Consider the following 144,179-nt stretch of genomic DNA (forward strand, 5'->3'; position numbering starts at 1 on the left):
CAGCAACAGCCTTGAAACGATAGCCTGTGCAGGCCCCTGAGAGACAGGTGGGCTAAGCAGTTTCTGCTGAAACACTGGAAAACACTGGGTGAACCACCCAGGAACCTTGACAGTTTCATGGCCAGGTGAGCCATGTTTCCTCAATTTTTCAAGTTCATTCCCAGTGTTTTTGTTTGATATATTTGTGGGATGTTATGAGATGTGGATGTAAATGAAGGGCAAAACAGAACATTTAAGAGCTGCCAAATCAGACACATGCGGAGGTGGTAGTGTAAAGAGGCAAAACTACAAATAAACAAAAAACCTACAGACCTAACTGCATCATGGTCATGTGTCCTGGTAATATATTTTTGTGTTACCCCCCTTTTAAACTTTTATTGATATTCTTTCCACTCTTCAAAATTTCCCAGGCTTCCCTGCGATTCCTTGTCTTTGCTAGTTGCCTTTTCTTTCTTGTTCTGTAATGCTTAACCTGCCATTAACCTGATGATTGTATACTACTTGTTCTTTGTTCATTTTTGTTTTTGGCTGTTCTCTCTCCAACATTCATTCATTTATTCATAATCCATCAGTATGAATGGACGGTAATTGAAAATATGGCGCATGCATTCATCAATAGGATGACCTGTAACAAGGTTTTGAAATTAAAGTGGGCTGTGATGTGAATGAACTGGGAGGTTGTTGTATGGTGTTAGTTCAGCAGGCATTACACACACATGCAGGTAGGAACAGATGATCACCGGAGATAACTCCTTTCTTTATTTTTATTTTTCTTCTTTCAAATACCACAACCAGAACAACATACTCACTAGCGCCCTCTAGCGCTTCTGGTAAATGCATCTACAGAACAAATGCAATAGTATGTGGACACAACAGAGGTTACTTCAAATGCAACTTTTCAGCAGCTCAACAAATATGACCAAATAGGGCTGGGTATCGTCACTGATTTCTAGAATCGATTCAATTCCAAATCACAACGTCCCAATTTGATTTGATCAACGATTCGATTGAATTCGATTCAATTTTGAGTCAGACAGTCAGAAATATTACAATTCTGATCATTTATCAGTACCGACACTTCATCAGAGGTGTAAGCATCACAGCACATGGCTTTGTGTCACAGTAACTGAGGATAAAACCAAAAAAATATCATGAAGGAGATTTTCCCAGGGATCCCAGGGGCTATGTTGTCTGGGGGCTTTTGCCCCCTGGTAGGGTCTCCCATGGCAAATTGGCCCTGGGTGAGGGACCAGACAAAGAGCGATTCATAAGACCCTTATGAAAAGGACACCGAGGGAACAGTTTACCCTGCCCGGGATAGGGTTACCGGGGCCCCGCCCTGGAGCCAGGCCCGGGGAGGGTGCCCGAGGGCGAGCGTCTGGTGGCCGGGCCTTAGTCCATGGGGCCCGGCCGGGCACAGCCCGAAGAGGAGACATGGGCCTATCCACCCGCAGGCCCACCACCCGCAGGAGGCGCCATAGGGGTCGGGTGCATTGTGTGCCGGGTGGCGGCCAGGAGCGGAGGCCCTGGCGGACTGACCCCCGGCTGCCAAGACTGGCAATAGGGACATTGTCACCTCTCTGGTGGGGAAGGAGCCTGAGTTAGTGCGTGAGGTTGAGAGGTACCGGCTAGATATAGTCGGGCTCACCTCTACACATGGCTTGGGCTCTGGAACCAGTCTCCTGGAGAGGGGCTGGACTCTGTCTCAGTCTGGAATTGCCCCTGGTGAGAGGCGGCGGGCTGGGGTGGGTATTCTAATATCCCCTCGGCTGGAATGCTGGAGTCATTCAGGTTGAAAACACCTAAGAAATAAGATAAATTGTTATTTCCATAGCCCTTTTACACACAATGAAACACATAAACATAGAACCACAAAAGACCTGCAACATACCTGAGTGGTGAATTCATTGCGATCTGTCTGTCTAGTGGATTGAGGAATTTCCCTGCGAATCTTGTTGACTGTGCCGAGGATGGTGGTTTTCCGTCCAAGAAGTTTTTGCGCAAGTGAAAGCGATGTGAAAAAATTGTCCGTGGTAACATTTCTGCCCTTGTCTAGGAATGGTTCCATCAGCCTCATTACTACATTTTCAGAAAGTCTCTCCCCAGTGGGACGACTGGGGTCCTTGCCAAGATATGGGAAGACATTGCAAATGTACTTGGATTTTAGGTCGCAAGCCACCCAAAACTTGATCCCAAACTTGTCCGGTTTACTTGCAATATACTGCAGGAAACAGCACCGAGTCTTTGATGGGAAAAGCTGTTCATCAATGGTGATATGTAGACCAGGGTTGTAGCACGTGATGCAGTTGGTGACAAATGATCCCCACACACTGGAAATTGCAGCAAACTTGTCAGTCTTTGCGTGTACACTGTTAAGATATTTAAGAGGTAATCCTTCATTGTTTTGTAAGCGTTAGAAGCATTATTTTACAGTTTTGTGCACATGTGCGTGGTGGTTTTGAGCTGTGTTTTGTACTGTGTAATGGCCATTACGATAACTGCAGGAGCTAAAAATGCCGCGATTGTCAGCCATTTTGTCAGGAAACCTGCTCAAGTATATGTATAGTAAGCACTTTAGTATTTCGGTTTATTAATTAGTGTTTTTCTTCCACCATGTGACATTTAGCAGTACAGAATGTGAAACGTTTCTGCTCATTTTCACTGCAATAAACTACTGCATGAGAGACGCAAGTCATAATCACTCTCGTGATTCTTTTCCCCCTGTTTTCAGGGGTGTAACAGTGCTGTAAACAACAGTAGACTGGTGGGTAATAAGCAAGCGACAGCAGAGACACTCAGAGGCTGTGGCAAGAAATACAAACCATCACAGACTACAAGCCCACTCCACAGACTGCTGTCAGTTCCACCCCTTTATCAGATGAGCTAAACAAATTCTTTATTTGCTTTGAGGCACAGAACTTCTCCCCTGCAGAGAAGATTCAACCCCCCGCTCCCCGAACAATCAGGTGGTGACACTATCCCCAGACAGTTTGTGGAGATCCCTTGCCAGGATCAACACACGCAAGGCCCCAGGTCCTGACAACATCCCTGGACGAGCACTGAGGGACTGTGCTGCAAAACTCACAGATGTCTTCACAGACATCTTTAATACATCACTGACCCAGGCTTGCACATGCCTCAAAGCCTCCACCATCATTCCTGTACCAAAGAAGTCATCTCCCTCCTGCTTTAACGACTGCCATCCGGTGGCACTCCCCCCATCATTATGAAGTGCTTTGAACAGTTAGTCATGCATCAAATCAAGACATCTCTTCCCCCCCAACCTGGATCCATTTCAGTTCGCATACTGGTCAAACCACTCGACCATTAGAATGCTGTTCATAGGCTTCAGTTCAGCATTCCCCAGCAACTAATTCACAAACTGGATCTGCTGGGGATCAGCACCTCGCTTTGGCTGCTGGATTTCCTGACAGTAAGACAGCACGGGGTCAGCAGCAACACCTCCAGCACAAGAACACTGAATACAGGGGTTCCCCAAGGATTTGTGTTGAGCCCCCTACTCTTCACTCTGCTGACCCACAACTGCACACCATCTCACAGTTTCAAGCTTCTGTAATAAAACTGTTAGGGGCGCACCACCATTTGGAGATCCACGGCAATGTGTCATGCAGGACGCATCACCCTTCTAGAAGTATTGTGTAAGAGAATAAAGTGTGAAATGGTCTACTGAACAGTGTTTTGTCTTCCATCAGATGCCTCTGAGGGATCAGAAGAACTCGATGAAGTGTTGATATTTAACACTACTCAGTTATTAGTTCTCACATCCTGATATATGTTATAGGGGTGCAACGATACTCGTATCGATATTGAACCGTTCGATGCAGTGCTTTCGGTTCGGTACTCATATGTATTGAACAATACAAATTTTTAATTTATTTGATCAACTTTCCTTCTGACGATGCTGTCTGTGTTGAGCGCTCAGTGGATCTGCGCTCGACAGTGCAGCCTAGGCGGAGTAGTCGAACGCAGATTCACTGAGCGCAGGGCAAGCTAGCGAGACAGAAGTTTAGCTCTCCTTGCAACATGGCAAATTGAACCTCCCCCACCCTCATTCAGATCTGGCGTTTGGAACTATTTTGGTTTTCATGTGAAATATGACCCTGAAGGTAAGCGCGTCATGGACTAAAGTAAAACAGTATGTCGGATGTGCAATGCTCAATTACATTGGTGGGAACTACTGCGTTAGCGCAGTTAGCTCGTTAACGTGTTGGCTGTCCAGCCCCAGGCACGGGGCGATCCGCGGTAGCTCGTAAACTTGCCGTGTTGTGGCGTTAACGTCATTTCAACGAGATTAACGCTGACAGCACTAGTGGGAACACAACGAATATGACTGCACATTTACTCCGACATCATCCTCGTGCAAAGACAAGTGGAAGCAGACAAAAACATCAAGCACGCATGCTACAAACTTTACCCGAGTCATTTAGACAGCCGTTAGCACAGGATTCTCCTTATGGGGAACTGATATGTTTAATATGCTGCTGAGAATATAGCCCAGAAGAAGCGTATAGCTTTTATTTTGGTAAGAGCCATTTCTCTGTAATAAACTCTCTTTTCCAAAGATGAGTGATTCCTCAATCAGATATATATATATATATATTTTTTTTTTATTACTTTGTTGTTTCAGCAACATTAAATTTAAAAACTGTACTTTTGAGTTAAAATATATAGTTATAATTTTAATAAATGACAAATTAAAAAGGCATGAACATTTTTTTTGTATCGAAAAAATATCGAACCGTGACACCAAAGTATCGAACCGAACCGAACCGTGAATTTTGTGTATCGTTGCACCCCTAATATTTTAGTAGTCATTTATCTCTATATCACTTTTATTCTACCGACTCTACATTCGTAAGAACTTTCTATTGTATATTTTTATTATAATATGACTGAGTTTAAGTTAGCTAAAAATAACTCCAAAGAGATACTTTTTCTTTTATACTTGGATTATATATGAGAGGTAAGGAAGCACTTCTTCAACTTTTGCATCAGTATTTTGTAAATAAAAGATCTGTACTTATTCTTACATTACCAGTGTGTGTACTTTATCCACCTTTGGTTGTAACATTGTAACACAACAGTAACATACTTAAAATGAGCTTATTGATGATGTCAATTTAATTTTACTGCACTCCATTTGATCTTTTGTATACATAAAGTCACAGTAATTAAAGTTGAAAACACAACAAAAACAATTAGCGAGTGAAAGAATTACATAATGACTGTGCCATAAATAAAACAAAATAAAAAGGTGAACCTCAATGAAGCAATGATTAACATAACAAAAACAAAATTAAGTACATAAGCTGCTGGTAATTGTTCAACAATAATATTAGATATCCAAAATTATATTGATACAGTTTCTCTTTATTTTTTTTACTGTGCCTTATTTAACATTCAAAATCTTCTGTAAACAAGTTAGAAAACTGGCTTATAGTAGCAGGGCAAGAAGTAGTTGTTCGGCAGCACACGGTACAGCCTCCCGCTCCACATGGCATACTCAAACATTTGTGGTCCACTGTAGAGGTAGGTGTACCCTGCAGAACAGAGATGCTACATGTTAGTGCTGTATAACAGACCAGAGGGATTTTTAAACATGTTAAAATAGCAATCATTCATTACATGTAAACTCAAAAGATAAAAACAGAAATATAAAAAACAGATATCATTGTCTCGTTTCAGTGGTCTTCAAGCCTGAATTGCTGCTCACCTCCTTGCTGCAGAGCTGCAGTCACTTTGGAGGTCATTCGCAAGAAGGTCTCATCCACCTGTTTGGGGAATCCCTTATCCATCGTCTTTGTGGCCTCATTATAACTGGGAAAAGAAAAATGTATTTAGATTCATCTAACATTTGTAATACAACTTGTAAGCTGCTGTATGAAAATCAGTTGCCTAATTTTCTCAGGTCTTAGTGGAACACACCTGTAGTATTCACTGCCTACAAAGAACAGAGTCTTCCCACTTTGTTCGTCATAGAGGGCCGCATCAACTTTCTTCACTGTTTTGGGCAGACCAAAGCTGGATATTGGTTTAGGATAACCACTTACAAGATCATAGCCGCTGAAAGCCCACACCTGCTGACCTGTGAACAAATAAGAAGTAGACTTTATAGTAAAGCTATGTAAAGGCACAAAAATGCTGACTTCAAAGGAGTGCTGCATTAGGTGGACACTGAGAAAGCATACCTTTAAAAAGTAAGACACGGTCTAATTTTTGGCTCTCATAAGCAGCATCAATATTAACAGGGGCATCGGGCCAGTTAGCTGAGATGAGAGTTTGTACAGGTGTGCTGATCTGAGGGTGTTTGCGCCAGACTAATCTGTGAACACATGCACAAAATGTAAATTAATGTAAATGACCAATCAGCCAATGTCAGAAGCCAGCTCTGCTATGAGAGATTTCTCACTCAGGTATTCAAGCATTTATTTTGTGATACCTGTCCTTGAAGAAGAGCATCTCTCCTCGCATTGTGGCAACAGCATCCAAAACCATCGTTGAATCACAGGCATCAGGAGTAGTGGGCGCTGTAGGTCCAGGCTTAACGGGATCTGGATTTGGACCTGGAAGTAATTTAATAAATATCACACTGTTGTAAGTTGTAAAATTATTTATGCACAGGCTCTTCTAAGATTTTGGTCAACTCAAATATTTTTAATTGAATAAAACCAAAAAAAGAATTTAGCACTCACCATAGAGGGACTGGATGCCATTAACGTCATCCCGGGGAAGAACATAGGTGTCAGGGTTACTGTATGAGTACACTGGGTACATGAGAGCACCGGGGTCATTGGAGTGAGACAAGCCCAGAGAGTGACCAAATTCATGGGCAGCAACCATAAAGAGGGCGTAGCCTGAAGTAGAAAACACAGAATGACAATTGGTTACAGCTAAGGATAACTCAGGTCGCACACTACAGAGTAATAATTTGGACACCACAGTTCATAAAAGTAAACAAACTTACCCGTGTTTGAGCGGAACGTGAACGTTTCATCTTCATCAAAATGGGCATCCCCTCCAATGCCATCACCGGGAGCAAATGCGTGGGCAAGAATTTCATTAGGGCCATCAAAGGGGTAACCATCACCATGTGCTGTTAGAAGATAGTGGTATTAGACTTGGCCAAACAAAACAAAAAAAAACCACTAAAAAATATAGGTGAGATGGTGAGATAGGTGGGATGGTCATGTCTTGTGCAATAATACAATAAAAACGTTCAGTGATTATATTACTTAGTGTGTTTTTAGACTCACCCCAGCGACCAAAGGAGATCATAATATCAGCAATGCCGCTGTAGATCCTTGTGAACCTCAGTGGAGTGACTTTGGCCCACACCTGCAGAGCTTTGCCTATGGAGTCATCCACCTCTGCCACAGACATGTCAGGTGTGTAGTTCTCTATCCTGCAGAGCACAACAATATCCAAGAAAATCATTAGTGTGGTCACATTTTCTCACGTTGTGTGTTATGTTGTGTCTTTAGATCATTCACCTGTATGTGAGGCTGTTTTTCTTCCATTTGAGGTTGTTTTCAAAAGTGGAGAAACGAGCGACCTGTTCATCGGGAACCCCACAGCGGGGCTTCTTCATCATGGCCAAAGTGTCAGCATCCAGAGACCCGGTGATCTGGAGACCAAAGAATCTCTGCATCTCAGCCAGCTTCTTGTTCAGCGGGCTGATGCCCCTTCTGACAGCTGGACCCTCCTCCTCTGTGAGGTTGAAGAATTTCTTCAGGTAGTTCTGGAAGAGAGAAATATTCAGAGCTTTACACTCAAATATCTGTCAGCATGTTTAAGCTCAAGAAACAAGACAAATAACAACATGGGATGGACAATTAAAATAATCACAACGTTTGTCCACTCTAGCCTATGCCAAAAAATAAAAAACAGCCAAGTACACATACCTTTGCAAAACTTTCATCTTGCCTAGTAATCTGAGATACTGGCATGCAGTAAACTGCCACTGCCAGGCCAAGCAGAATGCTCAGAGTCAAAGTCTTCATGCTTCCTCGTTGTGTGCAACTTGTGTCTCAGTGCTGTGAGAAGCTGTTATATAGGCTGGAGTTTGGATGTGTTGAGTAACTACCTACCGTCAGTGACTAACGAAATGCTCCTTTTATGGTGAAGATGGGAACTCTGGCTTTGATTGCTCATGACGGTGTTACATGTACAAAAAACCCCAAAACACTGATGTTGAATCATTGTTGCAGTTTGCAGAGGAAATTGGTCATGAGATAATTAGAACAGCCCCAACATCTGTAATTATCAGATTTTAATAATAATAATAATAATAATAATAATGGATTGGATTTATATAGCTCAGTGAACTCAGGTTAAAGTTGTTTTCCCTCTTTATGAAAGTTGTAGAAATAAAATGTAAAACTATTCCTATTTTCAAGCTCTCAAACAAAGAAAACAAGCGTCCATTTTTCCTTTTCCAGAATTGACCTCATAGCTGATTTAAAGCAGATTTAATCACATATTTGAAGATTTTCTTTGTGTGTTTTTTCCACAATTATTATTATTGTTGTTGTTGTTGATTCACTTAATTTTAATATAGGGTTCAAAGCTGGTTTCCTTCTTTTAGCTTAGCTGTTATTATTTAAAACTTAGTTTCTAGTTTTCTTTCATATTTTCTCAGTGGTATTTGGTATCTGGACTTAATAATCTCAGAACAGTTCTTGTCTCATTAAACACTTTCACCTGTGTTTTCTTGTAATGGATGTGTTAACATAAATTTAATATTCTGTCAAACACTGCATTGAGGAATTGGAAGGTTTTTTTTCACTATGAACACTTTGGTTTTTGCACGATCCAACATGATTCCAAATGAAAAGAAGTATTTTGCCAGGAATTGGTCATGGAGGGTTTCAAGTGCTGCACATCACATACAGGAAAGGAAGATTAATGTTGACATTGCCACCATTTCTGTTACAATTGTGCAACCACATCTTCTACAATGAGCCACCTTTTGAGGTGCGTGGAACAAACCCGTGGACCAAGCTGAAGTCTATTAGCTGAAGTTCTTGAAAACCCTGTCCTTAATGCACAACATGTACTTTAAACGTGTGCCTCACACAGAGCCAAGACAAGATCAGATTCACTTTACTACCTGAAGTCTTGAAATTGCTACAGTGAAGTGTTAATGTTATCAGTGGGGTGGCTCAGATGGCAGAGCAGATCAGTTACTGATCAGAAGGTTGGTGGTTTGATTCTTGGCTTCCCCAGTCTGCGTGCCAAGCATCCTTGAGATACTAACCCCAAATTGTCCTCTGATGCATTCATCGGAGTGTGAATGTGTGTGAATGCAGATTAGTTTGCACTTGTGTTTAGAAGTGCTTGTATGAGTGGGTGTGAATGAGGCATGTTGTATAGAGCACTTTGAGTACTCCAGGAGAGTAGAAAAGCGCTATATAAGAATCAGTCCATTTACCAGAAACATTAAAGTCAGTTTATTCTACACATTCAATCGTGCCCAACCGCATAACATGTTGGAAACTGGAAAGTTTTTTTTTTCTGTGAGTCAACTGCAGGTGGGTGTTTTCCACCTTACCTGTAATTATCTCAAAACACTTTGTGTCAGTGTTACACAATACTGGACACAGGGATGAAGAGTTTTGACTTCATAAAGTAACGTTCAGCCTCAGGTAAATTAGGCAACAGCAGTAAAAAGACACACACACACACACACACACACACACAAACACACACACACACGCACGCACGCACACACGCACGCACGCACGCACGCACGCACACACACACAGTGAATATGTTTTAATAGAAAAGCAAAGATATTTTTTTTTATCAGGAAAATATCAAATTTTCTTTGCTAAGTAAAAAATAAATCCCTCTGATGGAACGACACGAGCTTAAAATAAATGTTACATTTGGCTGAATAGCTCTATATCACATGTTGATGTTTGTATAGAGAGATTTAAAATTAAAATTAGCAGCAAAAATAGATTAAAACACACATTTCAAATCATGAAAACTGTACAAATTCCAATGTTACATCACTGTATTACACACTGAGGTAAGACTAACCACACACTAACCACTTCTCTATTTTCTGTAAATTGTGGTTATTACTGGACGTAAAAGTTTGTGTATGCATGCACAGCACCGTCAAGCTCCAGGGAAAGCATTACTTCGCTTATCTCCTCTCTGTCACTGTTTCATTGCCTTCCTTCACTTCACATTCCAGCAGCTCATTAACACGACTGATGGAGTGCACACATTTGAAGTTGGAGTCGTATTTGTAGTCCACGTTTCCTTTGAAGAAGTGCACAGATCCTGTGGGGAAATCAATATTCATTTAGAATTTGAAACTTAAAATGTATTGTGGCAAACTGTGTTTGCTGTATGGGGCAAGGACTGTCTGTGTACAGTGCATTCAAAAGTATTCATCCCTGTGTCCAGTATTAGTACTGCCTTGGTTATAAACCTTTATACCTTACATTTTACTCTATGTCTATATGCAAGTATTTTCCAATCACAGTTAGTGAAGATATTCTATTAATCTGAGAGTCAAACAGCAAAGGAGCAGAAAACTATGAAGTGTTAGTGTAAATGTACTGTAAATTTTGTTGGATTGAATTTCTTTTTATGAGAAATTGACATTTTAAAGGGCTCTAAAAGAAAAGTGATGTAAGTACCATCATAGAAGACAGCAGCATCTATAGGCGTTGGGATCTCTGGCCACTGCTCCTCAACAGACATTGGTGATCCCTCCATCAACCTTTGTTCCTCGTTGTATCTACATTATCACATATATTAATAAAATATAATAGTTATTTTAGAAAAGCAGACATTAATGTCAGTATTTTCTTGTTTATGGATGACAACATTTCCATGGGAAGTGTGATAAACTACATGACTACTTTACTTAAAGCACCGTTTTGATGACAAATAGTCAAGTTGGTGACAACAGTTGATTCTGCAACCACTTGTACTAGAGATGTGTAATTTTGTATTACATCAAAGCGTAAGCAGGAAGCCTGTCTGGTTTAGACTGGTTCTCACGCAATGATGTTCTGTTTCTATGTGTGAAATAATAACAGCACTCACACATAGCCATACAAAATTCTTTAAAGAAAATTTTAAAACTGCGGAATGATGGCTGCTGTCAGTGCACCGCTACATAGATGAAATGTATTTGAATTAATCCATACCTGCTAGTGTTTTTTCATTTCCATCACAATGTTCTTAATCTGAAGGTTTAAAATAGATAAATGGGTCACAATCCTGTTTAGAGAGCTCTCTGTTTGACCCATTTACTAATGCAACCACGTCTTCACTGACCACCTTACCAACTTATCACCAACCTTGTTGTATTCTACAACGTGAAAATAATGACCAAAGTCCAAACGGGGAACTAAACTTCTAATTCAAGTTCCTATTTAGAACTGACGAACTGTGCTTCAAACCCAAGTAGGCCGCTTTACATAAACCTTGTGTAAAACATCTTTGGACACAATCTTTAAAAAGTAAATATATTCTCCCAAACCCATATGAAGGTGTAAGCAGTCTTTTCCACTTTATGTTGGCTGCAGCTTGTTGTTGTTTTATTATTACTCTTTAACATATTTTTGCTGGTTTTAACAGAAGAGGACAGTCTGGATCTCTTATATCTGATTGCTCTTTCATCTATCAGGAACACCCATCTATGTAAGATCTCAGCAGTGTGCAACTGCTTATACTAGATTGGGGAGCAGTGGCCAGGGATCCCAACGCCTATAGATGCATCTGTCTTCTGTGATGGTAGTTACATCACTTTTCCTGTCATCTCATTGCATAAAGGTGATGCCAGTACATAAACATGTCTCACACCTCTCCAGGTACATCAGTAAAATTTAAATGAAAAGGTTCAAGACGTGACAAATTAAAAATTAAAGGGTGGTTAATCAGCTTTCAACTCTACAAAAACAGAGCATGCACTTACAAAAATACATACATGGAATAGGCCTGCAAACAGTCAGACTAACCATCCATTACAAAACTACAGTACACTGGCACAGTGATGTACTGAAACATGTTTACTGTGGTAAAGTATGTAGTACAGTCATTGTACATATGTAATTGTTGTCAACATTTACATACTATGATGTCGAAAAAGGTAACTACCTGTGCTCTTCGGATCATGGTAGACACAGTGAATCTACTGTTTGGTTGTACCCTTAGTCTGGCCTCCTTCATTGTCATACTATGGACAAGAACATGGACAATCACAGTAGCTCTGATTTCATCTGATATTACTGTTCTTTGTCCTCGCTGACCACCTTGACCTCCTCTCATACGAACTCCTCTTCTTGGATTTCTAACCATTGTAGTGCCTCACAAACCAGTGATCTGGCTTATATGTATCCTTACATCATTAGCCACAAGTGTGATAAATTTTGAGTTGTGTTCAACCGGTGACACCTGAGCGTTAATTGTGTTTGACTTTTGCCACCAGTGCTCACCATTATGCAACACAGGTGCATCACAATGATAATATGTTGACAAGATGTGTCTAAACAGGTGAAAAGTGCTTATGGTTTTGCCAAAAGAGTGACTGATTCAATAAGTGGGTTCAGGCAACTGAGACTTTGGTTCAAACAATAGAGTTTTCGAGAAAAACTGTAACAAAGTGGAAACACTAGGAGTCAAAATGTATCACACACCAATCAGAAACTTTGATGGATAGACAAAAGTCAGCTCATTCAGGTTTGAAACAATGGATCCAAAGACATGCAGAGCAAGAGTTTGAGGAGGACGAGGAGGTCTAGGACACCAGGGAATGAGGAGGAGGTGGAGGTAAAGGAACATAATTGCCCATTGGCTTATTGTAAATGTCCCTGGTCAGCAAGGAGGGAATGTCACTCTGTGCGCAGCCATCAGCCAACGAGGGTTACTCCACTGCCATGCCATTCTAGGACCCTATAACGCTATGCTTCTCATTGCTTTTCTTGATAGTCTGAGATAACATATGTTCCAGCGGGACTGCAGGGAACCAGCACAAACCAGAGCAGTCCCACTGCGTTGTTGTTTGGGATTACATTAGCTTTCATCGCATTGCTATGGTTGATGACTGGTGTTCTAACATCTTTCTGCCTTCATACTCTCCGTTTCTAAACCTGATAGAGGAGTATTTTGGGCATGGCGGTGGAAAGTGTACGACAAAGAACCATATGTCCATGTGCACCTCCTCCAGGCCATGGAAGATGCCTACCTTGACATATCAGTATATGCATGCCAGTGTGGATCAGGCATGCATGAGGATTTTAACCCCGCTGCCTGGCTAGGGCCAATATAGCCTGTGATGTGGATGAGATTCTCTAGCCTGACCCAGACCACAGACAGGATGCTGAGGTGGACTAATGTTTTTGGTGTGTGTTATACTGTATGGTACATGAATAAAAATGTGCCACTGTATCTACATTGGTTTCATCTTTTTTGTTCATGATTTGAAAAGGTTTTTGAGGGGAAGAACCACAAGGAACATAACTTGGCAGTTTGGGGAATATTGTTTTACATTTATTGCACCAATGTGTAAGATTATGTTGTCATGTGTGTGTTTGGGGCCTTGTGAATGCTGTCTGTGGCAAAGTTTGGTTTTTCAGCAAGAGTGATTGGTTTTGAGTATAGAGCTTCATTTTGACCTAACAATACGGTGTTTGGGAAATTGGGTGAGACGTTATGGATTTGTGTTTACTGTTTTGGGAATACGAGGCATAGTTTCAAGAAATGTGTTTAAGCAATCAAGAAAAACTGTAATCAGCTACCATCTCTCCTATGGATTCTTTAATGTCTACAGTCTCAGATCAACACAGCCCTGCCCTTCAGCACTATCAGCAGCAGGAGCAGCAGCAACCCCTCAACAGCAACATTGTACCTAGGGCTGCCACAAACGATTATTTTGATAGTCGACTAGTCACTGATTATTTTTGATTAGTTGACTAATCAGATCATGCATCAAATGGATGTAAAACGTACAGCTTATTGCACCAGCAGCATCTGCTCTTATATAACTATCATTAGCTTACATCTTTAAGTGTTTAAGGTCTGTGCTAACTAAAAATAAAGACAAGATGATATTTCACTAAATTTTAATGAAATCTGCAGATAGTTTCGGTGAAGTTTATGAAAATATGTTAAACGTTTATTTTGTGACCCAGAAAGAATAATAAGAGTAATATTAAAACTAACTAGCTGCCGCCATTGTTGGAAACTGAGCTGGGCTGCGCTATGAATTGTGGGACACAGCTTCTTCTTCTTCGGGGTTTAACGGCAGCTGGCATCCTTGTACATGCAGTGCTGCCATCTTCTGTTTCAGTCCGTTATTACACTCTTAAATCCTGCTACTTATTCCTGCGTCTCTTGGGATCTTACAAAGCTTCAAACGACGCGTCGACTATTAAATTAGTCGTCGACGATTTTGATAGTCGACTAATCGTGGCAGCCCTGATGACAGTGATATAGTGTGATGAGATTCCATATTAGATTCTTGATGAATGTGTGTTGTTGTTCTTCACCCTGGTTCTATGTGCCCCTTTTTAACTTTGAGCACCCACCCCTTTCAACATCTCTGCACGGCCCTGGTGTTCAAAATTTTGCAAGCGAAGTCTCTGTACTAAGAATTGAGGGTTTTGTTATTCATAATTTCATTTAATTCTAGTTTTGTTTTGTGTATTTTGTTCAGCATTTCCTGTTCCCGATGGGACACGTAGGCTTCTTCTAAAGATTTTGGGGGTTTTTTCCAATTCCTGAATATTCTTTTTTTTTTTTCTTTTTATGTGATGAGAAAGAAATTATTTTACATCTCATCACAGCTTTCCCTGCTTCCCAGAGAACAGATGTTGATGTTCCAACGTCATTATAGTCTAAATATAAAGTCCACTCCTTTTATAAAATGTTGAATAAATTCTTCATCTTTGAGCAATGATGTATTAATCTCCAGTTTTTACTTGGTGGAATGTTCTTCTGATGTATTAGTGTTAACGACAGAGGAGCATGATCGCTGACAGCTATAGGGTGTATCTCAGTGTCTGAAATGTCACTCAACAGTGAGCTGCTGACTACAAAATAATCGTGATGAGAGTAGGAGTGATGGACATATGAGAAGAAAGTATATTCCTTATAGTTGGGGTGAAGGGAGCGCCATGCGTCGCCAAGACCAAAGTCGCTCATCTACTGTCTGATTATTATATTTGTGGACCGCAAATTGTGCTGAGTTCCTGCTGTATTGAGGCTATCCATTTCTTCATGTAGTCCAAAGTTGAGGTTGCCCCAAGAAGTGCGCAATCTGGGTGTTCAGAGAGTGCACTAAAAAAAAGTGGAAGAAGCTATGTACTTACATAGCTTTTTGTTAAGTATAGATAATTTAATGATTAGGAATCTACCCTCTGGATCTATAAATGTGAGTACTGAGAAATTAATATCTTTATGTATTAAAATTGCTTCTCCCCTTTGTCTAAAGCTGTAGGAGGCGAAGAACACAGTGGGAAACTCAGGTACTTTAAGTTCATTTATAGCTGTGACAGGTCTGTTTGTCTCTTGTAATAAAACAACGTCTGCCTGTAGTTTTTATATTTATATTCATTTTTCCTGCAGTGTATAAAAATTGGTGTATTTCAAAAATAAACCTATTAAGACACTCAAAATAAATTTCCTGTGGTGGGAAACTATTTTGTGCAACTTTTTTGTATTTACAGTTTTGAGAGATAAGCCTCTTAAATTTCTCTAACTAGAAATATATGTTAAAAAAACAAAAACGATTTTCAATCTTTTTGTAGTTTATTGCACTTTTCTGTTTATGTAGTTTACTATGCACTTAATGCAGACATATTATTAAAATTTGGGCTATAATGGTTGTATTGATGTACAGCAACTTGAAATGCTCCCAAAAATGGCTCCACAGCATGTAAAAATATAATATAAGCTCTGGCGGACTTGGTTCTATGGTAGGTCTTAAAGGGTTAATCTAGCCCTCAGATGTCCTTAGGGACATTTATTGTCTTTTGCATTTTTAATTTTAAACCATCTTCACTGTGTTGAGTGGAATATAGCCAAATTTGTCAAAGAATGTTTTTTTTACTTATTTTTTTTAATTGTGGTGTCAATTCATTAAATCAGCCTAAAATGGCTAAGTTACAGAAATCCATCCACCTTAGTCCCTTTGGACAAAAATGTCCACATTGAAACCCATTATAAACGCTATTTTTCACGCCAGAAAAATTACGGTCAAAGGGATCGTCAGGTTTCCAGCTTAGGTTTCGTTTTGGACTACAGGCCTTAGAGTTGTAATTTTTTTATTTGTCCACCGGGTGGCGCCCTTGCTTCACATTTGACCTCTGCTGGAAAACAGCGGGCTGCTTGGACAGACCTGCCGGAAATGAAGCCTCATTTCCGGCGTGCAGCAGCGGCTTCGCCCGCTGATCGGGCGGGACCATTTTTTGGTCCCTAGGACCATGAGAGGGTGCATTTTTTTTTTTAGTCAACAGGAAATGACGTATTTGTTGTCACGTGGTATCGGACGTGTGGGCTGGAAAAAGCAGTCCCCGGTGATCGTGCCCCGGTGATCGTCGCGACTTACCCCGGCAACATGCACTTATTTCGGCCTAGAGGAGGAGCATTTGCCGCCTGGAGACCATTTTCTGGTCCTGAAAAAAAAAAAAAAGGCGATCGAAATGACTGTTGCTGCCAATCTTTAGTCCATCTAAAGGCCTAATTATAATAACAATCAAATATTACTTCAAATGTTTTTTTGGGAAAATATTTAGTTTTTTAATTTTTTTTTTTTTAGTTTTTTTGTAATTTAAAGGGTTAAAACAACGAAAATATAATTAAAACTTTATATGAATATTTCAGGGAGAAGTAGTTTTAAAAGACTGACCAATTTAAAGTGAAAAAAAAAATTAATATTTAATATTTTTATTGCACTTTTTGGGGAATTGTCCTTAGGCATGCATTTTTTAATGTGCTCCTGCAAAAAAAATAATGGCAGGTCAAAATGAATTTTGGTGCCAATCTTTGACCCATCTAAAGGCCCAATTATAATAACAATCAAATATTACTTCAAATGTTATTTTTTTTAAATATTGAGTTTTTTTGTTTTTGGGGGCTAAAAAAACAGGGCGCTCATGAAGTAAAACTGGGGTTTAAAGGGTTAAAACAACGAAAATATAATTAAAACTTTATATGAATATTTCAGGGAGAAGTAGTTTTAAAAGACTGACCAATTTAAAGTGGAAAAAATATTAATATATAATATTTTTATTGCACTTTTTGGGGAATGGACATTTATGTCCATTAGGGACCAAGGTGGATGTCTTTTTTAGGGATCTTAGGTAGTATTCATTGTACTTTGCAATTGCACCTATATGCAATCTTAACTTATATTATTATATTACCGGAATAATCTTCCAGTTGATATTCCCGTGTCTGAATTATTTGATCTTTTAAATTACGATCAATAACTTATTTATTTAACTTAGCATTGCCGATTAATTAGTGCTTTGTTTCATCTGGTAGTGTTTTTTGCACTTTACTATTGCATCTGTTAGATTATAATATTATTTTATGCCATGTTATACCCCTAACTAAAGATTGTGAATTATTATGTAGTTTTAGTTTGCATTATTCTCCTGAATTAGAAGAAGCTGATAACTATTGCATTTGTTAAACTGATTTGCATTACATTAGACTGCTGATTTATCCTTTAATTTTATGTAATTTTATTTTTATTTCCTACTATTGTATTTAGAAGCACTTTGGTGTACCTCTGGGCCCTGTTTCAGGAAGCCGGTTTGGAAAACTCAGAGTGAAAAACGACACTCACGGTTGAGTAACCCCGAACTGTCCAACTCGGAATATTCGGTTTCAGAAAGGCTGATAACAATTAGTTCAGTCAACGCGGAGTTGCTTTAACCCCAAGTGAAGCGCGCGGACGAGGATACATAAAGCCCTGATAAGCGGAGCACAGATTAAGCGAGTCACCATGGAGACGGAGGGAAAGAAGGCGCGGTCAATGTATTTCACAGCGCTTGAGGCCGAAATTCTGATGGCAGCATATGCCGATAACATGCAAATTCCGCGGAAAAAAGTAACACAGCCACAGCTGCAAAAGCATGCATGGCAAAACATAGCCGACAGAGTCAATGCGTGAGTGTTAATTTAAACATTGATCGAGGGATTTCCACCCATTTAACACGTTATTTTATCATATGTTATTTTATTTGTTATTTTATACATTTTATTTTGTGACGTGATGTGAGCGCAGGTGCAACCCAACAGGCCCCAAACGTTCCTGGCAGCAAGTAAAAATGAAATATAAAAATATAGTCCAAACAGGTAAGGTGTAATTGTATTATGAGCCATAGTGCTTGGTCTGTTTGTCCGATGTAAATCAATTGCAGTTAGAGGCTACATTAATTTTCTTTCTGTAAGCACTTATTGAAATTATCTGAGCACATTACAAGTACATATTTGCTTACTCTGTATGCTCAAATGTGGCCCGTTATAGCCAACAGAAAAAAAGCGGAGGCCCGAAAAACAGGTGGGGGTCCTCCACCACCACCACTCACAGAGGCTGAGCAGTTGGCCCTCAGCCAAAACAGTGGGCGCCCTGTGGCCGAAGGCATCTCTGCGGGGACATCCTCTGAGGCAATAACCCCGCAAGACACAAGTGCCTATAGGGGGTAAATTCAAAATAATACATGATGTGCATACATCCTTTCTTCACAGTCACCTTCGCAGTGCTACTCATTCATTTGATAAACTCTTTACCATAATGGATTATTTTGTAGTGAAGTTATTTTCCTACTGATTTTGCCTTCCCTCAGTCTTGGTTGTCTTTGAGAGCATAATGACAATGAAGTGTAAGGTGATTGGTATGTTTGTTAATTGCCATTTGGTCCCTTGTAAGTTATAAGTGACCTGTATAAACCTCATATTCTATCAGTTGATGGTGATGGTGTACTGCATCTGGTGCAGCCTCCTGTTGAGCCAGACCAACATGCAGTTGTGAGTAATACTCCACAGATTATATGAGTTTACAGTAGAACAGCAATGTTGTTTATTTCCTTACTACAGGAAAATAATGAAGAAACATTGACAGCTGTTACAGAGGAGGAAGCAACAGAGACACTTTATGAGGTTTACATCTTTTAATACTTTGTGTACAGGAAATACAGGCGACCAATAAAGCCAGTTGAACAAAAAATCTGTTTATTCTTCTTTCAACATGTTGAGGTGATGGGTCAAAAGAAATGATTGTGACATATGGTGTCTCTGACTGCTCTTCCATCTTGTATGTCCGTGGGAGGGTCAGGATGTTCATGGTTTGGATCACTGCTGATGTTTGGTTCAGAAGGACAGTGTTCTCCTCTAATTGTGGCAATGTTGTGAAGAATCACACATGCCACAATAATGTCACATGCCCTTTCTGGGGTGACCCTGAGTCTTTGCAGGCACTGGAACCGGGCCTTAAGCATTCCGATAGTCATTTCAACTCTGGCTCTTGTCCTGCAATTAGCCAGATTATATCGCTGCTGTGGGCCCGGTTCAGGGTCAGAGTAAGGGGTAAGCAAATAGGGTAAACATGGATACCCCCTATCACCAAGCAAGTAGCCAGTGAACTCTCCTAAGACAGAAGGATACACTTCAGTTCAAATGTCCCTGAAGCAATTGGTCTTTATATATTTTAAAGTATTCTCAACTCACCATGTCCAAATTTTGTGCTCAGTGTACATTCACGGAATATTTGTGAGTCATGGACAGAGCCTGGCCACTTGGCTTCCACATTTGTGATAATGTTGGCAGCATCACATATGATCTTCACAGTGCAGAGAACACAAATTAGCATCCATTACTATGATGAAATAATTTGTTAGTTTGACATGCTACAGGGAACTATGTACCTGTACATTAATGCTGTGGAAAGACTTCCTGTTCACATAGTCTCCTTCATTTACTGAAGGAGCAATGATTGGAATGTGAGTGCCATCTGTACAGCCAATCACGCCTGGGAACCGTGAAAATAAATGTAAAATTTAAGTAGTAGTCCAAGTATCACCACATCATACATTAAGTTTTGGTCATCCTGATACCTGCAATTTTGTGGAATCCCTCTTTGATAAATCTTGTGGGTCTATGACCGGGGAACACCACAAATGAGTACAGGAGACGTTTCAGTGCAACTGTAACATTCCTGACTGCCCGACAGACGGTAGCCTTGGAAACGTACTCAGCGTCACCAATATTATACAGAAAGCTCCCGTTTGCAAGAAACCGAAGTGCAATACAAATAATATGCAATGAACTGAGAGCATGTCCGCGATGTGTCACATGCGTAATATATGGCCTGAGGATGTTATCCAAATAACTTATAGATTGTGCTGAGAAACGGTAACGTTCGCACAGAAAATCATCAGGAAATGATAAAATGTCCAAACGCGCTCTGATCACTCTCTCCCGGCGGAGAGCTCTGCGGAGAATTTGGGCTTCACGATCTACTGGCTCTTCAAGGAAGTGGTACGCCATGTCCGACACTTCCTACTGTCAGGTTTCCGACAAAGGGGCGGAGACAGTCAGGGTTAGTTGTAGTAAACCTGCTAGGGGGCAGGTTAGCTTCACGGCGTGTGTCGTCATAGTGACTCACTCAGGCTGCAGCTGAACTCGCTTTGTGAAACCGAAAACCCAGAGTTTTCGTTAACTCAGGCTATACTTACTCAGTTTTTCCACTAAACCGGCTTCCTGAAACAGGGCCCCGGTCTTTAAATAATAATAATAATAATAATAATAATAATAATAATAACAATAAACTTTATTTATAAAGCACACTTAAAAACCAAGGGTATGCCAAGGTGCTTAACAAGTAAGAGAGTATAGGAGGAGGATAATAGAAATAGGACCAAAGCAAGTAATACGTATGCAAGAAGATAACTGTCACTGATACATAGGAAAGCAACAGGTACAGAGCAAACAAGAATTTAAATGAGCATAAAAGTGCATGATATAAAGTCATAAAATAAATATTAACTAGAGGGAAAGGCAAGATTTCTAATGTGTTATAGAAATGAAGTTGTATTGTATTGTTCACTTCACCATCCTTCTTCGTTCGTCGCGAGCCGCCGCTGCAGGCCTGGGATTCAAACAGCAGAGAAGGTGGTGAGCTGGAGATTGGAGGAGTAGTGAATGTTGACAGGGAGCCTCCCATTCTGATCACCGGAGACTTGGACGAGGACCATGCAGTTGATTCATTTGGCCAGAGTCACGTGATCAGTGACGTCATTAAAAAGCTTCATTAAATGCTTTGGTTCTTGATTCGGTGGTTTATAAGGAAGTGAATCATTTGCGGGATTTGTGGAGTTTTTTGATGGTGAGAGACAGCAAACCAGTGATTATTCTGTTGAGAGATATGCAGCCAGCCAGGGTGGAAGGAGGTTCTGTCATGTGGGAGTATTTTGAGTTGATTTTGGTCACAACAGAAGCATACTCCATAATGAGTTGTGCATTTTTATATGTATATTATATGCAATTTTAATCTATTGTATTTACCAACATCAAGAAGTCACAAGCAAAGGAAGACCACACCGTGGCACAAGGAAAGTTTATTGATGAAAATTATTTATTAAACAAATAAACATAACAATTTCTTCACCCCCAAAAATACATGTTCAAAGCAACACAACGGTGGCCCAACATCAGATAGATCTGCTGTCAGAGTTATATTGTTGGATTGTTATTTTTGCTTAGAAACATATAATCATATATGCTTAGAGGTATTTAATCGATTGTATAATGACAGGATGTCTGATCCTTAGTAGTCTACAAAGACTCTGTGTGCGTTCCAGAGCACTCTGGCATACACACACATCCTAAGGTCATGAGAGAGGTCGTACCTTCTTTTTCTGATTTATAGTATAGGAGGACACCTACTCTGTGTCTGTTTAGGTGAACTGTTGGACTCACGGGCGCCAGCAGATCATTCACAGGGTCACATCTTGACACACACACACACATACCTACACTACACACAGACGAGGTACTCTTTGTTCACAATGTGTAAGATGTCATATGTTAAGGAACCTATGCATATTCATGTAACCACAATAAAAGGCAGTGCTACAGGGGAGCTGACTGAGAGTGACTGGGGTTCGAGCGGCAGGAACAGCGCTCGTCTCAGTCAGCAACAGGTTTGTGCCAACATAAACCTAACAACTGTGAACTCCACTCTGTAGCATGGGCAGTCATAATGAAGCAGTTCATTTTATTTTGTGGATTCAAGCTGCTCTTCATATTTTTGGCCACCAGATGTCACCAAAGACGACTGTGTTGAAAAGCTTTGAGTAATGAACACAAGCTTCAATGATTCAGAAAGCTTCATTTGGCCATCACTAACACTAGGAAGCTAGAAAACTAGAAACCTGAAAACTAGAGACTAAGGACGAGGATCACAGGGAGCTCAGAGGAAAAAACACAGCACAGTAAGGGTACAATGGAACAACTAACAGAGAAACAAAGGACTTAAATACACAAGCAGGACAATGAGACGATTGGGAACAGGTGGCAACACAGCTGGGACAAATAAGACCTAATGAGACAAGGGAAGCAAAATCAGACACACTGCACACAGGACAGGGACTATCAAAATAAAAGAGGAAACACACGACAGGCGCAGAGGCACGCCCTTGACACTGAATAGGACAAACACGGCGCACAGGGACAGGAGTAACAAACTGCGACATGAGACACAACTAGGGAGCAAGAAAATAAACATGACAGAATTAAACCTACACTTAACATCAGGGGCACAGGAACAAAACCTAAGAACTAGAAATCTTTGATAAATCTTTGTTTTTACTTGTGAACTATGTAAGCTGAGACCAATGAACTAATGATCACGGTATTCAAAATCAAAGCTGATATTTTCTGAATTTTTCTCTCAATAGTTAATATGATATTTTTTATATGATTTTACTGTAGTTCAGCCACTTCCATTATGAAATAATTAGAACTTAATTCGAATAAAAGTACTCAGAATGACTTGTAATATTTTTGGTGATCCTGTGACCTTCCCTCATCACATCAAAATGCTGACATATCATTTGTGTTTTGTGCAAATTAGCAAGCGTTAGCATGCTTGTGTACTAGCTAAAGCTATAGGGTTAAATGTGATAATTATTTTATTTTTATATACGCTAAATATTAAGCATAAGAATATGCTAAAGTCACCATTATCCATTAGCACAAAGCTGTAATAGTTTCAGGTGTAAAACTCGCAGATAGTTTTACTATTACCATTTTTCTTTATTTTCTGACTATCACTTCCTACATTTTTACAGAAATATCTCTATTTGTATAACTGCATTATCAAAACAGCTCATTACTTTAGGTTTAAGATATTTGAGGTGAGTTGTTTCCTGTCACTGTGCATCTATAAACACCAACTCTTTCAGTGTAGTTTGCTACATATATCTGTAAGTCGAAGGTGCAGCTGCTGTATTTTGTCTACTTATCTAGTCCAGTGTCAGGCTTCACCAGAGTCATTCATACCTATTTAGCATCACCAATTAACCCAACTACATGCATGTCTTTGGGCTGTTGGGAGAAATCTGAAGTACCTACAAAGGGAAAAGATCCCAGGATGGATTTAAAAATATAACCTTCTTGCTGTGAGGCAATAGCTCTAACCACTATATCACTGTGCTGTCACTGCTGAAGTTCTGTTTTTGCATATTGTGAAGCAACATTTAAAACAAAACAAAGTATGCTAACGTTGTGTTATTCAAAGGCTGCTTGAACAAAAGAGGCACTCTAGTGCAGGCTTTTTTTAGAATCATTTATCTCTTGTATTTTACTTTTATTCTACTTGTTCTGCTACCCTACATTCCTAAGAATTTAATTCCAAGTTAAAATACAAATTGTATTCTTTTCTGTTGTGGAATTTTATTATAATATGACCAACTGTGTTTCAGTTAGCTAAAAATCACGGGTCATTTACTCACCAGAGGGTTGGTGGTTTGATCCCAGGCTCCTCCAGTCTACATGCCAAATATCTTTGGGCAAGATACTAACCCCATGTTGCCCCCTGATGCATCCATTGGAGTGTGAATTCGAGTGAATGTCAGATAGAAGCACTAAAAACCTTAGATAATGTGCTTGTGTGAATGGGTATGATCGGGTGAATGCACCAGATGTAGAAAGCACTTTGAGTACTCAGTGAGAGTAGAAAAGTGCTATATAAGAACCAGTCCATTTACCATTTAAAGTCCTTTAATTTTTTATTTTTTATTTTTTTAAATCGACAGTGCACCATATAATCCTACGGAGCCCCGCAGGGGACATGGGAGAAAAAAAAGATTAAGACGGACTTTTGCGAGATCTCGCAAAACAAACTCGGGATCTCGCAAAACTTTTGCGAGATCTCACAAAAGTTGAATTCCAACAATGGCGGCAGCTACTTAGTTGTAATATTACTCTTTCTGGGTCACAAAATACACTTTTAAGATATTTTGAGGCGTGAATGTAGTTGGTTGGCTTCGAGCTGGCGGCCTCCGAAGAATGCGGCTAAAACTTTGGCGAGATCTCGCAAAACTTTTGCGAGATCCTGAGTTTGTTTTGCGAGATCTCACAAAAGTCCGTCTTAATTTTTTTTTTCTCCCATGTCCCCTGCGGGGCTCCGTATAATCCGGTGCGCCTTATGTATGAATTCTGGTTGTGCTTACTGACCTCAAACCGATTTTATGTGGTACAAAGCGCTCAAAAATCTGTCAAAAAACATTTTAGTACGACTTTGCTAAACTACGAAGCCACAGGCTTAATGGATTGTCGGAGCATTATGACTACTGTAGTCAGGAGCCTCGCAGAGTAATCTGGGTCCTAAACTCCGTCCATTTCAGGTCCCAAAGTCAAACAAACACTGCGGCATCAGTGAGAGTTAAAAACTGTCTAAATTCTTTCATCTTTAATAAAATGATCAGTGTTGCTGCTTTACCAGGTGTAACAATTAAGTTTAACATCCAGGCATCCATGAAAACAGAATTTAGTAAATTTAATGGAGTTAGAAGTTAGCAGGAAGTTAGCTCGCTAGCTTCCACCTAAACATGATATAGCATGTTCTGAATGAGAGATTTCTGAAAAAATTCAAACGTACAGCTCTGCTATCACTTCAAACATAAATGAAGACAGAAAACTAAACAGCAGTGGCGTTTGTAGGGTTACTGAAGTTGGGCTAGCTGGTATATAATGATGTGCAACATGATCGCTAGCGACACAGCTATGTTAGCATAACATAAACACAGTGAAGCTGGAGGATGAACGCTAACTTTTTTCCACTCGATAAAAGTTAACGTGAGGGTTCCTGATGGTTAGGGACAAATGCAATGGCATGGCAGAATGCTGTAAACGGACCAAACTTCAGTCAGGAGAACAACTGAGATAATCCATCCACAATACGAGGTTAGTCATTAATATACTGCAACAACACGGGAATAGAGCAGCTGCGACAGAATTCAGTATTAATGATTCAATGGTACGGAAGTGGAGGAAGCAAGAAGAATGAGTTGAGTAAAGTTTGACTTATATGACTGCTTTGTTTGCTTAATGCGCCTTATAATCCGGTGCGCTTTATGGTCCGAAAAATACGATACTATTACTTGAGTAAAGAAGCAGTTCTTCAACTTTTGCAGGAAGATCTGTACTTATACTTGAGTTACCAGTGTGTGTACTTTATCCACCTATGGTTGTAACATTGTAACACAACAGTAACACATTTAAAATGTGCTTATTGATGATGTCAATTTATTTTTACTGTACTCCATTTGACCTTTTGTGTACATAAATAGGTCAAAACACAACAACAACAATTAGCGAACGGAAAAATTAAATAATGAGTGTGACATAAATAAAACAAAATAAAAAGTTATGGTAAAGCTTAATAAAGTTAACATAACAATAACAGTATTAAGTACATACGCTGCTGTTAACTTTTTAACAATAAAATTAAATATCCAAAAATATATTGACACAGTTACTCTTCTTTCTTTTCTTTTTTTTTTACTGTGCCTTAGCATTCAAAATCTTTTCTAGTATTTGGTGCAGGGCAAGAAGTAGCTGTTCCTCAGCACACGGTACAGCCTCCCGCTCCACATGGCGTACTCAAACATTTGTGGTCCACTGTAGAGGTAGGTGTACCCTGCAGAACAGAGATGCTACATGTTAGTGCTGCATAACAGACCAGAGGGATTTTTAAACATGTTAAAATAGCAATCATTCATTACATGTAAACTCAAAAGATAAAAACAGAAATATCAAAAACAGAAATCATTGTCTCGTTTCAGTGGTCTTCAAGCCTGAATTGCTGCTCACCTCCTTGCTGCAGAGCTGCAGTCACTTTGGAGGTCATTCCCAAGAAGGTCTCATCCACCTGTTTGGGGAATCCCTTATCCATCTTCTTTGTGGCCTCATTATAACTGGGAAAAGAAAAATGTATTTAGATTCATCTAACATTTGTAATACAACTTGTAAGCTGCTGTATGAAAATCAGTTGCCTAATTTTCTCAGGTCTTAGTGGAACACACCTGTAGTATTCACTGCCTACAAAGAACAGAGTCTTCCCACTTTGTTCGTCATAGAGGGCCGCATCAACTTTCTTCACTTTTTTAGGCAGACCAAAGCTGGATATTGGTTTAGGATAGCCACTTACAAGATCATAGCCGCTGAAAGCCCACACCTGCTGACCTGTGAACAAATAAGAAGTAGACTTTATAGTAAAGCTATGTAAAGGCACAAAAATGCTGACTTCAAAGGAGTGCTGCATTAGGTGGACACTGAGAAAGCATACCTTTAAAAAGTAAGACACGGTCTGATTGTTGGCTCTCATAAGCAGCATCAATGTCAACAGGGGCATCGGGCCAGAAATTTGTGATGAGAGTTTGCTGAGGTGTGTTGCTCTGAGGGTGGTTGCGCCAGAAGAATCTGTGAAGACACACAGAAAATGTACATTAATGTAAATGATCAGTCAGCAAATCTCAGTAGCTCAGGTATTCATGCATTTATTTTGTGATACCTGTCCTTGAAGAAGAGCATCTCTCCTCGCAGTGTGGCAACAGCATCCAAAACCATCGTTGAATCACAGGCATCAGGAGTAGTGGGGGCTGTAGGTCCAGGTACAATGATATCCTCATTTGGACCTGGAGGTAATTTAATAAATATCACACTGTTGTAAGTTGTAAAATTATTTATGCACAGGCTCTTCTAAGATTTTTGTCAACTCAAATATTTTTAATTGAATAAAACCAAAAAAAGAATTTAGCACTCACCATAGAGGGACTGGATGCCATTAACGTCATCCCGGGGAAGAATATAGGTGTCAGGGTTACTGTATGAGTACACTGGGTACATGAGAGCACCGGGGTCATTGGAGTGAGACAAGCCCAGAGAGTGACCAAATTCATGGGCAGCAACCATAAAGAGGATGTAGCCTGAAGTAGAAAACACAGAATGACAATTGGTTACAGCTAAGGATAACTCAGGTCGCACACTACAGAGTAATAATTTGGACACCACAGTTCATAAAAGTAAACAAACTTACCCGTGTTTGAGCGGAACGTGAACGTTTCATCTTCATCAAAATGGGCATCCCCTCCAATGCCATCACCGGGAGCAAATGCGTGGGCGAGAGTGCCATCAGGGCCATCAAAGGGGTAATAATCACCATGTGCTGTTAGAAGATAGTAGTTTCAGGGTTGGCCAAACAAAACACAGACACTAAAAAAGCTTAGTGTTCCTGACTGATAGGTGGGATGATCCTGTCTTGTGCAATAATACAATAAAAACGTTCAGTGATTATATTACTTAGTGTGTTTTTAGACTCACCCCGGCGACCAAAGGAGATCATAATATCAGCAATGCCGCTGTAGATCCTTGTGAACCTCAGTGGAGTGACTTTGGCCCACACCTGCAGAGCTTTGTCTATGGAGTCATCCACCTCTGCCACAGACATGTCAGGTGTGTAGTTCTCTATCCTGCAGAGCACAACAATATCCAAGAAAATCATTAGTGTGGTCACATTTTCTCACGTTGTGTGTTATGTTGTGTCTTTAGATCATTCACCTGTATGTGAGGCTGTTTTTCTGCCATTTAGCGTTGTTATCAAAAGTGGAGAAACGAGCGACCTGTTCATCGGGAACCCCACAGCGGGGCTTCTTCATCATGGCCAAAGTGTCAGCATCCAGAGACCCGGTGATCTGGAGACCAAAGAATCTCTGCATCTCAGCCAGCTTCTTGTTCAGCGGGCTGATGCCCCTTCTGACAGCTGGACCCTCCTCCTCTGTGAGGTTGAAGAATTTCTTCAGGTAGTTCTGGAAGAGAGAAATATTCAGAGCTTTACACTCAAATATCTGTCAGCATGTTTAAGCTCAAGAAACAAGACAAATAACAACATGGGATGGACAATTAAAATAATCACAACGTTTGTCCACTCTAGCCTATGCCAAAAAATAAAAAACAGCCAAGTACACATACCTTTGCAAAACTTTCATCTTGCCCAGTAATCTGAGATACTGGCATGCAGTAAACTGCCACTGCCAGGCCAAGCAGAATGCTCAGAGTCAAAGTCTTCATGCTTCCTCGTTGTGTGCAACTTGTGTCTCAGTGCTGTGAGAAGCTGTTATATAGGCTGGAGTTTGGATGTGTTGAGTAACTACCTGCCGTCAGTGACTAACGAAATGCTCCTTTTATGGTGAAGAGGGGAACTCTGGCTTTGATTGCTCATGACGGTGTTACATGTACAAAAAACCCCAAAACACTGATGTTGAATCATTGTTGCAGTTTGCAGAGGAAATTGGTCATGAGATAATTAGAACAGCCCCAAATATGTAATTATCAGATTTTAGTTCATTTGATTTTTATTCAGATCTGACTTCCATATCCCACAGTGTGAAGAAAATCAAATTGATTTAATGATTTTATGAAGCTCACAGAAGCTCAGCTTTCAACTTTATGAAAGTTCTAGAAATAAAATTAAAACTATTCCTATTTTCAAGCTCTTGTGCAGAATTGACTTTATAGCTGATTTAAAGCAGATTTAAACATATTTGAGGATTTTCTTTGTGTGTATTTGTTCCAGAATTATTACTATTTTTATCACTTTATTGTAATTTAGTTTCCAGAGCTAGTTTCCTTCTTAGCTGTAATTATTTAAAAATTATTTTCTCAGTGGTAAATGGCCTGTATTTGTATAGCGCTTTACTTAGTCCCTAAGGACCCCAAAGCCCTTTACACTACATTCAGTCATTCACCCATTCACACACACACACATTCACACATGGTATTTGGTATCTGGACTTAATAAGCTCAGAACAGTTATCACAGTTAGATGTTCTTGTCACATTAAACACTTTCACCTGTGTTTTCTTGTAATGGATGTGTTAACATAAATTTAATATTCTGTCAAAGACTCAATAGAGGAATTGAAAGTGTTTTTTTTACTATGAACACTGGTTTTTGCACGATCCAACATGATTCCAAATGAAAAGAAGTATTTTGCCAGGAATTGGTCATGACATTGTCAACATTTCTATTATAAAAAAATTCAAGTCAGTTTATTCTACACATTCAATAGTGCCCAACCGCACAAAGTTTTGGAAACTGAAACTTTTTTTTTCTGTGAGTCGACTGCAGGTGGGTGTTTTACACCTTACCTGTAATTATCCCCAAACACTTTGTGTCAGTGTTATAGGAAAACTACATTTCTGTCAGTGTTACACAATACTGGACACAGGGATGAAGAGTTTTGACTTTATAAAGTAATGTTCAGCCTCAGGTAAATTAGGCAACAGCAGTAAAAAGACACACACACACACACACACACACACACACACACACACACACACACACACACACACACACACGCACGCACGCACGCACACACGCACGCACGCACGCACGCACACACACACAGTGAATATGTTTCAACATAAAAGCAAAGATATTTTTTTTTATCAGGAAACTATCAAATTTTCTTTGCTAAGTAAAAAATAAATCCCTCTGATGGAACGACACGAGCTTAAAATAAATGTTACATTTGGCTGAATAGCTCTATATCACATGTTGATGTTTGTATAGAGAGATTTAAAATTAAAATTAGCAGCAAAATTAGATTAAAACACACATTTCAAATCATGAAAACTGTACAAATTCCAATGTTACATCACTGTATTACACACTGAGGTAAGACTAACCACACACTAACCACTTCTCTATTTTCTGTTCAATACATTGTGGTTATTACTGGACGTAAAAGTTTGTGTATGCATGCACAGCACCGTCAAGCTCCAGGGAAAGCATTACTTCACTTATCTCCTCTCTGTCACTGTTTCATTGCCTTCCTTCACTTCACATTCCAGCAGCTCATTAACACGACTGATGGAGTGCACACGTTTGAAGTTGGAGTCGTATTTGTAGTCCACGTTTCCTTTGAAGAAGTGCACAGATCCTGTGGGGAAATCAATATTCATTTAGAATTTGAAACTTAAAATGTATTGTGGCAAACTGTGTTTGCTGTATGGGGCAAGGACTGTCTGTGTACAGTGCATTCAAAAGTATTCATAATGAAAAGGTTTAAGTACCTTGGATAGTACTGCCTTGGTTATAAACCTTTATACCTTACATTTTACTCTATGTCTATATGCAAGTATTTTCCAATCACAGTTAGTGAAGATATTCTATTAATCTGAGAGTCAAACAGCAAAGGAGCAGAAAACTATGAAGTGTTAGTGTAAATGTACTGTAAATTTTGTTGGATTGAATTTCTTTTTATGAGAAATTGACATTTTAAAGGGCTCTAAAAGAAAAGTGATGTAAGTACCATCATAGAAGACAGCAGCATCTATAGGCGTTGGGATCTCTGGCCACTGCTCCTCAACAGACATTGGTGATCCCTCCATCAACCTTTGTTCCTCGTTGTATCTACATTATCACATATAATAATAAAATATAATAGTTATTTTAGAAAAGCAGAGATTAATGTCAGTATTTTCTTGTTTATGGATGACAACATTTCCATGGGAAGTGTGATAAACTACATGACTACTTTACTTAAAGCACCGTTTTGATGACAAATAGTCAAGTTGGTGACAACAGTTGATTCTGCAACCACTTGTACTAGAGATGTGTAATTTTGTATTACATCAAAGCGTAAGCAGGAAGCCTGTCTGGTTTAGACTGGTTCTCACGCAATGATGTTCTGTTTCTATGTGTGAAATAATAACAGCACTCACACATAGCCATACAAAATTCTTTAAAGTAAATTTTACTTATTTTTTTTAAAGTTTTCAACAGAAGAGGACAGTCTGGATCTCATATATCTGATTGCTCTTTCATCTACTATCAGGAACACCCATCTATGTAAGATGCCAACAGTGGAAATAGTTTCCTGTCATCTCATTGCATAAAGGTGATTCCAGTACATAAACATGTCTCACACCTCTCCATCTACATCAGTCAGTAAAGATTAAATGAAATGGTTAAAGATCAGACAAGTCTTGCTACAGCCACGATCAAAAGTTTAAGACCACTTGTGAAATGACAAAAAAAATCATACTTTGCATATTTCAGTTTAAGCGTTGTTTTCAATAAATTACACGCTCAAAAAATGTTTTGTCTCACTCCCATTTCTTCTTGCTGCATGCTGAAGCTCCACTAGGAGCCTTATTAAGATCCAACTGTGCAAAATATGATTTTTTGCCATTTTACAAGTGGTCTTAAACTTTTGATCGTGGCTGTATATTGTTTTTAACTATTTTATGTATGGTGATCTTTCACGTTTTGAAGTAGGTAGGTGGTCAGCATAAAGACTGAAAACTGGACTAAAGAGCTTTATGATCTTACATACCTCCAACACTCATCACCAGTGAAGAACACAGTATAGCCCTCATCTCTGAAGTGAAGAGCAGCATCTACAGATTTTATTCTGGAAGGGAAGCCCAAGGTTGAGATGCTTCTAGGGAATCCTTCCTCAAGCTTTAACTGCCTCAGCATCCAGTACTGATTACCTGAAACAAAAACACTATAATAACACATGTACACATGTATTTTAATCTACTGCCAGACACTAAACCGATGGGTTTGTAGATTTTTTTTTACCCCTTTTTGTGTCTTTACCTTTAAAAAACACAACAACATTTTCCCACGTATTCTCGTAAACGGCATCCAAGTTGGCCGGTACAGTGTCTGGCCAAAGACTGCTAATCAAGGAGACACGCGTTTCCTCAAATTCAGGATGTTTGCGCCACATAAACCTGAAAAGCAGGAAGGCTATCTCAAATGAATATTCAGTTTTTCAGTTCAGTTTTCCTGTAATCCTCGGACCAAAGAGACACACTGAGAGAATTATGTCCAAGACTGCACAGATTTACATACCTGTCTTTGAAAAACAAAACTTCCTGTTGTAGTTCTGTTACTGCATCAAAGGACAAATACGGATCACATTTTGTAGGTGTTTTTGGAGGAGGCCTTTTTGAGGTCAGTGAAGTAAAATTGGGATTGACTCCTGTACACAGCAGAGAGGAATAGAAAAGGACACTTGATTACCCCTGAAAATAAAATATTGTAAATATCTTTTTTTAAAGGAAGAAAGAAAACAAAGAAAAAGGAAACAAGAATAAAAAGAAAATTACTTGAAATGTTTGTTTTACTGTTTCTGTCATATGTTTTACACCATGATGTCATTTTGCCATAATGATTTCAATCCGTTGTTCTTTAACCAAATTGTATTTAATCTTATAAGAAAACAAAATAAAACAATTGTTGTAATTGTCTAATAATGTCTAAAACTAATAACAATAATAATAATAATGAGGATTAAAAAATACTTAAACTATTGAAAAGAAACAGAATAATCTGAAATATAAGATATGAACGGATATTAAATAACTGATGGTGGCCAGTTTATAATGGTTTTGAGCAAATCAATATCACTGCAAGTTTTTGTTACACATAACAAAATTAAGCTTATGTGTGATTTCACTAAGGAAGATCTGTAATCACTGATCTGGCTGCTTTACTGGGTGATGAGCTTCTTTTCTGTTGTTTACATGTCTACAGCTTTCCCACACTGTCAATCTCAATATTCATGTTCTTAATCTAATCCAATCATCTTCTTGCCTGCCTCCTTCGAGCCAATCAACCTCTGCTTTTAGACCCTCTTTCTTACAACCCACCTCCTCCCCATCTCCATCACAGACACATTACTCAGACCTCCATTCAAGCCGGGGGGGTCCTGTCCTAACATCTAGTCTAATTGCCAAATATATTCATTTCTCTATTTCAATAAATTATGTTCAATTCTTCTAAATGACCTCTTGTTATTGAATTATTGCTGGATTGGATGTTTAATGCAAAACCAGCCAAAATTCTTGTGGCTGTTCTTTTGTCAGTATTATTATTATTTTATGTACAAACTTTCCATTTTAAAACTTCAAAGTTATTCTGAGGCTAGCGGGCTTTGCTTAATATCTTGTAATGAAACTGCGGCTAATGGTAAGCAACATTTCTGAGCTCAAGCATCGAAAGTATCCAGCAGCAACTCACCATACAGTTTTTGGATGTTTTTGACATCATCAAAGGAGAGCTGGGGCTCATAGTTGGGGTCAAAGTTATATGCTGGGTACATGATAGCTCCAGGATCAGATGAGTGGGACAAGCCAAGCGCATGGCCAAATTCATGGATTGCCACAGCAAACAGGTTGATACCTGGAGCAGGAGCGCACATCATGTTAGTACTCGTGTGATGCAGGAAGGCTGTAACACAAAAGTCCCACCCATGTTTCACTAAATCACTCCAGGTTAGGTCAAATTAATGTTCTCATTCAGTCCACCAAATATGTAACTTCTGTAAAGTGCACTGTATTTCAGTCATACAGCATCTTGACAATAAGCAAACAATTATGACACACAAAACACACCTGCTGCTGCTTTCTTACAAAAAGTTCATAAGAATGCAGGTACCACGTTGATTCTGTCTAGCTTCATGTTCAGAGAAAAATTTGTGACACATGTTTTTAAATTGTTGCTTTTTGGGGGGGTTTGCCCTGGTAATACCGGTAGAATTAAAACTCCAGTCTTCATCAGAATCAAAGTGGACATCTCCACCAATGTGAAGCCCAGGCATAAAGGCGTGAGCCAGGACTCCTCCTCTGCCATCAAAAGGTGAACTATCATTATGATCTGCAACAACACAGGGTGCTATTATTTTATTATTTAGTAAATCCTTTACGCCTCGCTTTACCATCTGCTTCATTATTATACATGGATGAGGAGAACAGTCTTTAAAGCTTACCTCCACTATAGAAAAAGATGTCAATGTCAGCCACGGTCATGATCCGGTTGCGAAATTTCAGAGGTGTGACGTTGGACCAAAGCTTCCATGCTCTTCTAAAGACTTTCTGAGCCTTCAGTGCTGGGATGGGGAGTTTCTTGCTAACTGTTCTAATGATAAAAATCACCATTAAATGGATTCACCTTTACTGATGTGACACATTGAATTTGAATGTTTTTTATGTTATTTTGAGAGACTGACACCCTTAAAATTCTGAACAGTCATTCATGGTATTCATTCAGCCCTACTTCAATCTGCTGTCTCCTGCCATAACATAGCTGAAACCTGGTAGATCATTTATTACCCTGCTCTATTTTTTAACCAGTACTGAGATTTATAACCAAAACAGCATCAGACTCATGTTTGAGGCTAACATTCTGATCAGCCTCAGCTGTACTTTGTTAACAGCTAAGCTAGTTAACGCTGTGAACGCTAATCTTGTGAAGTAGCATTTACCATATTGACTACAGAAATCAGTTTTATTGTTTCTAACCTGTAGCTGATCCTCTTCTTCGTCCAGCGAACTGTTTCTCCAACTTGCTCCACATCTGACAGTCCACAGCGTGGCTTCTTCATCACTGCTAGAGTCTCTTCTGTGAGCTCTCCACTTGGAAGCAAACCAAAATACCGTTGCATCTCCTGCACCTTTGTCTTCTTATCACAGGATCCGGTTGTCAAATCATCATCTTTACTTATGTCGGTGGTCCTCTTCTGTCTTTCTGCCTTGGGCTGGTAGCCATAGAAATGCCGCAGATATTCCTGAAGAAAAATAACCGGTATTGCTAAAGTAAATCAGTTGAAATAAACATCTTTACTTTGCTGTGAAAAAGTGTTTCCCCCCTTCATCATTACCTTTTTTGCATTTTTGACACACTTAAAGTTATAACACACCTGCCCATCACGCCTTAGCTGCTGCTAGCCAGTGTTAGCAAAACTTTCTATGAAGTGGATCTGACACTGCGGTGCTCTGAAACTTTGCAAATATACTCTCATATGATGTGAGAATGTGGCGTCACTTGGTGAAGCAGACCCTTCTCAGTTGATAAACCATACACTTCATATGTTGAAGTTCTGTTCTCCTCCACCTTTGGGGTATTACTGTATGTGGAGTATGTGGCTAGTCTCTAACCAGATATATAGGATGTGATTAGGAAGAATGACGATGTCAATCATTGCCACTGTATTCAAGATGGTGGGGCAACATGGTGGCTTCCACAAACTGGTGCCCACTCCTGGAGGAGTTAATTCAGAATGTAAAGCTGGTAGTTACACACTAGTCAATGAATATTTATGAGTATAACAACCTGTGTTGTATTTTTAACAACTGAGTTTATCATTAAAAAACTACATTTTGTATTCAGTTATTTTTTTTGTCTAACATCAAAATTCATTTGATGATCTGAAACATGTAAATATGACAAATACACAAAAAATAAGGAATGATGGCTGGGAAAATGCTTTTTTTCCATAGCACTGTATAAAGTACAAATGTTCACACATTGCCATTGTTGCTGTGGAGGAACACAAATGCGCAACCAGGCCTGAAGTAACTTTACAGTAAGAATTCCAGAAATGTCCTCAGACCTTTAATGATAGCACCGTGCAGAAACACTTTAGCACTCATGTAACTGCAGGTGTCAACATCAGACACACTCAGACTTACCTGTGTACAAGTAGCTGTGTTTCATACTCTCCCTCAGTAGAATCATTGTTATTAATATTATTAAAACTCCATAGAAGGACACCAGGAGCACACATCAAATTTATCTTTAAAATTGGTAGTAAGTAAATGGTTCATAAAGGATTTGATAAAGATGTCTTTTAAAGCTTGTTTGAAATAAAGCGTAAAACTTTCAAATGCACTTCATCAAATAGTAAAAATTCTGTTATTGAAATCAGCTTCAGCATGAACATGACAAGAGTTCTAACAGTGTTATTTATTCACTGCTGCTGTCTCCTGACTGCTGTGTTATCTTGCAGTCAATGTTTTCTTCAGAAGTGGTTCACAGGCATTCACAGGGCACCCTCATAAAGAATCATTATCAGTGCACCACATTTTTCCTCAGGCGAGGCATCAAAGGTGAAGAAGACAAACCAAAAATGAATTAGTTATCCAATCAAGTCACTATATCAAAGAGATTTCTAACAACTTATTATTTATTAAAAGAGAGAGAGAAGAGTTGGTTGGTTTAAGTCATTAAAATAATTAACTGTGTGCAATAATCTAAAAGTATAATCTAATTATATTTATGAAGCCGACTCTATGCAGTTTATAAAAAAAAAAACTTAAATTCAAGTCCAGGCAGGACCATTTATCAATATTAACTCTTATTTTCCAGTGTCTGTAATTCCAACCTAAAACGACAGTTTCTTAACGAAAAAAATATATTAAAAAATATATAGTAGAGCACAGATGTACAGTATAGTATTACTTGAAAAAAGTGTTGATAGTGTAATCTGCACAAATTGTCAGTCAGGTATAACTGCATGTCCTACCCATACACACTGAAATTAGGTTATTGGCTTTCTTCACAAAATGTCAGTTTGATAATGTTTTACTCCTTGAAATACACAGTGACCAGGCCCCACATACAGCAAATTCCTACAAGCAGCAGTCAATATTGCACTTGAAGTAGACAATAAAGTGGGGTTCCAGATTAAACCCCTCTATGAATAAAACAACAATATCGCAGTGCAAAGACCTACAAATATAGCAGCATGCCTTCTTTTCTCTTTTGTTTTTTCTTTTTTGTTACAGGGATCATATCCTTCCAAAAATGCACAATACCTCTGCAAACTCTTGGTCAGCTGCAGATGGTCCAGGAGGAGGTTTCTTTGGCAGATCTGCTATCCAGAGAGGCAAAGCCATCATTAGAGTTTGGCTGGACATCACAAGAGGCAGGAAATAAAACCAGAGCATCTTCTTTAACTGTCAAGTATCCCAGCAAGTCAGTATGTGTTTGAGATGCACAGCTGCTGATATACAGTGCTGTATGCAAAGCTGTGGCATGGGTCACATGTTAATTATGTGCTCTTGTCCCAACAAGAACAGGAAGGTGTTTCAGTACACAGCATGGTATTCCAGAAAGTTTCTTCAAAGAAACACCAGAGCCCTTATTTATAAAGCTTCTCAGGAAAGTGTAGGAAAACAGTCCTAACTGGCCCAAAATTCTTATGTATTCATTCTGCTTTTTTATCAACATTCCTGCCATAGTAGCTACTCCTATCACATCCTGCAAAATTAAAATCACAACGGATGCTACAAAGATTAAATTCAAAGTTCTTTAGAATGACTCCATTAAGCATAATCTTGCTATGGTATCTGAATAACACTGTCCATGCTACGAAGAAGAACTCCTTTCAGTTCCTGAGTTGGATAAAGTTCCAGTTAAAGCTGTTCAAATTTGAGACGCTACTACTCTCATATCATATCTCATATCTGTGTAATTTGCGTATATACTGTATATTCTGTGTATTTATTATCTCACTCTTATTGCCTGTTTATGCCCTGTCCTTATCTTCAACGTCATGCTGCTCTGTTGTATGTTAACTGCCCCTTGGGGATAAATAAAGTCTTTCTGATTCTGATATCACCACACTGAATAGGTTTTACTTGACTTGCCAGAGAACCAAAGCATCATGATTGGACAATGCAAATTATTATCCAGTTTTTCTTGTCCATAAAACCTTACACATATTATAATATCATTTGTGTGTTTTCTATTTGTTTACTTAATCCATTATCCATGAATTTGCATATTTGAAGCGCTATGGAACATCCATTTAATCATCGCGGTTAACCGAGAGTCAACAACTACGACAGCTAGCCCAGAGGCATGCATTAATGATAGTACTTACCTTTACTGAAATGTCTGCCAGTTAAAAAAACAGCTATGCTGTTATCCTGCATTGCTTTTATTTTTGTGCGCATGTCTCCTTTAAATAAAGAAAATGATAATGATGTCACAAATAAGACAATAAATCAGCTGAAGTGGAAAAAAATGATGTGAATGTAAGGACATGTATAGATTATGTGTCATATTAAAATTTTTGGCTAATGTTGTTGGAACATCAAGCTGACATTTTAAAAGGATTAACAATTCCAAAATAAAGTCAAATTTAAATGCACATGTCACTGTCAACGGGCGCCGACTGTGCGAGAGCGTGAAACAGAGGTGTGGACACAGAAGGAGGCGGAGCAGACTTGGACCAAAAGCAAACTGTTTTATTTAGGCCGGTAAACATGAAAAAAGGTGAACACAGGAGCGACAGCTAACCTGTAACCAGTACTGGGAAACATAAATAAGATAACTGTGACTAAACATCATAACTGTGATAACAATGACTCGACGTGGTAACACAGACGTTGTGACAAAGACAGAATAGAACACAGACTAAATACACACAAGGGGCGATCAGGGCAAGTGGAAACACAAGAGGAAACAGCTGACACAAATGAACATAATGACACCACAGGGGAAGTGTAAAAGTAAGCACATTCAAGAAGGGAACGCTAGACTTTCAAAATAAAACAAAAAACACAGAGACGTAGGCATGGGAGCACAAACGAGACAACATTAAACACACAGGCACGAAATACATGACAGACCACCCAGAGAAGACCAGAACAGACTTACAGTAGAGGACATAGATGGACCTAAACTAGAATAGACTCATCTAAAACCTAACTAATAATGCAACACCAGAACTACACATATATTTATAAGAAAACACAATTTACAAAACACACTCAAAATGCTGGGTCAGACCCAGCCCCTGACAGCACAAATGTTTCAACAGTGACTCAGTATTTGGTTGATTTTGATTGCTGTTATCTGCTGATGTTATTGTGTTGCCACAAGATAACGCTGGCTATGTGGATACGTTTAGAGTAATTGCTTTCTTGAGAAATTAGTGTAGTGTAGTCTGAAATGGGCGCCAAGTGTAACTTGACCTGGAGAGCGTTGCACAAGAATTCCAATGTGCATGGACTGTTGGTCCTAGGCGCCAATGGCAAATAAAAATCTTGAATCTTGAACTGGCAGAGATTCACAGGAGAGAAGGGATGAAAAATGTTTTGCTTCAGGTAAGCATTCAAAGGGCAAGACAGAGCAGAAATAAATTAGTCGTCTAATTCAGTTATTATACTTACTTGTTCATTTCTCAAATTTTTACTTAATTGAGTTTCATCAACAAAAATACGTAACTGTTCCCCTGTAATATTCGAAAATTTCCTGGCAGCTCCATTTGCTCACATTAAAGTGTTATTTCACAGTGTCTGTGACTGCAATCCAATAGTTCCTTATTGTAACTTTATGTTACAATGCTTTTAGCGATTTGCTTTTCATTTGACTTTATTTCAGTGTTCAAAGTGGAGTCTCCAGCAAGAGTTTATTATAACTGCATGTCTTATCCCCAATTTCAGGTTTCTTGCTTTCTTGAGTGTGCGAGTTTGGCATGAGTCAGTCACTGCTTGCATCACACACGACTCATTTTTAAAACTGCCACTGTTGACAGCAGCTAAATATTGTTCTTGGCCCCATAAACACTGGAAACCACGCAACACAGTATAAACACAAAGCAACAATCATCAAAGTACTTCAAAGAGTCCATACGATACTAACAACAAAATCAATAATTGTAGGGCTATGATTATTACTTTTGATCATTTAAATATATTTTGCAAGCAATTAATGTGCAGTGATATAGTGCTGTTATTACAATGAAAGACTGCAGCAGCACTTACAATACATTACTGATAATGTTGTTATTTTACAGTGTATCTAGTGTAAAGTGTCACAGTATGATACTGTCAGCTGATTGTTGTCACTGTAGTGTTCTTGCTTTGTTTTTTTAAACTGTAACAACATACCAGCTTTGTCATAACTGCTTCACTATGTGCATCCCATAATTATACTACTGCCGCTGTATTCATTTTAACAGCTACGCTGAATGTGAACACAGCCCGGATGTGATTCATCACTACAGTAATCTTGGCTATGTTTGCACAATACCAGTTAAACCCTAACACAGGGACACTGGAAACCACAACTAAAAAAATAACAATAATAGTACTATCGGTGTTTCTTCTTTTCTCATTATTTTTTATTTAAGCCCAGTAGGAAAAGTTAAAATATTATTCATGAACAGACAAAGAACAACTGCACATGTATTCAGTAATAAAAAGTGTGTCAGGTTCCTGGATGACGTCAAAGCCAGCAGACATGCTGGAGGTGCTCTCAGCTCTTTTTAGCTGTTGGGCATTTACAGCAACTCAGGCATTCCCAACATGAGTCATCTTGGCTTGACAATGCCTCACCCAGAAGTAATCTGTGGGACGCCCACCTGAACCGGCACCACAGCCACCATGCCAGCCAGCTTTTGAGGAGCAATTACTGAGTCAGAGGGAATGGGAAACTTGGGAAAAGTTGTAAATCACGCTCATTAGGGCTCGATTACACATCATGATACTGGCTCAGATATCTTCTTGCTGTCCCCATGCACAGGCTTAAACCTCTTCTTGTTGTTCTTTGGAAATATCTGGTGATTGATCCTGATTTAAAGTTAGCCCTTTGTCTAACTGATAGTATATAACGTGTGTTATGAATGCATGGTGCACATTATGTTGCGCATGACTTTGAGAAAGATGAACATATGGAAATAATTTATAGTTCTTTCTTTCTGACAGTATAACAGAGACTATTTAGAACTATCCATCCATCCATCCATCTTCATCCGCTTTATCCGAGGCTGGGTCGCGGGGGCAGCAGCCTAAGCAAAGAGGCCCAGACCTCCCTCTCCCCAGCCACCTCCTCCAGCTATTTAGAACTATCTGTATTTATTTAACGTCAGCTATTAATATCAAAAAGAGTCTTTGAAACTTGAAAGAAACAGAGAAATTATACATCCCAGCCAACAGGATAAGAGTGGGAATTTTTACAGACTGCTCACTTCAGTTGAGTGGTGTTTTCGCCTCTCTGTCACCACACTAGTGGTGCCAGATGTATCCATAAAACTTAGTGGAATTCCCCTATGGGTCTTTTTACAGCTTATGATGAGGATAATATGACAGTTTCTTCAGTAACATCCCACATACCACAACCCTACTGAAAATGAGCTGACTCTAGAAGGATACCTCAATACCACAGTGTTTGTGGATGATACCCAAACACTTATTGTCACAACGGGACTGCACGGACTCACGCGCAGGCTCTAAGTTTTGAAAACACAAGAGTCTTTATTACAGCAACACCAGGTGATCTATTTACAAAGGTGAGGGGAAAGCTAGGCTCCGGGGGTCCACACACAAATGGGGAAAGATGCTGAAAGTCCACACACACTCCATCCACGCTTCACGCTCCTCTTCACACTCCACGCACACTCGATCGCTCGGGAAACACAAGGGTTGGTCCAGGGAATCTGGACACAGAGACATGAAGGGATTACAAAGGAAGATCGCTGAGAAACACTCTAGAGTGAACTGAGCTGGGGTTACACTGACGAGGGTCGGCAACGGTCCAGCGACGAGAAACACAGAGCTGCCATCTTAAAAAGGAGCTGGAACACTCTCAGGTGATGAGCCACAGGTGCGTGATTGCGACCAGGTGCGTGGGCCAAGGGCAGGAGCCCACAGGTGAGCTCCGCCCAGGCAGAGGGAGGAGGGAGAGAGAGGAAGGGAGAGAGCAGGAACAAAAATGAAAATAAAAACATATGTAGCCATACTGAGCCAACCGGGTAGGCACAGGGACCCTGACACTTATTCAGTGAAGCTGAGGTTGTAATTATGAAGCTGAGGTTATAGTTATGTTGTAATATAGAATATAACAGTCCATTCCAAGTACAATGCAGTCAAATAAATGTGGGCACACTGACCTACTTACGTGCTGTTAAATATCAGGATTTAACTCATCTTCCTTGCAAAAGTAATTTAAAGAAAATGGAATTAGATGTACCCAGTTTAACAGTAAGAGGTCTTAGACAGTTAAAATATTGGGCAAAAGACAACATCAAAGAAGACACTCTTCTGGCTCGGTATTTGGACAAGGACATTTTTGGAGTTTCCTCATTAGTGTGTTTATAAATCAAAGAAAAAGGGAGACTTTGTGCCAGGCCTTAACTACATCCTCACTCAGTTTGTGCTTATATCTGGATGGGTTGTAAAAGTGTCCCGATATCAAAGATCAAGGGGAATGTGCGGAGCTTTATTAACTACAGATATAAAGTTAATGAGTCATATCCTGAAGCTATGTGAAAGACTTGTTGAATCTAGGTTAAGGAGAGAGGTGACAATCAGCAAGCAGCAGCATGGCCTAATGCCAAGAAAGAGCACTACAGATGTGATGTTTGCCTTATGAGCATTGATGGACTATAGAGAAAGTCAGGAGTAGTTGCACTGTCTTTTTGGATCTACACAAAGCATAAGATAAGATTTTCACTGGGAGTGAGCAGACAAGGCTGAGATGACTTGGACATGTGCAAAGGAGGGATAGTGGACACACTGAACAAAGGATGGTGATTATGGAGCTGCCAGGCAGCTGAAAAATAGACCTCACAGGAGGTTCATGGATGTAGTGAAGGAGGATATGCAGAAGATGCTAGGGATTGGTTGAAATAAAGGCAGATGACTGACTGAGGCAACCTGTAAACACAAAAACTAGAAGGTTGCTTTTGAGGTATGTTTCTAGGTTATTGTCCATCTGTAGTGTAAAGTGTTTTCTGAACCTGAATTTGAGCAAAACATAAACTTCCAAACTGAGTGTGTTACTTCCTATGGCAGACACAGCATAAATAAACTCCTGTGAGCCAGTTCCATTGGAAAGGATATCACATCATCACACTGCCCATACAAGTTTGATGGTGTGATATACTTTAGATCGTCTTGGTATTCGGTAGTATAGAATTTAATCTTGATTCCTTGTTGTTGCATGACTAATCTGAAAGCTTATGTAATCTTGCCTTTCTGTTCTTGAGTATTGTTTGTGTTTTGAGGTAAAGTGACTGTAGTTATATTTATAAGGAAATCTCTCAATTTCTGACTTTAGTTGCCTTCAATGGGCTTCCTGGCCTAGTGTTCCTGATTAGGCCTTGAGTTAAGTTTATGCTGCAGACAGCTGTGTTTGTTTGTTTGTTTGTTTGTTTGTTTGTTTGTTTGTTTGTTTGTTTGTTTGTTTGTTTGTTTGTTTGTTTGTTTGTTTGTTTGTTTGTTTGTTTGTTTGTTTGTTTTGCCCGATATTGATCTTTAATTCTTGCCTTAACACATTTTGGAAACTCGTGTTTCACACTTTGCATCAACTCAGGTCCTTTCATCACCTTAATGTATCATGAATTAAGAAGAAAACTTGTCACAGTTGACTATCATTGTCATACACTGGGTTATGTTAGTGTTTACATTGAGCCGTGGTGTATTGCGGCTTTACGCCATCTGATATGCTTTTGCGGCAGGGTGGCCTAGTGGCAGTTTTTTTGATGCCGAGCACATGTTCAATAAAGCAGCGTTATAAGGAGAGCTACCGAGTGGCCATTCTACAATCATACTTCGTAACTGTCAGTTTTCCAATTACTCATCTGCAACACAGCTGCCAATAGAGCAGTATTGTGGTGTGCTACACAGTCAAAATTATAATAATTGTGTCACTGTCACCTTGGACATGATTATATATGGCAACACCACATCACACATCCTGTACTATCCTAAATAGTCCTTCATTAATTGCTGACCTTTTTAGAGACTAATGGAATCAGTGAGAAATTCTGGGTTTAAACCGCGCCACAGTACCGATACAGCGCTATTAAGAGTTTTTAATGAACTGCTTTTAACTGCTGATTCAGGGCGCTCAGTGGTCCTAGTTTTATTAGACTTAACGTCGGCTTTCGAAACGGTTGATCACAATATTCTCCTGGCAAGGCTAGAACATGTAGCTGGACTTAAAGGTAATGTCCTTTCATGGTTTAAATCATACTTATCTGAGAGGTCTTTCTCCGTCACAATGAGGAAATACTCTTCCTCTTCTGCCCCTTTCCATTGCGGTGTCCCCCAGGGCTCGGTGCTAAGTCCTACATTATGTTCTTTGTACATGCTGCCCTTGAGACTCATTTTCAGAAAGCATAATATCTCGTTTCACTGCTACATCCAAATTGACTCCCCCCAGAATCAGGATGTCCAGTCCTCATTAGTGCCTTTGTTCAACTATCTGCGGGAAGTTAAAGCTTGGCTATTACAAAACTCTCTAACTCTAAATGATAATTATTGTTTTTGACAGTCCCATTCCCCTGGACCAGCTAACTAATACACTGGGGTCCTATGCCAGCCATCTCTCTTATACTGTTAGAAATCTTGGCGTGGTCCTGGGCAGCTCACTCAAGTTAGACAAACAAGTTGCCTCAGTTGTGAAAACGAGTTTTTACCAGCTACGTCAAATCTCCAAAGCAAAGCCCTGTATTCCACATAAAGACCTTGAAAAGCTTATCCATGCCTTCATTACTTTGAGACTAGACTATTGCAATTCTCTGTACACGGGCCTCCAATTCTCTCCCCTCCAACGTTTGCAATTAGTTCAAAATGCCGCAGCACGCCTCTTAACTGGCACCCGAAGGCATGATCCCATCCCCCCACTTCTAGCCAATCTACACTGGCTCCCTGTTAAATACCATATTAAAATCCTTTTGTATACTTTAAAATTTTAAATAACCTGGCACCCAGTTACCTAACAGGCCTTCTCAACGTGTAGAGCCCCAAGAGAGCGCTCAGATCCTCTAACCAACTGCTCTTAGTGCAACAAAGGCCCCGACGAAAGACTAGAGGGGACCGAGCTTTTGCAATTGCTGCACCCAAACTCTGGAATAATCTTCCTATCGATGTCCGCATGTCAGATTCCATTCAATTGGAATCTAGACTTTGAAGCAAATTAGTTTGGACATCCACCTGGTCTGCAGATGTGCTATGTAACTGTAACTATAACTGTTTTTAAATGTTTTTAACTGTTCTTGTTGCCTTTGTTGTAATCTGCTTTGCTACCTTGTGTGAAGCACTTTGATGGACACTGTCCTTTTTAAATGTGCTATAGCAATCAAAGATTGATTGATTGATACTGAGAGTCAAATTCCTCCGTGTAAACTACGCTGAGAAGAAAGACAAGTATCTGTTTTGTTTTGTTGTTGCTGTTTGTTTTTTATGGACACATTTGGGCTGTGTGTTACTGATCAAGCACTTAGCGCGTACAGAGCAGTAAAGAAAAGGTGAAACCAGCTTTACACTAAGTTCAGACACTTTATTCAGAGATGCAGTTTTACATTTATATTACTATAACTATGCCAAATTTTTATGACATGTGGCTGAACTGCTTTTTTTTGGCGCATGCTCTGCCACATACAAACACAGACACACACCTTTATTAGATTTCTGGAACCTGTTGGCACTTCACTGAAACAGGCTCAAGTGACTAACAAAGGACTCGTTGACTAATGGAGCAAATCAGTGACCTCAATCAGCGCAGAAAAGTGGTGACGTGTTTTGAGATCTGTCACCTTCTTTAACCCAGACCAAGCCTTCTTTTACTATTATGCCTTACACAGAGGTACAATAGCAAACATTCTTCCTCAATGTACTGAAAGGTTTCTCAGCTTCTGCATAGTTTGGACTGTCAACATTTGGTTATGCTGTGTCAGCTATTACATGTCTTTTATTTTACGAGGTTCCATTTTTTATATGCCATGTTTTACGTATCAAAAAATGATTTGAAAAAAATAATCAGGTCCTTTCCAAGTATTAACATTAGCTCAGTGCAACTCCAGATGTACAACAACACATGACCTATTACACTATGCAGTTATTATTTAACAAAAAATAAGCCAAAATGCAGAAGAAGTGTGTAAAAAACTAACTTCACTTGCAGCCAGATACTGTCAAAGGAGGTAACACCTCAAATCTGATGAAACACCTGGCGACACATAGCGTTTTTTTAAAAGCCGAGAAATGCGCCGTATTTGATAGTTTGCTGCAAGACCTCACACCGTGCACATCTACTGCGGGTGGGTTGCCTGTTATCGGACCCGGAGTTAGCAACATCCCCCAAAAACACGTCCTGGCCCCTAGCCCTGCCAGTGTAGCAGAAATGATGACGGATGATGATGGCAGCAGCAGCAGCCGTTCTTCTCTGCGTGAGTAGCTTTTCTCTCTAAAATTATTACCACTAATGGTGATAATCCACGAATTCTATTTAAAATTTTTAACTCTGTGGTGAACCCCCGTCCCTCTATGCCACTGCTGTCTTCCCCGGGTCTTTGTGGAAAATTCTCAAACTATTTTTTAGATAAAGTTTTATCCCTTAGATCTACTCTTCCTCTGGTGACTGATTGTATGTCTACTCCTGATTGTTCGGCCACTTTTTATCAATTTGAACCCGTTTCTCTCTCCACTCTGAAGCGTCTAATTGATAAATTGAACAATACTAACTGTGTACATGATGCTCTCCCATCCCGTATTGTTAAGGATTGTTTCAGTGTAATTGGACCTTGTTTATTGTCCATATTGAACTTCTCCTTGCTTTCTGGCTACGTACCTTCAGCTCTCAAGCATGCCATAATCCAACCTGTTCTAAAAAAAAGGAACCTTGAGCTTAGTGATTTTGCCAATTTTAGGCCAATTTCTAAGCTTCCCTTTCTGGCTAAAATACTTGAGAAGGTGGTTCTGCTCCAACTGCAGACCTACCTTGATGAGAATAATATAAATGATAAATTTCAATCGGCCTTCAAACAACATCACAGCACAGAATCAGCATTGCTTCGTGTTTTCAATGATCTCCTACTAATGGCTGACAACGGACGCCCCTCAGTCTTAGTGCTTTTGGATCTATCATCGGCATTTGACATGGTTGACCATAATATCTTATTAGCGAGACTTGAGCACACTGTAGGCATCAAGGGCGCTGCCCTGGATTGGTTTAAATCCTATCTCTCCAATCGGCTCTCTACGGTACATCTGGCTACATCCTCTTCCTCGGCTGTACCTGTTTGCTGTGGTGTCCCCCAGGGATCTGTGCTGGGCCCTACCCTTTTCTCATTATATTTGCTTCCTTTAAGTGCCATCTTTGAGAAATACCATATTGCTTATCACTATTATGCAGATGATATCCAGCTCTATTTTGAGCTAAACGACGATCTTGCTCTGTCTCTGAATAGCCTCCGAGAATGCATGTCTGAGGCCAAGAAGTGGTTGTTGTCGAATTCTCTTATCCTTAATGAGAAGAAAACCGAGATTATGATTTTTGGTAGTAATGCCCTTCGTGCCAAACTCCGCGATGCCTTTGGTTTTCTTAGTTGTTCTCTCTCTGATACTGTCAGGAATCTGGGTGTCTTATTTGACAGCTCCTTTTCACTTGACAAACAAGTGTCTGCTGTTGTCAGATCTAGTTTTTACCAGCTTCGTCTTATCTCTAAGGCTAGGCGCTATATCCCGCATAAAGACCTCGAAAAGCTCATCCACGCCTTTGTAACGTCGAGGCTAGACTATTGTAATTCACTTTATTGTGGTCTCCACTCTTCCCTTTTACAGAGATTACAGACAGTTCAGAATGCTGCAGCTCGCATTCTAACTAAAACCAGCAAGTTTGCCCACATTACTCCTGTCCTTGCCGATCTGCACTGGTTGCCTGTCAAATATCGTATTCAATTTAAAATTTTGTTGTTTACTTTTAAAATTACTAACAACACTGCACCCAGCTACCTTAAGGACCTTTTAAACCCTTATGCTCCTGCTAGGGCTTTAAGGTCATCGTCACAGTTACTGCTGGCTCAGCCCAGATCTCGACTTAAGACTAGAGGTGATCGATCGTTTGCTCTTGTCGCACCTGTGCTGTGGAACAATCTCCCGATTGGCATCCGGGCATCTGATTCTATTCATTCTTTTAAATCACAGCTTAAAACATATCTTTTTAAACTTGCCTTCTCCACCTTTTAATTGCTGGTTTGTTTGTTTGTTTGTTTGTTTGGTTGCTGTGACCTATTGACCTCTTGTATTAATTCCCTCCTATCTTTCTATTGGTGTCTTTTATTATGGAATGTGCTGTAGTCATTCTTATTGGTAGCTTTTATCTATGAACATAACTCGTTATTTTTATTTATCCGTTATCAATGTTTGAACCTTTTATTGTTTTATGTAAAGCACTTTGGTATGCCCAAGGCTTTTAAATGTGCTCTATAAATAAAGATTGTTGTTGTTGTTGTTAGCTTAATGTTGTTTGTGTGTAATTTACGTTGAGTAGGCTAACCACGTTATTACATTAATGCATGTAAGGTGAACTAGCAAACATCATCATAGCTACATGCGGCTGTCTTCTTGTTTGATGGCAGATACTCCCTTCACCCTGGCCAAAAAGGCTAAAATGACCAAAGAAAAAGTGGAAAACAGCTGAACATGAGAGGTTTTTGGACAAAGTTTGTGTTTTTTCCATTGTTTAAGCACTGCTTCCAGCCAGGTGGTTCTCATCACAAGCACTACAAAAGCAAACGTTTTGGCAGTTTGCTGGTCTGAAGCATTCAGCTGTGTGTTACCACAATGCCAAGCAGGAAAGACACCAGTGATGATCTTAGAGAACAAATCCCTCAGTGCTCATTAATCTGGAAAGGGTCATTTCCAAACATTTTTTTGGAAATTGTTTTCATTTTAAGTCTTTCATTTTACAGAAAAAAAATTATCCCAAAGTCAGACAAAGTGAAACTGAATGTCAAAAAATACATGAGCGACATGTTAAAGTTTAGAATGTCACACTAAGACTGATCAAAAATAACTTGTTTGAAAAGGCTGCCAGCAGAAAGCCTCTTTTTGGCACAGCCTAGGTTTGCAAAGTTACATCAGATGTCTGACCACATAGCACAGAAAAACATGGGGTGGGCATGATTTGGGCAACTTGCAGTCTTTTAGTCCACCATGATCTCTGCTATATAACAAAGTATTCTAGAGTCAAAAAAGGTTGTCAAACAGTGACAAGCGAAGCTTAGCCAAAACACAAAAAAACCTAAATGTAGCAATGACAAAGTCCAAAACTCAGCCTCACTGAAATATGTTAATAAATTGCTGCAAAAGGTGGTTGTGCAAGCTACTGAATAATGGGGTGTACTTCCATATTGTGTTTTGTCCTAATGACAGTGTTTAATATGCTGTGCATTCTTCACCTGAGGATGTATTTACCACATTTTCCAGTGTATATGCGTCACAGTAAATTACTGCTTTACTCTAGGTTTGAATGACTCCAACCGACTGACTAACAACATGCCAATAACACACAATACTCACGATCCACATGGTATATGGTGATGGAAGTTTGACATTTCTTTTATTTGACAATACATGACACCGTAAAAGACTGGCACATAATCAGGGGAAGGGCACACTGCAGAACACAAACTGAATGGTTTATCACAAACATCAAGGCAACTCGGATTACACTGCTAGGAAAACGATAAGGCACCTTCTTTGACACCTGATCACCCATACTGATGAGCAACGTTTTCAAGCTATATCATACAGTGATGTTTCCAAACACGCATGTGGACAACGGTAATACTTTTCTTTTGTACATTGTGCTTGCGAATGTTTTTCCGAGACTGGGTCTGTGTACTTATTAGACCCAAGCATGAGTTGGTGACACAGCGTTTAATTATGACAACAACACCAAAAAAATGAAAATACTACATGTTGTCTCAAGATCCAGTGCACAGCAGTTGAGGCCACAGCAAATGCCAAAGAATCTCTCACTACTGTAGTGTTGTGCATCTTCCAGTTTTACATACATCTCCATGGTTTCACAGTAACCGAACAAAAACATTGGAAAGAAAAAAGCCCTTCATTTCACCACACAAATGTAAGCATGGATCCTAACAGCCAGATCTAGAGCAGATAGGTAGTTCTTCATACACTTAATGACAAGCTTGGCAATGTCTGAAATATGCTGGAAATTTACAGCCACCTAGTGGTTGCATGAGAAACTGTATCACAAGGCGTCTGTAGATGTGCATTTGCACACTTTGCCTCGTCATTATAAAGTCATGTTGTTGTTTTTTAAATAAAATGTATTGTTTGGCTATAATTTAAAAGATGGGACTTTGAAAGTTTTCTCAGAATTACTATGGACACTTAGCCATATTACTGTTCTTTAACATAATGATCAATGAACATTGAGGGGATTATCCGGTCTTTAAGTGATGGCCTGATGAATCCTGCTTCTGGGCCCAAACTACTCTGCGTTTAATAAGGCTTTTGTGCTTTTTACATGTTTTAATGCTTTGTATCTTGTTCTATTTAATCTCAACAAGCTTATCTCAGTTGTTCTCCTGACTGAAGTTCAGTCCGTTTACAGCATCCTGCCAAAAGATTGCATTTGTCCCTAACCTTCGGGAACCCTCACGTTAACTTTTATTGAGTGGAAAAAAGTTGATTTATCCTCTAGCTTTACTGTTTATGTTATGCTAACATAGCTGTGTCGCTAGCGATCAAGTAGCACATCATTATATACCAGCTAGCCAAACTTCAGTAACCCTACAAACGTCACTGCTGTTTAGTTTTGTCTTCATTTATGTTAAAAGTGATAGCAGAGCTGTACGTCTTAATTTGTTTCTGAAATCCCTCACTCAGAACATGCTATATTATATTTAGATGGAAGCTAGCGAGCTAACTTCCTGCTAACTTCTAACTGTTAAATTTCATAAATTCTGTTTTCATGGATGCCTGGATGTTAAACTTATTTGTTACACCTGGTAAAGCAGCAACACTGATTATTTTATTAAAGATGAAAGAATTTAGACAGTTTTAACTCTCACTGATGCCGCAGTGATCTTGTGACTTTGAGACCTGCAGTGGAGTTTGGGCCCAGGCACGGCTAATGACTCAGACTCAAGCTTAAAGACCGGATAGCTAATGCAGAAGGAGATATTTAGCAAGCCAGAAGTGGACAAGTCCAGTTCTTCATTCACCGCAGCTCATAAAGATGTAACAACTCAGACATGTTCCAGTCATTCACTTGGTCCTTTGATTCACTTTCAACAACTAAAGTTCTACTGACAGACTTTTAACTAGTTTCACTATCAACGTTTCAAGTATGACTGTCCTGTACTGTATAACAACCCTGAGGTAGTCTCATTATGGTTCCACTACACCTACCCCCGTGGTGGCTGTAGTTCTTCATAAAGCACAAATTAGTTCAGAGTATCGCTTTAGCAGGAAGAGGAAGCTTTCTGTCTGTTCAGAGAAACTGGAGATGTAGAAAGTGATTTGTCTTGCGCCTTGCACCAGGAAAAATCTTAACTTCGTCAATAATTTTTTTGTTTTGTACGAGCACTGAACTATTAAAATACCTCACACATCACACGTGTGTTTTGATTCCCAGTGTAACTTAAAACGTTAGAATATTAAAAAACAAACAAGCAAATGAGTGAACAACTATGATGAGTTGAGACATCTGAGCTACACCGCATCAGATTTCTAGCTGGCATTTACTCCATTTGTAGTAAGCATATCCCGAAACTACATTAGGGACAGGATGTGCTGTAAGTAGTGTTCTCTCAGCTACCGATAAGCAAAGTACTCTGATCTATACTTGCTACTAACAGGGATGCATTTGAAGGGGATTTAAACATTCACAGGACTGAACATACAAAGGCAATGTCATGTGACTTTTGCATTAATGACACTCATTACCCCATTCCCAAACCCTACCCAAGCTAAAGTCCAAAACCCTTTAAGCATTAGTCACTTCAACAGATCACTTCATTGCATCCAAAATTAATAACCAAATAAAATACTACACTCCAATAAAATTACAGAAAAACTAGTCTAATAAATTATGGTGATTAAAAAATAATAATTTCTTAGAACTGATCTCAGTGCTATACTGTACTTAATCCCCACTGTGCAGAGCTGAAGGGTCCCTGGGGTGGTGTCTTGGGGCCCACCCTCCCCCTGGCTGGGTCCCCCCAGCAGCTGCAGGGTGACATTGGCAGGTCCCGGTGCCGAGGATGTCTGCCTTTGGCAGTCACAATCCTTCGGTTGGTCCCCTTTCCTTCATTCAGCTTGTCCTCTGTGGTTCAATGTGCAATGTGGGCCACACTCCACATAGAAACTGTACAATGTTAAGATACAGCCACAGGTCACCAGTGAGATAACAAATATTCAAACAAACACGTGACACTACATAACATACACAATATCCTGCAGACAAAGAGTTGGGTGTACCTTTACTTTTGGCCTGTACTTGAGGTAGGTTGATCTGATCTGCAAACTAAAAAACAAGAACAATTGATTTGAATCCATGTGGACAATAAACCGCACTGCAGCTGTAATCTCCTGTGACTGAAGCTTACCTGAAAAGTATGTGTAGGTAAGACCCCAGACCTGTAAATATGTGCCACCACGCATGGAACTGTGTTACCACTCCAACACCAGGGGGCAGTGTTTGTCTACTGGCTCTGGGATTCAAAAGTAAGTGTTTACCCAACAACTCGAGACATTAACAAAGTGAAACATTTTTATCAACTACAACAAAAAATGATAAGAAATTGACCCAAAGATCGTGATTTAACAGCTGCATGGACATTTAAACCTAAACATGCATTTTTTTTTTTTAGAGAAACAGTGTCGGTTGGTTTGATTGCAGTAACATCGGAGTTACAGTTTATGACTTTGAAGTGAACACTTTTACCATTGCAACTGTTAGGTGGAGAATAATTAACTTGGTTCTCAGAATTTCACAATTAACCTTAACTTCCACTACTCACCTTAAAGAGTCACAGAAGATATTGTCGATGTTCCAAAGAAGGAAACCCAACAAAAAGATAGCTAAAGAGGTGTAGAACAGTGGCTTGTGCCATGGGTACACCCTGAAAGAAAATCAAACAACAACAACAAAAAACACCCTTCAGCATGTTGTTGCCTTACTGAATATTAATGAATAACACGTCTTTTGATATGTTAATGTTTCTTATTTAATGGACCTTGTGGCAAACTTACCATGTAACAATGAAGATAGAACGCAATACTAGGCAAGCTACTAGAGCACCATACATGACCTGGAAACAAGGGCAGGTGTTTGGATTTGAAACAGAGTTGGATCATGCATGATATGGATACAGATACAATCTTTCAGTAATTATACATTTCCACTGAGTCAGCAGAGTTCAACTGACAGGAAATTCCTCCGATGGAAACAGCCCGAGCTTGTGCACAACAAATAATAGCACAGCTTATTAGCATATGATGTTGGTCATGTAAAATCTCCTTTCATCTAACATTTTTGTTTTCTGGTGTTTCATGCACATTGTAGCCAACTGCTAACCTTTTGTGATATAAATCATTTGAGCTTTCTAATCAGAATTGTCAGCAGTTTTATTTCTGCTCAGGAAGTGGCATATCTGAGAAGTTCCTTATAATCGAAAAAGAACATGCAGCCAGAAAGATTTCTAATACTAAATCTAGCCAAGCCCAATAATCATATTCAAGTTCTGTTTCATGTTGGCTTTAGCTGAGCTGTGAAAAGCATGGACACATTTATTAAAAGGTCTAACACTGCACTAGCTTTGTGCAGGGATCGACCCTCCGCTCTAACTCTGAGCAACAGCTGCTCACCAGAAGGCAGAAAAAGCCTGTTGGAAACAGAAGTCTGTAAATGTGTCACACACCCAATCATAAAAAGGTAATTTTAGCATTTTTCATTAATTTAACTGAAAAACAAATGGGAACATCTTCTGTGTTTTTCCAACAGTCTGCTAGTAACACAGTGCCTAAAGATACAATTTAAAACAGGTTCTTTAGGTGTCAGGTGTCTTTTTATACTTGAATGATCATAGGTCATTTTTTGTTAAGCTGATAAAGAAACATTTCCTTGAAAATGGTCAGGGACAACAAGTCGGTGACAAAGTTAAACATTTGAAAGACCTTCACAAAGCCTGGAGAACAATTACTGAAGAACAGTTCAAAAAGTTATACGTCTGGTTCCTTGAAAGCAAAATATAAAGAAATTAAGGGTGGCTCAAGACTTTTAGACAGAACTGTAACTAACAGGTAATTGAGGCCCATAATTCAGGACTCACTAATCCCTGTTAGACTGTGTTGTGTTTGACCTGTAGCATTATTGACTTGGCTCTTTTTTAACAACAGATAAAAAGGAACAATATGGTAGCAAATTAGAATATAACTAAAGAAAGGAACCAGTATATACAGCTAGGTCCATAAGTATTTGGACAATTCTAATTCTATTTTTTCTAGTTGGAGGTTATACAGAGCTCTGTTTACCCTCCACAGTGGAATTTAAAAACAAAACAGCCTAATGTGATTCAGATGCAAAAATTTAACTTTAACTCTAAGGCTCAAAAATATATTGACAACTGGCTAGCAAGCTGTATCAGGTAAAGATATAGGAATTAAGTTGATTTAAAGTGTTCAAGTGTTTTCACTGGAATGGTTAATATGAGGTCAAAAGAAATGCTGATGCAAGTGAAAGAGGCCAGCATCAGGCTGGAAATACTAAATAAACCAGACAGATAGGAAAAGCTCATAGTCCACAGCATACTACATCATCTGTTACATTTGGTGGAGGCTGTGTATGGCTGCCAGTGGAACTGGGCCAGTAGCAGGCCTGGGTTAATTACCATTTATTATTATTACTATTACTAGCAATAGCAGTAGTTGTAGCAATAGTATATCACTGTCAGATTTTTGAGTAAGATTTAAAAATAAAGCAAACATTCTTCAGCTAAGCAGCACACAACTGTTAACTAAACTGACATCATGTTTCTGTGCATGTTTATGGATGTGTTGGCTCACCATGCTAGAACAGAGGGAGTGTTATCACAACCACTACAGACCAGTGTGATTAGTAAACAAATACAGCTCCAGGGACTAAACAAAGGCCACTTTGTCACATTGTCTTTATTGCTGTAACACAGCACATTACCTGAGACTATAACAGGTACAGACAAACACTAACAGCAGCCCTACATACTTGGCTATGCTTATCTTTAATGGTTTTTAGGGTTAGGCGTATTAGATTTATCTCTTTCCTGGCAACAAGTGTTTGACGTGTTTAATGCCACAGTTAAAGGTTTGTTTCTTTTTCAGGGCTCTGGATCATTTTTCTTAATGGTACACTTGAAATTCCTCTGCTTTGGTGTGAAATGCTGCCATACATTTAACACCCACAATGCACCAAGCTGAGTTTGCATGCCGCATTGGCAAGCTCAGTGTTTACACAAGCCAAAGTAGACCTAAGGCACCCTAATTGCAAACAATGAGCAACATGAGTCAGGTGAACATAATGCAAAACACTCCCTTACCTGGTGAAACACTGGCTCCTTCCACTGCAAATATACCTACACAAGTAACAGTCAACAGGGACAGGACGATCGTTAATGCTTTCTTCCTGAGTTCAGTTTCAGAGTAAACTGGTAATGAAAACATGTATACTCACCACAGTGACTGAGACACTGAAGATAAATAATACTGCAATAGGAAATAAACTGACACCTTTCTCCTGCTTGAAACACTCATATCTGAAAAACAAATTAATATTTATCTTTTATATTGATCTTGATAAGAAGAGAACCAAAGGGCAAAGGGCAAATATAAGCTGAGCTAAAATGAAAGTGAAATCTAGAAACAAATCTTCAAAAACAGGCTGGTTTTTTTTAAGGCATCAAGTTATCAGTAAAGGATTCACTGGTTCATTTTACAGTGATACTGGATTTGTTCTCAGGTGAGTGCTGCAACAATTGATCCAAAAAGATGAAGGCACTTACATACAGTAGACAAAAACGCAGGTACTGTAAATCATAGGCAACTCATCCAGTAACTGCAAATGACGAGACAGAAAAGAAAAGAAACACGCATTACTACATCACTGTACAAGCAAGCATTTGGTCAAGTAGCAAATGCTCATGAGTTCAGTTTATGCCCGCTTTTGCTGACATGTTCAGATTTGCAGCCCACCTGCATCTCATACAGCAGCGTCATGTGGAAGCACCAGGAACCAACACCAACAGCTTGGGTGTGGGGGAAGAGTACACACAAGACACAAAAATTCAAAGTTAGGACATTCGGCCGGAGGCGTTTGCTGTAAATACTGAGCCACTACTCTCAATAACTGTCACAAGCACGTTCTCGCAACAATCACAGCATTAATGCAGAGCCAGTGCACCAACCTGCCAGTCCGAGAAAAGAGCAGATGTAGCGGGACTCGAGGCCGTCACGGAATGTCTGGATGGCCCCGTAAATGGGAGGGAGAATCATGATCAGGTTGCTGACAGTGTTCCCTGTCAGCAAAGACAGCATAGATAAATGAAAGTCGGGTGACATGACCTTTAAGATAACTGCACATCTCTGAAAAGCTCAGAGAAAACGTGACATGGCCGCAACGAGTGTTATGCATGGTATCGCATTACCACGGTTGCAGCATAAAATTCAAAGGGTGCACAGCTATAAAATCTCTATTATACGATATAGAAGCAGTAGCACTAGGTTTCGTTTATTTAAACTGTTCAAATATGCAAATAGTTTGAATTTAGACTGATCTGGGTTTTTGCTTCTTAGCTAGTCAAAACTAAAACTACCCGACCCCTTTACTGACAAATTAATATGACACCTATACACTCAAACCTGAAATCACATTTTTCACACAGCATGTTACAATCTTGTGTTTTAGATCCTAATTTTATAGGCTGTGTTTTCCCCACTATGTTTTACAGTGTGGCACAGACAGATGAGGGCGACCTGTAGTAGGGTTGTAGTGGTCAGTTCTGATTCAAATGATTCAACCAATTACGCCGAGCAAAACTACGCTTGATATACAAATGTGTCCTCTGACTGAACCGGTGTCACTGTTCAGGCAGAGAACCTCCCTCCCCCCATAGGTCATTAACGTGTGCATGGAGCACTGCTTGCACATCATCTAGTCCACAGGGAACCTGACAAAACAGAGCTCAACTCTGAACACAACCTTGCACTTTGTGGGTGTGGCTATGTATGCACTGAGGCGTGGAAAACAATCAGACTTACCAGGACATTGCATTGTTTGAAAACTAACTTACTAGAATCTCCAGAAACCAGCATGCCTTTATCTGCAGATTCCTGATTAAAGCCACCAAAATATGCAGATTTTGGCTACTGATAAAAATTACCCATACCAGAAGTGCAGTCTACTATAAAGGACACACGAAACTATAGCAGAAAACCTGCAGCTAGGCAGATGTGTGTCAGACAGAGGAAGACAGATGACAAAGGAGTCCAAACTGCAACGCTTAAGATCACTTTGAGCCAACTTTGGATCAACTGTTGCACCATACAGTAACTCTGAACACCGCTGACAACAGCAAGTGAACCTTTTCCCTTCAAAGGAGAAGTACTGTAACAGTTACAATGTATTACAATGAACTTGCTGGACACATGGATTTTGCACTGTGTCACACATGACGACAGTCATTTGTATCACTTTATGTTACGAACTGTCGCCATGAACTATTAATAGGCTGGGTAAACATTTTTGTTTGCTGCACAGGAATGGGTCATTCTTCTGTTCGCTTGTTTGGCTAGAGTAAATTATTTCGAAGAGTTTTACTGTCTCCTTAATGTTCAAGCCTTTGTCCTGTCATTTCTGCTGATACAACAGCTTTTTGATAAGACTGATGGAAACAGCGGTTTAATCTAAGATTACGGTTCCAGAGGAACAGGTTTTTTTTATCGGTGGACAAGGCAGAGAGGCGCCCTGATAATGTGAAGGGAATGTTTTATCAAGTTTCCAGTGGTGCCCGTGACTGACTAACGTACTGTCTTACAGGAAGAACACGTTCAACAGCGGACTTGTAACACAAATGGCTGGCAACGTGAAATAATATGAAGTGAGCCGTTTGTGCTGAGCTGCTTTGCATACAGGTTTAAAGGTTGTTCGATACGTGTAGCGAGTGCTGGCTAGCGTTACGATGCACAGAACAGGTTGACAATATATCCGCTGTAAACAGCGTATCTTTTTCCTCATTTACTTACAGCTCCGGTAGCCGTACAGATTAACGTTTACACTACACGGAGAAAATCATGTTATTAGCCGAGATAACACAATAATAGATATGCACTACATTACAGTTACACCAGTTCTTCCTATGTTTACCTTAGAGGGGCGAAGTACTACGACTCTCCCAGTCTAAAGCCTCATTAAACGAACCCCCAAATTCACCGTTTTTAGAGTAAATGATGGTGCGGGCAGATTTTTACTTACAGAATTCCGCGATGTAAAAGGACACGACATAATTTTCCTCACACCAGTCCAGTGTTGAGGTCGGCCGCCCCCAGTATCCTTGCCTGTCTATCGAGGGAGCCATGATGAAAGAGGAGGAGGCTGTAGGCGCTAACGGATTTGTAGTCCCATCATAGTGCACGAGCGCTCCGCGAGCCCTCCTCCACGCGCGATGGAGAGGGCGATAGCGAGAGCCAGTTGAGCTGCTGCTAAAAAAAACACACACGAAAATACACACTACAAATACACAAAAGTGAAAGCACACCCTGAAGGTATTAAAAACGAAGGTTTCATGTAACGTATAAGTGCACATTTCGTGTATATTTTATATATTTTCTTTGTAAATATGTAAACATCATAGTACTTTTTAGACTTGTAACCTAAAAAAGATTGCAATGGCAAAATGCTATTGCTGGTTCACTCCATAAATATACACAATCCCACCATTCTACTACCAAAACAAGGTTAGGGTTGGCATGGTGGGCTGTTCTCTTCCCGTACACATTAAAGTGTGGACTATGTTAAGTCATAGCAACAATAAACAGTATCAAGACGTTATTACTACGTCAGCAACAATTAGACAGAAATGTGTCACACAGCTCAAGCAAAGAGGAACCACTGAACGACACAGTCTGAACAAATCAGTAACACAATGTAAACAGTGTGTACAGTGACGATAAAACAATAGGCGGGGCGGGGACTGATACTTCCACTGTTATATAAATCTCTACATGGCTGTGTTTCTATATGAAAGGCAGAGCAATTAACCACCCGTTCACCATTGACTTTAAGTAAGCTACAGTGCAATCCATGTTAAAGAACTGTGTTCAATATATTAAAAATGGCATGCACACACTGCAACAGAAAGGAAACACATGTCTTTTGTCTAATTGTTATTTTTCTTTGTGCATGTGTCATAAATACAGATGGCCTTTAGGTGGTGTGTTGAGCTGTGCTGTGCTGTTGACAATGACAGTGTTTATCTTTAGTATTGATTCTTGCATGCTTTCTTAGGCCCTACTTACTTACCTAACCGGTTTTCTAGCCAATCAAATGATGGATCATCCATTAATTTTATGTTTTGGAGCAGTTGTTATTAGGAAATTGCTGATGTGACGATAACCATGTCCTGGAGCAGCAGCCACGTGTTTATACCAGAATATTTTGTCAAATATTTAGTTGAGGTCTAAATATCCTAAGTTTGTGCATTCAGAAGCCAGGTCTCGTCCCCTTTGAAGGTAGAGCTGTCCAAAACGCTATATGATCACCTCCAATGGATTTTTCCAGTTGTTATATCCTACTAAAACTCTGCACGCCTAAGGCCAAATTCCTACTCTTGACAAGCAAACCAGATGTTATTTAGGTCACAAAGTAAAGGGCAGCATCCTAAAATAAGGATAAAACCTGCTAGTTCTTTTTTTTATACTTTTATTGCAAAAACCGGACATTTACAATAGCTCAATCATATTTTGCTTTGCTAAACCATGTGCGCACAAATCGAACTGCATTCAGGGTGACTCCAAACAAAGACAAGTGGACACAAAAAGGTAAGGAAGCTTGTAGGATGTGCACATTTTACATAATTTTTTAAGACTTAATGACACCAGAAACCTTTTTCGTGCACAAATTCTGATGTTACTGCTACTTTATTAAAACAAAGTGTGCTTTAACAAAAACTTTAATATGTCATACTTAATGTAAGTATTCAGTCCATAATGTGACATGCCAACATACAAACAAACACACACACACTGAAATATTAACAACTGTCCCAAATTCAAAGATGTGCACATCGCCTCATACAGTAATTACAAGACAAATGTTTAAGTTGTGTATTATGGAATGTTGTTGCCATGTGACATAAAAGAGTGCTCTTACATAGTATCAGATGTACTCTTCATTTCTCAACATGCTGCAGTATAAAATCTACACTCATGATAACAGCCAAACATCTAACTTACACACATGGTTACAGTTCATCTCTCATCTTTTCACCCTTTGGTCGGACCATCCTGCCAATGAACAAGATGGAGCTTGTTTTCTGGTCCTTTACTAGGAAAATAAAGGGGTGGTCAGCGTAGAACAGTTTAGGGTTTTTCAGCTTGTCTGTGCCAAAGATACTGGTATCAATTTCATTTCCATCAGTGTCCCATTCCAAAGCAGAGGCGTGGAACACACTTGACAAGTAGAGGTCCTTCTTCCCAGAGATGTTGGAAAAGTCAGCTTTAGATTTGTCCACAGCCTCGGTCAGGCCCAGCTCCTGGAGGTGTTTCTGAGGAGTAACATGAAATGTTTATAGTGACAATGTAAAAGAGTGTTCTGTGGTAAGGCACAAACTCTTAAATTGTTTACCTGCAGATCATGACTGACTTCCATGCTGACTTTGGGCAGAGACACAGCTATAGCTGTCTCCTGTAGCAAACCAATCCATTTATCCACCTGCTTCTTGGTCAGCATCTTTTCCAGTCTATCCAAAGGTTCCACATGGTAGGGCATGATGAATACCACAGTGGACTTCTTATGAGATAGAGGCATGCTCAGGATAGATAACTTATTGTCTTTGTCATCATAGAAGCCAAAGAGACCTGATGAAACAAATTAATTACAAATATCATCAATCTGTCCATGAGAGTCTCTTAAAATTTCTGCTGGTTACAGTTTTCAAAAAAAGAAAGTGTTACATTTATTACTCATATTTAGTTTTGCATAATGTTGGATATTGAACCGGTAAATGCACAGCTGTTAACCACAGTTTTTACAAACTCCCTAGATAGTATATACTGGAAATTGTTTCTGTATAAATGGGAAGAAATAATCTTACTGTGCCCGGCATTTGTAACTACTCAAACCATTTACTAGTGAGTTGAAAATTCAGCGAGTTATGATCTTTTTTTTTTTTTGTGAATCAAGTTCCTACCTACAGATACAGTATGATAATAATATTTCCCCAGACATTATTGCAGTTATTTGGACTCATCTCCCCAGTAAACAGTAGTGAGAAATATCAGATTTACTCATCAATATCTATGTTTAATTAACATGTGTTGTGATCTTAAAGTTGTAGTAGTATCAGTAATGGTAGTACCTATAAATACTTTCACATTTTTCGAAAAAGACTGATTTTATAGGTCACTGCACTTATGTTTTAGCTGAATTTGGCATAAAGACTAAACAGAAAGCTAGCTTAGCTATGCTAGCTAAAAATCCTTCTACCGGAAGTTTTGTGGCAGAGACTTGATGTCTCTATTCAAGGCAATGAGTCCCTAGTCACTCCCTCATTCACTAGTGAAACATGCACATGTAAAGAGTGGAGTTATATTGTTTGTGGGTTTGCGGGTGCTACTTTTTCAAGCCCTGTGATCCTCTGGAGCAGTAACTTTTCGATTTTCCCAAAATGTTCTACCATTCCTAGTCTCAAACTGTGTTTCTGAACAAGCTGATAGGAATGTCTCCAGCTACCTGTGCGATGCATCATCTGTACTGAAACAGTGTAGCTACGTGACACCATGAATCCACGGTTATCCACCATCTTATGATGGAACTGCTCATCCCAGTGACCTGAGAGAAAAAACATTCAGTTAATTTTAGGTGTCTTTTAGGGAACAGTATAGAATACTACATGTATACACAGCCTTATCCACTCACATTTGAAAAACATGGCACTGATGATCATCGCCCCATCAGTCTTTTCTACATTCTTGGTCACCTCAGGCAGTTTGCCATCAGTAGACTTGGCTGCCCATTCGTTGATGGAGTTCACAGCATTCTTCTTGTCTCGGAAATTGATCTTTGAGTGCTCACAATTATAGTGCTTTTTGCTGCTTTTGACAAAGTCTTCCACAAAAGTGACAGAGCTGGGTCCATACAGGCGGTTGCTAATCTTCCAGGTGATGTTGCGAGTCTTTGGGTCGCTCAACTCTATGAGCAGCTCAGCCAAACTGGGGTGGAGATGCTCATCTTTAACTTTAGCTACATTCAGGATGGTTTTTACCTGAGAGGCAGTGGAGGCCTTTCCCCCAAGAGCCACAAGACCCAGAGAGGAGGCCACGACGACAGGGGAAATGATAATGTTCTCTACATTTTTGTCTTTTACCATGCTCTGGTAGACACTGAAAGCCAAATTGGCAGTGCTGTCAGCCAGGATGGTGGCATGGTTACTCAACACTTTGTCTTTTGATGTGGAGGTTGCTGCCGAGGCTGCAGTTGTCAGAAGGACGAGAGATACGAGGTTTGTTGCCCACATGGTGTAATGTTACTAAAAGACAAAACCTAAGAGAAGACATGAAGACAAACAGTACATACTTAGGGTTTACTCTTGAGATTTAGAAGATGCAAGCTGTGGTAGGCTAGTAAGTGTGGTTTAGCCCATGCCATTTAAAGCAGCTCTCTGTGCAAACCTCAAGCAATGACTTGTATAACAGCCACGTAGGCAGCTTCAGGGTGCACTGTGTCTAAGCCAAAACATTGGTCAGCAAGATTTGAGTTGTTCATGACTTGGGAGTGGGAAAAAACTTAACATACATAACATTCTCTAATGGAGGACTAAGTCTGGTTGATGCTCATTGGTTACTTGTGGTGAGGGAAAAGTGGCCACTCACTGACGCATGACACACCCCTACAGCAAAAGACGCGTTTTTTAGAGCAGTTCATGTACATAGAGCGAACGTGTACTTTAGGGAGGACAGGCTTTATGCATATCACCACTTAGAGATGTAGTTCAGAGATGTTTACATCAGTCTAATTGAGCAGGTCACAAGCAGTTCATTTTTCTGGACATGTGACTTAGTATGAATGACACTGGCATTTAAAACATGTAGATAAAAGAAGGAGAGGCATCCCTTGTTACAGATTAAATCAGGTCAAAAGGTGTAGCCAACTCCCTGAAAGTCTGGACTGTCATGCAGTTCTAGTTATGTGCAGCAGTTGCTTTGCTTTCGCACTACTTGGAGGAACTACATGGCTGTAAAGGAATCTTTAACCATGTTAAAGATAGACAGACTTTTTGGCCTCTTTTCACATGCCTGGACATTTCCCACCAGTTGATGGACGCCCTCTACTCTCTCCCTCCCTCTCCATACTTCCCGTGCTCCGAGCACATTCATCTTACCTTATTGGGTCCTTTGAATAACTCGGCAGGTTTATCGTCAAGCTGCTTACAAAAAGATCCCCCCAGCACTGACCTGACCGGTATTAAGTGAAAGTATCTGATGGCAAAGACAGAAGTGTATGAGACGATTTCCCAGGCCCCAGAGCATGAAAATCTCTGCCCTGGAATCAGATTTCCAGGCCAGTCCCGCCCATGTGGATGAGTGGGTGAAGAATCCTCACCCTCCCAGGTCCTAAAGCCTAAAACTTTATTTCACGGAGAGTAATCAAACAGTTAACACTTAAATACTCAACTTACCATCTCATGACCTCTACTAAAGTTACTCCCCGTGGCTAACTGTATAAGACCTCCCAATCATTAACAAAATCTGCATAATGTATGTTGTACTTTCAGTAACAGAGAGGCGTCTGGCTGAAGAAACCAGTATGCATAAATATAGTCCTGTTTATGTGGTAGCTTCATTACTGTTCTTCTTCACGATAAAACGACATGCCTGCCAGCGCAGGTGTTTTTGCCATAGTGGCAATTAACTGTCTTTATAATTATCTCAGTATTTGCCCCCTGATAGGTTTGAAGCATAAATGACAATCAACAATACAAATCTAACACCCCCCCTCAACTTTTTTTCTCTCTCTTCCTCATCCTGTTCTTTCCTCCTCTGTTGCATGATTTGAAAGCCGCACAGACCACTGGGCAGCGGAATGTGGAGAACACCACTGAATACAACAGGAAGTTCTGTGAAGCAGTACAACTGCAACTAAAATCAACATTAACTAGATATAACTGCCGGGTACATATTACACAATAAGAAGACTGACTGTCCAGAAAGTAGTTTGGCAGGCGTTTGCACTTTAGTATTGCTGTAAGTGGTGAACTCTGTACACAATACCGTCAGATTAAATCTGCAGAGATGGTCTGATTTTCAGAACAAGCTTCACTAAATACCATATCTGATTCTTTCTGATAGCTGTGTCAGTAGTCAAAACAGTATTTAGGCCTCATACTGTCTGAGCTTTTTCCCCCATGAATCCTTCCTTCTTCCTCGTGTCATGTGCACTCTCACACTCCCACTTCTGTGTTTAGAAGTGGATCAGACAGCAGGAAGTTACAGAAGCAGTGGAAGCACGTCCGGTATAACACTCTCCTTGTGCTTTTACAGCACGCTGTTCTTTCTTGGCAGCGTTTTTCGATATGAATGGTTTGCAGAGAGACGCGGTCATATCAATAGGTAGATCACTCTCATTAAAACATTGCTATTTTAAATACATAAGCTGAGAAAGTCCTTGCAACTATCATTTTTATTACCATTCAAATAAGACAGGATAACAGTAACTGTATCTTTCTCGTGTTTGAGAGACTCTCTTGTTACAGCTGTTGAAATAATAATGTAATAATAATAATAACGACAAAACTCTGAGTTGGCAGAGTTGTACACCAGATGCTGTTACTGATGCAAACCTAAAGGGGATTTGTGTCTCTGGCTTGAATCAAACCAGTGACCTTCCGCTTGTGGATTGAATGTGTTACGACTAATGGCGGCAGAAAGATTTCAAATTGACAGTCCTTGTACTTTCCATGGCCACTAGAGGCCAACAAAGAGCTAGTTATAGATAGGAGATGAAAATAAATCCTCTTATTAAGCGTTCCTGCTGTCACTGCCACTACAACCACTTACTCAGCACAGTTTTGTTAATTCATTTCTATACACAAAAACGTGTAGTAGGTTTTCTTTTGTGTGTGTTCATGTGTGTGTTTTAAGCATCACAAATATCAGGCTTTACAAAATCCCTCTCATGGCATTTGTTCACATTCCAATAAAGTTCTTGTCGTCCTCAACATTTGGTTAAAAACGCTGCACCTGAGCGTGCATTTCATGTGCAAAGAAGTTCTAGCTGAGGTACCTTCATTGCCACTGCTAAATTGCCAAGGATTAAAGGGATCTTATGTAATTATCCAAAGCCAAGGGTTAATCTCTGACTGCTGGGCCTGGAATAGCCAGATCTCTTACAAGACTTTACTCATCTCCTCTCCCGCTTTGCCAGGTGTTTAGGTAAGGCACTGCTGCCATAGTCCTCTGTGGCCGTGTACATAATTATGTTCATATTACAACAATCGTTTCAATTGCTTGAACAGTCTGAAAGGAGAATGGAGAGAGGAGTACTGGTGTGTTTCATTCCATGCGTCTCTTTATGCTGAGAGCTTTTTCTGAACACTTAAACTTACAAAAGGCTTTAAAAGGAACTGAATGATGTGAGAAATGTAATGCAGATGCAAATGTCGTGTTACTTTCTAGTTTTTGCTGATAACTCATTTTATCAGTGTGTTTTACAGTCAGTCTTAGCAGGAATTTTACAAATGGTAAAATAGCAGGGATGGGGAAAAATGGTACAATTACAAGAATGATTATGACTCCCTACTTCTGCACCTGCATGTCATCCTTTGAGCCTGAGATCTGGCGGCCGCCCGACCCTGACCCTGTTGTCTGGTAAATTCCAGGAAACGTGGACATTTCCATGAGCCTGATGTCACGCTTCCCTCCTTGGCAACCTCAGAACCCTCCCCTGCAGAGGTTTAATTAAGTCATTTCTCTCACTATGAGCTCTTATCTTGAGCCTCCTTTCCTGAGATCTCCACCCACACTTTAAATGTGCAAATGTCCCTCAACTCCCTGAGAAATGTGAGATAATTCCTGTCACATTTTTCCTCTTTGTCCGATGATCTCTCCCAGTAACCAAATGTGTGCATCTTGGTTGATTCAAGATACCTTGTCGTCCCCTTCTGCATCTCCCTCTGCCCTCAGCAAATTCTAATGTGTTACATTTTGCTTTGTTTTTGTGTGCAGAGAAGAAGTAAAGATGCACATTTGTAGCCACAAATTGTGAACAATAATCCTAAAGCTTGTAGTCTTAAAGTCCTCTGAAATTATTGAAGAGAATATTTTTACATAGTTTGATTTTTGTATCATTACAAAGTATTTCTTGTCATATTTATGGAAAGTCTGCACTAAAAGAAAACTCAATCTGAAGCCTTCTCAGCTTGGAACGAAGGACTATTTGGATAGTTTTCAGTTTAAATTTTGAGAGAAATAAAAAATTAAATTCATTACTGTGGATTTAAAAATCTCAGATTTATTTCATTTGTAAAATGTAAATTCCAAAGGTGTTTTTTTATATAGAAGACATACACTATATATTTATATTACATATAAGGTATTATTTCAGTAAACCCCCTTGAATTAAAACCGAAAACCTGAACTTTATTCGCATCTTGATTGTTTCATTTAAAATCCACAGCAGTGATGCACAGAGGGAAAACTACAGACACTGTAAAACTTTGTCCAACAGATTATGGACCTAATTGTTGTTCAGATAAGAGGATTTTTATATCCAGCACATTTGGCTTTTAGCATTAGCATTTTGGGCTATCAGTTGCCCAAAAATGTGCAGCAAATTTCTCACTGGGATCCACTGACCGGGATCTCCAGACCCACTCAGAGTGAAAGTGCTGCTCAGGTCCACTTACCCGACAGAGAGAGAGAAGTTACCCCACTGCAAGAAATACCCCACATTTCAACAGGTGCTGCCGTGCATTGGTCAGGTGTAAAAACTGCGGAGACAGGATGTTTCTTGCAGTGTGGGCCACAGTTCCGCCCACGAGTGTCACAGGGATTACAGTTAGTATTCACTCTGCTATGAACGCTAATGTAGGTGCATCTGTATCCAAGCAGAGGCAAGCCTTCCATTTATTACAAGGGTTGTTTTTTCCCCTCTCCTTTCTCCATTAGCTCTCTTGTCCGGATATAAAACACACTGATGCCGCTGCGTCTCTCACACTGCCACTCAAAGTAACCTGAAAGTCTTGTGTGGATCCATAAACTGCGAAGAGACGGCGTTATGTCAGCATCCATGGAAATACTGACTAACTAACAGAGGGACTGAGACTTTTCCAGCAGTGCCAGTGAAAAACAGCCTGTAGTGAAGACGAGGTGAGTGTTTGTGCGCTTTATGGGATTATTGTCGTGTAAGCCAAGTGACTGCTCCTCAGAACTGTCACTTGCATCGCTTTGTTTCTGTTGTGCGATCAGTTGGTGACACTAAATTGAGTGATCTGTCCCGTTTGTCCCCCACAAATAATCTATTTTTCCAATACATGCTTATGTTAATTTCGTGTAATTTCGACATAGGCACAGATAAATGGCAGATGAGGCAGCTAAAGATGAACATACAGTCTGTGCGTGATATTAATCGAGTAAACTGTAATGAATTGACAGGCTAGAGCCAGAAGTCCACAGGTGAATACTTTCAAACTATTTGGATAACTGAATAATTACTTTCTTTCTTTGAATGCTGAGCCCAGCGTCCCAGTTATGGCGCATTACTTTAATAGAACTGGAAGTATTATAGCCTTTTAAAGACTTTCATGGACAAAATGATTAAATGATCTGAATGTCAGATTAATAAACAGTGAAAATAATAGATTCATGTCTAACTGACATTGAATTAGGTATGAAACATTGAATTGTGTTGTTGTGCTGTCTTTACCTTCGAATATAAGGCGACTTTAGAATGTGAGGCGACTGTTGTTGTGATTTGGGGCTACATACTGAATTGAATTGAATTCTTGAAAGCCATTGGACCAGGTTTAGTAAATGTTGTGAGACTGTAAATTACAAAACTGTTAAGCTAATTTTTCCCAAGTGAAGCTTTAAAGTTACAACATCATCATCTATCGAACTTCATAAACTTTAATTGCACCTGTTTCTTTCTCTTTGTGCTTCCAAATGTGAGTGGAAGACATATCTGACCATCAGTTTTTATCTGTCGGTGTATCCTGGCCATCCTGCAGCATTACCTCCGTTATTTGTCACATTTAAATCACATTTAACAAATTAAAGACTGCCTCGTGAGACTAGCAGGTGCTGCTTGGATAGGAGAACTAGATCTCACTCTAAAAGATGTTTTTTCTGATCACCTGATGATCAGAGCTCACTGGTTACCAGAGAGGCTTTGTTTCTAGCCCTTGCCCCACTCCTCCTCCTTTTGAGTGCATAACATGTATGTGACACTAATGGAAATTCTATTTTGGGCAAAACCCACTGAAAGATTAGAGTATTATTAATGAATGCATATATAAATTTCATGAAGGAGTGAAGAATGGAAGCTTAAAAAAAGGAAACAGTGACCGAGATAAAGGGCTAATAATAGGCAGATATGGTAGTGGCTCTGTGGCAGTTGGTGGATTGAGATTTAGTGGATTATTGTATTGTTATTCAATGAGCGCATGTGTCCAACTCAACAGACAACCTGTGGCCTCACAGGCTTCCAGAAAGTAACCAAGCTACTTCTAGAAGCTGGCAACAAAGCAAAGAGAGGAGTAAAGTCCTCTCAGGTGAAGGGAATGTGCATGGGAGAAAATTCGCCCAAAGCCATCTGAAAGGCTGGCGAGAAGGAGAGCTGATGATAGAAGGACCCGGGTGCATTACAGATTTAAAATGAGACGTTTCCAGGCTTGTGCTGTCCTGAAACAATGGACACACTGTGACACACAGTAATATGTAACAGAAGTTAAAAGAAACAAGAGAAGTTTCATTAATATTTAATAACATATTAGACCAGCGAGTCCAGCAGCACAGCACCTGCTGCTGTAAGTATCAGCAGGATGCAGCTGCTGTAATGAGCTAATACTGATGACTCATTACAGCCCATTTTCTATAGACAATGTCATAAACCACACTGCACTCCTAATTATCATTTAACTAGTGAAAATAACTAGTAGTGAGTCAATGCAGTTTCATCAGAATTTACATTTACTAGTCAGGACTGTTGTTGTGTGCTTGTTCACACTGTTTTTACTCAAACTTTAGTCAAACTTTCACTGCAAACATTTAACTGAAGGAGTATTCAAAGCTGTCTTTTGTTTCCCCTTGAACGATGGTTAAAGTCATTATTGGGGGACTACGTTACCTGTTGCCTGGCTCCAGACCTTTGAACGTTTCATATCTATTGAGATTACTGCTTTTATCTTGTGTCGTGTCACAAAACAGCAATTTTTAGGTTTTAAAAAAATAGATGAATAGATAAATACATAAAATATAAAATAAAAAGTCTGTCCAATAAGTGTCAAAGCAAACGGTGAAACACCCCTGAAAACAGAGTAATAGCAGAATTCAGGTGAGGCTGCTCATCAGTGTTGGTCTCTGTTTTAAATCGAGTGAAAATGTGTTTCCACGTATGCAGTGTCAGAGTGAACTGCATGTGATATGCTCACAATTCTGTCTGTCATCAGGCTACTTTACTTTGGTTGCACCGACTCTACCTTTTGTTGGAGCTCTGTTAGGATATCTTTTGTTCTGCTGAGCATGGCATTTGTTCTTTGTAATGATTAGCTTGGTCAGAAATATCAGACCACAGTGCTTTAAGCCAGACATCAGCCCATAGACTCTTTATAAACGTTGGACTGTGACATGGGACGTTTTTTTATTACAGGTTTTGAAGCCTCGGTGTTATCAGCTTTTCTTTTTCTTTTTATTTGATAATTTAAAAAAAAAAGATGTTGGAGGGCTGAGTTATCACAAACGGCTCGTGACCTGAATTCATAAGATGAAGGTACCTGCTAATTAGTGCTAAGTAACAGACTAATCACTACTTTTGGTTACTTAACTTTTCCAAAGTAAACCCCTTTGATATATTATTTGTTATATAATTACATTAAAAATGTTCCAAATGGCACCAACACCACAAACTAAGTAGAGAGGCCCAGCGCGGTGACTTGAATTAGTGGAGACAGCTGTAAAAAAAAAAAAAAAAAAAAAAAAGCAGTATTGAATAACTGAGCTGTAAGTGGACATTAGAAGATGTGCAGTTTTTGTTGCTTTCACCGTGGCTTAGTTTTCTGTTCCCACATCACTGCTGCTTGTGTCAGAAACAGTTTTCCCTTTTAGCGCACGTACTGAGGCACCACTTCTTGCCAGCAAAGTTTTATTTACTTATGCCCCGTTTATGCCTATGTCACATACAGTATGTGGGTGAATATGAGAAGAGAAAGTATAGTAATTCTGTCCTTCAACCCTCAGAGGTCCAAGCCATCATGGGTGGAAACCCTAAACCATAAATAAAATGCAAGGAGTTATGGAAAATTTTTGAACGTCAGTTACAAATTATTATATAATTTTCCCCCATATTCCTGATAACTGTGAGAGGTGTCTGAATGGTGTCCAAAACTATGAGGAAATATTTTCTCTCTAAAGGAGGGTGAACTCACTGAGAAACTGCACCCAGAATCTGACCGATGTAGGCCGTCCTTAGTTTACTTCATAATGACCACAGCTCTGTGATGATAGCACCACGGTGACGCAGACAGACAATAGGCTAACCTGGCTGGAATAAGCCCACTGTGATTTCAGCTCCAGTTGGCCCTTGTCTGAGGACAGGGTGAGATTATGAATGCTGGAAATCTGCCAGCGCAAGCCTTCTTCAGGCCTGGGAGTTTCCATGTAATAGCCAGGCAGCAATAAAAGGACAGAGATATGTGAACAATTTCCTCTTTAAATACTGTTTATAGTTTTAAATTAGCAGTAAATGGTAGACAAATATTCACACTTAAACACTGAGAAGCCCTGAATACACAGCTCACAGTCCTTAGCGTAAGACACTTTCATTACTCAACAAGTATAGTTTAATGGGGGGGGGTATTATGCTGGCTCCAGCTCCACATACAGTTGCTGAGAAGTTTACACAGACTCATCATGGACATGAATGTCATGGTAATTTGCGGCTTTGTTGAACAGCTCTTTCCTGGAATGACTGTAAAGCATGAATCTATAATATAATCTCTAATCTAATCTCTTAATTTCTCCACAACGCCTATTAACCTACTGGTTAATAGTAGTTAATGCTCTTTGTCATCATAAAAAGAATTGGTTTTGGTCTTTTGAACTTATTGAACTGACCAATACTCAGAGCAAAGGGAAAGTCCAAGAAACTCAGTGAAGATCTACACAAGTTTGGAAGGTCTGACGGAGCCATTTCTAAATAATGGCTCCATCAGACAGACAATTATACATAAGTGCAAGACATTCAGATGTGCCATAGCTTTGCTAAGGCCTGGAAAAAGACCCAAACCATCTCCTCAGATGAGAAGCAATTAGTTTATGCATGCAATGGACCGGAAACTGTCTGAACACCAGTGTAACTGTCCACTGTGAACTCTGAGTTTTACATTGCTATGTGTGCCAACCACGAAAGAAGCATCAGTATAATCTGGGACTGTTTTCTTGCTAGTGGTACTGGTGCTTTCTACAGAGGAGACAGACAAAATGCACACACTTAGACACAACTGCGTTTGGGACAATGATCCCAAACACACTTCAAAACTAGTTTTGAAATAGATAAAGAAGGCTAACATTAAGATTCTGGATTCTTCCTAAAGGCACTTAAACTCTGTTAAAAAGAGGACTGTGTTTAAAACTTAGTTCCATCCCAGGAACCCCAGTTAAATGAACTCTACCAATTCTGCCAAGAAGACTGGTTAATTAACCTGGCAGAATTATGCCCAAAGCTTTTTGGTGGCTGTCAAAAGTACAATAAAAAAAGTATGACTTGTTTGAAAGTAGTCTTCTAAAAAAATCTATGTTGAAATCAACTGATTACTAAAACTGTCATGGTCCTGCGGCCATGACTGAGTGACTTTGTGTTTGTGTCCCTTATTGTTATTATTCTCTTTATTATTCATGGCTGTTTTGGGATGGTTTGTGTTTTGGGATTTTAGATACTGGGTTTTGGGTTTGTGCTCCCTCTATTGGTCCCTGGTGTTAGTGTTCCCCTGTCTTGTCAGGTTAATCAGGTCCAGCTGTGTCTCCCACCTGTGTGTGATTTCCCAGTGTCTCTCTGTGTACTTATAGTGTGTGTTTGCCTCTGTTCCTCGTCGCGTCGTCTGTGTTCATACCTGGTGTAATCCCCTGCGTGCTCTCCCTGCTGTTCTCCCTTCATGCTCAGGTTTGCTATTTCTTTGTGTAGTTTCTCCCAGTTAGTTCATCCTTAGTTCTGTTTTACCATCCCCACTTTATATTTGATATTATCAATAAATCACCCTCACACCTGAATAAGTGCTGCGTTTTGAGTCCTCCTTCCACTCTCCACACGGCCGCTGCCCCGGACCGTGACAGTACGACGCGACCACAACATGGACCCAGCAGCGCTTAACCCGTCCAGGGAGCTACGGGAAAATCTCATCGATGCCACACAGGAGCTCATCGACCGGTGGCTGGAAAACCCGGGTGGCACGTCCCAGCGCGCTATAGAGAGGCGGCTACAGCGTCTGGTGACCGGTCTCCCATGGCTTCTGGGCTCGCTTTGTTCGTGGGAGCGGGAGTTCCTCCTTTTGGACCTCGGACTTCACCCCCCGTCTGCTTTTACTTTCGAGCAGCCTGAGGCGGTGAGCGAGCGACATGTTCTGGCTTCCCCAGATTCCGGGACTCTGTTTTCTGGGGCTATTCAGAGCGGGATGAGAGACAGTGTAGATAGCTTACCTACCTTCGTGGTAACGGATCCTTCGCAAGTGGGCGTCTACAAACCCTCTGTAAAACCGAGAGACTTTTTCTCTGCCGCTCCTTCTGAGCCAGGACTTTATCACCATTCTCCGGCTCAGTTCTGTGTCCGGCCACAAGCTCTCAGGTCTGTGGCTCAACCGTTAGCCTCCCTAAGGGCTCAATTACCCGTTCTGCCGCCGCTCCGGTTAGCCACTCAGCCACCACCACCGCTAGCATCGCTACAGCCCACAGTTCCGGTAATGGCTGAGCCACAATTTTCGCACTGTTTTTCCACCGCTGTTTCTGGGCAGGGAGACAAACTGTTTCGCTACGGATCTGTTCCTCAACAGCTGGCAACATTAGTGGCTGGGTTACTGCCCTCAGCTTACTCTGGACCCCTGGAGGCCAAGATGCCAGCTGTGAACTGCACCGGGCTGTCACTGCCTGAGCAGGGTCAGTGCTCTGCGCAGCTGCAGCCCTCCGTACGTGCGCCAGAGGCCCACGTGCCTACTGGTTTTGTTTCATGTGTGCCAGAGGCCCATGTGCCTACTGGTTTTGTTTCGTGTGTGCCGGAGGCCCACGTGCCCGCTGGTTCTGCGGCTGTTTTCGCTGGGGGGCCCAAGGACCCGGTCCGGCCTCCTGCTTCGCCTGCTGGGGGGCCCGAGGAGCCCGTCCAGCCTCCTGCTTTGCCTGCTGGGGGGCCCGAGGAGCCCGTCCAGCCTCCTGTTTCGCCTGCTGGGGGGCCCGAGGAGCCCGTCCAGCCTCCTGCTTCTCCACCTGTGGCTGCTTCTCCACCTGTGGCTGCTTCTCCACCTGTGACTGCAGCGCCGCCTCCTGCAGTACCACCACTGGCAGTGCTACCGCCTGCTACGGCCACACCTCAGCCTGAGGACGCATCCTCACCTGGCCCGGCTTCATCCTCGCCTGGTCCAGCTTCAGTTTCATCCTCACCTGGCCCGGCTTCATCCTCGCCTGGTCCAGCTTCAGTTTCATCCTCGCCTGGCCCGGCTTCATCCTCGCCTGGTCCAGCTGCAGCTTCATCCTCGCCTGGCCCGGCTTCATCCTCGCCTGGCCCGGCCTCATCCACGCCTGGCCCGGCCTCATCCACGCCTGGCCCGGTTTCATCCTCAGCTTCATCCTCGCCTGATTCTGGCCCAGCTTCAGCTACAGCTTCGCCCGGCCCAGCTTCAGCTACAGCTTCATCCTCGCCCGGTCCGGCTTCAGCCTCGTCTGGTCCAGCCTTCGTGTCTGCATCCTCGTCTGGTCCAGCTTCAGTCTCGCCCGGTCCTGGTCCGGCTTCGTCCCTGCCTGGTCCGGCTTCATCCTCGTCTGGTCCAGCCTTCGTGCCCGCATCCTCGGCCACAGCATCCTCATCTTCACCCGCAGCGCCTGGTCCAGCCTCCGCTTCAGCGTCCTCTTCAGCTTCGCCTGGTCCAGCTTCAGCTTCATCCTCAACTGGCCCAGCTTCAGCTTCTGCTTCAGCCTCGCCCGGCCCGGCTTCAGCCTCGCCTGGTCCAACTTCATCCTCGCCTGGTCCAGCTTCAGCTTCATCCTCGCCTGGCCCAGCTTCAGCTTCTGCTTCAGCCTCGCCCGGCCCGGCTTCACCCTCGTCTGGTCCAGCCTTCGTGTCTGCATCCTCGTCTGGTCCAGCCTTCGTGTCTGCATCTTCGTCTGGTCCAGCCTTCGTGTCTGCATCATCGCCTGACTGGCCTTCGTGTCTGCATCATCGCCTGAGCGGCCGCCGTTGCCTTCCGCACGGCCGGCCCCCGGACCGCCATCGCCTGAGCGGCCGCCGTTGCCTTCCGCACGGCCGGCCCCCGGACCGCCTTCGCCTGAGCGGCCGCCGTTGCCTTCCCATGACTGAGTGACTTTGTGTTTGTGTCCCTTATTGTTATTATTCTCTTTATTATTAATTATGGGCTGTTTTGGGATGGTTTGTGTTTTGGGATTTTAGATACTGGGTTTTGGGTTTGTGCTCCCTCTATTGGTCCCTGGTGTTAGTGTTCCCCTGTCTCGTCAGGTTAATCAGGTCCAGCTGTGTCTCCCACCTGTGTGTGATTTCCCAGTGTCTCTCTGTGTACTTATAGTGTGTGTTTGCCTCTGTTCCTCGTCGCGTCGTCTGTGTTCATACCTGGTGTAATCCCCTGCGTGCTCTCCCTGCTGTTCTCCCTTCATGCTCAGGTTTGCTATTTCTTTGTGTAGTTTCTCCCAGTTAGTTCATCCTTAGTTCTGTTTTACCATCCCCACTTTATATTTGATATTATCAATAAATCACCCTCACACCTGAATAAGTGCTGCGTTTTGAGTCCTCCTTCCACTCTCCACACGGCCGCTGCCCCGGACCGTGACAAAAACAGCATAAAACTGCATTCATAACACTGAGCAACACTTAGGAGGACTACAAAAAGGTCTGTGAAGCTCCATATTCAGATACATCGAAGTATTAAGGAGTTAAATTATATATTTTGACCTGACCAGCGCACATGTCACCATTAGCTGTTCCACTATTAGCAATTACCAGTTAGCCACATTAGCCCCTTGTTATCGTTAAGCAGTTATCAGTGGGACATCTGGCTTGAGATTTATAGGCAGTGTGAGAATCTTGTAAGTCTTTTGCGAGGCCACTGATAAAGCTGATGAATGCAGAGGGCTCTGCTCTACAGTCGCACTTTCTAGGAATCTTTTCTAAGACTGAAATGACTGAATTCGTTGTTTTATAAAGCAGGAGAATGACCCTATCCATTGGGCTGTACACCTTTTGAAGAATGGGGTCATTTAGGACCCAAATCCTGTATTATTTGGATATTTATTGAGTATTTGGTTTGAAGGTTTGGGCGTCAGATATTCACTTTATAGTTGCTCACTTGGAGACTTTGTTATTAGATTTAAGCACTTACCTCTTTATCGTTACAAAAAAGACTTACTGGTACTACTTCACAACCACTTATTGCTCTCCTGGGAAAATTTATATTTTTCTTTCTCTCTGCTGTGACAAACCATCTGAAGACATTTCATTCTCTAGAGCACCAATGTTAGGTGTTTTATAAACCTAAAGGGCCTAAGATCACATGCTTAGAACATAAACCTATTCCCAGGATCCAGGTTTAATTATAGATAGAATTGACACACCTTAGGTTACCTGATTCATTATAGTAAATGGAGGTTATTCCATGGAGAAACCATCTGAAAATTCTAATTAAAAAATCCCGGAAAAATGCGACAAAGAGACCAACTCCTCGAGAGCCTTAAAAAAACAGTGCTTTCTATGGCAGCATTTTTAGCTAGCACCAAAGCAGAAAGATGTTCTCTGAACCAGACGTGAGTTGAGTGCAACACGCTGTCTCCTTCTGACTCTTTTTTTTTACAGATGTTCAAGGGCTCAGACTATACCACACAGACATGTGGTACCAGCCTTCTCAGTTCTATTTGCCACTCTTAAACAACCATAAATCCTCACATGTGTAAAGACTGACTCAGCAACTGTAATTCATGCACCATATTATTATGGCTGTTTGAGACAAGGCTTACTATTGACTGGTGTATTGACGGTCTCTCACAGGTGTTGTGACTCCAAACAGGGTGCAGGGCTGTCAACATCTTCTTGTTGTTTTGTGAAAATATACCTCAGCGACATGACATGACACGGCATGTTGCTGAAAAGGGTAATTACATATGTGAAGTCTGAGCTAATGTTCGAAGGCTTGTTTTGTTTAGTAACAGTTCTTATTCTTCTTCAGGTTCCCAGTCCTGTGTGGGATGTTAACAGACTGGTGTCACGTTAAGGCTGAAGGAGCATGGTGAAGCACCAACCCTTACAGGTCTATGAGAAGCAAGTCTTTGTCTCCTTTGTCACTGGGATCTATGGTTGCCGCTGGAAGCGATACCAGCGTTCCCAGGATGAAAGCTCCAGGGTAAGAATATAGCTCTAACCATAAAGTATGGATGCTATAATAATAGTTAGAACATTGCAAATGCTGTCTTCGAAGTGTGCTATCAACAACATGACCTTTGTGCAAACAGTGTTGCCAACTTAGCGACTTTGTCGCAATATTTAGCGAGTTTTCAGACCCCCTTAGCGACTATTTTTTCTAAAAAGCGACTAGCGACAAATCTGGCGACTTTTTCTGGTATTATTGGAGACTTATTTATGACGACTTTTTGACGTGAAAAGCGTATCGCTCTTACTCTCAACAAGCAGCGGTGGTGCCTTGGGCACCTCACCCGTGCCAAAGCGCTCACAGGCGGAGGACAGTCCTCCCCCAGCTGCTATCAGAGCAGGAGACGTTCACACCTGTGCATCCAAACGGCAAATGAATCGTGCATGAGCGAAGCCGCTGCTCCGCACTGACTATAACGCAGTCAGTTCTTCCTTTACTGTTATGCTGTTTTGTGGATCACAAGGTTTAAAACTACTTATAAACACACACACACACAAAGTAACTCCACCAGAGTGCCAATTTCGGGTCACTTTTGCCGGTCCAGGCCTGGATAAAGGAACAGGGTTGGAATTGTGACATTAAAAAACTGTCAGGAATCGCTGTGCGGCAGGCAGGAGTAGGACCCAAAATGCAGGACTCACAGGCACGAGGGAATGAACTCAAAACTCAGCTTTATTTGCTGGCAGAACAAATATACAAACTAAACTAAACTGGGAAACCACAAACTAAGAACTCACAGAGAGACACAGGGAGATCCACACAGCATGAGGGACGACGTCACGCTGAACAGAGGGAGACGCAGACAGAAATACACAGAGGGTTAACGAGGAAAGTGGGAACACACGGGGAACACAGGTGACACTGATAATCATAACGAGACAGGGCGGGGTGAACTGAACATGACATGTACGGGCGTGAGAGTCACAAAGTAAACAGGAAGTGCACAGAGGTTCAGACAGGAGGAGAGAGAGCACGGGGAAAACACAGACATAACGGGCTGGGGAAACATGAAACAACCACAAAGGGAGACGAGGGCTCATAAATACATAGAGGGCACACAGGGGGAAGAGAGAGCACGGGGAGAACTTAGACATAATGGGCAGGGGAAACATGGAATAAAACATAAGGAGAGACGAGGGCTCACAGATACACAGAGGGGCACACAGGGGGTAAAAGCCATGAAGGGAAAACACTTAGGGAACAACACAACAGGGCAACTCAGAAAACATGGCCTAAGCAAGGAACAAAATACAAACATACAAGAAAACTAAGAACACTGGGCCAACATGGCCCAGGACCATGACAAAAACAATAATTGCTAAAAGAAATTTAATTTGTAGTTCTAAATAAATTCAAACTGCATTTAGGACGTTTTTTACTCACTTTATGTCTCTTCCACGATGTTATTTCTCTCTCCAACAGCGTAGGTTACAATTCCATTAGCATGACCAATTATGCAAATTAGGCGATGACGTCATTTGGCGACTTCTAGCGACTTTTAGGACAGCCGATAGCGATTTTCCTTACTGAGGAGTTGGCAACACTGTGTGCAAACCTTTATGTAACCTTATTCTAATATGCCAATTATCACATAACAGACTGGTAATCACATAACACAGTCCTGCCTAGGCTGCACTGACACTGAGCACACCTCAGGCATAAATGAACTATTTTCAATGTTGTGGTTTCTAAGGCCAGATAAGTAGATCAGGCTGTCAAAAAGGTGACTACACAACGGGAGCCTAATATGTAATGTTCATCTAGGGTCCTGTTGTATTTATACCCTTATCACCCTTTATCTTTAGGCATTAGTCATTGTTAAAAAACAATATAATTTTTGACAACTTTACAGGCAATGTAATTCTTTTTTGAAATTCCAGGAAGTTCTTTGAATATGAAGTTCAAATCATGGTTTGTACATACAAACCACATGCGTACAAATACATAATGTGTATTTTCTATAAATGTGCAATAGCACACTGATGGAAGCAGTATAGAGTTTTTATGCAGACTAAATAGCATCTGCTGAAGATCTTTCAGGCTCAGTGACTCTTATATCTTGTATGGATGAATTATCAAGTGCATTATACTGTACAATCCATACACTCTCATCCAAAGTATGGTGTATGTCGAATTAGTTGCCACTTAAAATGATAATAATTATTCATTGTTATATATTACTAAAAACTAACACAATCTTAAACTAGCATGTATTCTTATTTGTCTCACTGGCATCTTCCTGCTCAGTGTGTCAAACGGGAGTTTGTTTGTACCTTTGGACACCAGGCTCAGTGAATTAGAGACCCAGGTCTACACCGCTGCAAATAATCCTGTAACTAGCCTAACCCCAGTAGCCATTGTAGCCAAAACCAGTAGCTTTGTACCCGTTAGCTGTCCCTCAGCGTGTCGTCCAGAGTGAGGAGGCGTATTTCATGGAATCGTTTACATTTCCACTCAGTTTTGTCAGGTTTGGCTGTGTGGCAGGCAAGAGTAGGACCCAAATGCAGAACTCATAAAGGGAAGAAATGAACCCAAAGCAGCAGCTTTATTTGTTGTGTAAACCAGCGGTCCCCAACCTTTTTTGTGCCACGGACCGGTTTATGCCCGACAATATTTTCACGGACCAGCCTTTAAGGTGTCGCGGATAAATACAACAAAATAAAACTAGTACCGGTACCGAAAAAAAGAAGATTTATTCATAACACACGTGAAAAGACCCAGGAAAACCGAGTTAACGATAAAAACGATAACAAAATAACGCTGAAAACCGATAAAAACCCTGAAAACCAGACATTTAACACCTGAGCCTCAACTCTCGCGGCCCGGTACCAAACGACTCACGGACCGGTACTGGTCCGAGGCCCGGGGGTTGGGGACCGCTGGTGTAAACGAACTACAAAGTACAAAGAAACACTAAAAGAAGCAAACAAAAGATAAAATAGAAACAAAGACTCTTCCAACTAAGGAGCTTATGACTTGATGTAAACGAGAGACCATGAACCACTCCCTTTAACACACAGCTAATGTCAAGGACTTGGGAACAAGCAAGACAAGACAGTGGACTAAATACACATAACGAGGGGATGGGAAACAGGAGGGAAACACAGCTGAAACGAATCCGATGTAACGAGACGGTGAGGAAGCAACACTGGATACGCTGAACACAGGACAAGAAACGATCAAAATTAAACAGGAAACATGAGACACACATTCATGAGACATTGACTGAATCCAGGGAACAGAAACAAGAACCTAAGAGAACCTAAAATGTCCAAAAACTAGAAAACATGGGGTCACAGATAAATGGTAAATGGCCTGTATTTGTATAGCGCTTTACTAGTCCCTAAGGACCCCAAAGCACTTTACACATCAAGTCATCCACCCATTCACACACACATTCACACACTGGTGATGGCAGCTACGTTGTAGCCACAGCCACCCTGGGGCGCACTGACAGAGGCGAGGCTGCCGGACACTGGCACCATCGGCCCCTGACCTCCACCAGTAGGCAACGGGTGAAGTGTCTTGCCCAAGGACACAACGACTGAGACTGTCCAAGCCGGGGCTCAAACCGGCAACCTTCCGATTACAAAGCGAACTCCCAACTCTTGAGCCACGATCGCCCCTAAACTAAGATCCAGCGCCATGACAGGCTTACTTGTTAAACTGCAACAGGCTTTTGTGGGGTTTTCCATGATCCACTGAGTATTTCTCATTCACTCATCTCTTTTAACTTTCTATATTTATTCAACAGGACTGTGTTGAATCATTAGCAATGATTAAACTGTGGCTGTCTCTCCCATAGTTTGCCTTTCATTTGCTCTCATCTTGGTCCCCTCACCTCGAAAAGGTCATTTCAGATGGGTGCACCTCTCTGAGCCTGATTTTGCCAGAGGTTTCTTTCTGTTAGAAAGCAGTTTTTTCTCCCAGCTGTGACCAAGTGCTTGCTCACAGGGAGTTGTGTGATTGTTGGAATTTCCATCTAATATTGTAACAGCTTTACAATTCAATTACAATTACAGTTTTTTATTCCTAAAGGTTGAAGATAAATCTATTAGTCATTCCACTCTTTTCAGTTGAATTCCTAAGAGACTTCTAGACCAAGCCCTAGTAACTGGGGAAAACAATCTTCACTGCAAAGCAAGTGATAGAATCAGTGCAGTGTTGGAATGTGAAGAGCAGAGTCAGACACCCAGCTGTATTGGATACCCACTGGGCAGCCACAGCTCCTGCTGCTGGATGTCGTCTTTATCACAAAGAGCCAGTGGCTCACCCATAAATTAGTCTATTTACTGAATGTGTGAGCCGGGCACTGATGATGTGCTGAGCAAGAGGATAAAAAACAAGCCCACAGCTGCCTCTCTCCCCGCTCTGTCTCATTTACAAAGCTTCATGTAGTGACACACACTGTGCTTGAATATAACTAGAGAAGTTTGAATTTATTAAGTTTAAGGCTGTCTGCTTAGTCTGCTACACACGCTTTGATTGTATTTTGTTGGTAGACAGTCTTTCGATTCATGAACTTCTGTTTTGTTTAGTTTTTTTACTATGGGCTCTCTGAGTTTTACAATTTGACATGGTTAAAGGTGTGTGAAGCAAAAATGTAATAGTAGGTATTAAATCATATTGGTGGAGTCTTTCTGTTCTCATTAGCCTCAGAAGGCCTGTGTTTCAGTGTAAAAGCTCTCATACCTGCCCATTAACATACAGCAAGGTTTGTTAAAAAGTAGAACAGTTAACATATTAATAATAGTGGATTGCATTTATATAGCGCTTTTTGGGACCCCTCAAAGCGCTTTACAATACCACTATTAATTCACACACTGGTGGAGGCAGCTACAGTTGTAGCCACAGCTGCCCTGGGGCAGACTGACAGAGGCGAGGCTGCCATATCGCGCCATCGGCCCCTCTGGCCATCATCAGTAGGCGGTAGGTGAAGTGTGTTGCCCAAGGACACAACGACCGAGACTGTCTGAGCCGGGGCTCGAACCGGCAACCTTCTGATTACAAGACGAACACCCAACTCTTGAGCCACGATCGCCCGAACATTTAGCTAATGAACCTGAGACCAAACCACATCTAATATGAGAATAAATATTAGGTCTACCCTGCCCAGACAGCCACATACAAATAAACATCGCTATGTATCTGGTAGCTGAAAATGATGGTGCTGGATGATAAAAATCAAAAACCTTATCTGAGTTAATCTGGCTGACATCCCATTAAGGATCATTTTTCAGCCTGTTAGCTATTTTAAGCTCCATCTGTGGAAGTCTCATTATGTCCTCTTGCACTTCTGCCTCTATAGCGGACGCTGAAACTCCTCCACGGTTTATCCTTCAGTTTGATTTAATGTTGCCTTTGATGTCGGAAACGGGACGTTTAGGCTAAAGACTGTTTGGTAGCTGAATGGATGTCCACGTGAAATTTGTGTCAGTTTGTAAGAGAAGAATTGTACAAATTTAAGGTTCATGGTGAAATTACAGAGCACGCAGAGTAAGTGATCAGAGCTGGAACAATCTACCAAAATCATGCACACCGGATGGTGTCTGGACTTGGCTGAAAAGCTGATATTGAATGGTAGCTTTTAATTGAGCAAGGTCAGTGGTATGTTTACAGTTTGCTATACTGTCTTTGGCCAAAAGAGTTCTTGACTTTTGATCAGAATAATAAATTATAATAGTTTATATAATTTGCTTACTGCTTCTTTTTGTTTGCTCACTTTTTCACATTTTACCAAAAATCGTTGACTCCTCAGAATGAAACAACTGCTTTAAATTGAGGGGAAAAAAATAAAACCTGTTCTTTATTTGTATACAAATTGTTCAGTTTTCCTTTTTTTAAAATTTTTTTTGAGGGTATATGTGTCCTTGCATTGTCAGTGACTATGTTCAGCTCATACTGGTCTGATATAGACCAGTCTGTAGTGTATATAAATACCTTCTCCAACTTCCAACTGTAAGAGGTTCAGAGATTATTACATGGGCGTGCAGGTAAAGACCAAATGGCCGCACTAATGAATGTGTTGAGCCATCAGTGAAAAGCCTGTGAAAGGTTTTAGCCAGGAGAAGAGAGGCCATCCATCAGTGAAAATCTTCTTGGCCACAAAAACATGACAGCAAGGCGGAAATATCACAACAGCCAGAGGATCTTTTTAGTTTGTGTAGCAGCTACCGGGATCTTAAAGTTCCCTACTAGACCCCCACCATTTGTCTTACTGTATGAGTGCGAGACATGTTAAAATCCAGTGGCACCAAGGCATCATACAATAAAATAATGTGATTAATACATAAGTAAAAGAAATTCCTATACATGCCCCTTCCTGATTTCTTATGTTTTAACATGTTTGTTACACTTACATGTTTCCAATTTCAAATGTTAACACAGATGTTCAGAGTAAATACAGATTGTAGTTTTTTAAATGATGATTTTATTTAGTTTGGGGAAACAGCTCCAACTTTACCTCATGTAGAAAAAGTCATTTCCTTCTAAACCTAATAAGTGGTTTTGTCATCTAGCAAGAACTGCAATCAAGCATTTGCAATAACTAATAAAAAAAGCACTTGGGACAATTGTGTTGGTGACAGCTTTTGTTATAATATCAATAATATTCATATGAATATGGGATACTGTTACATGTTTGCACAGACTTTTGTGAAATATGGAGACACTCCTGGCATTATATGAGCAAAGTGAGACTCATTTTTTAGGGTTGGTGGAGATGAGTGTGAAGATCCAAACAATCCCTGTCAGTGATGGAGAAGCTTTGATGGAAATATTTGGTAAAAAGTTCACCAGCATGAAGGAAATGAAGTTTCAAACTTTCCTTAGGAGGAGCCCAGCACGCCTGCTTAAAGAAAAGTGAGTGTGGCGATGTGGATGCTTGCAGCGACTGCTGTATAGAGGCCATCCTGCTACACATGAAACACATCAGAGTCATAACTGTTATTTTAGTCACGTGTTTGTTTATTATCCTTATTGTTTTATCTGGGACTGTTTGCAGACATCTCAGAGAGAGGAGACACCAGCATCTGAACAGAGACTCAAACCAGCAACCTGCAGCTCCCTGCTTGGCTGCTCCAGTTTTCTCCTCACTCATGTTGCCCACCAGTGATTTCTAGCTGCCCACCCACACAGCAGGCTAGAATATGCGCTGAGCCTCAGCACCCAGTACTTGGACATGTTTTCTTTATTAAATAATGAACCAGACCCCAAAAGTAAACAGCTGTTATTGCTAGGCAACGGGAGCAGCATTTGGTGATGCAGCACCTGACATTCCTGACCATGTGGGCGGAGCATGCATGAAATGGAATGTTTAGTAGAACTGTGCAACACAAGCACTTAGTTCCAGCATGTTTCATTGTATCCAGACACAGCTAGAGACACATCTACAGCAGCATCTCTGAGCAGGACAAACGACAGTTGACGAAGAAAACATCGAAAACTTCACTTCACTCCTCTACAAAACGTTGGCTCCTTTGTTTAAAAGGCCAAAATGAATCGAGGGAGAACGAGAAGAGGATCGGCGAGTGCTTCACCTCACAATTCAGTACAGCTGATTAACCTGCAAGAAGAACTTCAAATGATACAGGCTGAAAATGTCAAATTAAAAGAAGAGGCAGAAAAATCAAGAGGAGAAGCTAAAGATTCACAGTTTGAAACTGAAGTAGTATTGCAGGAATTACTGCATGTGGGTCTCAAACTTAAAGGAGAGAAAATGGGAAAACAACAGGCAGAAAATGAGAATGAAAAGATGAAGAAAGAACTGTTGGAAGCTCAAAAAGCATTGGAGGAAGAGAAAAGCACAGCACAAGAAGCCAAAAATAAATATCAAACTGCAAAGAAGGAGGCAGGAAATGTGATTCAGGAATTACAGGAGGTGCAGGAAGCTTTTGAAGAGGGAAAAAAGAAAATGCAGTTGGCAACACAAGAAGCTGCAAATGTAACGGCTGAAGCTGAAACACTAAGGAAGGAATTACTGCATGTGAAGCAACAACTTGAAGAGGAGAAAAAACGTAAACACGAGGCAGAAAATGAGATTGAAAATTTGAAGAAGGAATTGTTGGAAGCTCAAAAAGTGTTGGAGGAAGAGAAAATTAAAATACAGGAAGCAAAGAAAGAAATGGAAGATACAAAGAGTCACACTGAAAACATGAAGAAGGAACTGATGAAAGTGCAAGAAGAACTTGCAGAAGAGAAAATTGAGGTGAAGGTATTCAAGAAAGAAATGACGGTGACCAAGAAAGACTGCAAAGACGCACTGAAAGAAATGCGAAAGCACAAAAAGGAAGCTAAAGAGCTCCTCAAACACAAAGGGAAACTGGCCAAACAGCAGCTGAAAGACAAATTTAAAGATGCCGAGGAGCAGCTCAACAAAACCTTAAATGAACTGAAGGCAAAAGAAAAAGAAAAGAAAGCCGAGGACAGGAGGGGATTCTGGAGCAGACTGCTGAGAAAGAACTGACCCAGCAGCATCAAGTTTGAGGAGATCAATAGTTTCTTCCTCCTCTCTCCACTTTTCTTTCTCCCCATCCTTCTTCTTGTGACATTTGTTTGTTTTTGAAAAACTCTAATCTACATGTACTGAAATACAAAAATAAAATTGCCATAACTTGACCTCATGTTGCCTGCTTCTTTTCTTGTGTGTCTGTGGATGTAAAACAGTAACACACTTTCTGCTCTGTGTCTTTAATTGTAAATAAATGCAATATGTTTTCATTTTAAAATTCAGTGCAAAAAAACTTCTGCTCTAAATCTTTTTTTTTAGCAAAAAGCTTTTTTTTGCCTGTTGTGGAAGTTTTCCATTTAAATAAAGCCTGCAGACGAGCGGTGAGCGGTAGCTAACATTCTTTAACTGGCTGCGTTGCAACGTTTAGGTAACACTCCCATGACCGCACTGCCACTTCCACAAGAACTGCTTCTCGATTTCCTTCCTTAACCCTTTCGTTTGGAGCTGATCTGACCCACTCAGATCAATACTTTGATTCCATTCAATCGATAAGCGATAGCTCTCACTCCACCTAGTTTGTATGTTGTTGTACATTTAGGTTTCCCAATATGAATTACCTTAAAAACAGAGGTTTGTGGTGTTGTGAAGTCAAGTGGAGTAAGAAGATCAGGACCTATAAGCACTGTCAGTGGATGGGTACCAGCAGTGCTAAATGGAGACTTGGAGGGATCTTTGAAAGCCATATATCACTCAGGAGAAAGCACCATGTGCTGGACAGCTAGACTTCAAAGTAAATTGAAACTGCACAATGAGAATGACTTGTTAAAGGTTACAAAGTGAAAACAACAACCAGGCTTTGGAAGAGTGGATGAAAAGAAATATGTTTAATAGAAGCTATATAACAAAGAAGGTCTCTCTATTTTATTTATTCAGTTCAGTTCAGTTTTGTTTACATATAAATAAAACAAATTCCATCATCTTCATTACTTTGTCCATTAACTTTACATAAAATACTGTTATATGTTGTCTGTTGTACACTGATGGTACACTTGGCTTAGGCCCTTACCTAGGGCAATTTTGCCACGCTTGTCTCTATTACCATTTTCATTACCAAGGACTTTTCTCAGCCGGAGATTACTTCAGCTGCTGGTCACAACCCTTTTCTGACCCCATGAGTGACCCCTTAATCCTACCAACAGCGGGTGGTAGATTAAGGAACTAGAACCCTTGTCCAGCAAATATATGGTTGTTTTTTATAGAGGTGAGGACTGGATATTGCTTTGGATGCTGTATTTTTGTAAAGAGATCATTTTGACTCCATAACAATGACTCATAGCTTGGACTGCGTTTCCACGGGAGCACGAGGTAAATGTGACGTTGGCTCAGTGTCACATAGTTCTTTATTATATGCTCACTACTTTAAGATCCCGGTAGCTGCTACACAAACTAAAAAGATCCTCTGGCTGTTGTGATATTTCCGCCTTGCTGTCATGTTTTTGTGGCCAAGAAGATTTTCACTGATGGATGGCCTCTCTTCCCCTGGCTAAAACCTTTCACAGGCTTTTCACTGATGGCTCAACACATTCATTAGTGCGGCCATTTGGTCTCTACCTGCACGCCCATGTAATAATCTCTGAACCTCTTACATAAGCCACTGGAAATGGTGAGTCCAGGCACGGTGTGATGCAAAGCTGATCAGTGCTCAATAGGATCTGTTGACTGGCCTATCATACTCTACACCTCCCCTTATATGGAATTAGCTCCTTAGCCTGTTAACTAGTGAAGGGAAGAGTCCTTGACTGGCTGCTCAGGCTCTCCTCTCTGTTTTTGCCCCACATGCCCCAGCAAGCATGTAGATTAAGATTAGGCTTAAAACGTTCCTTTCTGATAAAGCTTACAGTTAGTGCTGGATCAGGTGACCCTGAACCCTCACTTAGTTACACTGCAATATGCCTTGTCTGCTGGGGGCTTCCCATGATGAGTGTGTCTTCTTCATTCACCTCTTTTTACTCTTTATGTGCTCATAAACCATTTGCATTTAATCTCTGGCTCTCGTCCACGGTGTGTCTTTGTCCTGTCTCCCTCCCCTCACCCTCAATCGGTCACGGCAGATGGCTGCCCCATGCTGAGCTTGGTTCTGCCAGATGTTCTTCCTGTTAAAGGGGGGTTTTTCCTACTACTGTGGAAACCCTGAAATATTTGGGTCTACTTATGTCTTTAACCACTGCAGTTTCCAAATGGGCCATTAGTTAGTTTAAGATCTATTCAGGTTCACAAAAAGGTGTGCAAAAAATGCAAAAGATTGAAAATTAATAATAATAAAAAAGAAGTATCTTTTGGAGTTGCATATATGGCGACTGGATGAACATGATTTCGTCTAAGCAAGACTTTGATAGTTAGAAAGAAAAACATCTGTCAATTTTAACTCTTCAGATTTATTTGTGTAGCACTTTTCAAAACCAATGTTACAAATGTTTCCCAGAAACAATGAATAAAAGAACAAATTGAAGAGAAATTATGTCCACATAGTCCACAATCAGCTGTTTGTGTCCTCTTCCAGTGGGAGTGTACGTGGTTCGTCATCCTGTGCAGCTCCTTTCTTCTGCTTCTCTTTTGGGGTTACTTCTGGTTGATGGCTCGAAATGATTTTAATGACTTCAATTGGTGAGTCGTATTTTTCATTATATTACTTTCGCTGAAAAGCTGTTTAAGACTTGCATGTTTGGTAATGGTTGATCAAGGACAGCAGAGTGGTGACCTTACCACAGTGGGGTGGCAGCAAGCCCCTTCAGCATGTGTATTTTAAATAAATACCACGGACAAATAGGTTGATGCATGCAGGTAAGTAAATCCCACAGTCTTTCAGTGATGAGGAGTGTCCACGTGGACACTTTCAAGGATGAGGATGTACACATCCTGGACAGGGAGCATCATGAGTGTCACGATGTCATGTGCAATTAAGGCAAATTACTCTATTTGACAAAACTGAATTAGTCATACCACCAACATTCGTTCTGTTCATTCCAGGCTGGTGTACAACCGTTCTGGAGAATGGAGAGATGAGACAATGCCCATCCTCGCTTCCACCACCGTGGGATTCAGCTACGTCACATTCTTATTGGTAAAACTCGCAAATGTTAGCAGACTTGTTCATTGATCAGTTAAGACATACAACTTAACGAATCTTACTCTTTTTGCAGATCTTAGCACTTTTCCACATATCTTTGGGCCAGCAGCTGAATCTCTATTGGGTTCACAAGGTACGGTGTGAAAAAACAATCCTGCCATTGATTTGCTCCTCTGATGCTTTCAAAGCAAAGTCAGGTTCATCGAGGTGTCCGTTCTCCACAGATGGGGGTGCTGGCTACACTCCTCACCACTATCTCTGGTGTCATTTTTGTCGATGACTTATGGGGAGACGAGTGGGACATTCTGCTTGCGTCACTGCAGGTTCGTCTACAGTTAACAACACTGTACTAAAAGTTGATTATATTCTCTACTTTTCCGATCCAATTGGCTAAAATTATATATTTAATGCTCCATGAAAATAATTCAATTGTAAATAAACAATAAACTGAGTTGAACTGCTTCAGCATATATTATTTGGAATTTATACTGGGATGGTGAGGTCTGCATTTTCAAAAACATTATTGCAAAAAAAGAATTTCCAAATAAAAAATCTCTGCACTGGATTCATGTTTCAAGCTCTGCCAGGTCTACAGGCAAGTGGTGTTAGGGTGAGGTGGGTCAAATATGGCCAAATATGCAAATATGCTCAATTAATTCTATGCAGTTTTCTGGATCAGATAACTTTCATTACAAAAATATAAACATGTAGGTTTCATAAACATCTTCTCAATTGTTCTCTGATCGGTGACTTTGAGGCATTGATATGATGTCAAGTGTGTTACAGATGTCCTGTCCAAGTGTTTAGAATCCATATCAACTCCTCCCCTACTATTTGTTATTTAGTTAGTCCCCCTGAGCCTGGTTCTGTCGGAGGTTTCTTTCCTGTTAAAAGGGAGTTTTTCCTTCCCACTGTTGCCAAGTGTTTGCTCGTAAGTGTTCATTTGATTGTTGGTGTTTTCTCTCTGTTATTGTAGGGCCTTCACCTTACAATGCAAAGTTATTTGTTCTATGGAACGTAACATTTGATATTTTCTCCTGTTCAATCATTATACTGTGTGTGTATTTATCATAACAATGTGGCAAAGCTTTGCTCTGATGCTGTGTAATGACTAACCATCTTTTAAGGCCAGCATTTCACATTTACGCTTTGTTATCAGTACACAGCACCTTTCCTGCATCTTGGCGCCCTGGTAACAGTGACAGCTATCAGCTGGCTGGTAGCTGGATATGTTGTCCGCAGAGAGAAATCCAGTAAGTGCTGCCTTGTGTTTCAAGTAAATATCATGTTGGGGATTGCTTTTGATGTTCCTATTTGAAACGTAAAGTTGCATTCAGTATTATTTGTCTGTACACGTATGTCATTGTCTAATTTACCCTGCTTTAGTGGATTGTTTTTCCTTATTCAAGCAGCTGCCTGCACTCTTACCACCCATCAAAGCACACAAAGCTAACTACTGTTTGTTATTAGGAGTAGATGGAATGAGCTAAAGTTGCATTATGACACTAACAACCCTTTTTGCACTCTCTTAGATATCCAGGTGATGGTGTTGTTTATCTACATTGTAGTCCTCGTTGCTCTCTGTTTGGCACCGCTCACATTCACCTGCCCCTGCATCATGGACCGTCATAGCCTCAAACCGCGACCAAGCGTCATTGGCCGAAGAGGAGCTCCTATGGTAAGTTGGGGCTTTGCCAGACTTTACTACCTGATCCACTTAATTGTTCAAATCGGCTCTTTGTGGAGAGGCGTGGCTGCCAGGAGTACCAAGTGTTCGGTTTTTGCTGGGTTCCACAAAGCTGTTTGGGTAATAACAAAGAAAGGAAAAAACAGAAAGAAGAAGATGCAAGAATTTTTCTGTACACTCTGTACAACAAATGCGGTGTATAGCTACAGAACACAAGTGATAGTGTCAGGCTCAGTGTGAGAGTGCGTCAGCAACATACTGTCATTTCACAGCTGGGCAGGTAGATAAGAGATGCACAGAGACATTCAGAGCTGTGTTTGCTTTCCTTCTCGAGGCACACGCGCTCTACAAACAGTGATATTCACAGATATGCCTTGCTTTCACCTCAGTGCAGTGTACCAAAACTGCACGTAGGTTTTAGATAAATCAACACAGACTAATATAAAATGCATCTCTCTCTCTGTAAGTGGACGCTCACATTGATCGTGCTGCTGCACATAACCCTCGTATGTAACGAACAGCATGCGTTGATATGATAATGAAGAACTCTTATATTTCTTCTGCCTGTCCCTTACTCCAATTGTAATGTAATTTATGGAACTAAACTATGATGTGTTGTGTAGGTGTCATAGTAAAACCAAGGCAATGTTGCTGACATACCATTTGCACACATCTGTTTGAAACAGCCTTAACAATTCATAATTCACAGGACTGTTTACAGACTAAATAATGTATCAGTTTTGCAAGGTGTATGTCTGAGCCTGTCATCATTTATATAGAAACAAAATACAGTAAAAACATTAGTGTGTGATTCAGGTTTAGCTCAACTACACCACATACTGTACTGTACATCTCAGTGTTATTATCTCCATCACGTTTGTGTGTGTGCGTGTCATTCTGTCTGTAAACATGATAGCTTGAAAAGCTTTGAATGAATACTGGTAAAACTTTGAGTTGGGTCATGGTAACAATCCATTCAAACTTGGCTTAGATCCTCCAAGGTCTTCAATGTCTACTTGATGATTTATTGGTCAAAATTTTACAAAAAGCCTTAGAACTATTATTAAACTATGATTCGGTTTGTGCTCATGGAGCGCTATAATTTGTTATGTTATTTGTATTTCATACTTAAATCTTTTAGTGTTTTTGCAAATGAGTTTATGTCGCACTCTAAGGACCTGAGGGGGGTCCCACAGGGTTCATGTTGGAGTCAATTTGTTGAATGTTGTCATTGTGTTTCTTAAATTTGTAAAGTCTTAGTGCGAGCAGCAGGATCAAAGACATTCCTTTGTCTCTGACCACCTCTCCAGCTACTCTGGAGCTGGGGGAGGCTGAAGAGGCTTCATTTTAGGCACATCCTATATGAAAGATCTGTTTCTTGTGTTGTAAGCTTCCTGTTGTTATGATCCTTTTGGTGAGCAGGAGGTCACACCTATGACACACACATTCTCACATACACACACACGTTCTTGCACATGCATACAGGTGCTTACACATACACACACATACTGCCTTATCTTTTAGAACCATAGGGGGGTTTTATGAGGGGAGGTGCTTGTGTTGTGCAAACTGTAACTGTCATGGGAATAAAAGGCTACGAGGAGGGCTGCTCTTTGAAGAAGCTGGTTTAAAGACAGGTGAGGAGCGTTGAGCCCCAAGAGCCTGGTTCCGACCAGTCTTCCATCGCTAGCAAGTAAAAGACCGGTTGAAGATGTTCTGTCTTGTTTTTGTCCTTCACGAGAATAAGTCTCTAAACTAGCGGAGCCTGTGGAAGCGCAGACCCAGCAGTTCAGTTCTGGGACCTTTTTCTCCTGTACATGTTACCCCTAGGACTTACCATTAGGCAATTCCCTAATGCAGGGGTGGGCAACTCCAGGCCCCGAGGGCCGGTGTCCTGCAGGTTTTAGATCTCACCTTGGGTCAACACACCTGAATCACATGATTAGTTCGTTACCAGGCCTCTGGAGAACTGCAGGAGCTAATTTAGCCATTTAAATCAGCTGTGTTGGTTCAAGGACACATCTAAAACCTGCAGGGACACCAGCCCTCGAGGCCTGGAGTTGCCCACCCCTGCCCTAATGTGTCTTATCACTTCTATGCTGTTGATATTCAGCTTTACTGCTCTTTTAAGCCGATGGAAGTCCATAAACTGTCTTCTTGAATAAAATGTTTAGCTTCCATTAAACAGTGGCTTGGAGACAACTACTTGCAGTTGAACTCTGAGAAGTCAGAAACATTAATTATTGCCCCTGACAGCCAGATATCTATAATCAAACAGCATCTTGGTTCTCTTGGATCATCTGTTCACATGAGCCTCAGGTATCTCGGTGTTGTTTTTGATTCTGCCATGTCTCTAGAGCAATACTCTCAACAGTTAATTAGGAACTGCCTTTTTCAGCTTAGAAATATCTCCAAACTGGAAACTTTTTTGTCTAAATCTGAGTTAGAAATGATTATTCATGCTTTTATTTCTTCTCGTTTAGATTATTGTAACAGTCTTTTTCTTTGCCAGTCAGTCCAGAATGCTCCTGCAAGGCTTTTAATAAAGACACGAAAAAGAGAGCACATTACACCAGTGTTACGCTCATTACACTGGCTTCCAGTACATTTTAGAATTCATTTTCACTTAACACAGACCTTTAAAGCTTTGAATCGTGACGCTCCTGTCTATATTTCTGATGTTTTAGAACCTCACGCTCCCTCTCGCAGCCTAAGATCATCTAATCAAAGGCTGTTGGTCGTCCCCCGAACATGTTTTAAAACCAGAGGTAACAGATCTTTTAGATCAGTGGCCCCCAGGTTGTGGAATTCTCTCCCTCCATCTTTACGTTGCCTGGATTGTATTTATTCTTTTAAGCATCATCTTAAGACTTATTTATTTAGACTAGCTTTTAATTAGATTTGTGCTGTTTTATGTTTATGTTTTATATTATTGTGAAGCACTTTGTGGTTTTTATCCTGTGAAGAACAAGTATTATCTCTACATATGAGAAGAATGTGAGAAAGTTGTGATATTAACATTTAAACATAGGATTGTGAAAATAATGAGCTGCTTGGCTCATAAAGAATGTTTGATGACTAGATTTAAGATAAGATAAGATAAGATAAGCTTTATTAGTCCCACACGTGGGAAATTTGTTTTTTTTTTTTGTTTTGTTTTTTTTTAATTTGAAGGGAAGGAAGCCTTTTGCACAAGTCGAACATAATGTTCTTATAATTCTATTATTTCCTCTTGGTGTGTGTTTTGTGACTGACAGTGACTGACATCAAGTGACTGACAGTAGTCTTTCTGTGATCTCTTTGCTCTAGCTGGCTCCAGAGAACACCGTGGTGTCCTTTAACAGAGCCCTGCAGCATGGTGCCAGCTCCTTGGAGGCTGATGTCACCATAAGGTTATAAATCACACATTCACTTTTGTTTGCATTTAATGCATGTAGCTGAAGGTTGTGTGGTAGAAATAATTACAGTTAATGGGAAATTACGAGAGAAATGTGTGATTCAGATCTGTTGCCCTTCAGTGTTTGGTGATTATTAACACATTTCGCTGCTGCTTTTTCATTTAAACTATGTTATGTTTAGTTTTCCTATAAATTTTAAAGTGCTTTACTTCTTCCAGTGTCGATGGGGTTCCCTTCCTCATGCGAGACCACACTCTGAGGCGGACCACAGATGTCACTAAGGTGTTTCCAGCCAGACAGTATGAAGATGCCTCCTTTTTCAACTGGACAGAGATACGCTCTCTCAATGCAGGCCAGTGGTTTTTGGAGGTACTAAAATCCACTTCATCTAAAGCCACCTCAAGTCCATCAGCTCTAAAATAAATTTTGCCCTCAAATAGCAAAACTGTGTGTCTCATTTTCCTTTTAGAATTTAAAGGATTAAGATCTAAAATCTGCAGACTCTTTAAAATTTTTCTAGAACATTTTATCAAACATAATTTAATGCCAATTTCAAACTGCTACAATAAGCTGCATATAATGTGGAAAGATAAACAAATATGCTCCACCTCAGTGTCTACCTCGCTCTTGTTTCTTTCCTCTGCTTGTAGAGTGACCCCTACTGGACAGCAGCATCACTGACAGCGAAGGAGCGGAGCAGAATAGGCAACCAGACGGTTTGCAGTCTGGTGGAAATGCTTCGTCTGGCAGCCAAGGCCAACAGCTCCGCGCTGCTCAACATTCACAAACCTCCACCAGAGCACCCACGCTACCGCAGCTGGTTCATGGACACGCTGCGGGCTGTGCAGAAAGCGGGGATTCCCCTGAAGAGGGTGAGGACTGTAGGTCCCTCCACAATAATCCTTAAATGAATTTAGCTGTTGCCTGTAGTAGTGTTCCCCCTTTAAACACACTAAATATTAAATATTATAAATATTCCAATGAGGAATTGATTCTGTGAATTGTTGTGACAAATCTTTCGTCCTTAGCAAGTGTGACAAATATTTTAATTGTTTTCCTTAAATACTGTATACCAGTGTATGACAGCTTACGATATTATAATAAGCACCTTCACGCAAAGCAATTAAAACTACATTTTATCTGATCTGAGTCTTTCCATGTGATATGTGTTTGTCCCAGGTGACGTGGACCCCCGACACAGACAGGGGGAGGGTGCGAGGGCTTCACCAGACCACAAGTGAGAAGCTGTCAGTGGAAGCGATAAGGCAGAGAGGAATTACAAGTCTGACCCTCCACTACAGCAAGGCTAGCCACAAAGAGCTACAGTAAGAGCAAGCAGCTGCTACTAAGCAAAGGAAAAAAGGCTCAGAAGAACTCTAAAGACATGTCAAAGGAGGCGTTTTGTGTTATTTTAAGCAAAATAAAAAAAACAACAACAATTTACAAACCTAATTGTTTGCTTAACTTGTTCTGTAGCTTGATAAAGTGTATTTAAAAGGGGAACTAATCCCTGAAACAGTTAAATATAGTTAACACTAAAGGGAATATCTTCTGACTGGTTTTGGATTTAAAAAGCTCACTATTTCTGCTCGAGGTTAGCTGCTTCAAGTGACATTTATCAGTACCAAGCTCAGGGCTCCAGGGCTGAAGAATTACACCAAGAATGACCTAAAAGTGCTAAAATCTGAACTTCCTCTAGTGGTTAACGTTAAGCTGGCTCCAAAGGTGAGTCAGTCCTCAGAGACTCTCATGTCATCATTAAAAAGTGGTAGAGTTAGTGCCCCGTTCATTGACAGCTGTAGCAGTGTTGCAGTCTACTGGGTGCTGTGTCTTCTACACATTAAACAGGAGAGTTAAACTGCCAACTACCAAGACACTGGTTACTTCGCATTACATTTGCTCTACAATGTTAAACTTGGAGGATGGATTCTACACAGCACCTAAGAAAAAAAAGACAGTTTTCTTTGAATTAGCAAAAACTTGTTTTATAAAAACAGGACAGTCTGGTCAATGAGCTACAATACCCAAGTAAGCCCAGCACACTTCTAATTGCAGAATTACACTGTTATGGTCCTTGAACACAAGCTCTACCCTCCTCTGGGACCTCTGTTGCAGCTTTAGATGAAACAAAGTCAGCTTCACGATGCACACAATATTTTCCAGTGGCTGCAGAATGATAAGAGGTGAATGTTGACAAGGGAGTAAAGAGGTGAAATGAAGTGGACCTCTCTTTCTCTCTTTTCAGTGCTGACTTGTATTTTTCTTTCCCCCAGGGAGTACCTGGCCAATAATGTGAGTGTGACTGTCTACCCGGTGAATGAGCCCTGGCTCTACTCCATTCTGTGGTGTAGTGGGGTGCCTTCTGTGTCTTCTGATGCCCCCCATGTCCTCCGAAAGGTGCCTTATCCCATCTGGCTCATGGTAAACAGCTCTCCGTTCTTTCAATAGATGCAACACACACACGCACAGTGCACAAGCAAACAAGGTCACACATCGAGATGAAAGGACAGCAGGAGAGCGGACAGAGACTGACGATGGCCCAGCAAGACTTGAGGGCTAAGGCGCAGAGAAATATGAGCCCAGCAGCGGGCTTTAGGTGCACTGTGACATTATAGAACAAAAGGACCCTGGCAAAAAAGTCTGAGAAAATCTAAGACAAGGGCACAGATCTGAAGAAAACTGCAGCCTTACTCACTGCTCTAGAAGACATCAGTGTTTATGGGGACCTCTGATGGCAATGAGCAGAAACTACTCTTCTTCTCCTGTCTTGCAGAGCCAGAGCGCTTACAACTTCATCTGGATGACTTCAGATCTAGTGTCCGTCGCCATAGTCATAGGGGTTTTCTTTTTTCAGAAGTAAGTACAACACATACATGTAATGAACAGGGACTTTAAACACAGTATAACGCAATAATAATTTAATGAATACCATCCAAGTGACTCATGCATGCTCCATAATACATGAGATACCAGCCTAAGAATGGTTCTTTACAAAGACATAGATGTCTGGGTGATGACAGCAGATGATTTACGGGACAAGAAATATTACTGCTATTCTGTCAGTCCTATAAATGAATGATTGAAACAACTGGGTGGGAAAGGAGTACAGAATTCCCAATACAGCGGTCCCTCGCTATAACGCGGTTCACCTTTCGTGGCCTTGCTGTTTCACGGATATTTTTTTTGTGCAATTTTCCATGTTTTTTTTTTTTCTTACAGCGCATTGTGTTCTGCGTCCTGATTGGCTGTAGACCATTGTCAATCAATCTCGTGCCGTGTCTCCTGTACAGTACAGAATGTCAGCTTGTCAAATTTACATACATCTGCAATCGCTAGCAGTGTGACTCTGTGCTGTACTGTATGTTGTACGTTTTCTCCCATCAAACACAACGACGCCGATGAAACGTTTTGCACCGTCAGAGGCTCCTGCCTTTGGTTTCATTCTATAATACTGGACTTATGTTTCTACAAGGTTTGAACTTTGAGAGTTTAAACAAAAGAGAAAAGTGTATAAAGTGTGTAGTGAGAGGTTTTCCAGCCTTAAAGCATCTATAATAATTGTAAAAAATAAAGTTGACTACTTCGCGGATTTCACCTATAGCAGGTTATTTTTAGGATGTAACTCCCGCGATAAATGAGGGACCGCTGTACTGAATTATTTTAATAATAGTATTATTTTATTTTAAGGTCACTATCTAAAATGACTCATGGTTGTTAAAAATTATACAGCTTTTTTTGGTTTTTCTGCCCCCAAAATGGAGATTAATACAATTTTATTTGCAGTGCAGAGTTTGAAATGAAACTAAAGAGGCATTAGTAGAGGGCCCTGAGAAAACATACATTTGGGTAAACTGGATATGTGACATCATTAGATCAGTGTTGTGTGTGGGAGTATAGTTGTTCATAATAATCACTTCATTTACTTTGCAGTTTTGAAATGTAAAATTCAAACCTCTGAACGATTCGGTGTGTCTAAATGTTTGTCGGTGTTGTGAATGCATTCACCGTGTTAACATCAGCCGGGTTGAGTCGTGGCTTTGTCTGGTCTGCTGCTTCGACACTGACTGTTCATTCTACTCTTTCTTTTTTCTCCTTGTCCTCTGGGTATTTCCATGTTTCTTCTCCTTTCTACAACCTCTCCCTGTCTTACTGTCCTCTCTTTCTCCTCTGACATTCTTTCTTTGTCCTGTGCTCTACCTGATCTGCATGCAACCTTCCTCTGCTGCCTTCTGGCATCTGTCAGCTATCATATGATCAGGTAACTGCTATGTCTGCCTTGGCCTTTGTTTCTGCCTCCTTGTCTGTCCTCCTTGTGCTTTTTGCGCCCAACACCCCAAAGCTGGTCCCCTTCCTATCTTTCACTGCACTGCCTTGCCTTTTACACTGGGGGAAGTAATTATTTGATCCCCTGCTAGATTTGTACATTTGCTCACTTGCAAAGAAATACAGTCTTTAATTTTGTAGTAGTTTCATTTTAACGGAGAGAGAGAGAATAGCAATCAAAAACAGAAAGTTATAAATGGATTTACATATCACTGAGTGAAACATCCTACAACGCATCTGGAGCTTTGGCTCGCACTGACTGGCTGTGTGCACATGTGTGCACACGTCCTTCCCTCAGCCACAACACTAAGATGGGTCATGATGATGAGTCTTTCCAGCATCAAAAACAAGTCCAAGGCAAGTGACTAAAGAAGAAGCGCATTACGGTCATGGGGTGGCTTCAGTCTCCAACTACAATAAACTTACTGCTTTTGCTTGCCAACAAGGGTTTCTCAGCCAAATACTAAGTGTTGTTTTGCTTGGGGATAAAATACTTAAGTGACATGCAGGTCAATTTATGACTTTTATGTGTTTTTTTTTTCTTGATTGTTGTTTGATATTCTGTCTCTCTCAATTAAAAAAAAACTGCCATAAAAATTAGAAACTGTTCATTTCTTTAAAAGTTGATTCTGTTCATCTGGATGTGGAGCTTTCAGTGAGAGAAACGCTTATCACTCGTGCGAGTGACTGACTGAAGAAGACATTCGGATGAGAGTGGGATTTCTTTACCTGGATGATCGAGCACAGACCAACACAAGTGCATTTCTTTGTAACTGAGCGAACTTACAAATTCAGCAGGGCTTCAGTAATTATTCTAAGTGTATATATTATGTGTAAAAATATTACTGAATTAAAGGATGTCTTGATCAGTGTTGGTCAAGTTACTTGAAAAAAGTAATCAGTAACTAATTACTGATTACTTCCCCAAAAAAGTAATCCCGTTACTTTACTGATTACTTATTTTCAAAAGTAATTAATTACTTAGTTACTAACACGATTTACAACCTGAATAGGTAATAAAGCGATAGATCTTTCAGCCCAATTCTACTTTTTCTGCGTAATCCATCATAGAAAATGTAATCAAATGGAAAAGTCTCTTTTTAAAACTTGTTTTATTAGTTTTAACCTTTTAACTTATTTTCTGCACATTCCAGCACATAAAATAAAATATTTTTTTTGTGTTTACACTCACTCTTTCGGTAATCTAATTACCGTTTCTACAATAGTAATCCCGTACTTTACTCGTTACTTGAAAAAAGTAATCGGATTACAGTAACGCGTTACTGCCCATCTCTGGTCTTGATAACAGCTGCAGTTGCTGCCTTTCATGCGATGTAAGAATCTATCTGTGTGTGTGCTGTAACAGGTGGAGGATGAGCGGGATGCAAAACTATAACCCAGAACACATCATGCTGAGCGCTGTAGCACGAAGGTCCAGTCGTGACGTCAACATCATGAAGGAGAAGCTCATATTCTCAGGTGAAGCTTAGATAGCAGTCGCACATCATCACAACTTATCGAGTCAGCTCCTGTGGGAGGCACACACTGTTTTTATTATAGCCTGTAGAGATTTGTTTATAATGCGAAAACACACCTTCAATAGCAAGGCAAGAGCAGCAGCAAAAGAATGAGCTGTAACTCTGTTTGTCTGGGTTTAAGTGGGCTATGTTTTTGTAAGCTGTTCGTTTAATTTTCATAGAAGCCCAAGAATGAACTTCAGAGTTTTTGTATTGTAGCCTTCGAACCTGGTGGATTAAAAAAAAAACACTTTTTGTTTGTGGATACTGTTGTTGGTATTAATTTGGCCCATATTGACCAAAAGTCTTTGGATATGTGATGACCTAAACTTAATTCTAGACCAGGGGTGAGGAACTCCAGGCCTCAAGAGCCGGTGTCCTGCAGGTTTTAGATGTGTCTTTGATCCAACACAGCTGATTTAAATGGCTAAATGACCTCCTCAACAAGTCTTGAAGTTCTCCAGAGGCCTGGTAATGAACTACTCATTTGATTCAGGTGTGTTGACCCAGGGTGAGATCTAAAACCTGCAGGACAGCGGCCTTTGAGGCCTGGAGTTTGCCACCCCTAGTACACCTATTAAGTACAAATCCAGCTAACACGCTTTGCCAATGCGTGTTCATGCTGTGGCCTGACTGAAGGTGACTTTGCAGTGTGTATGAATCCTGTTTGTTGTTGTTATTTCCAGAGCTTAACAATGGGCTCAGCAGTACAGAGGAACTTTCTCTGTATCCCGAGAATGGCTACGTCAGATATTCTCATGGAGGCCTCAGTCGCTGACCAGAACAGCCACAGCTGCAAACTTGAGTTTGACGTCAGAGATCTGACACGTCTTCTTTCATCAGGGTACTGATCTGCTGAGCACATATCACGTTTAAGTCCTGACAATTAAAAGTTTTCCATTTATGGCCTGTTGCTTACTTTTCTTAATCTTCCATCATAATTGTCCACTGGGTAGTGATTTCTCCATGATGACAAACTTGGGAGTGTTTTAATATCATGTATTTGGGGGTTTTCTCAGTTGTTCTATGTACTATTACCAGTTTCAGCCAAATTCTTCTGATATGGTTAGCCATTAACATTTATGTTCTAAGAAGATATTTGTTTGGCTTAAATTACCGTATTTTTCGGACCATACGGCGCACCGGATTATAAGGCGCATTAAGCGAAACAAAACAGTCAGAAAACTAAACAGCAGTGACGTTTGTAGGGTTACTGACGTTGGGCTAGCTTGTTTAACGAATCAATGGTACGGAAGTGGAGGAAGCAAGAAGAATGAGTAAAGTTTGACTTATCTGTCTTCATTTATGTTGGAAGTGATAGCAGAGCTGTACGTTTAATTTTCAGAAATCTCTCAGTCAGATCATGCTATATCATGTTTAGGTGGAAACTAGCAAGCTAACTGCCTGGATGTTAAACTTAATTGTTACACCTGGTAAAGCAGCAACGCTGATCATTTTATTAAAGATGAAAGAATTTAGACAGTTTTTAACTCTCAGTGATCATTTGACTTTGAGACCTGAAATGGACGGAGTTTAGGACCCAGATTACTCCGCGAGGCTCCTGACTACGGTAGCCGTGATGTTTGAAGAAAATATAATCTGATCAAACATTATTCAGCTTTAAATATTGTTCAGCTTTAAAGTTACTGTGCAACTGTGTAATAAAAATGTGCTCACAGCTTTAAAGTTACTGTGCAACTGTGTGCTCACGACTTTGGCCTTGAGAGCGATAAGAAGCGATCGCCTCATCCTGCAGGCGAAAGATATCTGCAAGCGAAGAGACTAGAACACTCAAGGCCGCTTTCCTTTTATGGAGTTGTTTTTCTGCTAATGCAGCACTTTCCTCACAACCCCCTCCTGTAAGTTTTAGAGAATATATACCCATCCTCACAGAAAATATGAGGAATCTCTTGATGTGAGCTGTTTTTGAGAGGTTGTCTCTGTCTCAATAAAAGTTCACTGATTCCCCCATCTGCTGCAGGTGTCCGGTTGTCTTCATTCTCCGCCAGCCTGGTTAAGTCAATTCCTCCTTAACATCTAAAAGAACCTATTTAATGAAGGAAGACGGGTTCACTTTGTGTTTAATATTATTCTATTGCTGTTGTTGTTTTTTTTATATCCTTCAATTGGCGTCACGGAACAGGATCCGCTCCAGGCCAAACTGGAACGGGGGGGAGGACATCAGCCGTGGTCTGAGTGAACGGAGTTTGGACAAAAGCTGTGTGCACACAAAAACAAGGTAAGCAGACCTTTTATTTCTGCTATATTGAACATTATAAAAATACTTAGTGTCCAAACTCCTAGTAATTCATAACCAAAATTGTCTGGCTTACTTAAGGCTTGCTGAGAATCAGACAAGTGAATAAGAGATAAGTGAATAAGAAATAAGTGAATAAGTGAATAAAGATAAGAGTGAACTGAGGTCTGACCACGGTTGCGGCCGACGGGTCGCTCTCCGGTGTCGGATAAATACCTCAGCAGGTCTGGGACCTTGAAAGGGTTTATTAGTAACGCCTTTCTAAACAAATTAAAAGGTTAAAGGCCTTGAGAATATTTTTTAGTAATATTCTCTAAACTACAGAAGGGTTAGGAAGGCCCAGAGGACTTTATTAGAAAAGATCCTCTAAAACTTAAAAAAGAGAAGTACTGGTTGGAGTCCAAAAGGAGAGGTCCCTTTGATCAATAGGAGAAAACGGATCTCTTCTTAAAACCCCGATGATTTTAGTGTTTTAAATGTTTTGATGTTCTGTTTGATATTGGACACACATAAATACACGCTGAATGCTTGCTGTGGAACACTGGGCAGGACAGTTTGGTTCTCCGTGTTCACAGATTACACAATTAAAGGAACTAGGTTCCTCTTTTGGTTAAAATAATACACCACACATAGAATTTTTTTACACATTTATTACATACATAAGGAGGGTAATGAGTGACTGCAGGTAATGTATGAAGTGTGAATGAGACGTGTGAACAAGGTGACAACCAACTAGCACCCCTATCAGGAAGCTCTAGGCAAGGTTACCCGCCAGACTCCGGTTTGGTAGAAGCTTGGTAACACCTGAAGGGATATTTCAGTGCTGACTCACCTTTAAAGCAGCGCCCCAGCTGATTAGTGCCTAACAGAGGCAGAAACCCAGCTGGCCCAAATTCTCCTTTAAAATCAATAAAAGAACACTCCTCCATTGACAGTAAAATGGATGGAGAATTAGATCGACAAACTAATGATGATGGTTGGGGTCCCGGTGTTATTCTTAGCACATTGGGAGAACAATTAACATGTGTTGAGACAGTCATCAACTCCACACACCAGCCTAAAGAAGCAAAAAAGCAGAAAGAGTCATTGAGGAAAACAGCTGAAAGGTTAATGAAAGAAAAGGGAAAGAATGAGGGGAGTAGTGGTAATTGGGGAATAATTTGGCAGAATAAGGCTATGCAGGCAAAAGAGAAAGAGGAAGAAGCCAACTCAGCAGCAGCAGGTGCAGGTGTGATAAGCGGGGTGAGACACAGAAAGGAAGCAGATAAGCACGCAGGCCGCAAAGCTAAATTTAATCACTGGGTGTGTTTATGGGAAACTGCAAAACCACACATGAAGAAAAATAGGTCTCAGCCACCTCCCTATTCTGCCTCAGTCCAGACTCCTCCCTCGGCAGGCATATATCCGGTACTTAATATCTCTGGTGGAATAATGACTATTGGAGAAGAACCGCCCGTAGCTCCAACTCCCATAGATACCAAGCATTTTTGCCCAGGAAGCTCCTCTCTGTCGGCGACACCCTCAGCTAGTAGTAGAGCCCCCTCTTCCATCTCCCATTGTTCTGGAACCGGATCTGAGGGCCTAACTGACCCATTTGCGAGCGCACCATTTGCGGTTCGAATGAACAGACAGGAACCCACTGAACAACAATTAACTGATCTAGAAGCAGCATTACGCAGCTGCTTAAATGAACGTAGGTCAGTGGTCCAGGTGAATAATCGTGTTGCGTCAGCCCCTCTTTCCCGGTCCAACCCATTTGCCAGCACTCCCGTCGCTGTTAAAGGAGATCTGACCGCTACTGCAAAAACTGAGCCTGGCACTTCACCAAATGTCACAGTTAACATGTCTTTGGTGGGCCGTCAGGATCCGGAAACACAGATGAGTTTAGCCCACGTTTTTGCTGACACTGCTACCCCACCAGGCGGGGGAAAAACTGAGGATACTGATGATGAACTCAGTGACCTTAACAATACACCCCCCTCTACCCCTCACAGTTTAGGATATCAGACTAGATCTAAGGGCCCTGTGCCTCAGCCTCCAGGCATGTTTCCCCTGGTCCAGACTAAAGCGCAACGTAGACCAGTGTATCAACCTTATTCATTCGGAGATGTCCAGGCCCTAGTGGACAAACTCCCTGACATAATGGAGGGAGGGAATGCCTGGTTAGCTGGTTTGGATAAATACACAGCTGGACAGGACCTCGCACTGGGAGATTTTAGAGCTATTATAACTAGGTGCACATCCCGATCTCAGGCAGCGGATCTGGAACAAAATGCGGGTACTACCACGCATGAGAACGAGGTGCCACTAATGCAGGCCTTGAGGTTTATTGGACCGGCCCTGCGCAAACAATTCCCACCCAAAAATCAAGGCACCTTACAGAAATTTAAATGGGAGGAAAAGCAAAATCCCACCCATTATCTAAATCAGGCTGTTGAAGACTGGGTGAACCATACAGGTCATCACCCCAGTAGGACTTGTTCACAGAGCATGTGGTTTAGAAGGGCGGTGCTGAGGGGCATTCCGGAGTCAGTAAGCCAGAAAATGGAGGATAATCCTGATTTGCAGGACTGTGACTTTGCAATCTGGAAGAAACATTTGATTTTTAATCTTAACAAAGTGCAGATTAAGTCTGATGATAAAGCGGAGAGCGTCGAAGATTTACAGTTGCAACTGTTGAAGGTTCAGCTGCAGAAAGCGAAAAACGACCTGGGTGGAAAAGGTGACAAGCCTAAAAAGCAGCTTGTGGCCGCTGCGGCTCCCCCTCCTGGTCCAGTTGCCCCTGATTTGTATCCGAACCCGTGGCCAGCTGATCCACAGCCCCCCCAGTATGGTGCTTATCACTCACCGGCCCCTTATGGGCAGAGAGGTTCCCCATTTGGAGGAAACAGAGGTGGTTTCAGGGGAAGAGGTCAGATGGGAGGTGGTAGGGGAGGCCAGATGTATGTTTGTTTCCGGTGTGGACAACCTGGACACTGGGCTAAAGCGTGCCCTTTGAACCCGGCTGCTGGAAGAGGCAGGGGAGCCCGTGGTGGGCCCTATCAGCATCCTGGCCACAGAGGTGGACCTCGTGGTGCTTTAGTTGAAGTGCCCCCGGCCCCACAGATGCCTGTGATGGGGTGGGAGTACTACGAGGGTGGTCCCCAGCTATAGGACACCCCACAGACTGCCCAGGACAGTGAAGGGACAACGGCGGACCCTATGCTGTCCGTAACTGTAGATAAAAGAAGAAGCAGCTTTTTAGTGGACACTGGAGCTACGTACTCCACCATTAAGGATGTTGCTCGTGAAAGACTTACTGACAGAGTGACTACAGTGGTGGGCATATCTGGGGAACCTAAAACTCTGCCTTACACCGTGCCTCTCCCCACAACGGTTGGAGATCAGACTTTGTTACACAGCTATGTTTGTTCAAAACAGGCGCCTGTGAATTTACTGGGAAGAGACTTGTTGATTAAATTAGGAGCCACAATACTCTGCTCTTCACAAGGCCTAACTGTGACTCTCCCTACTGGTGTTGTGCTTCCCTGTTCTAATGGGCCAGAGGGAGGTGGTCAGTTTCTGCTGCAACCCTCCTCCTGTTTAGCGGACTCTGCTGACATCTACTGGGCATTATTGGAAGTTGAAACACCTGCTGAACCAGGAGTTTGGACTGCTTTTCAGCAATGGCGGCCGTGGCTCTCACTCCTGCATCCTTATGTCCCTCCCCCTGACCCACCTCATGTTACACTGTTTTATGACAGGCATGACACCACCTGGTACCAGCACATGTTCCAAGAGCAGTGTGAGGGGCGGGCTTGGTCTTTGAACATGTCATGCATTTTTGCGGCACCGGAGGGAGTGGCAGCAGCGGTTACTTTTACAACAGATCAATTACAGTGGTACATGATGTCTGATGAGGCAGCTCCCCATGTGTCACTGGCCTTACATCCTGGACACCAGGCTAAGGAGCTGGGTGGAATGGTTAAACGTTCCCTTGCGGCCACTGACTGGACACCTACAAAACTCCCACAGGTTTTGTTTTCTCCATCTACCAACACATACCAAATTTTAAATGATTGCTTTAATTCCTCAACACTGCAACATAGAGTGGTCAGCGGGTCACATGGCAGAGAACACACAGACCACTGTGATGCTGCGCCTTTACTCGACTCTCTTCCAGATTGTTTGTGGTCCCTTGGACCCACAGATGTAGGTTTAGTTGATGTGGAGCCAGTCTCTTTTCAACTGTCATCTGCTACCCCTTTGTGGCAGCCTCAGTACCCACACAAACCGGAGGCTGAGGCTGGGATTGCAGAAACAATTTCTGGTTTGGTCACTGCCGGTGTCCTGGAGCCCTCCTGCTCTAAGTGGAACACGCCCATCCTACCCGTTGAGAAAAAAGGCACGGGGAAGTTCAGAATGGCACATGATTTGAGAAGGATTAATGCCTTACTTGGCACTCCTACTTTGCCTGTGCCTAATCCTTATGTTGCCTTGACCAACCTCCCACCATCTCATGCCTGGTTCACCTGCATTGACTTGGCTAATGCCTTTTTCTGCCTCCCACTTCGTGAGTCACTGCGTGACATTTTCTCATTTACATTTAGAGGCCGACAATGGCGTTACACTCGCTTACCACAGGGATTTGCCCTCTCCCCAGGTCTGTTTAATCAGTGTTTGAAAGAACTTTTACAAACCTGCCCACTACCATCTGACTGTATGTTAATACAATATGTGGATGACATTTTGCTGTCTGCCCCCACGGCTGACATCTGTTTGGAGGCCACGAGAGTGGTACTTCAACACCTGGCCAACACAGGTTTTAAAGTGAGCAAAACCAAACTACAGATTGCAAGAAAACAGGTTTCTTTTCTAGGCCGCATGGTCTCACAGTCCGGTATTTCCTTGTCCCCAGAACACAGGAACTCCATTTTGCACCATCCAAAACCTCTAACTGTAAAAGACATGTTGTCATTTTTGGGCCTGACTGGTTACAGCAGGACCTATGTCCCAGACTATGTTGGCCTTACTTCCCCTTTGCGCGCTTTGGTAAATGAACAAGGCATGAGAAACCTCTCCGCTCCCCTCTCATGGACTACAGAAACAGAACAGGCGTTTATAAAGTTAAAACAACAGCTTTCTGTGGCCTCTGACCTTGCTGTGCCGGATTATGCTTTGCCTTTTCATCTTGATGTTTCTGGAACTGGAACCCATATTAATGGTATCCTGTTCCAGAAAAAAGGGGGAGAGAGAAAAGTGTTGACATATGTAAGCGTAATGCTTGACAACACTGAAAAACGCCACCCACCGTGCACACAACACGTTTCTGGACTTGCAAAAATCATTCAGAAAACAGCACACATAGTGATGAACCACCCACTAAAAATTTTGACATCACACAGTGTGGTGGCCTACGTCTCCTCACAGGCCTTCACACTCACTTCACTCAGGCAGAGACGCCTCAGTACCATTTTGGAAGCACCACACATCACCTACTCACATGAAGGCATAAACATGGCTGATCACATGGGATCGGGGGAACCACATATGTGTGAAGAGGTTGTGCAGGTACAGGAGAAAATCAGGCCAGATTTGCAGGCAGAACCTCTAATGGATGCAGAAAAAGATTGGTTCACAGATGGATGTTGTTTCAGAACTGAAAGTGGAATGTTGAAGGCTGCATGGGCAATAGTGGAACAGACAGACATGAGATGGAAAACAGTGAAGGCAGAGCAGTTGACAGGACAACAGTCTGCACAGAGAGCTGAACTGAGAGCGGTGATTGAAGCCTTAAGGATGGGAAAGGGACAGAAAGTGAATATATACAGTGATTCAGCTTATGCTGTGGGAGCAGTGCATGTGGAGCTCAAGCAGTGGCTAAGAGCTGGTTTTTTGACAGCCAGCGGAAAGCCTATTAAACATGAGATGGAAATGAGGGAATTAGCGGAAGCACTGTTGTTACCTGTTAAGGTGGCAGTGGTAAAATGCAAAGGACACAGTGCCGGATTGGATTTAGTGGCATTAGGTAACAAACAGGCCGACTTAGTAGCTAAGCAGACAGCTGGTTACTTACCCTCCCTGATTATGGTAATGGACCCAGAAGCCACACCCCCTCCAGAAAGACCACCCATACAACTAGGCCTAGCCACAATCAGAGAGTTACAGGACAAAGCCAGCCCCCAGGAAAAATCATTATGGGTAACAAGAGGGGCCACAAACACAGACGTCTGGCGTGGCCCAGATGGAAGGCCCATTCTACCGCCAGGGGTCAGACAGACAGCAATGGAAGAGGCACATGGAGTGGGGCATGTGGGACCTGCACAAATGATGAGAAATTTAGCCGTCTGGTGGCACCCTTATTTAAAAGACATGACAAAATACATGGTTAAAACCTGTAAGGAGTGCAACCAATTTGGAATCAAGCCCGCCTTCAAGCCAATAGCAGGGTACTTCCCCATCCCACTTTGCCCAGGGAAAGAAATAATCATTGATTACACAGACATGGTGGACAGAGTAGGTAGTTACAGGTACCTGCTGGTGGCTGTGGATGCATTTTCAGGTTGGCCAGAAGCCTGGCCGACAGCAAGTGAAAACAGTAGAACTGTGGTGAAGTGTCTGATTAATCATTATATACCACAGCATGGGTTTCCCGAGGTCATAAGGTCGGACAATGGTTCACATTTCAGGAACCACGATCTGCAGAGGGTTGAAGCCGCATTAGGTTTGAAACATAAGTTTGGCTCAGTTTACCACCCCCAGTCCCAGGGGAAAGTGGAAAGGATGAATCAAACTCTAAAAACTAAATTGGCTAAAATCTGTGCACAGACCAAATTAGATTGGGTTAAAGCATTGCCTCTTGCATTAATGTCCATAAGATGCTCAGTAAATCAAACCTCTGGTTACACTCCATTTGAGTTGGAGCATGGCAGGCCTTTTCCTGGCCCCTCCTCTCGCCTGTTAATGTCGGATGAAGCTGATTCAGACCTCGATCCGAGGACATATTATAACATGCTCCGCAGTTTTGTTGCCCAGTATTCCTCACAGGTCGCTGAAAGAAACCAGCAAGAGCTGAAAGAGGCGGCTACACCTGGAATGGACTACGTCCTCCTGAAAGTCACAAAGAGAAAGTGGGCTGAGCCTCGCTGGACAGGCCCTTACCGCATAACAGAGCGGACCTCCCACGCTGTCAGGCTCGAAGGTAAAGGTGACACCTGGTTTCATTACACACAGTGCGCTGCTGCCACCGAACCAGGAAGAACCTTGAGAGAGGTGCAGAAGGACCTGTCAGAAGGGGCTGCAACAGCATCACCAACCACTTGAGGGAGCCAAAGCTCAACCTACAAGCCGGCTGGTTACAAAAGGGGGTGTTCTTCACACTGAACTAAACATTTTTATTTTTTTTTATTTTTAACATCTTTTATGACTTTGCTTTTATATTGGCTTGAGTTTTTAAGATTTACATTTTACATTGCAATAGTTTTAACCGCTGAAAGCTCATTTAAAGTTGTGTCACTGATACTTTTTGTTGCTCTTTAACTCCTAGAACACGCCCTTGGCGAGGTGGGGGGAACTGGACCACCTTTCTCTGCCCCATCATCCTCTATTGGACGACATCCAAGCTAAGTAAACATGTCTTGGCCCTTTCCCCCTGAAATGACAGGCAGGCAAAGATGTTGCGTCTTTGTTTCCTTCCTGGCCCTGGGTCTCATTCCCATTGGCATAATCCTGATCTGTGAAGGGCCCCCGACACTTCTGACACCTTCAAGTTCAAAAGCTTCGCCCCTTTCTGAAAGTTCCAATCTGACAAATGTAGCCCCTAGGGTCTTGCCCACCACTTCCTCTCCAGTTTTGCCCACGCCCGATCCAGTTAGAAAGAAACGAGACACGGTTACCTCCTGTACCCCAAGCACGACTAGAATGATTACTCTTTGTGTCCCCAACAATAAAAGTTGGGTAGTTGAAATAGATTTCGCTAGCTTCCCAGTCACTCCCGTCACCAAAGACCAAGGGGGGGATCTTTTTAACCTGGCAGTACATCTCTCCTCCTCAGTGTGGTATATAACCCTGGGAGGTTGGCATCAGTGGAAGTGGTCCAGTTTAGTGTCAGAAACGGACCTGGATTGGTCAAAGTACTCTAGGGGTCAGGCTTTGCACTGGAGAAACCAAAATATGCTCAGAATAGCAAAAAAACCGGATCTTTCAGGCTTAATTTTTACCCTAAAGGATCTGGCCTTGACCTCCTGTCAACAATTTATAATTGCCCCTTGGACTGATCGCACCGCCCTGTATTGGCAAATGGAAATATGCCCTAGCGTTGCTGCAGTTCCAAGCTCTGTAGTTAAAGATGATAATCCCACCTTTAATGGCCCTCCGGTGACATATACAAACGGGGGGAGAAATGGCCGAATACGCATTGTAGACACAAATAAAATGTCTAAAGATGACCTCTTCCAAATTCTAACCGGTATTTCTGGAGCAACAAACAACTGGTTACTACTAGCTGAACAAGCTGCTGACACGACGGCTTCCGACTGCATAGTATGTATGGGAGCCCGCCCCACTTTACGAGTTGTACCGGCGCCAGTCAATAGTGCATGCCTCCTGCATCTTATGAACAATACAAAACGAGGTCATTGCTCATATCTGGAAAATCACTTTCCTAAAACTCAACGCTCAGTCTCTAATAAACCACCTTTCTTTTCTTCAGATGTAGCTGTGAACAATTTCACTTGTATTAACCTGACTGGCAATGCAGTAAAACTAGGTAGCTTGAACTCTTCTTGGTGCACTGAGATGACTGTTATGAAACCAAACTTCCGACCTACGGCTAGGGCTGATTTGTGGTGGTGGTGTGGCAATAACAAGTTATATGATGGTTTCTCTCGGGATGCGTCAGGTCTTTGCGCTCTCATAACTCTTATTTTACCTGTTTTAGTCACTCCAGTGGATCTCTCTATAGAAGTACACGAAGTTAGCCTCCCATCCTCCTCTGAACGCCGCTCTAAACGTTCTCTAATCCCAGGTTCAGCTCATAATCCAACCTATATTGATGCTGTAGGTATACCCCGTGGGGTCCCCGATGAATATAAACTGCGAGACCAGGTTAAAGCAGGATGGGCCTCGATACTTTGGATGGTTGAAATAAATGCGAATGTAGACAGAATTAACTACATTCACTTTAATGTGCAACTGTTGGCTAATTACACTCGAGATGGTTTTGAAGCTGTGCATGCACAGTTATCTGCCACTTCCCTAATGGCTTTCCAAAACAGGGTCGCAACGGATTTTCTCCTCGCAGAAAAAGGCGGAGTCTGCAGCCTTTTTGGTCAGGAGTGCTGTACCTATATCCCCAATAACACAGCTCCTGATGGTTCCCTCACTAAAGCTATTACTGGTCTCACAGCTCTTACTGTTAAAATGAAGGAACACTCGGGCGTTGATACTGCCATGTGGGACTCTTGGCTTAACATGTTTGGCAAATATAAGGCCCTTGTAGCTTCCATCCTAGTTTCCATCTCAGTTTTTGTTGCTATCCTAGTCACCTGCGGTTGCTGTTGTATTCCATGCATTCGATCCCTCTTCCAGAGACTGATTGTTACAGCTTTCACTCCTGAGGATAAGGATCTCGCCCGGCAGATGCCTTTATTGGCTAGTCAACTTCCCACCTCCTCGCCAACGGATGATGAAAACTCTGATCGTGAGGGTGACGAACATTATCGTCTTTCTCTTGTTTAAATGCTTCTAGAATGGTTGTTTCTCTGTGGTGTTTTGTATTAGGTTTGTTATTAATTGTTTCCCTCACCCAATTCCTATTGAAGGATATATCTGGTTGAACTGTGTCTGGTCGGGTTGTGAGGGTTAAGCGATGTTCTCAGGGTCTCCGGACTTAAGCCTGAGCGAATATGTACTCCCACAAATGGATATGAATTGTTTTATTCCACACCCATTCCTCACATTTTACCATATTCACTTTTGAATGTCCTTAGCAGTTACCGTTCTGAGTTTATTTTACAGTTGATTTATTCTTTCACATTTTCACGTTTATATCTCTCATTATTATAGTATACTCTGTACTCTCCACATTTTTATCATTACTTATGCTTTTTGGTTGCTGAGTTACAGGAACTGTTAATTTTGTGTCACTACCCTGGTTGCACTAACTCGTTGTATCCGTGTGTGCAGGACAGCTGTTACTGCTTTCATCGGGAACCGAGACTGCTTGCAGCCGACCCCTGGGCAGGGTGGTGCCTGGACTCTTTTCTCCTCATCTGCAATGACAGATAAATACAAATGATAAGACCCGAGGAGTTTTTCGAGCCAGGCTTCGACACGTCTCTGTGTTCCTTTGAATGTTACTTATTTTTGTGTGTTGACCCATTTAAGATGGGTCAAAAGGGGGATTTGAAGAAAATATAATCTGATCAAACATTATTCAGCTTTAAATATTGTTCAGCTTTAAAGTTACTGTGCAACTGTGTAATAAAAATGTGCTCACAGCTTTAAAGTTACTGTGCAACTGTGTGCTCACGACTTTGGCCTTGAGAGCGATAAGAAGCGATCGCCTCATCCTGCAGGCGAAAGATATCTGCAAGCGAAGAGACTAGAACACTCAAGGCCGCTTTCCTTTTATGGAGTTGTTTTTCTGCTAATGCAGCACTTTCCTCACAACCCCCTCCTGTAAGTTTTAGAGAATATATACCCATCCTCACAGAAAATATGAGGAATCTCTTGATGTGAGCTGTTTTTGAGAGGTTGTCTCTGTCTCAATAAAAGTTCACTGATTCCCCCATCTGCTGCAGGTGTCCGGTTGTCTTCATTCTCCGCCAGCCTGGTTAAGTCAATTCCTCCTTAACATCTAAAAGAACCTATTTAATGAAGGAAGACGGGTTCACTTTGTGTTTAATATTATTCTATTGCTGTTGTTGTTTTTTTTATATCCTTCATGTTCCAACAATCCATCAAGCGGTGCGGCTTCGTAGCTTAGCAAAGTCGTACTAAAACATTTTTTGACAGATTTTTGAGCACTGTGCAGCACATAAAATCAGTTCGAGGGTTAGTAAGCACAACCAGAATTCATACATAAGGTGCACCAGATCACTGTGGATTTTTGTGAAAATTAAAGGATTTTAAGTGCGCCTTATTGTGCAGAAAATACGGTATTTAAAATCTGTTTACAAAAGTTAAAATAGAACACGAGTTTATCATTGGCTGATATGTGCCTGTGGGGTTAATTAATGGGCAAAAGCTCTCAAAACATTATGGTACCAGAGTTAGAAAGGAATTCTTATTTTATTTATTTGTTTCATTTTAGCCAGTTATGTCAAAATTGGTTTTTAAAAAAAAGAAAAGATTTGAAAAAAAAATCCCTGATTAGTCTCACTCATACTTATAAAGCTGTACAGCTGGATTGTTCCACGACACTTACCTTACTCTGGTTTTATAAGAGGACACAGACTGGAGAGTGGTCTTTACATGTTTCTATTGTAATTCCCCCTCTGAGAGGACTCGGACTTATTTGAAATTGTATATTTTATCCTTGTGTGACAGACAGAATAAGGCACATGTGGAAACCTGTTTCCTTGCTAATCCAATCTGCCTCTGCCTCTTCTGTTACGCCATTATTGGTTTTTTTTCTAGACGTATCAAGTATTATAACTTTCACATGGCTGCCTTTTTGTTAGAATATTTTCATCTTAGTTTTATAATAGGGCAAAATGTTGAAGTGACAACTACAGATTTAGCTACAGGTGAGTTGACTGTTCAATAAAAGTGAGAAATTCTTGAAAAATGATCTGTTTTGTGGATTCTTCTTGAGTGAGACAACAAACTTCCATTTGTGTGTTTTGGGTGCTTGACTGCAACTTTTATTTTTATATGATAGTCATTACGTTAATATCGTGTGATAATTCTGGATTTGTTTTCTGCTGCCTACTGGTTAGAGTTACCAGTATAGGAGGAAGGCACATTTTACATGCATATATACACTTACCAGGCTAAATTTCACATAGTTGTTTACCTTGATTCACAGACCAATAGCCGCTCAGTTTGTTCGTTTTTGCCATTTGCACATTTCATGGAGTGTTTCTCTCTGATTCTGAGTCATTTCCATAAAAATGGTAACTATGGTGAAAAAAATTAAATGGTTTATAAAATGTCTTACTTTAGAAATCAAGCCAACACATAGCGGAGGTATTGGGTCAAAGTGTGCCTTTTATTGTATGTTTCCATGTTTCACAGCTGTGGGAAAAACAAGTCAACAGCAACAGAAGAAATAAAACAAGCATGTCAAGGAATAGTTTTCTCTTATTAAGCCGTCACGTTGGCTGGTAAAGCATGGTCAGAGAGAAAATGAAGGTCTGCTTCCTCTGTGATGCTGTCAGGGCTGTCAGATGGCATGGGGCAGCCAGAGTCTCTGGGGCAGTTACTCACATCTGCCTTCATGTTCTCAGTGGAGCTCTCGGCCTTTTGATCAGCTTCATTCTCCAACTGACAATCAGCTGCAAAGTAGAGAAGACTGCTTGGTCGCACGTACTGCTGCAGAGCTCAATTGACGAGCAGTCGGTAATCATTCAGTCACTTTTATTTCTGTGAATTAGGATCGAACAGGTTATCTGTCTCCTTTATTCTTAGAGCTACTACTCAAAGACCTGTTGTCTTTAATCTCTTTAACTTTGGTACCTTTCCAGTCTCGTCTAGGAAAGGATTAATGTGTCTTGTTCTTTTTCCTTTCTGGATCCAAACATCCCAGCATATTTCTTTGTGGTTCTATTATAGCACATCTGTCCTTCAATGACCTTGTCTGGGGTTCATTACTCACAGCGCAGTTGCTGCAGGGAGTTGACAGCAGCGAGCAGACGCTGCCTGTGCTCTGGATCAGTCACATTCAGCTCCATCAGATGATTCTCCCTCAGCCTCATCAAGTCGTCTACAGTTTGGTAACCACCCAGCTGCAAACATGTGTAATATTCCTGAAAAAGAAAAAATGGTACCATTCAGAAGAAAGCTGAAGGAACAGCTTCCTGTTGGAAGGATGGTTGGGTTACCACTGAAATCAGTTCAAATAAGAGCAAAATACCTCAAGACTGAGACGCTTCAGCACTTCCTGGACAGTTGATTTGTGTCTCACTCTGTGGATTTGTGTTTCCAAGTTCTCCTTCCTCAGTATGTCCACGTAGATGAACTTGAAATTTCCTATTCTCCCATTCAGCATGCCTGTCCATATTCCCATGGAAGGCTTGGTTATGATGTCAATGACATCTCCCACCTGAGTAAAATCATTCCATTTTATTACATTTCTTAATAGATAATAGTACGTATAGAACATTGATAAAGATTCAAACTTTAATCTCAAAGATAAGGGAGCAAGTACACGTTTTGGGCCAATCATTGTTGAGATATTTCAGAAAGGACCAAGGTGATAAAACTGTAGCCAGCATGGCTCAAAATCCAGCAGAGATTGCCCTAAAATTAGCACCTGAATATCAGTCATAACTTAAATCCACAAATATCAAAGATAATATAGTAATATAATAATTTTCCATTTGCTTGCCGTACTTGTTTACCTTGAGTTTGAGGGACTCGGTGTCGTATGGACTTGGCACATACTCTGTATGGACTCTGGCTCTGCCACAAAACTGTCTTGTGCATAGCAGATCGTCCTCTAGCTTCAGACTGTTTCTGTTACTGGAATAGTCTGACCCACTGGTGACTCCACCTGGGAAACAGAACACAAGAGGCTTCAGCAAAGGGCAGCAGAATTAAAATGCTCATCCACATTTCAGTAACACAGCAGCACAAGTGTGAGATGGGGATTCTGTTTTTGATATGTCAGCGGTCAGTGTAGCTGGACAAATTAGTGCATCAGAAGAGGGGTAATAGGATACTCAGAACACAAGGATTGCATAATTCATTGGGTTGTGGTGTGAAGGATGTGCTTGGGTCTGTGCCCAGAGGTGCTTACTTGAGGAGCTTTGTCTGCTGTTGAGGCTGTAGAGGCTTTCCAGAGAGATACTGGACCTATGGTGCGCTTTAGTAATTGGTCTCCCATGGTCAGCATCCGTCTTCTCTGCTTCACCTTTCTGCATGTCTCTGCTCTGCACAGTAAAAACATTCATTCGTGTTGTTATCTCCAATGCAGTATATGCTTTTGGTTCTCTGTCATGTTCTCTGTCGATTTTGTGCCACAGGAATTTTAGGATAAATAAAAGACAAAGCTAACCAAGCAGAAAGCTGAGTCAGGGCCCTAGGCTGCTGTGTTTGATTCCTCATGTGACTGAACAGCTCAGTATCCCAGACACGTCAGCTCCTCTGGCAAGCAAAATACCTAATCCTGCAAACACTGCTTTGCTTTTTATAGCAGAAGTCCAGGAGCTGTGCGGTGAGCTTAATCCCCAACTTCCTGTGCTCAGCTTTTAACATCCTGCTTCTCTTAGTCTGAAATCTAAATGAGTTTGGCTAAACTGTATACTGCACATCATCTTTAAGTGATTTCTTTAAACTGCACTTTTTACAGGGTGCAATGGTTGTACTGCATACATGTCAAAATGATTAAAAAAACAACAAGAATTGGGTACACAAGTGTACATTTTGGGGGATTTTATCTTAATACACATGGTCAAAAATACATATCCATACAACCCCACTAATAGTCAGTTAGTAACCTTTAGCAAGTTCCACCAGATGCTTTTGGTAGCCATCAACAAGCGTCTGAAATAATTTGGCTGGATATTTGAGGTTGTGGTCGGGGCTTGGGGAAAGTCATTGCAGAAGCTTAACTTTAGCCTTTAACCAGTTCTGATGTGAGTTTGGGATCACTGTCTGTTAGAAAACCCAGTTGTGTCAAGTTTCAACCATGTAGCTGCAATTTGTGGTGAAGTTGAAAAATTTTGAGGTACTCCTTGTCCTTTATTATTTCATTTACTTTGTGCATTATACCTGTACTACTGGCAGCCAAACACAGCATAATGCTTGACAGTGGGGACAAAGCCTCATCTTTACACCTCCAAATATACGTCTTATAAGTATCTGGCTCCCAACATGTGCAAATCTACAATTCTCTTTCACACTGTTCTGAGTTTTGGTCAGTTAAATAAGTGCTGTGAAGGTAATCCTAAAGAAACTACCTATAAGTACTGATCACTATGCATTCATCGTGTGTCTATGATCAATGCAAAGAAAAATTCTGGGGCGCTAACAAGAATTTAAGTTCCCTCAGAAGGCTAACCTGGCCCAGCATTGTCCAATCATACTGAGCTGAAAATGTTAGTAATGCTAGCTGATGATAGGATGTCATTTAATGCATTTAAACAGAAAAATTATTTTCATATTGGAGTGTGAAGATGTGTTTCACAGCTGAGCCTGGATAACTAGATCATTTTGGTCCCTCTCCTACTATTGTTTGTTATTTCATTACATGAAGCCATGAACAAATTTCTGCATTAACACAACATTTGCAGATGCATGACTTACAGAGATGATAGTTTGTGTTCCCTCTGGTGAGGCCTCGATGTGTTTCCTGTCACTCTGAGATAGATGTTCCAGCTCTGTCCTCCGCACTCTCGATGTGGTCAGCTCACCGTTCTGCTCCCGCGTTCGCTTGAATAACAAAGCACACTGTAAACAGAAGGATCCAACACAGCTCCTGAAAATAAACATTTAAGAAAGAAAGTTTGAATCCGTAGACGAACGAGCTGGCAGGACGAGGAGGCTGGGCTCTCTTACCAGACAACTTTCATTATCCTGTGGTTTCATTAAAGGCGAGTGCTGTCTTAAGGCTTCAAATCTCTCAAATCTGGTCAACTGTTTGAATAAAAGACAGATTAAAATGTGTGTTTTCTGGTGGGCAACATGAACACCAACAATATAAAACCTGTGTTCTGAATTAGGCTAAACCCTGGAAGCTACACAGCTTGCAGAAATGCTATTTTTGTTGTGGTTGGAGTTTCTTAAATATACATTTTACAAGTTATTAATTACATGTGCTTATTTTTGATCAGCTGCATATATTTTCTAAAGTGTCACTGAAGCTGGTGAAGCATGAAGCAAAGCATCCTTTCTTATACAGGTTGCCCATTAGCATCAGCTTAGCAGTAATTCGGTGCTGCTCTCAGAAATCTGTTACAGTGTGTGTTGGCTAATTTCCCAACAAGGACGTAAACTGAGCCCTCGCTGTCATGCACTGAGTGGTTGGATAAGCACCTCTTAATACCACATACAGGAAACAAGTATAATAAGGCAGATGTTTCTGAAAAGTAAATATCTGCCTCTCCTGACCGTCCTGCTGCTTCATCAGTACTGCTCTCTGAACTATGTGCTCTGATGTATGATGTTGAGTCTGATTTCAGTCAGTAATTTGGCCACATTGGCAAAATTATATTGCTGTAGTCTCGAGAGTCACTCTAACTCAATTCTAAAGAACCACTTGATAATTTAAATGTAGGCTGAAGCCACTGAACAAGATTTGTGGTTACTGTCACAGCCTGAGGTGCTGTGTGGTAGACTTTAAAAATAATTCATTACTAGTTACTTGATTGCATCACGATCTCGAGTCTTCAATGAATGTGTCATTTACCATTATAGATTTTTGGTGTTGGCACAGAGGGAACTGAAAGATATCTGAGAGTGTTTGTAAGTCTGGATGCAAGTTGAAGCTGTTCAAAAAACTCCACTAAGTTGCCAAATTATACGGACAAATTAAGTCTACATAGTCGATGTCTAAAACGAGCACAGGCTAATATCTTGCAGTATTAGAATAGATTAGGTTTACTTAAATGACAACAGACTGTATAAACTGCAGAGTGATAATATTACTTTGATATTGTGAAATTAAGCGTTTCAGTGTACACTACTGATAAAATTGTATGTAATGCTACTATCACATCAATCACAACATGCACATTAACAACAACAAAAATGAATTGTGGAAATCAAAATAGCAGCAAGATTTGCAGGTTTAGGCTTCAGTGGGAGTCAAATGGCAAATCTACCCTACCCACAATGCAGTGCAGCTTTTTCCTGATTACAAACTTAGGCTATGTCCACACGTACACGGGTATTTTTGAAAACAGAGATTTTCTGTTTTCGTTTTAAAAAATAATCCCGTCCACACATAAAGGCAGAAATGAAGGAAAACACTGCTAGGAACATGCCAAAGCAACAGGTGGCGATATATTCCTAACCGTGCAGAAATGTTGGCCAATCAGAAGTTTAGAAGCCTCGGTGGGAAAAAGTAAACAAAGCTGGGGCATAGAAGCAGAACCGAGTCGTATGTGTGGAGGGACAGTAACTGTGTGTGTATATGTAAGCATTTAAACACTGCAGAGAGTAGAATTAACAGTAACAGTATTGTAGAAATTCATTTCACCGAAACAATAACGTGGCGCACTGTGTGACGTCAAAAAAGGCGCACACCTTTGACGCTGCGTTTTCTGCGTTTTTCTCATCCACACGTAAATGCAAAAACGGAGTTTTAAAAAAAAATCCACCCTGGCTGGAGTTTTTAAAAATCTCAGTTTTCAGTGACCAAAAACGCCGTTTACGTGTGGACGAAAGGTGCAAACGCATAGAAAAATCTGCGTTTTCAAAAATACCCGGGTACGTGTGGACGTAGCCTAAATGTGTAAACATTACATTCTGAACCAGCCACTTTCAACACTGTGTGGAATCCCTTCATAGAAACAGTCCATTATTGATTTATTTTAAAAAATTATGATTATGATGTTTTGAAGAGCTAACAAAACATTAATGATAACTGAGGCTGGAAATTAAAACCAGTACTTAAAAACCTCCTGATTTCATTAAAACAATGATGAAACACAAGCGCTAAGCGCTAATTTCAGTTACAGTTCAGTTAGCTTAAATGTTCCCAAAAGAGCCCTGAAGCACATTTAGAACGGTGAGCAGTGTTGCCAACTCCTCAGTAAGGAAAATCGCTATTGGTTGTCCTAAAAGTCGCTAGAAGTTGCCAAATGACGTCATCGCCTAATTTGCATAATTGATCATGCTAATCTAATTGTAACCTTTGTTGTTGGAGAGAGAAATAACATCGTGGAAGAGACATAAAGTGAGTAAAAAACGTCCTAAATGCATTTAGAGTTTATTTAGAACTACAAATTAAATTTCTTTTAGCAATTATTGTTTTTTTTAATGTCACAATTCCAACCCTGCTCCTTTACCCGGGCTTGGACCGGCAAGTGACCCGAAATAGACACTCTGGTGGAGTTACTTTGTGTGTGTGTTTATAAGTAGTTTTAAACCTTGTGATCCACAAAACAGCATAAGAGTAAAAGAAGAACTGACTGCGTTACAGCACCCGCTGCTTGTTGAGAGTAAAAGCGATACGAGCTTTCATGTCTTTTTTTAGCGACTTTCTTTAGAAAAAAAGTCGCTAAGGGGTCTGAAAACTCGCTAAATATAGCGACAAAGTCGCTAAGTTGGCAACACTGATGGCGAGCCCTGAAAAGCACAGAATAATGATACTTAGGAGAGCTGGGAGGAGGAAGTAGGTATCTTGGATTGGTTTGCTCATTCAAACAGAAAGTTTCATTGGCTGACAGGAAGACATAACTCCATCAGTGTATCTTGATGCATGCTCAATCATCCAGGTAAGGACATCACAATTATGGGGATTTGGGGGGTTTCCAAAAATATAAAAAAGAAAAAGAGATTTAAATTCATAATCATTTGGGGAAAATTACATTTGATAAAAAAAATTCTGCCAGTCTGGTAAATACTTGTACCACTGTAAGCTACTAGTTAGTTTAGCATAAAGTAATGGAACAGGGAAACTGCTTTATTATACCATATGCTCCCAAATAATCTGGTATAAGGACTTTAAAACACAACTTGTTGTTATTTTTATGGATTTAATTTAAAAAAAAAAACATTATGCTTTAAGTTAACAATTATTACAAATTATTAATAAAGTTAATGATGCACCAATGTTCTCAGCTAACGAGTTGCCAGGAGGTAAATAAGCCGACCTTCTAAAGTGTTGCATTGAATTGGATAAATTACTCTAGACTTTCCTAAAGAGCTTTTGGTCAAGTTTCAAGTCTTATTAAATGCAAGTTGATGTTCATTGTGTAAATTATGGTCTGGATATGATAGTATATAATTTAGGACATGGCATTTGACTACGAGCCGTAATATCCTGGCCCATATCACAGATACTCCCAATCAAATGTTGTTAGTTCCTGATTTACAGCTTTTTTTTCTCTCATTTGCTTAGAAGCTTCACTGATGGATGGTAATAATGACAAGGTTATAACTTACAGTGTTTTGGTAGAGATGCAAATCTGTGATGGAGCGGATCATTTGGGGAGGAGACAGACCCGACTGTTTTCTATCCAGCTCTGTCCAGTGTACGAGGGTCTCAAAACGATCCCATTCTGTGGTCTGTGGCAGCTCACAAAGTCCATGTCGAGGTTGGTAGCAAGTCTGAGAGAAGAAAGTCTGTGGATAGTCAAAAGGGCTCCACAGGTAATTTCCAACCCTTGTGCTCCAAGCTTCATCCTCCTCTGGATCTTTATGGAGATTCCTGGCGTGTTGCTGTAACAGCTGCTGTGGCAGCGGAGCAGTTTTGGAGAGCCTCCTCTCAGTCTTCCTCCTCCGGCCGATGCAGGTTAGGACTGAGTTGTTGTTGCTCACAATTTCTGCATCTGCTACATGAGATCACCAGATATTGCATGTATTATAAACAGATTCATTGAAAAACTGGAAAGCATCCTCACGAGTAGCTCACCGTTACTCTTAGATGTGCTCTTTCCCTTTCCACTTCTTGCTTGCACAAAATTTTGTAATTTCCTTAGTCTTGCTGTAGTTTTTATTGATTCCAATGCATCAGCTGATGTCTTACTCTCCTAGATTAAAGCAAATAAAAACAAATGCATACATTCAGTGCAGTGTACAAATATTCAACACCAACCATGTCTCCAGAACAGATAGAACAACACTAAATACTAGAGTAATAGGGTTTTTAGTTTTATGAGGTCTTCCACCTTACTGCCAGTAAAGTATAATACTTTCTATGTTTAACATAAAGTCTATGCCAGGGTGCTGGAAAGGAGAGTTCGTCCGTTGGTCGAACCTCGGATACAGGAGGAACAATGCGGTTTTCGTCCTGGTCGCGGAACACTGGACCAGCTCTTTATCCTCTCCAGGATACTTGAGGGTGCATGGGAGTTTGCCCAACCAGTCTACATGTGTTTTGTGGACTTGGAGAAGGCATTCGACCGTGTCCCTCGGGGTGTCCTGTGGGAGGTGTTGCGGGAATATGGGGTGTCTGGCCCATTGCTACGGGCCATTCGATCCCTATACAACCGTTGCAAGAGCTTGGTTCGCATTGCCGGCAATAAGTCGGACTCGTTCCCGGTGGGTGATGGGCTCCGCCAGGGCTGCCCTTTGTCTCCGGTTCTGTTCATAATTTTTATGGACAGGATTTCTAGGTGCAGCCAAGTGGCGGAGGGCTTTCGCTTTGGTGGCCTCAGAATCTCATCTCTGATTTTTGCAGACGATGTGGTTCTGTTGGCTTCATCGGGTGAGGGCCTCCAGCTCGCACTGGAGCGGTTCGCAGCTGAGTGTGAAGCAGCGGGAATGAGGATCAGCACCTCCAAATCTGAGGCCATGGTTCTCAGCCGGAAAAGGGTGGAGTGCCCACTCCGGGTCGGGGATGAGTTCCTGCCCCAAGTGGAGGAGTTCAAGTATCTCGGGGTCTTGTTCTCGAGTGATGGGAGAAGGGAGCCGGAGATCGACAGACGGATTGGGGCTGCAGCTGCAGTAATGCGGACGCTGCACCGGTCCGTCGTGGTGAAGAGGGAGCTGAGTGTAAAAGCGAAGCTCTCAATTTACCGGTCGATCTACGTCCCTACCCTCACCTATGGCCACGAGCTGTGGGTAGTGACCGAAAGAATGAGATCGCGGATACAAGCGGCAGAAATGAGCTTCCTCCGAAGGGTGGCTGGCCTCTCCCTTAGAGATAGGGTGAGAAGTTCGGCCATCCGGGAGGGGCTCAGAGTAGAGCAGCTGCTGCTCCACATCGAAAGGAGCCAGCTGAGGTGGTTCGGGCATCTGACAAGGATGCCCCCTGGGCGCCTCCTGGGTGAGGTGTTCCAGGCATGTCCCACCGGGAGGAGGCCCCGGGGCAGACCCAGGACACGCTGGAGAGATTATATCTCTCGGCTGGCCTGGGAACGCCTTGGTATTCCCCCGGATAAGCTGGAGGAGGTGGCTGGGGAGAGGGAGGTCTGGGCCTCTTTGCTTAGGCTGCTGCCCCCGCGACCCGGCCCCGGATAAAGCGGATGAAGATGGATGGATGGATGGATGGATGTTTAACAATGATTTACTTCATGCTAAACGACTGCTGCCGAACCTATTCATGTTAATTTTCGAATCATACTAAGAAGATTAAAATCTGTGGCCCACATTGTAATTTGTTTCAGTACAGCTTTGATTTGAATCCACTATATACAGTTTAGTCAACTATATTTATAGCACATATAGGTAATATATATCATATCTCTACACTGGATCAATGGATCCCACCTGCCTGGCTTTCCTGACAGCCTCAGGATTTTCTCAGCTGTTCCCCAGCACTATGATTATAAGACATGACAGCGTGGCTGGTAGTGTTTCTAGTTTGTAGAAACACTACCAGCTGCATCGTGGAATATGTCTAGAAACCTACTGTACCATAAACCACTACTGTTCCTCCAAATGAAAGCGACATCTGTGTTAAAGCACCTTTTTTGCATTGAATTGCTGGTACACCTGACATTCAGTTTGAGGCTACATCTCATTCCCACAAACAACTACAGGGCTTGAGATCATTCCAGTGATCTTGGTATGCTCATTTTATACCGCAGCCAAACTGCTGCTTCCTCACATCTGCCCAAAACAAGGAAAAAACAGTCAGAGCTGGTCAGACTAGTGTGCAGGTGTGACTGCACCAACTGCATGTCCCGTTTCCAGGTTTTCAATTTTTGCAAAATGTGATATTTTGACTCGCTACTGCTTATGTGAAAGTGAGATCTAACTGAGGCTCATTCATTAGACTTTGTCCCATTAAACCTCGGGGTGACACTCTTTAATAACCGTTATAAATATGTGTATATTTTTTACTGGTACTAATTACACAAAATGTAAGGTATTATTTGGATGATATTGTAAATTTACAACTGGTTTATAAAGATGACTGGTTGGGGGTCATCTGCCTGAGCCTGGTTCTGCCGGAGGTTTCTTCCTGTTCAAAGGGAGTGTTTCCTTCCTTCTGTCACCAGGTACGTGCTCATAGGTGGGGATCTTTATTATAAGGTGTTACAATCTTCTGGATTAATTAAATCTAAAGACTACTTTGTCATGTTGCAGTTACAGTCACTTAAAGCACTGAAGGGACAAAAACTCCATAGGTTGGTAACCACTGGAACAACTGCTAAAGTAAAAGATCCGAGCATTTCCTGCCTACGTTCCAGTTATATCATTCAAAAAGTGTAGCCGTGGTGTACACAGGTCTCTTTTGATGCATATGCTGCCTCATTGTGTATTTGTTTTTTCTGTGATGTTAGCAATGTTCCATGCTCCACTACTTTATCAGCAGCTGGCATGAAATGCGGTAAACGGTATCAAATTCAGGTGTTCTAAAGACCTCGGGGAAGATATAAAAGGTCCTTATAAAGGAGATTAAAGATTACAGAGCAGATTACAGTGGACTCTGTATCTGATTTGGTTGACATACATTTGACCTCTCAGAGATTTTTTTGAGATGTTGAGTTCTTACCTCCATCCGAACCTACGAAGCGTATCTTTTGTTATAATTTAATTATTATCTGACAGATGTATTATATTCTTATATCTTTATTGGTACTTGACACTGTTTTTATCGAATCCCGCTTTTTCCTTGGTTACATAAGCAGAGCGTGGATCGTGAGCAAGGATAAACATGCACAGTCGTTTTGCTCACATGCACACATGGCAAGTGCACAAACATCCAGGAATGCCAGGTATTTGTAAGCCTGTCTGGCACTCGCATCCATGTGGGTACAGGATTACGAGACCTTTAACTCTGCCATCTGCACGGCTTTGCAAATAACTATCATTTGTGGTGCTAAAGTGATTGCCTCCTTATCAGAAGACGAGTGTGAGAGTCCCTATTATACAACGTACTGCCCTGTGTGCTCTGGCTCCATTTCAAAATGTAATCATTATAGAGAGACTACAGAGTTGTGTTTTCATGGCTTTTGTCTTATACTCATCATAAATGTGCTGTAAAGTGATGTGGTTGTACCTGAGTAGTCTGTGTCCTGTCAGACCTCACATCCTTCACTTTGTCTTCTGTTGTCAGTTTGCTGCTGTCACACATCTCTGCAGGATCAATCCACATATTGCATAATAATTTATTCACCTTAATTTGTATGAAGTCCAACAATCAAGTGAGTAATGCAGTTTAACAAATTGCTTTTCATCATACATATCGAAGAGGAGCTGATTCTCCTTACTTTGCTATTTTACCCCAGCCATTGCTGCCAGTGGTAAATTCTCCTGTAATGCATCAGCTGTTTGGTAAACCTCACTGGACTTCTGGTTTCTGCTAAGTGCTATGTTTTAGGCGATGTGCACACACACACACACACACACACACGCACACACACACACACACACACATATATACATATTTTTTTTTCTTTTTTTGTACCTTTTTCTTGGACTTTCATTTGATGAAACAAGTCCTTCTTGTCACCACATGACAACCAGCAGGTATGATGAATGTCTGTTTCTGCAACACACGGGGTGGAGAGGGAAGAAGCTGTCACATTGTAGCCATATAGAAAGGTACAGCTACGATTAGAAATAGAAATGTGAACATCTGAGACGTGATCGTTTTGCACCAACCTAACATTTCATTGTCCAAGGCTGATTTTGGCACGCATGATCTAAAATCACAAGTAAATAATTATTGCCTGAATGAAATTGAAAATTGAGATAAACTCAAGATGATAATAAAAATATATGTAAAACTCACCTTTTGCTCTCTCTTTTAAACTTCATCTTTCCCAGGGGTCGGTTCTTGGTAAAACAAAGAACACAACTTTTAGTAAGCAAATGTGCACAAAAATTGTGAACACACTTATTCCATGTGTTTTGCATTGTGTGTTTATAAGTTAAATGTAACAGTGAACGTTTGAGTATTTGATTACGTCTATAAAAGCTCAGAGGCAGCAGACTTACGGAAGTAATTGAAGGATCTGAGCCGCCCCAGTCAGCATTGCGCCTCAGAAGAACAGGACTGCAGTGGTACTTGGGCAGGACTTCCTTGAGCTTTTGGTTGTTTGCTGGTTCATACATGCTTTCTGTGGAGCCCTCCTAAACAGAAAGCCAGCACGCATGTTGTTAAGTACTGTAGTATTTGACCCACCTAAGAACTTTAATAATAATCAGGACAAGTTCATAATCAGTCACAAGGCTAACAAATAGAGACAGACAACCATTCCCACTCACAGTCAGTTTAGAATCACCAGTTAACCTGTCTCAGTCATTGTCTTTGGATTGTAGGAGGAAACTGGAAACCCAGAGAGAGAGAATACAGGCCCCAGGCGGGATTTGAACCTTTTTTGTGTACGCAGGTTAGCACGGGGCTTCCTCTTTTTGCTACAGGCTATGCAAAAACCACTCGTATTAATTCAAACAAAATTCAGTCGTGGATACAAATGTTGGTGGCCGTTACGTTATGTACGGGCTCACTTAAAAAATAAAAATAAATAAATGGGGAACACGACATTACATTCCCAGAGAGATGATGAAATGAAAATATTATATTGGAAAATCAAACAGCTGCTCCCTGTGTGCTGATGTCTGTTTAGTTCAGACTGACCCACCTGTTAAGGCAACAATAGGATATATGCAGACATATACGCACTAATCATTCATTATAATAAGATAATACAACATTTGAAAAAAGTCATCTACAGATAGAGTTACTGCCCCCTCGGTGTGTGAGATCAGCTACACCATATAATGTTCCCACTCATGAAGGTCTCACTTCCAACAACAAATAAAATTTGACACATGATGATTTCCCTGCTCCTTAATATTAATATTTATTTTATATGAAACATCAAGACCAACTATAAGCTCATCTGTTGATATGATAATCAATTCTCTAACGCTGTTGTAATAATGGAATCATTTATCCAACAAAATGCACAAAATGCAGGAAATAGAAGGATAGTAAAGAAGAAAAAGACTGCATCAAAGAAATCGGAACGAATCTTGGAGGAAAGTTGTTTGCTGTATTGTCTCATCCCGCAGAGAGACCTGTCAACAATAATAACATCAGCAGTGTCTCCCATAAGAGTACCATGACTTTCCTCTGTTCACCAGTTCCTTTAAGTGTCTCCTCACAGGCTAACCTCAAGTTTAGAGCAGTTCAAAAGATGAATCTTACCAGTGTGAAGCAGAACAGGTTCATGGCTGATGGTCTGGGTCGAAGACAACGAAACCAAGTGGAGACAGGCTTAGCCTCCGGGTCACGTAAGCGCACTTTCACGCGCCATCCTCCATCTCAAACCCACACAAGCACCCTACCACACCCCCGTGATGCAAAGGCTCACGCAGCCCCTGTGCTGTCTCCAGCCTGTGGCCTATTCCTAGAGTCAAATCCCTCACCTAATCCAATAGATGCAGTGAGCCGTTACTGTCCAACGCTGGCCTCAGAAAGCATCAGGACACCTATAGCAAGAAGACAATAAACCACACAGGCTGCCTTTGTTTTGCTCGTGTCTAAAATGATTATGATAATGACTTCATGGAGATTATGTAATCGCTGAGTGAGGTTAAACTTCCAGTGACCTTTTTTACTCAGTTAAAAAGTGTTTTGGATGTAATTCAGGGAGAATATCAGGATTTATCGCATTATCAAATGTGTCTTTATGTCTGCACACATGCTGAAGTCAAGCATGCTTTACACAGATGATAATCACTTAGGTAATACTTTAACCTTGTGTTACTCAAGTACGCAGCTACAATTTTATTTTGATTTTATTGTACTCTGTTTATTAGACAATGAGAAACTACTTACTCTCATAGACATCAGAAATATGGCATTTTTTATGGAAGCGCACATGTGCAATACTGGGAGCTGTGTATGTCTGTGAAATTTCAGTCCAGTTTGTTGTCATTTGTCCATCAGAGATTTTTAATATGCTACTTATGTAACAATACAAAAATAAGCAAATAAATACAGCAGATTTTGGTAAAACCAAACAACAGCTTTGCTTTTTGTCACAATCAGCAGGAGCTGATTCTTTGTGGAGAGAATACTAGACTCAAATGCAGACCAAAAACAGGGCGTGAAACGTGACTAGAACAAAAAGTGAGCCGTTTGTTGTGGCTGATAACAAGAGTACATAAACAAAGCAAAGGCGACAACTAAACTAGAACCTAAACTGGAAAAACTCAACTATGATAACTGTGACAAAAACATGAACATGATTCATAACAGGTGCATGCGGGAAACATGACCTGAACAGAATCATGAATTACCTGAAACTTGACATGATATGAAGGGAAGAACACAGACAGCCTGACAATGGCTACGTTCACACTGCAGGCGAAAGCGCATCAAATCCGATTTTTTTGACCCTATGCGACCCATCTATCCGATCATGGTGTGACAGTGTGAACAGCACAAATCCAATATTTTCAAATCCGATCTGGGTCACTTTCGTATGTGGTCCTGAATCCGATACATATCCGATGTTTTAGAAAGCGACTGCTGTTTGATGGTCAAGTCGCATTAAATCCGTCTTTTACGTCACTGACACAAGACAGATGCCAATTATCAGCGCCGGAGAAGCGCCCGAGAAGACATCGTGAACGCTTCCTGGCCATCCAGTGTAGATGTCAGTGAAACTGTTGGGAAGATAACGTTGGAGAAACGTGAACATTTTCTTTGTACTGTATAATCTGCAGATTCTGACAGAAATCTGCAGCTATCCTTTGAAGCACCGCTCCTCTAAAACAGCAATAAGGATCATTATTAGGTTATTTACATTATTATGTAAATAACAAAATAACTTAAAGCAAAAATTGGGAAACGTAAAGTTCGAAGTCTTTATATTAAGGCCATCGGTCAAACAATACTGTTTGCTCTGGGTCTAAACAGAGCGCGTTGTGTGTGACGTCTTCTTTTGCGCATGCGGCCGCTTTGAGCGTTCACACTAGAGTGCGTTTGCTGTCGCATTTTATTTGTAGTGTGAACGAGCAGACAAAAAAATCGGATTTGATCAAAAAATCGGAATTGAGCATCAAGACCTGCAGTGTGAACGTAGCCTAAGACTGAATGAAACACACAGACTCAATACACACAGGGGAAGTGGAAACACGTTGGGAAACAGCTGAAACAAATGAAACAAATGATGGGAGTAAAACTTGAACAAAGAAGCACAAGACTTTCAAAATAAAACAGGAAACATGGAGAGACGTAGACATGACAACACAGGCTTGACAACATAAAACGAGCGGATGAGAAATACATAACAACTAGCACAGAAGGCCTGGGTGAAACAGACTAAATTTAAATTCAATGAATAATAATCCCAAACTCCACATTATCTTCAAAATATAACATAAGAGATCAAAACCAACTGAAATCACGGGGTCACAGACTTTGACACTTTTCTTTCCTCTTGCATTTGCTTCCTGTCACTAAAGTGATTTTTAAATTTTGATTGTTTTTTAAAATTATTTTATTTCTTTTCCCGGGTTACTTTTGTACTTTGTTGTTTCATTGTATGTCCTTAACTAACAGTATTAGTATAACTTTTGCAGTTTGTCTTTCTGTCAGTGCCATCACCTGGTGACGTGGTGAAAATAAATATTAGTGAAAGTGGTGTTTCTTACCAGGCTGGTGGAAAATGCACTACTTCCCCTCTGAATATCAAAAAACACTCAGTCTTCTTTTGCTAATCTATCATCTGGTGGGCACTCGCTCACTGCTCTCAGCTAACAGTTCTTTTTTTTCAAAGACCCCCAAAACTGACAAATATCACTGCAGCTCTTCTTCTTTCTCACAGTGTCACTGAATGAAATCGGTCTATAATAAAACAGCTTGGACTTCAATAAAACCCAAACAGGCCTAATGCTGTTCACTGCAAATTAAATAGCTGCAAAGCATATTACACAAGTATGTGATAAATCAAAGGTACTGCTGTCTTCACAAATTAGACACTAGACTAAGTCATTTTCCAGATAATTGAGCTATGATACGGAATATAAGTGAGGGTTCATTAAAGTTTTTTTTTTCACTTTCTTAATACATTTGGAAGAAATGGAATAGACAGACACATCAGGCCTGGATTACACCTACACACACAAACAGGTGAACCCAGGTGCATGAAAACACCGTCACAGAGGAGAAAGACCTAACTGATTTATTATTGATTTCTACTGAAAGGGCTGTGGATTGCCAGCAGACAAGAGGAAACCACACGTGATGACTTGGCTGATGACTGAGAACTGGGAAAGGCAAGTGTGTGCAGAGATAGAATGTGAAGGCAGAAGTTTGAGAGAGATGCTGATGCTGAAGAAGTGCAGCATAACAGAGTGGAGCAGGGCAGCAATCAGAAATGGAGACTGATGGAGAGACTACAGTCTGGCAGCATGTTTGAATACAGAGTTGTTCCAGTATAGAGTGTGTTTACTGCCTGGACCTTGGAGATATAAATCTGTAGGAATGGCCTCACGCAAAACAGTGCCACCTTAAACAACAGTGCTGATGCATATTTACAGTCATATACAGGCAAGTGAAAAAGACACTTTTCACAGGACTCTATACAGGCCTATGTAAAACTAATTACATATCTAAGGTGTGCAAAGTTTGATTTGTCTTCTGAACAGTGTTCTTTGGACAGACCAAAGTGGAGATGTTTGGCCATAAAGTACAGAGGGATATTTGGCAAAAAAAATCAACAACAACAACAACAACAAAAAACACCTCATATACAGTATTAAACATAAAGGTAAAGGAATAATAATGTGTTCTTGTAGCCACAGAGTTAGGAAACCTGGGTCGTCGCCCCAGAGTTTCGAGTTGTCATTATTGTTGAACTTTGATTTGGCCATTATTTATCATTTCTAGTCTTTTGGTTTCTTTTCTGCCTTCTGGTTTCTGTCTGTGTTCCTTAGTTACCCTGTCTCCCCTGTCTGCTGTATCCCCTTGTCAAGTCCGCGTCTCTGTGTTCTGTTTCCTGTTTTACTTTGAAAGTCTGTGTCCTATGTTAAAGTATCTGGTTTTGCCTCCCTTGTCTTGTTAGGCCTGATTTGTCCCATTTGTTTCCCTCCTGTCTCTCATTCCCTGACTGCTCCCTCTGTGTATTGAAGCCCTGTGTTTTCCTCTGTCCGTGTTGCGATCTACCCTCATCCTATGCTGTGTGTTCTGTCTGCCTGTGTAAGTTTATTTGTATTCTCAGTTTGGTTATATTTGAGTTCAGCATTAAAGTTGTTTTCAGTTCATGTTTTTGCCTCCAAGTGTCTGCACTAGGGATGGGTACCGGTGTCCGGTGCCATGATGGCACCGGTTCTGACATAAACGGTAGTAACCAGACCGAAAAGCAGCGCACATTTCGGTGCTTTTTTTTCCTGAGCTGTGATACACTTTAGATTCTAGCCAATCATTTTACGTTTCCGAGGATAGTAGGCGGGGCCAGGTACGTACGTTCTGTTAGAGCAGAGCTACAGATTAAAAATGTCCAAGGCGAAGCGGTCAAAAGTCTGGCTGTACTTCACAGCAAAATATGCAAACTCAGCAGCAACAAGTGCTTTAAGCTGATACTGTGATACTGTCAAAGGAGGTAACACCAAGAATCCGATGAAACACCTGGCGACGCATAGCGTTTTTTTTAAAAGCCCAGAAATGCGCCGTATTTGATAGCTTGCTGCGAGACCTCACACCGAGTGCATCTACTGCGGGTGGGTTGGCTGTTATGCAACATCCCCCAAAAACACGAAGAGGAGAGTCCTGGCCCCTAGCCCTGCCAGTGTAGCAGAAATGATGATGCAGCAGCAGCCGTTCTTCTCTGCGTGAGTAGCTAATTTACGTTGAGTAGGCTAACCACGTTATTACATTAATGCAGGTAAGGTGAACTAGCAAACATCATCATAGCTACATGCGGCTGTCTTCTTGTTTGATGGCAGATACTCCCTTCACCCTGGCTAAAAAGGCTAAAATGACCAAAGAAAAAGTGGAAAACAGCTAAACATGAGAGGTTTTTGGACAAAGTTTGTGTTTTTTCCATTGTTTAAGCACTGCTTCCAGCCAAGAGTGATACCATATATGCCCCATAGCTGCAGAAAAGGCTAACATTGTTATATTTTTACAAAAAACAGCTGAACATGAGAGGTTTTAGGACCAATTTTGTGTTCTCCATTCTTTAAGCACCGGTTTAAGCACCGTTTGAGCACCGGCACCGTTTCAAAAGTACCGATTTGGCAGCGGTATCGGATAAAACCTAAACGCTACCCATCCCTAGTCTGCACATTGGATCCTCCTTTCTACCACTCCTGCCTGCACACAGCCCTCACATGACACACAGGACCTGGGCATCTTGCAGTCACCATGAATTCCTCTTCATACCAAAATATTTTAGAGTCAAATGTAAGGCCATCTGTCTGACAGCTAAAGCCAAACTGGCTCATGTTTGGGACAATTAACCCAAGCAGAGGACCGAATCTATAAAAAAAGAAAAGAAAGAAGGTGTCGCACTGGCCCAGTGCAGACCTCAATCCAATTAAAATGCTGTGGCAGGATCTTAAGAGAGCTGTAAATAAACGAATGCCTGAAAATAACATAGAAAAAAATTAATATGAATAGATAAAGTCATACAGAAAGGGATTACTCCAAGTTGCTGGTAAAGGTGGTTTTACGTGTTACTGAATCATTGGGTATACACTTTGTTTTTCACAGGACTGTATCAACCAGCCAGGAATATGTATTTTTTTTCTACAACACTACTACTTTTACTTTTCTAAAAATATTTCTGTGATTTTGAATGGAACAGGGCTCCATTTAACAGAACAGAAATACAAAAAAAGGTGAAAACGAATGAATTAGAAATGTCGAAGAGAAAGAAAATCAGGAGGAAAAAAGCATAATTTCAGTAGTTTATCATACTGTATGAGACGGGGGAGCTTCACTGGCATGAACCTATTTTCATAACTGTGCCACTTGCAAAATAACTATGCTTCACTCTGACAAATCCCATAAATCCTTAAATATAAACCTCTTATTCCTGTCACTCCTTCTCATCTATTCTGAGGATAAACATCGTTTCAGATCTTGAGGTTGGTCTCATTCTCTGCAGGTGGCTGTCCCATGGAATCAGCTTCTAACAATGACGTTGTTACAATTACTACTGATGTCTGGATTTAAAGCCCCGTCCCCCGTTGCTCCACGGTACAGTTGTCTGCGACTTCTCCTACCCTGCTGTCTTTTTGTCTCTCATCCAGAGATAAAGAAGAGCTTTCATGTTGCTGTGATCGGGGCTGGGCTGAAAATTAGGTCAGAAAATGAGGACAATATTTCTCTGCTAATAAGAAACAACGATGCTACTCACAGTTTGTTCTCTTTTCAGAAAGAATACTGAAGAATCTTGTAGAACATTTACATTTTAAAACCATTTATTTTATACAGATAGTAACGCAAATCAGATCAGTGTCATTCTTTTAGTTATAGTTCACAGACTGCAATAATGGCTTTTCCTGATGCCCAGCATCATCTTCTTTCACACCAAGCCTCTGCATGTCCTCCTTCACTACATCCATGAATCTTCTCTGTAGTCTTCCTGTCTTCCTCCTGTCTCGTGTCTCCATACTCAGCATCTTTTTTCCAATATATTGACTTTCTCTTCTCTGCACATGTCCAAACCACCTCAGCCTCGCCTCTCTAACTCTTTCTCCAAACTGCTCAACCTGAGCTGTCCCTCTGAAGTACTAGTTTCTAATCTTGCCCATCTCTGTCACTCTCAATGAAGAGCAGAACATGTTCAGGTCAGCGTCCTGTCTTTTTTGTCAGCACCACCGTCTCCAAACCTTCTCCTTCACCAGGGTTAAAATCGTCTGCCCTCACTACATCTTTATTGTTACTGCTGTTTAACTGTATAACTGTTTCCCTCTTATTTACACACCTGTATTGTGTCCTGCTTTTAATGAAGCTTATGTGTAAGCTGGGTGTTCCTGGATTTTTTTCTGTTAGTGTATTCTTCACATTACTTCAACTTTCCCACACTCATTGCTCTAGTGCAGGGGTGCCCAATCCCGGTCCTTGAGAGCTACCGTCCTGCAGCTTTTAGATGCATCCTTGTTCCCACACACCTGAATCAAATGAATGGCTTGTTATCAGGCCTTTGCCAAACATGATGGCATGCTGAAGAGATCAAACCATTTGATTCAGCTGTGTTGGAGTAGGGATGCATCTAAAAGCTGCAGGACGGTAGCTCTCGAGGACCGGGATTGGGCACCCCTGCTCTAGTGCAATAATTGCCTTGCCCACCTTCTCCAAGCCAATCAGCATCCATTCTGCATGGTTTAAATCTCAGTGCTCTTTCCTCATTCTGCCATTCAGGCTCTCGCAAACTGTTTATAATATCACGGTCCCGTGTCTCTCTGGCTGGCCCACACTGGCAGCAGGGTTTGTTTGTGTTTTTCTCTCTCCCCCTGTCGCCTGGGCGGAACTCATTACGGGTTCCTGCCTTTGGCCTACACACCTGAGAAGGATGATGTTCACCTGTACCTCATTTGCCTGCCACTATTTAAAGGGAAGAAGCACGGTACTCCTCGCTGGATCACGTTAATGAAAGCCTGGTTAGAAACCATCAAAAATGAATGCCTAATCCTAACCATATTATCTACCATAACCTAACCATAACCTAGTTATACCCCTAAAACTAAAATCACATTTTGAGCCTCAAAAAAGCCTTCAAACTTATGGGGACGGCATTTTGTCCCCATAAGTATAATACCATGCCAATTTTCTGTCCTCACAAAGATGTCTAAACATGTACACACACACACACACACACACACACACACACACACACACACACACACACACACACACACACACACACACACACACACACACATATATTCCTCACTTTTTCCTTGCTGTTGTAAGGGTCAGCTCAGTGAGCATGAAAGCTGTTTTCCATCCTACTTCACACTCACCCAGTTGAACACACTCACACCTGGGAGCACCCATTCAGCAACAATCTGGTTTCTGTAGCATGCGCAGATTACAACATGTGCCTTGCACCTGGATTTGGATGCTTGCTACAGAACACCTGCCACAGGCAGAAGGACATTTGGTGTAGAAATCGTGGTTTAGAGTCTTGAATTTAAACTGTGTCACTGATCTATTTTGCTGCATTCAGCTTTTATGCTCCTTATATCTGGAACAAACTCCCAGAAAGCCTCAGATCAGCTGAAACACTCAGTTTATTTAAATCCAGGTTGAAGACTCACCTGTTCTCAGCTGCATTTGAATAAAGCACCAAATCCGCACTTAAGCTTAAATTTCAAAACTTACATTTTAACTACTGATTTTATCTACTGTTCTGATTTTATCTGTTTTGATTTTTGATTTTATAAACTGTTTTGTATGTTTGTTTGTTTGTTTGTTTGTTTGCTTGTTTTAATCAATTTTAAATCATGCCTTTTATTTGTTTTTGTTTCTAATGTCTCTGTAAAGCACTTTGAATCACCTTGTTGTTGAATTGTGCTATACAAATAAACTTGCCTTGCCTTGCTTTTTTATTCTCTTCTCTTTCTCCTGACTTACCAGCCAGCTGAGGCAGATGACTGCCCCTCTCAGATTCTGCTAGAGCTCCTGTTAAAAAGAAGTCTGGAATTTCTTCCTCTCCATTGTCACCAAGTGTTTGTTCAAAGGGGCTCATCTAATGTTGAAGTTCTCTTGGTGATGTTGCAGAGTCTCAGCACTCTGAGATCAGATCAGATAAGCCGTGTTGAACTTTGTACTTTACCTCTCTGACCTGTGACCAGGTGAAACATTTGCTGTGTCATGAAATAAAATAGATGACATAAAAGTCGCAGGACTGCAAGAATCCTCTATCAGAGAAGACTGTCCCCAAACTCCAGCAACTAACCAGTTCCCAGATGTTTATGGCCACAGTGGTAAACACAGTTTTCTGAGGTGAGCTGCTGCCATCAAATTCAAAGTTTTAAAACTTGCTAGTTTTGACATCGGATGTGTTTTCTGTGTTCTATTACAAAAAAAAAAAGTTATAAGATTTGCAAATCATTACATTCTGTTTTTTTTCTTTTTGTTTGTTTGTTTTTTCAGTGTCCCAAAGTTTTGGAATTGAGTCAGTAAACAAAATAGAATCACAAAGTTTACTGAGTACAGCGACGTAAATGAGCACCTCTCCAAATGTCTGATGAATTGTTGGTGTAACTGAAATTAAATTGTATCGTATCAAAACCAAATATTACTGCATAATAGAGATTTTCTATCTGATTGCTAAAAATCTGTATTTACAAACAAACATTTTTTTAATCTTCATGACTTTTTCATTTGACCTTTATATCAGATTTATTACCTCCAGAAAGGAGGTTATGTTTGTACACATGTTATTCTTTCTGTCTGTAAAAATGATAACGTAAAAAGTTTAGAATAAATTCCGAGAAAACCTCGTAAGGGTGTAGAGTGGGATCATGTTAACAATCAATTAAAATCTGGCGTATAGTAGCTTATAAAGATTTAAAATATCATGTAACATTTGACCTCTGACCTCTCCTTCAGGGCCAATAGATTGATCTGATTTAATAATCCTATATACAGCTATGTTAAAACTATGTCTCTTATAGTCATTGTTTGTATTGACAACATATAAGGGATGATATATGGGGATTCTAAATATCGCCTTACTTTGGACCTCTGACCTCTTCTTTGAGGTTGAAAAAGGTCAAACTTTCATAAAATGTCTTTTATCTTTAAAACTATGTTTAAAATTCTACTGCTTTTGTTTGTATTGGCAACATTTAGAAAATGATGCTGGTATATGTGGGAATTTTAAATATCACATTTGACCTCTGATCTCATCTGCCTTTCTTTTCAAGCTGACACAAAATGTGTTCTGTCTTTAAAAAAGTATTGTCAAGAAAAAGAGAATGAGCTGCCTGGTTAGTTAGAAAGATACCGTAGTATAATATTATATAATGAGCTTGAAGTTATTCATGTTCAGGTATTTACAAAGCTATTATCCATTACTTACTCCTGCATAAAGTTTGTGTATTCAAAGCAAACATCTGTCATGCTACACTTATCTGATTTGTACGGCACTATAAACTTATTAAAGTACATTTATAAAGAACAAAGAAAACAAAATCAAGTTTACTGAATACAATATTCTTCCCATAAACAGAAATACTGCCCAGAGAGTGAGAAACAACAACTTTTTTAAAGCTGTTCTTGTATAGTGTTACTATTTTTGCACAATGGTGTGAGCTATGATTTGTAATGCTTTGATGTTGTTTTATATGGACTCTTATATGAATATTAAAGCCTAAACACATCAAAATGCAGCTTTTAGCCATTTTCATCTCATGTTGAATATTTGTGTATTGCCCTCTAGTGGAACAAGTTGGGAATGCAACTTCAAAAATTCCCAACCTCAGTAGCTTTAATCCTTGAATCTTCCAACCTAATAATCAGCAATGACAAAAATAGCCTTTGTTGTTTTTTTCTGTCCGGATGAGGCTCGAGCACAGATTTGAGATCAGCCTCTGGGTTTTAGAGCACAATCTATCAGTTATAAGTGTTAAATGTAACATTTTAGCCATTATTGACTGTAGCTGAGTGAATAAGGAGCAGTTTGGTGTCTGGGTTTTCTTATAGCGAGAACAGAGAGATCTACATCTGAAAGCAGGGTCTAATTAACACGTTAAATCACCGCGATTCACATTTTCAGTCACTCTGCTGCAGCCTTCTTGTTTTGTGTCACCACATTAAACTCTCCTAGAAAAGTAATGTTCTGTAGAGCTCACTGGTACAGTGTGTAACAAAGCTGGCACCACCCTGGCTGTTTCATGTTGCTCCTGCAGGTGGCAGTATCACACCTACTCATTCCACTGCAGCTTTGAGCCTGTCTCAGCGAGATGGATCTCACAGCCTTCTGCTGTTATAAGTGATGTTCAGAGAACATCTGAGGAGTGTATCTATCTACTTTATTGTCCACTATCTTAAACCTTTTACATGTTTTCTGAATTATTGAATAGCCTTGGTCTTGCAATAAGTTATGCAACCCACTAGAATCTTGTAAGAATGGCTGTCGAGGGATCTTATATTAACTGCATAAATTTTATCCAATGCAGCAACAGTTAATCCTGAAAGGTTTAATTAAACACTGTAATTCTTCTTTTGACAGATTAAATATAATGTGATCCATCAATTCCCATAATATACCTTCCACTGTGTGTAATTATTAAAGATTAAATCCCAGTTACACCTTCAGCCTAAACCTGCTGCTGCTGTAGGTAAAGTTTGATCTCCACTTGCAAGAATAACACCGAGTTCAGTTCTCACTCACTCAGACATGTTCATCCAAACGGGGAATGGAGACCACAGCTCTGACCCGGCTCACAGCTTCTGGTTTTCCCGGCATTCCTGCGCCGACCTCTGACCCCAGGACGCATAGAATCGCAGCCCAGAGGCTACGACCTTGTGCTCTTTATTGTGACCTTTTGAACTTTCAACACCCCACAGCCAAAAAGCGAAACACTCTGTTCCCCTTGGAATAAATGACCTCTCATCCCTTTGCCTGGCAAAGGTATGCGAGTTTGCTGACCTCGCTCAACCTTTCATTAGCGCTTCCTTTTATTACGCCGCTTCCTCCCTGCTGCCTCATCAGCAGAGCGGGGGATGGCGGAAGGAGGGAGAGGTGGAGGGGGAGCAAAATGAGAAAGAGGAGGAAAGCAGAAGAACAGTGGCAAAAAAAAGAAAAAGTAATGCAGAGACAGCGAGAGGCAGAGAGGACGAGATAGGGATGCAAAATGAGAGCAGGAGATGGAGCCCAGCTATGACAGATTGGCAGCATCTGCTGGGTTGACTGAAATGTCACCTTTAAATGGCTTCCCTGTCCTTGATGCCGGACCTCCCTATCTGATCTCTATTCTCCTTGGGAGTTGTAGTTCTGATGACTTATATAGGACACAAAACAGATCTCTTACAAAATGTAACCCCTGTTCAAGATAAGCTTTCGGCACAAGGCAAAACAATTTCTCCAGCCTCCCGTGGCGCTGCGAGTTCTGCAGAAATGGACCATTTGAATGTTAGGTCAAAGGTCGTTGTGTCACGTATGAATAAGATAATTGGATTTTGTGGTTTGCTGATACTCCAAGCTTACCCGGTGATGCAGCTATTCACCCCGACAACTGTAACTCATTTCCTGCCGTTTTGATCTCACATGATATAAAATCTGTTTTCCTGAGCACGGCTGTTACAGTAACACCTCTGCTCATACTCAGCCTATTTAGCTTAAGTTTAGCTGAATACAGCGGTCGCGTATGTGCTGTTAAACACAACAGTCTGAGCTTTACTTTAATGCTCCAAATATTTAAAAAATAACAAATATAAGAAAAAAGCCCAAAAAGCATACTTCATGTAAATATCATGCAGCTAAATCCGCCTCAAGGGGAGAGCGGCACATACACATCTGGAAGGTGGCACATCTTGTTAAGTGTCACTTGACATGAGAAGCAGCTGACATGTGTAAGAGAAATGTGCATGTGTGTGTGTGGGTGTGTTCACGGCATCACAGGGGGTGGGAGTCCATAGCATTTTGGGGCTAAGTCAGATCACGCTGACATTGTCTCCATGTGGTGGCTTGCCGCAGGGCACAGCAGTACCGTACTTGATGTCATTTCTATCTTAAATGTCACTCTCAGTAAGCCCATCACCATCTATTGGCTCGCGTCCCTGGGGCCACGTTCACCCATCAACCTTACAGTATTCGAGCAGAGGAGAGGGCAGCCAGAACTCCTCTCCGGCTCTCTTAAGATCGCTGTTTACTGCTCTTTTACATAATTCATCGTGTCACTGTAGGACAGTAAACTGAGAGATACACTGAGAAAAATATAATGAGGTACAGCAGACCTAAGACATCCATACAGTGTGAAATTAGGTGGACACTTGATGTTTGCTCACCACTCATACTGTTAGCCCTAAAGTGACCCTTGATCCAGAGTGACCCAGGGGTCATGCAGGGTCTTTATATGGTGACAGCAGGGCTAATTACCTACACTGTGCGTCTGTGAGCGCCATAAAAGCAGTTATGGCTGTAAGATGACAAAGGTGTTTGCGTGGGAGGGAACCCACGCAAACACAGGGAGAACATGCAAACTCCACACAGAAAGACCCCGGCCTGATGGTGGAATTGAACTCAGGACCTTCTTGCTGTGCGGCAACAGTGCTAACCACCGTGCTGCCTAGCTAAAGAACCAGTAGAAGACAAACAGGATCCTTTTACATGTTTATGCTTTTATGAAGAAACCAAGTTGTAGTTTAAATCTACGCACATCTCATTAAATGTGCTGTATCTCATGAGGACTTTGAGGCGTCTAAATTCATTGAGAAATAAAATTCTTCATATATGCTCACATTCCTGGCATGTAGAGTTGACTGTTATATAACACAAACTTGTAGCCATAACAATAGACAGCTTCTAATATGGGTGATACTGCAAAGAACAGCTGATTACATGTTTCTAAGGTCCATGATTACATGTTTCTGGTTATATGTGTGGAATCTCGTGTGACAATTTTTCACTTTAATGTAATGGCGTACTTGGTAACAGATGGTCACTTTCTGCCCAAAATCCTTACATGCACCTCTTAGAACTGGAACACGCAGAGAAAACCCACCAGAGAGAACAAAGGACCTTGAACCCGGAACCTTCCTGCTTGCAGACAAAAGTGCAGAACTTTGCAGCACCCGTCAGCACACGGGGCAGAAATACAGTGAAACTTGTCAGGATGTCACCACAGCAGATGGATTTGCATTTATGATTTCACACAGATTACTCCGGATGACGCAATGCGATGTATCCAGGCTTGGGATGTGGTGCTGTTCAATGTTTTACACACTCTAACTCGATGGATTTAGACATGTAGACGTGGTCAAGAATGAGGAGGTAACGTGATTTAAACTAAACCTACACTTTACACAAGCTCGCCAAAATAAGACTCCAATGTGAAGATAATAAACATGAAAGCACGCTAAGTGTGAGCATATAGTATAAGTACCTTTTATACTTTTAGATAGACACTTGAAAAGTTACCTCTAGGTCCAATAATGTGCCCTTTGAGGTGCATTCATATAGATTGAAACTGTGTGCATGGAAAGTGAATTTTACTGTCCCCTTATTTTTGAGAATGTAGTTTTATATGAGCATCACATTGATCTGTATCAAACTTAACACAGCTGTTTGCTAGCTCACGATAATACATCAAATTATAATTATTTTACAGCTTGTTATGGCAATCTAAAAAAGAAGATGTAAAACATTATGTAAATCCCTAAACATTCAGAACTATGAGCTTTCACGTTAGTTAAGCAGTCCGTTCCACATTCACACTTTTATTTGTCCTCTACAAAGGGCTGCTCCTACATTCACATTGCATCAATTCCTGAATAACACCAGTGATCAATTTATCAATATTCCCTCCTGTTGTAAGTTGGCTGTGATTGGATGGATATTTCCTAGCTATTTGTGTGTGTTATTCATAACAGATATGGTTTTCAATATGCAGAAGCACGAGGTTCTCTGTACAACTGTCTTTGTAAATGTGGTTCAGGTCGACTGTCGTGAAAACAGAATTTGGTGACTTGTATCATTGTTTAACCCTGCAGGCTGGCTGTTGGGCTCTGATGGACCTATTTTCATTGTCTGCAGAAATGATGCTTGATGATGATCTTGATATGCACTGTCCTTGGCTTTTTTTCTTTCTTTCTTTTTTAGTAAAGAAAGGACGTTTGACTGAATTTATAGTGTGCAACTCCTGAACACATTGATGTGCTATATGTAGGACCTATAAGAATGATCACAGTGTGAGGAACTGTAATATTACAAATGAGCAGACTGCACATGAAGGTGTAGCCTCATGAATGTGGCATGTCCACCCTATGAGACCAAAAACAAAAAATCCCCATGACATGAGAAATTTTATGTTGAGAACGTGTTAAAGGTTTGGATTAGGGTTGGGGTTAGGTAAAGATATGGTTAAGATATGGGGTATGGTTAAGAAGGAGAAGTATGGTAAAGGTTTGCACACAGGAAATGTGTTTTCTTTAGATTTTGAACACAAGAGCCATCATCAGGCTCCACACTCTTTCCACTGTGTAGTGTGTGACAGTACAGCCTGAATCAAAGCTGGAAAAATTGTTATGTTTAAAACAGTAAGAGCTGTCTGCTCACAAACACACTCTACGCAAAACTACAAACTAGATAGATAGATAGTATAGATAGACATAAACTGTATTAAGGCTTTAAGTCATATAAATATAAATATTAAAAATGTGGTTCACTCATCCTAAAAGACTCTTGTAACCCTAATGAAGTCAGCAGTTAAATTTGTGTAATAAGTAACCAGGGCAGACTGACACAATAAATCTGGGTGGGACATCACACACTTCTCGTAGTCAAATTAATTTTCAAATAGAAAATGAAAATGCATTTTAAGACTGAAAATACAAAGATTAAGAAGATGAGGATCAGTACAAAATATTTCAAAAGCTATACAAAACAACAACGATTAGCACAACATAACAAGGTGGTCTTCATTTTCTCCCAGGGAGAGTGCGAGAGAGTGATGGCTGTCAGAGCTGGTAAGAACACTTTGTATTGCTAGCAGGCAGCTAGCTAGCAATGCTCTGATCAGAACAAAGGAGCACAAAGGCATAAAGTTAGCAATTAGCAGGTAACCATTATATGCAACTATTTGGCTACAACCTCAAGCGGTTGTTTAGACCCCTCAACCAAAAAATAGTGTAAGAGTACAATTCTAAAGAGTGATTTTTCTTGATCATGTGACCACAAATACGATTGGAGAATGCTAATTTTGCTTCATAACAAAGTTACCTGCTGCAAGTTTAAGTAAGCAGATATCTGTACCAAATGTATAAATATGATTTAAAGCCCAAAATACAGACAGTTTAACCTAACAAAGCCAACGGCTCATGTATCATGTATGATGAATAATGCATGCATGCAATTTTCAGAACTAATGCATAATTGAAGGCATCGGCTGGAGCAGATAACTTTTCGTAGCACAAAATAATCAATCAATACTTTTCCCCAAGCAGAGCGATGTGACTTAAGGGTGTTTACGTTTTACTGTAAAATTCATGTCATAAGAGTGTCTGTGTTTTTATTTCACCACTTAAAGCAACTGGGCCGCTCAGCTCAGCTAGCGCTTTATCAAAGGCGCAATAATGAAATGCATCCTTACATCTAAATATAGAACGCAATGAAAGTGGTGTCAAAAAACAAACAAACACAAAATAGATAATCCATTTGTGACCTATTTCTGTCCCTGTGTGAGCGCCATTGTTTGGAATCATAAAAATAAAAAATAAAAAAATTTCCTTCCCCAGGCACCTAAATATGTACAAAGCCCTCAGAGCAGACAAAGAGTTTGCCACTGTGGGACTGTGTGGAAATGAGGACTCCTGCGCGAGAGGCTTGTTCAGCAACCAACACCCCTCATAAAAAAAGATAAAAGAGAAGAACTGTCACTTATTATACCACCAGTGTGATCCCACTTCTAATTTTGAGATTCCCACCCCTACGTGTGCATCCAAGAGTGTGAAGCCGAGAGCATTAGTGCTGCTTCTCTGATTGTGCACTGGCACAGGAAGGACATTGTCACCATGTGTGTTTTTAATAGGATAGCAAAATAAACCTGTTTTCTGGTCAGCAATTAGCCATTCTTCTAGCTCAGTGTAAATTAGGAAAAGCTCCAGAAAAGAGGCTTTGAAGGCTAGAAGAAGGAGGGGAAGACATAGACAGGATCTCAAATTAAATCCTGGTTCATTTTATTATTACTGTGGCTTACACTCGAGCTCCATCGAGTCCCCCTAACTCCTGTGTGAGCTGTGCTGCAGCGTCCTGTGCTCCCTAAACACCGCCAGGTTTCGGGTCTCGAGTCATCGCCTAGTTCCA

The 144,179-nt window shown here is 41.0% G+C and overlaps 6 protein-coding genes and 1 long non-coding RNA gene across 12 annotated transcripts; 1 reads left to right on the plus strand and 6 right to left on the minus strand.

The window, feature by feature from the left end:
- Positions 1–5,122: 5,122 nt before the first annotated feature.
- On the minus strand, positions 5,123–28,682 carry LOC113030712 (uncharacterized). Its single transcript, XM_026182386.2, has 20 exons — positions 28,528–28,682; positions 28,117–28,364; positions 27,880–28,028; positions 27,596–27,724; positions 27,324–27,485; positions 27,071–27,194; positions 26,846–26,979; positions 26,583–26,742; positions 26,371–26,474; positions 26,089–26,197; positions 7,923–8,040; positions 7,512–7,759; positions 7,275–7,423; positions 6,986–7,114; positions 6,714–6,875; positions 6,461–6,584; positions 6,210–6,343; positions 5,947–6,106; positions 5,735–5,838; positions 5,123–5,561 (listed from the first exon to the last, which is right to left on the minus strand). The coding sequence occupies exons 1-20, from the start codon at positions 28,624–28,626 to the stop codon at positions 5,443–5,445; spliced, it is 2,865 nt and encodes a 954-aa protein (XP_026038171.2). The 5' UTR covers positions 28,627–28,682; the 3' UTR covers positions 5,123–5,442.
- Positions 28,683–29,981: 1,299 nt separating this feature from the next.
- Positions 29,982–35,128, minus strand: LOC113030710 (matrix metalloproteinase-18). Its single transcript, XM_080306976.1, has 9 exons — positions 34,875–35,128; positions 34,343–34,491; positions 34,105–34,230; positions 33,595–33,756; positions 32,425–32,554; positions 32,167–32,303; positions 31,898–32,057; positions 30,872–30,972; positions 29,982–30,499 (listed from the first exon to the last, which is right to left on the minus strand). Exons 1-9 carry the CDS (start codon positions 35,015–35,017, stop codon positions 30,360–30,362), a joined length of 1,248 nt encoding a protein of 415 aa, XP_080163102.1. The 5' UTR covers positions 35,018–35,128; the 3' UTR covers positions 29,982–30,359.
- Positions 35,129–41,598: 6,470 nt separating this feature from the next.
- On the minus strand, positions 41,599–42,010 carry LOC145431345 (uncharacterized). The gene is made up of 2 exons (XR_013911643.1): positions 41,883–42,010; positions 41,599–41,800 (listed from the first exon to the last, which is right to left on the minus strand). It is a non-coding gene; the product is annotated as an uncharacterized LOC145431345 (long non-coding RNA).
- Positions 42,011–51,846: 9,836 nt separating this feature from the next.
- On the minus strand, positions 51,847–59,319 carry acer3 (alkaline ceramidase 3). The gene is made up of 11 exons (XM_026182393.2): positions 58,630–59,319; positions 56,564–56,674; positions 56,352–56,404; positions 56,162–56,214; positions 55,834–55,915; positions 55,700–55,735; positions 53,379–53,437; positions 53,147–53,248; positions 52,733–52,837; positions 52,605–52,650; positions 51,847–52,491 (listed from the first exon to the last, which is right to left on the minus strand). Exons 1-11 carry the CDS (start codon positions 58,958–58,960, stop codon positions 52,438–52,440), a joined length of 1,032 nt encoding a protein of 343 aa, XP_026038178.2. The 5' UTR covers positions 58,961–59,319; the 3' UTR covers positions 51,847–52,437.
- Positions 59,320–60,259: 940 nt separating this feature from the next.
- serpinh1a (serpin peptidase inhibitor, clade H (heat shock protein 47), member 1a) lies at positions 60,260–63,959 on the minus strand. The gene is made up of 5 exons (XM_026182391.2): positions 63,755–63,959; positions 62,293–62,916; positions 62,107–62,205; positions 61,000–61,232; positions 60,260–60,919 (listed from the first exon to the last, which is right to left on the minus strand). Exons 2-5 carry the CDS (start codon positions 62,888–62,890, stop codon positions 60,617–60,619), a joined length of 1,233 nt encoding a protein of 410 aa, XP_026038176.1. The 5' UTR covers positions 62,891–62,916; positions 63,755–63,959; the 3' UTR covers positions 60,260–60,616.
- A 3,481-nt stretch (positions 63,960–67,440) lies between these two features.
- Positions 67,441–100,623, plus strand: gdpd5a (glycerophosphodiester phosphodiesterase domain containing 5a). Of its 4 annotated transcripts, none has more exons than XM_026182381.2 (17): positions 67,441–67,739; positions 77,018–77,191; positions 88,228–88,331; positions 88,695–88,788; positions 88,868–88,927; positions 89,019–89,117; positions 89,954–90,047; positions 90,327–90,472; positions 93,791–93,873; positions 94,098–94,248; positions 94,530–94,760; positions 95,059–95,204; positions 96,153–96,300; positions 96,653–96,735; positions 98,123–98,137; positions 99,569–99,681; positions 100,406–100,623. In XM_026182381.2, exons 2-17 carry the CDS (start codon positions 77,075–77,077, stop codon positions 100,495–100,497), a joined length of 1,776 nt encoding a protein of 591 aa, XP_026038166.2. In that variant the 5' UTR covers positions 67,441–67,739; positions 77,018–77,074; the 3' UTR covers positions 100,498–100,623. The 4 variants fall into 4 exon arrangements, with proteins under 4 accessions (XP_026038166.2, XP_026038167.2, XP_026038168.2 ...); XM_026182382.2 differs by having other exon boundaries at positions 94,530–94,751; XM_026182383.2 differs by lacking the exon at positions 98,123–98,137.
- A 13,527-nt stretch (positions 100,624–114,150) lies between these two features.
- On the minus strand, positions 114,151–127,549 carry samsn1b (SAM domain, SH3 domain and nuclear localisation signals 1b). 3 transcript variants are annotated; one of them, XM_080306973.1, is made up of 15 exons: positions 127,394–127,549; positions 126,178–126,312; positions 125,972–126,015; positions 125,842–125,882; positions 125,645–125,725; positions 125,237–125,313; positions 121,700–121,817; positions 121,231–121,616; positions 117,679–117,756; positions 117,427–117,570; positions 115,919–116,051; positions 115,521–115,672; positions 115,034–115,222; positions 114,776–114,926; positions 114,151–114,455 (listed from the first exon to the last, which is right to left on the minus strand). In XM_080306973.1, exons 1-15 carry the CDS (start codon positions 127,415–127,417, stop codon positions 114,265–114,267), a joined length of 1,944 nt encoding a protein of 647 aa, XP_080163099.1. In that variant the 5' UTR covers positions 127,418–127,549; the 3' UTR covers positions 114,151–114,264. The 3 variants fall into 3 exon arrangements, with proteins under 3 accessions (XP_080163099.1, XP_026038164.2, XP_080163098.1); XM_026182379.2 differs by having other exon boundaries at positions 117,427–117,552; positions 121,231–121,619; XM_080306972.1 differs by having other exon boundaries at positions 121,231–121,619.
- Positions 127,550–144,179: the final 16,630 nt, after the last annotated feature.

This window comes from Astatotilapia calliptera, chromosome 10, assembly GCF_964374335.1.
Source record: "Astatotilapia calliptera chromosome 10, fAstCal68.1, whole genome shotgun sequence".
In the NCBI taxonomy this organism is placed as follows: Eukaryota; Metazoa; Chordata; class Actinopteri; order Cichliformes; family Cichlidae; genus Astatotilapia; species Astatotilapia calliptera.

Bases quoted from the DNA above. Each gene is read 5' to 3' on its own strand.
- LOC113030712 (XM_026182386.2), bottom strand. From the start codon at position 28,626: ATGAAGACTTTGACTCTGAGCATTCTGCTTGGCCTGGCAGTGGCAGTT. The intron at 28,029-28,116 runs GTGAATGATCTA...TGTGCTCTGCAG, and splicing joins AAAAACAGCCTCACATACAG to GATAGAGAACTACACACCTG. The intron at 26,475-26,582 runs GTGTGTTCCACT...TTCTTTTCCCAG, and splicing joins GTAGGCAGTGAATACTACAG to TTATAATGAGGCCACAAAGA.
- LOC113030710 (XM_080306976.1), bottom strand. From the start codon at position 35,017: ATGCAACGGTATTTTGGTTTGCTTCCAAGTGGAGAGCTCACAGAAGAG. The intron at 33,757-34,104 runs GTATTACCAGGG...CTCCTGCTCCAG, and splicing joins CTGGAGTTTTAATTCTACCG to GTATCAACCTGTTTGCTGTG. The intron at 32,058-32,166 runs GTAAAGACACAA...TTTTTGTTTCAG, and splicing joins TGTTGTTGTGTTTTTTAAAG to GTAATCAGTACTGGATGCTG.
- acer3 (XM_026182393.2), bottom strand. From the start codon at position 58,960: ATGTGCACTTATACGTTACATGAAACCTTCGTTTTTAATACCTTCAGG. The intron at 53,249-53,378 runs GTAAGTTTGCCA...ATTTTCTTTCAG, and splicing joins TCTATCTTCATTGTTACATG to GGTGTACCCATGGCACAAGC. The intron at 52,492-52,604 runs GTACACCCAACT...AACATTGTACAG, and splicing joins AGTACAGGCCAAAAGTAAAG to TTTCTATGTGGAGTGTGGCC.
- serpinh1a (XM_026182391.2), bottom strand. From the start codon at position 62,890: ATGTGGGCAACAAACCTCGTATCTCTCGTCCTTCTGACAACTGCAGCC. The intron at 62,206-62,292 runs GTGAGTGGATAA...TTTTTCTCTCAG, and splicing joins CAGTGCCATGTTTTTCAAAT to GTCACTGGGATGAGCAGTTC. The intron at 61,233-62,106 runs GTAGCTGGAGAC...TTGTTTCATCAG, and splicing joins ACAGATGATGCATCGCACAG to GTCTCTTTGGCTTCTATGAT.
- gdpd5a (XM_026182381.2), top strand. From the start codon at position 77,075: ATGGTGAAGCACCAACCCTTACAGGTCTATGAGAAGCAAGTCTTTGTC. The intron at 77,192-88,227 runs GTAAGAATATAG...GTCCTCTTCCAG, and splicing joins CCCAGGATGAAAGCTCCAGG to TGGGAGTGTACGTGGTTCGT. The intron at 89,118-89,953 runs GTTCGTCTACAG...CTTTGTTATCAG, and splicing joins TTCTGCTTGCGTCACTGCAG to TACACAGCACCTTTCCTGCA.
- samsn1b (XM_080306972.1), bottom strand. From the start codon at position 127,417: ATGAACCTGTTCTGCTTCACACTG. The intron at 126,016-126,177 runs GTAAGTCTGCTG...TGTTTTACCAAG, and splicing joins CAGATCCTTCAATTACTTCC to AACCGACCCCTGGGAAAGAT. The intron at 117,757-121,230 runs GTAAGTTATAAC...TTATTCAAACAG, and splicing joins TGCATCTCTACCAAAACACT to TTGACCAGATTTGAGAGATT.